General features: G+C 41.6%; 2 protein-coding genes, 2 long non-coding RNA genes and 2 other non-coding genes across 13 annotated transcripts; 3 read left to right on the top strand and 3 right to left on the bottom strand.

The window, feature by feature from the left end:
• Positions 1-40,264: 40,264 nt before the first annotated feature.
• Positions 40,265-48,437, bottom strand: ALOX5AP (arachidonate 5-lipoxygenase activating protein). Of its 2 annotated transcripts, none has more exons than XM_008926145.3 (5): positions 48,306-48,437; positions 44,524-44,623; positions 43,129-43,199; positions 41,735-41,816; positions 40,265-41,139 (listed from the first exon to the last, which is right to left on the bottom strand). In XM_008926145.3, the coding sequence occupies exons 1-5, from the start codon at positions 48,373-48,375 to the stop codon at positions 40,977-40,979; spliced, it is 486 nt and encodes a 161-aa protein (XP_008924393.1). In that variant the 5' UTR covers positions 48,376-48,437; the 3' UTR covers positions 40,265-40,976. The 2 variants fall into 2 exon arrangements, with proteins under 2 accessions (XP_008924393.1, XP_017926518.1); XM_018071029.2 differs by lacking the exon at positions 48,306-48,437 and adding an exon at positions 45,964-46,023.
• An 8,079-nt stretch (positions 48,438-56,516) lies between these two features.
• On the top strand, positions 56,517-56,590 carry TRNAN-GUU. Its single transcript has one exon. It is a non-coding gene; the product is annotated as a tRNA-Asn (tRNA).
• A 252-nt stretch (positions 56,591-56,842) lies between these two features.
• TRNAV-AAC lies at positions 56,843-56,915 on the top strand. Its single transcript has one exon. It is a non-coding gene; the product is annotated as a tRNA-Val (tRNA).
• A 2,986-nt stretch (positions 56,916-59,901) lies between these two features.
• USPL1 (ubiquitin specific peptidase like 1) lies at positions 59,902-76,713 on the bottom strand. 2 transcript variants are annotated; one of them, XM_008926144.3, is made up of 8 exons: positions 72,594-76,713; positions 71,922-72,050; positions 69,979-70,636; positions 67,739-67,825; positions 67,192-67,321; positions 65,828-65,953; positions 64,998-65,158; positions 59,902-63,441 (listed from the first exon to the last, which is right to left on the bottom strand). In XM_008926144.3, exons 1-8 carry the CDS (start codon positions 72,690-72,692, stop codon positions 61,541-61,543), a joined length of 3,291 nt encoding a protein of 1,096 aa, XP_008924392.3. In that variant the 5' UTR covers positions 72,693-76,713; the 3' UTR covers positions 59,902-61,540. The 2 variants fall into 2 exon arrangements, with proteins under 2 accessions (XP_008924392.3, XP_017926779.2); XM_018071290.2 differs by having other exon boundaries at positions 72,665-74,285.
• A 504-nt stretch (positions 76,714-77,217) lies between these two features.
• Positions 77,218-110,361, top strand: LOC108639445. Of its 6 annotated transcripts, none has more exons than XR_001920501.2 (9): positions 77,218-77,666; positions 81,937-82,038; positions 83,230-83,418; positions 88,213-88,387; positions 90,173-90,256; positions 96,779-96,922; positions 104,162-104,266; positions 104,951-104,996; positions 109,519-110,361. It is a non-coding gene; the product is annotated as an uncharacterized LOC108639445 (long non-coding RNA). The 6 variants fall into 6 exon arrangements; XR_001920499.2 differs by having other exon boundaries at positions 90,170-90,256; XR_001920505.2 differs by lacking the exon at positions 109,519-110,361 and adding an exon at positions 105,387-108,775 and having other exon boundaries at positions 90,170-90,256.
• Positions 89,390-101,506, bottom strand: LOC108639446. The gene is made up of 3 exons (XR_001920506.1): positions 101,125-101,506; positions 99,951-99,997; positions 89,390-90,241 (listed from the first exon to the last, which is right to left on the bottom strand). It is a non-coding gene; the product is annotated as an uncharacterized LOC108639446 (long non-coding RNA).
• Positions 110,362-118,421: the final 8,060 nt, after the last annotated feature.

Genomic DNA, 118,421 nt, shown 5'->3' with positions numbered 1-118,421 from the left:
GCATTACAAAGCAAATTCTGGTAATTTCAATCTTCTTAGAAGTGCATTGTTGAGAAAAGCATAGTCTGCAGCTTGTGAAAATTCTATGTAAGTATGAAAAAGTGCTTTACAAATGTTATGGATTAGGTTAAATTATGGATCTCATGTGTACAACTGTGGGACAATTTTTTCTGGATACCCAAAAGTGGTCTTCTTGCCACCTGCAGAGTGGAAACCTCCATCACTCCTCTCTGATGGGCCAGAGTGGATCTACCTGAATGGTGCTCAGGCCTGGAGTATCAAGACTTTTGTAATAGAATTGGATGGAGACATCCTGGTCATCCATTCCCTGATCCTCAGAAAGGCATAACGTGTTTGGGTGGCCGATCTGAACAGCAGAAGATGGCAAAGGGGCCCAGGACACAGGTAGCTGGTGGTGTTTGCCACCTACCTGGGCAGTGGATGGGGTGCCAAGACAGAAATTCCCCTGAAGCCTCTGCAGAGTGATACTGTCTTTGCCCTCCCGGGGCTTGCAAAACGAAGGAGGAAAGCAGCTTTCAAGCAGTGGTTGGCAGGTAAGTCAAGTCCCCAAGCACCTGGAAGTGCAGACAAGTGCCCCCCCTGCAGTCCCCCTCTGCTCCTCTCAAAATGTGCTTGCTAGGATACTCTAACCTGAAAGTGGCCAATTTGTTTACACTTTTCCACTCTCCTGCTATCTCTGAAGCTCACTGTCTGATTTGGGCTGATTTTCTTCCTTCTTGAATTTCTTACCTGGCCTCTGACCCTTCCTCCTCCTTGGCTCCTTGGGCTCATCTCCTTTGCCTGATCTCCCTTTTCCACTTTTTCCCCATTCAGGTCTTCATTTCTTCTCTCTTCTCCTTCCTGAGGCTCACCCTGTTGCAGAGTCCAGGACACAGAGCAATTTTCATGGAAAAATTGGAGAAACTGGGTGAATGCTGCATCCCCTTCCCACAGTCTCTGCCCAACCCATGTCACCTCCTCAGACAGCCTTTGTGTCCTCCTGTCTTTGCTGTCCCACTTGGCCACCAGGCCAGTCTGAGCTGTGACTGTAAACCAGTTTTGAGAAGTGTGATCATGTCAGGTCGTCTAGAAACCAGAGCTGTCTATTAATTCTTTAAATGGTGGCAGCACTATCTCTAGTACTTGAATCCAGACAGTTGGGAAGCTTTGAACTGCTGGCAGGGTGCTTCATCTGCAGATCTTCCCCACTCCTGCAGCTGGACCCTTGACTCCACAGCAAGCAATTTGCCAAACTAAAAACCCACTCTTTCCATTACTGCCAAAATTCCCGTGCTGGACCAACATCCCAAGCTGGGGTATAGCTGGGAGCACAGGCAGAGATCTCTATTAACCTTGCTCCCCACTACCCGTGGCCATTTGGAGAACCTCCCAGCACAATTCCAGCCCCTCAACTTGTGAACAGCAGAAGGAGAAAGGGTGTATTTAGCTGCCTGAGCACAAACAATCTGGAGGGTGAGCAAAGGAACAACACTGTCTCTTACACAGTGCCACGGTCCTCTTTTTGTAGGCTGCCCAACCTACAGCTGCCTTTCTAGGTGGGTGCCAGGTTTCCTCCTCCAGAAGAAAAGAACTTTCCCTTCTGACAGCTCTTGTCTCCTTCCCTGTCAAAGGCTCCCCAAAGCAGATGGAGTCCAATCCCAGAATACAGCTCCCTTTTCTCTTCCTCTTCCTATGCTGCTTCCTCCCCCAGGGCCAAACAGCAAGAAATTGAGCTGAAGGAGAGTAAATGTATCTCCAGAAAAGCACACATGCTGTCAGCAACCGCAGGCTGGGCAACTGCTCTGCACGGGGGAGCCTTTCCTCCCTCCACCTAAACCTTGTGCTGGGTAAGGAGATCCCTCTGACTGATGGGTCGCTCCTCTTGCTGCCTCTTGACTCTGTCCCGATGGCCTCAGAGGATCCAGTCACCAGGAACATGGCTCTTGGTCTGCTCTGAGCATTTGTTCCCATGATCTTATAGAGATAACAATTACGCTGGCAAAGCCATACCTGAAATACAGAATTCAACTGCTGAAATTCTTCAAGAGTCATTTGTTGTTCAAAGTTGCAAAGTAACAGAAGAAAGCAAGTGTTAAAGACAAAAGTCACCCATGGTGCTGTTAGTCACACTCACAGTAATGCTGTACAGTGCATTGTCCAGATGCCTGGAGTGCATATTTCCAGAAGGGGCAGGTCTGAATTAATTAGCAGACACTTTTTTTCCTCTCAGATTATTTCCTTAAATCAATTTACTGTATTTATGCAAACAAGACCCCATTTATGTATATTCCCTAAATAAAACAATGAGGATTCAATGCTTTGAGGGGACCATCCTATATTTAATCCACTGCTGTTTCCTCACTGCAAGCTAAGTGTCTTCTGATGTCTGCTGGGAGCTCACTATCACTCAAAGAATCTCAGAATGGGTCAGACTGGAAGGGACCACAGTGGATCATCTAGTCCAACCTCCCTGCTCAAGCAGGGCCATCCTAGAGCACATGGCACAGGATTGCATCCAGATGATTCTTGAATAACTCTAGTGAGGGAGACTCCACGACCTCTCTGGGTAATCTATTCCAGTGTGCAGTCACTCCTTAATGTGTATATAGTTCCTAATAAAATCAAATATGATTATAGAGAAGCAAAATATTTTCTGGGCTTTTGCAGTCATCCAAGGAAAGTGCTTTTGTCTATTTTCCCCTCCCTTTCTTCAGAGCAGGGAGACATGGTGTTTGCTGCAAGTGCTCCATGTACCGTTAGTCATTCAGCAGAATGAGACATAATAGCTTCAAATTTTCACAGAGCTGCTGTCATCAATAATTTATTGTGTAAACAAGCTCCTTGAGCAGTAGTAATTAACAAGATCCTGAGATGGTAAGTGACGGTGCTTCATTACCAGTACCCATACTGCTGATGGCATCAACCAGGGATCAATCCAGAACCATGCTGTTGTACTATTAACACTGTACAAACAGCCTAAAGCCAGGGTCTAAATGCTGAGCCAGACATTGGGTAGATCCTACAGGAGAGGCAGCTGGATGAGAGCAGCAAATGGATTGGTCACAGCAGATACTTTTGTATTAAGCACAGGAAACCTTTGGGAAGAGAGCTGAGGAAAGCAGGAGATAAGAGGAGCAATACTGGAAGAGATGCAAGTCTGCTCAGCTCTTCACCTTCCAGAGGCAGAATTTGTCCCAGCAGAATTGTACAGGCACCTCCAAGTGACTGCAAAACCCAGCCCTGTTAGCTCCAGCTAGTGCTCCTATTAGGGGGATCTCTATCTGACTTCCCCAGAAGCTTGTCCTTTTTGTCCCTACCACTGCATGGGAGGGGAGAGGAAATGGGTGAACCCCAAGTTCGTGTTTCCCAGAGCACGAAGAGGGAGAGAAATCTACCCTGCAGTGGGAGATCTCAGGCAGACTTGACTTTAACTATATTTTAACCTCATGCTACAGCCATCCCAGTCTTGGCTCCTTCTCTTGCTGATGTCCTCAGGTAGAGTTGCTGACTGCCTTCCTTAACTCTCTTTCTGGCACACCCTGACTGTGTCAAAACCAAATGTTGACAAGGCAGGGTCTCTACACCAGCAGCAGAAATGCATATTTATGCAACCATCATAATAAGACCATGCAATATTTAGCATTTTTATAAAGAATTTTGCCTCCTGAGCAGCAGACATAAATTAAAATTCTAATTCTGCCCTTGAATACCAATATCTGCTACTAGTCTTTCACTCTCTCGCCCCATCCTGCTTTCTTGAAAGTGAATAAATAATTGACTGATGAAAGAGATGGCTTATTTTTATTCAGAGTGATCGGGCTTGTGGAAATCTGTTATTCACACCATGCGCACTCAGGTCCTGCACACCACTTCAGCATTGTTATCTCCCAAGAAGCAGTTCATGTCACTGTTTCCTCTCAGAAACCCAGCCTGACTCAGAAGATGCAGCACACAACATTCATGGATAGGAATTTCTTCCAGTTAATAGTTTATCCTATGCCTGTCTAGCTGTATCTGCTGCCAGAGGTTTCACATCCCATTAGCTTTTCTTCAGACAAGAAGAATGCTCCAGCATCCCAGCTTCTCTTTCTTAGTGTTACCTCCTACCCATCCACACATTCTTGTATTTTCTCCTCCATCATTTGGAGGCTGAGCTCAGTTAGGAAAAACAGAGTTCTACCTCAGCTCTACACTTGGTGGGTTCATCCTTGGCTTGTGGCCTGGCTGACACATGTCAGTGTTTGGGAATGGCTTGCCTGAGCAACAAACATCAGCCTGGAAAGCTCATGCTATGAAAATGAGAGATTTAATTTCTCTGCCAGATCAGAAATGCTCATTGCAGAGCCAATAGCTAGGACTATTTGAAGTTTGAATTGCATAGCCACTTGGATATGTTTTTGGTTTATACTCTACCTTCCACAGACAGCCATGTAATTCAGCATGCCAAACCCATGTTTTTTTTCCCACATTACTAAGTGATTAGCTCTCCCAAACTGCCAGTGACAGTTCTGTGTCTGGCTGTCTGGCTCCTCTTTGCCAAATTCTATTCACAGAAGAGACATTTAGAGGTTGAGGGATGCACACTTCAGCACTCATCACTCTTTTGCTTTCCAGAAGCTCTTTGCAGGCTTGAAGTGATGTTGAGCCCTTGTACTCTCTGATGCACTTACAATGAGAGACTATTTACAAGAGCATGTAGTGACAGGACAAGGGGTAGGGGTTTCAAAGTGAAAGGGCAGGTTTGGATTAGATATTAGAAAGGAATTTTTTACTGTGAGAGTAGTGAAGCACAGAAACAGGTTTCCCAGAGAAGCTGTGGATTCCCCATCCCTGGAAGTGTTCCTGGCCATGTTGGATGGAGCTCTGAGTACTTGATATATACCTATTACATACACCTCAGCTGTAAACTCCCATGGTGTAGCTCATCACTTCCTGCGTTTGTGGAGTCACTTGTTCAGTGGGAAGCTGCTTCAGAATCAGGACTCCCACCTGTCACAGCAGCTACTATCAACAGGAACATATTAGTACTGAAAGCAACAGAATGATGCCCTGGTTTGTGCTTTCCAATATGTACTCTAGCTGCACCTATGAAAAACATAGGTGAAAACTAAATTAAGGGAAGAAGAGAACTGTGGTATAAAAGACAATCCTGAAAAACTCATTTTCAGTGACAACAATGCTCATGCTGTGAGATTGCAGAAAAGAATCAGTTTTACCAGAAGAAGAGTTGATGATTTCCAAAACGTTAGTAATCAAACACACAGTGTAACTGAGAACAATATGCATGTAGCTCAGATCCCTATAATCAGAAAACAGCTTGTTTCTTCGAGGCTCCAGCATGCAGAAAAAAAAATCTGAATATTACTGATACACACTTGAGCACAGATTACAACTGGCAGAACACTAACAATCCCTGCCTCCCGTAAATCATGCCTGTGAGCATCCTTACAAAATTGTTCAATGGAGCTGTGGTCCATATGGTAGGTGGTGTTCCAGGTCATATGTGAGGCCATTTTGTAGCACGGCTCATCAGCACAGCTGAGCTTGAATCGGTGAGGGAGTGCCTGGTTTATGCATTACAGGGATTTTTTCATTATCTTTTGCAGCCACAGAGTGAGAATTATTTCTCCTAACACACCAGCAGTGGGGGAGGAGGCGGAGGGAGGCTCTACGTGACTGCCACATTGAGTTGTTAGCATGAAATGCATGCATAAAGCTACAAGCAGGACAGAAATTCTTCAGTCCTAAGCTCTTTTCACATAGGCTGGAATTTGTGTCATGTCCATGCAGAAACCAGTTAGCAGAGACAGCTGTAACCACAACTGGGTGGTATCAGATGTTTTATTTTGTCTTCAGCAGTCTTTATTGCTCCACTGCCTTAGGTCCTACAAGGAGTTAACAAAATAAAAACAAGGCCAGACAGTAGGAGCTATGTAGGAAAGAATAAAGCTGGTCCAATATTAAACTTCTTAGTGTTATGAAGCACAAATAGCTAAAAAGCACAAAACCCCAGAAGCATCTGCTATGAACTGTATTTGTGTGTTGCTGCAATGCTTCAGCAGAAGCAATGGCATGGCAGGGTGAGGAGAGTGCTCCCCATCAAGACCAATTTTGTATCCTCACAGATCTGGGATTTTGAGGAACAGAACAGGCTACTTTCAAAGTCTCTTCTACACACTTCCCTTCAGTCCCTGTGCATCACTCTTCATTTCACAGCTATTTGGTGTGATGTGATCGTATGTAGTGTAATGTTTCCATCTGAATAATTTACAACCTAAAAGCACTTAAGAAGGGTATGACAACATTTACAGAGATACAGATGCAAAGATGGTTTTCACTTGGACATTGTAAAGTATTTTTTGTTGAAGCTTATTGCCACAGGAAGGTATATCTTCCAATGTAAATCAATTTAATGAAATATGAAGTGTATTTTTATATGTTATTTGGATCTCCAAATTTGAGTTGCTATTTGCTTAAATCTTAAGAACACGGGAAAAATAAGTGGCAAAACATGTGTAAATAACTTCAGGTCAAGCAGTCAGCATTCACAACAGCTACCGGAAAATGGTGGTAGCATTAGAGGGAGATACATTACTGCAGCCAAAATGATCAACAACACAGTTTTACTGGGACAGGTAGCACCAGGTGAACTCTTTATTTTTGATTGAAACAGTTTTAAATGAAAGGAGAAAAAAGGTAGAGTAGAAAGTACATACTGTTTTAGGATACTTTTTTTTTTTATTTAGACATTTGTAAAGAGTACTAATGGTTTATTTAAGATGATTTTGTCTGTAGACTTCATACTCACCATGGATGGTGAGCATTAGAGCTCAGTAAAGCAAAACATCATTAGTACTGCTATCAGCTATCACTTTGGAATATAATAATTTTTTTCTTTCTTGACTACTTCGCTTTGAGACTGGGGCTTTCAGGAATTAAAGTATCAATTTAAGCTGTTGGTCTTGTATGTGTAGATAATGGGTTGCATGTTTAGGTTTGTTCAAGGGATGCTCTCAGCTTCGGGACCCAGAAGTGCCTTTCTGGCCCAGATGCCCACCGCAGTCCCATCCCAGCTCCATGCTGGAGCAAGTACTGCTGCCAGACAACAAGTCCTGGTGAAAGGCACAACAGTACCTCACCTGACTTTGGTGATGGGAGACCCAGACCTCAGAGCACTCTTCCTCCCCGCCATGTAACCTCAGGAAATGAAATCCATTAAAAAATTACTCACAACTTGTTGTAGGTTGCAGTGACCAGCCTGACATAACTGTATAACTGCTGTACTAGTAATGGCAGATTTAAAATGCAGCCTGCCAGCTTCCCTCCTTTACCACTGCTATCAGGAGCAATTTTTTAGAACATGAGTGTGCCACTGTAGAGCATGGGACAGAGAAGAGGAAACTGGGATGGATGGTGAAGCACAAATTGCACACACATTTGCATGAGTAGAAAATCTCTCTGACCACGCTATTTCTATTCAACTGCCAATGACAGGATCCATCCCAGGGAAAGCAAGGAATTATTTTTCCCTTCGAGACTTTATGATCTCATTTCTTTCAAGGAACTGCTGCTGTGTTCATACCTCACAAGACATAGACATATTTCTTTTTGTCTAAACTTGTACACCACAGTCACATCTATGAAAAAATCAGTCTCTGAAGAGCAAGGTAAATAGCAATTATAGATTTAATATAAAAGTGTTTAAATATTTCATAAAAGATTGAGGAAAACAAATCAACTTACCCTGCTACAAACAACTCTGTCTCTCTAGCCAGGATCCTAATGCCAAGCATGAGTGATGAAGTACACATTTAGGGGCTGGATTTTCAGAAGTGCTAAGAAGCCACAAATTCCATTAAGTCAGAGGTATGTAACAGCTTTGAAGATTAAGCTACTTGTATTTAGGTGCCTTAATGGAGATTTAGCAACTTAACTTCATGACACCAACGCTGAAGGTTTCATTTACATAGCAAGGGCAGACTATCCCAGTTTTGGGAAGAGACAAGCCTGGACAGCAAAATGTTAAAGGTATTGCTCTACCTCTGACCTGAGCAGATGGGATGGCCTGTGCAGGGCCCTCATCTGGTTCTAGGCATAGGGCTGTCTGCATCCTGCATGCAAATGCGTGGCTGTGGGACACAAGTGATCAATCTGGGCAGTCAGGAGAACAGCTCATCATCAAAGAAAAGGGACACTCAAGATGCCAGAGACAGCCCTGAGCCAGCATCTCTGAGCAGGTTGCAGCCAAGGTGCTTTGTTTCCCTCTACTGGTAAAATTTCAAGTGATCTTTTAAAAATGATTTCTGCAGGAGGTTTTCTGCTGGAGGTGTTCTAGGGCCACCATACACTGCTTAGCTTACGAGCCCTACTCAAACCTCTGCCGCTTTTCCTAAATCTCCCCCTTGGCTGAGTCCTTTGCTGAATTCTGTCTAACAACCATGTCTGTTCAATGCTGTTGACTTCATCAGGGTTGGGCAGGAGTTTAAATTATTAAGAAATATTTCAAGGTGATTTATGGATATTGGGAAAGGCTTCATTGATTTCTCAGCATGAAAGCCATACTACAACACTGAAACTATTCTAGGCAACTTAACAAGTCTTTTCATGAATTGCTGCTCTTTGCTTGTGTTCAGAAGCCAGAACAGAGGTTCTGTTGTTTGAAAGTCTCAAGATTATGAGGTGGTAAGAAGATACGGTAATTGTACACATTGCACTAAGTGCATTATCCAGGTATTTTAATTGCTCAGCTAGACCACATGGCCCGCAGCTGGCTCCAGTAAGACTTCATGCATGATCCTCTATTTGCAGCTGCCAGAGAAAACATTCAGTGTTTACATCCATTAGTGGCCTCTGGAAGTGTGCAAAACTAATTTGAGAAGGCGCTTTATGAGCTTTCACAGAAAGCACCTTAAAGATACATGGGTTTCCCACCTTACAAACTTCAGCCACCTTGAAGACTTTCAGGTTTTTTTCTTCCCTTCCACACGATCTCCCTGGTACCAGAGGTTTCCCGTGAGCTATCCAAGCAAGGGCAATTTTGATCCATGGTAGCAGTAGCAGGGGTGATGTTTCAAACTGAGAATACCCTTCAGTATTTCCATATGAAATATGAACAAATGGAGAATCTTAACTCCAGAAAAACTAACTTATGGCAATACTTACTCAGATACAGGGCTCTTCTTGAAACATCCAGCCACTTATGCTGGTACTTCAGTTCAATATGACTGATAGATTGATTGAGCTATTGGACATGTCTTGGCACTAAGGATGTTGCAGACAACTTCAGAGGAGCCTTCAGCAAACTGGCAGGTGCCTTGAGTAAAACTGTAGCTCGTGTCATACCACCTGGTGGGTCTTCTAGAGAGTAGGAATTTAATTTGCAGTTAAAGAAGAGAAAATTGAGTGCTCTGGGGCAAAATCTGTCAGTGTTGATCTGTTCAGTCATGGCCTATATTTACCATCTTTAAACCAAATACTTATGCACTGCTGAAGTTAGATGCAAATTAATTTTGTCTGCTTGCATTGCCCTCAACACCCCACTTTCTGAACACACATGTACGCTGTCAATGTAGCCAAGAAAATATGTGCTTCACTGAAGCACTAAATCCAAGCTGTGTTGGAAAATTGTTAATCCTCTGTGTTAGCCTGCAACTTCAGTAAATGTTGGAGGAGGAACTTGGTGGAAAATAACTGCTTAAATCAGCCTAATCTCTACTGCTGAAGATAATGGGATTTCAGTGACATTACTCTGAGATTAGCTGGAAGATCATGACTGCCTGCAACAACTGTGGGCATAATTTAGCTTTCTTCTGCACTGTTGTTAATGTGCAAGAAAGCATGAGCTCAGATGGATGAGCTGATCTCTGTTTGATTTGCAGGATAAGCCATTAGAAGAAAAAAACAATCATTTCATAGTAAACTGAGCACAATTAACAGGCATTTGGGGACAATAGATATTTTTCCAGAGACACTTCAGAAAGCAGAAAGGGACGTGATGACAAAATCACATGATTTAGAAATTCTCTAGGGAGCACAGTGTGAGAAAGAATGGGTCTTTTTGTTAACCCTCGGTAAATGACGAGAAAATGGGCAATTTCAGATCTCATTGCAATTTGGAAATGAGAAAGCTGAGTGATGCTGGATCATACATCTCATTACTCACAATTTTTCAGTATTCAGTAATATATTTTGCTTGGCTGGAAGCCTCCATTTTTGTACTTTTCCCCAACTGTGATCTTAATGAACACAAATGCTTTAATCGTGTCAGAAGGACCTGTTCTCTTCTTGCCTGATTCTGCTCCTTTTGGGGGTCAAACATTCTCACAGTGTGATCAAACCTTATGTAGTGAGAGGAAAAGGAGACACCAGGTCTTTTCTGTTTAACATGATGTGATCCCAAACATACCCGAGTGAAGTATCCAGATCTAGAATCCCTGATGACAAGTGCAAGACAGAAATGATACTTTGAATACATATGCAGTAAGTTAAAACTTCTTTTTCTCCATCCTTTTTTCTTTATTGCTGCTGTCTTTTGATGCATGGAAACTTAATGCAGAATACTATTAGAGCAGGAAAAATACAATTTGCAGTTAAAATTTGTCACAGGTCAGTAAGACTTGGTGGGTGGATATGCTAAGAATCATGTGGTCTTGTTCTCAGTTTGGCACTGATTTTCCATGTATTTTGGAGCAAGTCTGTTGTCTCTATTTCTGTGTCTGGAGAAAGGCAGCATTACCTAATCCTGTCTGTAAAGTGTTTGGTGATAGTGGGGAGAAAACAGGTAATAGGAGCTAATGTTCTCCATCTTTCAGAAAGAGTAGAACTATAAAATGAACCTAATGAAGGAATTTTGTGCCCAAGACTTGAAGGCCTCTTCAATCTATGAAGAGTAGGGCAAAACCTTTATTCTCTTTAATGGTTTGCTATTGGACCTATACTACTGAATGTCCAACAAAACTTCTATAAAAAGTGGCTGAAGTTGACTCGACTGTTGACTAAGAAAAAATGTGGAGGTCTATATGTGAAACAAGAATCTCAGCTCTTATTACAGTCAATGGAGATTACTTGGTACCATCAGCATAGTCTAGACAGTAATTCAAATGGCCAAATGGAGGTGCCTGCTAGGCTCCACTGGATGTTGCCTCAGTATAGGCACCCAGTGCTGCTTGAGATGCCCTGGACATCCCAGTTAGGGTCTAGCTGCTCATACAGAAGGATTTGAGTGCTCTGTAACCTGTGCTAACCCCACAAATCTCACATCCCCCAAGAATCCCCTGTTTAGACCAATGAACTGAGCCCAGGATTCTCACTAGCAGTGGTTAGAAGAGCAGTGCAGCACCACTCCCCCTGAAGTCAGTGACCACTGTAGTGCTGACCAATGCTCAATTCTTACCACCACTGCTAAAAGCAAAGAAGAACTTACACAATCAGCACTCGCTGCTGAGAACAGAAGCACTGTGAAAGAACCCTTAAAAAAGCGTTACCAAGAGCAGGTTGAGCTCATCCCCCCACCGCAGGGATTACAGGATCAGCTGTACCAGTGCCGCACTGGATTGGTGCCAAACAACTGCAACCTGCCTTTTGTACCAGGCAGGTTTGTTGGGTGAGTTCTTGATGCCTCTGTCGAGTTACTAATGAAAACACACAAAAAACTTCATTTCAGGACAGACAGCAGATGTCCTACAGTCAATATATCCACTCATTTGATGAGTTAATCTTTGTTCATTTCAGTCTGATACATGATCTAATTATTTTTGCACCTTTTAGTCACAATTTCATTTAGTCCATGTTTCCCTGTTCTGCCAATGAAAGCTTCACACAAGACAGCAGAAATCTTGCTGAATTGTAGAGGCATAACTTCTGTTTTTTCTCTTTTACTCACGAGACCTATCACCCAGAAGAGATGTGGATTAATTTGACAGATCGTCCTTGACAAATGCATTTTATCTGTTACTCATTTTCATGCTTACAAATTGTTAATTTGTGCTAGAATTTTTTTTTTTTTCAGAATTCAAAGTTTAAAAAAACCTATCCTATTGTGCCAACTTTGGCTGGGGTTAGAGTTAATTTTCTTCACGGTAGCTGGTGTGGGACTGAGTTTTGGCTTTGTGCTGGAAACAGATTTGATAACACAGGGATATTTTAGTTACTGCTGAGAGGGACTTATGCAGTGTCCAGGTCTTTTCTGCTCCTTACCCCAGCCTGCCAGTGAGTGGGCTGGGGGTGCACAAGGAGTTGGGAGGGGACAAAACTGGGAGAGTTGATTCCAACTGACCCAAGGGATATCCCATACCATATGGTGTCATGCTCAGCATATAAAGCTGGGGAAGAATAAGGGAGAGGGGGATGTTGGAGTGACAGCGTTTGTCCTCCTAAGTTACTGTGATGGAGCCTGGCTTTCCTGGGGATGACTGTACCTGCCTGACCATGGAAAGCAGTGAATTAACTCCTTTTTTTGCCTTCCTTGAATGCACAATTTTTCTTAACCTGATAAACTGTCTTTATCTCAACCCATAAATTTTTATCACTTTTACCCTTCCAATTCCCTCCCTCCACCCCACTGGGGGTACTGAGTGAGAGGCTGCTAGGGCTCAGTTGCTGGCTGTGGTTAAACCCCGACGCTTAAAATTCACTGGTCTGTCTATTTTGCCTTTCTTTTTTTTTTCAGTAACAAACCTGTATAAATCAGGAGCTACTCTACTGAATAAATACAAATATTCTGCTATAAAACCTGTATAGGGTTAGGGGAAACCAAGGCCATTTTCTTAGAGAACTTGTTGTGCCAGTACCCTATCATAATTACAGAAACTGAAAAAAACTCGACATGAAAAGCAATTTACTGAGAAAAGTGTGATCTGGAATATCTTACAAGAAGCCTTAACACAAATGAACTTGTTATTTAATGTGTTGGGAACAATGGGAAAATGTATAAACTCAGCTGGTTGCTGTCCTACACGGGATTGAAAAGTCCTGTATTGTTTTTAACAGGATTAATGTGAATACAGAGTACTGAAAGAGCAAAACATAATTGGACTTTCTTTGCCAGTCATTTTACACCATATAATCTTCCAGTTAAAACCCAAATAGTTTTATTCACACAGATTGTACAATGTACCAATAACAAAACAACCGCTAGAACTACTTTGCTTATATAATGTGAGTGGAGTCTGTGCTAAAATCACAGTTGAATCCCATGGTATTTTTTAGACCAACCCATTCCAAGCTGGTGTGAAGTACAAGAGGCTGGGGTTTTTTCCCCTTACTTCGACGGATATTCTGTATTTTACAATTTCCAGTGATTTGGGAAAAACAGCTCAAATTCTGTAACTAGGAGCGCGAGACCCTTGGGACAAATGTTGCATTTCCTCTGGTGGCTTGTACATGCCTTTGCACAGTGGGTTATCTGTGCTAGAGGGACCTCTGAGTGTTGCTGTCATCACAGCAGGGGGCAAAGCCCAGGCCCCCTTCAAGGGGATTCCCATTACACCACTTATTTAGAGCAGCCTCACAGGCGTCACTCACTAGGGTGTACAAACACATAATGCTACAATATCCATCTTGGTAGGATCTGTGAGAGATATGTTTCTGTGTTAATTTTTCGTCAGGGAAGGCTAAGGAAATAGCATTTTCCAGCTCTGGCAACTCTTGTGTGGGTGAGACTGCAGCAGTTTGTGTTAATGTGTCCCTCCTGCAGAGTTCTCACTACATAGGAGCATATTGATAGCTTTTTGCAGGTGTACATTAGAGAGGACAGATGCTTTGAATATTCAGGAAGATTTTGTTTATACTGAATATGACAACCATGCTCTCATGCATTTGTCATTGTAAACTCATCTTGGGTGGAAAAAATCACAAAGTAAAAATATTAGGATATAGACAAAATATTGTCATATTTTTTTTAGACCAAAGGAGTTTGTTACCATGGAGATCCTCCTGTTTTCTTCAAGAATGGTTCAAATCTTACAGATGGGAGCATATGTGATAGATATAAAACAATACCACCAAGAATTCACGTTAAACATTTCCGAAGAGGTTTTTGAGCACCAGTCAACATCCACACACTGTTCATGCAGAAGAAAATGTGCTTCCACTTTTTTCTTTCTAATTTTAAATAACTGAAGGTTTAATTTCTAAACCTAGCTGGATTTTAAGGAACTTGTGATACATAAGCTGAAGGCTGGAGTACTTCACTACTATATTGTGGTTTTATACAATGAACTACTCTTTCTAAGAGCTAAAGTACCTTAAGGACATAATGAAGTAAAACCCCTTGAAAAGCTTGGGTTTAGTATTACTTATGCAAGTACAGTTTTTAACTGAAGACAACCAAATCGTGCATGAGAAGGAGTCAAGAGCGGGACAAGGTGGTTTATCAGCAAGCCCCTGGCTGCCCCTGCAGCAGCTGGAGGCATCAAGCACAGGGAAGCTGGAGTGTGCTCAGCTCCTAAGTGCTGGCACCTCTGGGGTTGTGTCGTGACAGCCAACAGCAAAACTGCAGCTTCAGGAGCACCTCTGGGAAAGAAGAAAACCTGGGTATGCTGCTATTGTCCTGCCTCCTACAGCATATCAGACTGCACTGCTCCACTTTAGTCACTGTTCAGCCTGCAGAAATGTATTTTTAAATGAGTGTGGAAGATATTGCAATGACAACCAAGGACAAACCAAATTAGTCTGAAAACACATGACAGACTTTTTCCCAAGCCTGCCTTTCTGCTGTGCAGCCTACATGGCTTTCTGGTCTGTGGCTGAGGCAGAGCTGAGCCCTCCCCTTCATTACTTCCTCCACCAGTACTGCTGTGATGCCAGCCCCGGGCTCTGCTCTGGTACTGCCATAAGTGCCATGGGGCAATGAGGGGAGCACAGGGAAAGTACTGCACAATTTAGGGCAGAAAAGAGCCCACTGTTCCTCCTGGGTCAGAACAACTGGTTTTTAATCAGATCCCTGAGAGGGAGAAACATCCTTCCTTTCAAGCATAATTTTGTGTTGGTGGAGAGGGAGAAAAAATGCAGCCCCACACATAATTAGTTAGAGCAGTGGTGCAGGTCTAAGAGACATAAATCCGGGTTTAGATGACCCAGTCATTAATCAAAACTCCTGCAGCCATGTAACTCAAGGTATACAGGCAGTGTTCATCCATGCTTGTGAAAGCACACACTTCACACCTGATGGGGTTTGCTGTCAGCTGTTGTAATTGCACACCAGAAAAGGCATTGCTTGTCCTTCCGCAACACATCAGAAGACTGGATGAAGAACAGAGTTGGAATAAATATCCTGATTCGCTTAGGCTAATCTAATAGAAGGGAAATTTGGTATTTACTCTTATTCAGGATCATATTTATCCTACTAAACCATATAGCATTATCAGTGTGGAGCTGCAAGGATAACAGTGAGAACTACTGTTCCAGGCCCAGGAGAAACCTGGGCAAGTCCATGGCTCATGGAGCTCGGCAGTCCCACAGAGAACAGAAATCACAGGGCACCATTCAAGTGGGACAGGTTTTTCTGTGATGACTTTACCCTAGGAATATCCAGAACACAGCCTAGATGCTGAGATAGGGCTCTGCTTGTGGTTTTTCCCTCTTCTTTCTTGGTTATTCTGATAATAATGCAAAGGACAGGTCCAAGGTATTTCCATTACGAGTGAACAAAATAACTGTTTGGAGAAACGGAACGACTTTAAATTCACAGTGTTGCAAATAATCTATGGAGGACAAAGCAGGAAACTTGAACTGAAAACTTAACAACATTTGTACTTAGTGTACATGGATCTTGGAAGAATATGAGCTAAACAATCACTGCAGTTAAGAGATTTGCTACGAAATTCGTCAAACCAAAGCAATGCTTTCTGTAAATTCAAGAAGTCATCTTCATGGTAGTAATTGGGTTGTACTGGAAATGGTGAGTGATATCACTTAACATCTCTTCCATGAGTCCAAGATTTTCTTGTATGCTACTTCCTGGGTTGTAAAATGCTTGATGAAAAAAAATCAACATGACAGTCCTATTTGACATGTAGTGAAAATATGTAAGAGAGAAAATAATGTTTCTTTTATTGGAGATGAACCCCCCTACAATCTGTTTGTATAAGTTTATTTGTGTTGATGACAACACTTTGTCTGTTGCAGCCAGTGCTCTGCCCTTGCAGGCACCAGAAATATGCTGCCTACAGCAATGTCACCTTCAGGAGTACTTAGAGAAGATTTGCATGAGCTAGGCTCAAAATGACTTGACCTACTTGCTCTTACTACCTTTTCTGAAAAATTATTACGGAATTCTTCTTCTCTGTGAGCTGAAAGCTGCCCTCTGATATCCAGCCAGGACCCATCTGCAACCAGTTTTCCATGTAGAAGAGCTCTTCCCTTTCTTTATATTCACGCTCTGTACTTGTTTCAATTTAGATATTCCCTGAAGTTGATCTATGGGAACTGTACACAGTATTTCAGACAATTTCTCAGCAAAGGTCTATAAATGGGTGTTAGTTTGGGGAGCTATACATTGGTAGTCTCTAATCTTTACCCTGTACTGACTGCAAGCAGCTTCCTTTGCTCTAAGAGACTTTTGCCATATTTTTCTTGTTTTGTTGTTCATTTTCCAACTCAGTTTGATATTTGGCAATGCTTACTTCTTCCCAGTATTTCTTAATCAAGAAGAAACAGCATGCTTTGTTGTTCATGTCTTCGTTTCACTCTCAGTAAGCTCTTTCCTTACTCCCAATATTTTTTTTTAAATTATAATTTTTCATCCAATTGATCATGGAGATCTTCCTTTTGGTTAGAACTCAAACTCATCAGAGTTAACGTACATAGTACTTATATCTTTGGAGTAGAGATACTCTCAGCCTTTTCTGCAGTCAAGCCCTTTAAGAGTTAAAAGCATTAACTACCTCTCCTCATTTTATCAAAATCTATCCTTTTGGAATTAGTGAAACTGTTATTCCATAAACCTACTTGTGTTCATATATCCCAAAGATTCAGATGAATCAGTTCAAAGTTATTTTCTCTGCCCAGAAATCCTGAAAGATCCCTCCTACTTTCAAAATCTCTGTGTGGTAGAAAAAAATATATTGACTAGCACATCTTGAAAAACACACACCTGAGCATTGTTACCATTTTCACTCCAGATTGTCACTTTAAAGTAAGAGTTGTAGGAGACAACGATTTCAGCTGTCCTGCTGTGGCTTGGAGTAGAGCAACAGTGCTTTGTAGCATCAAAAATTAATAAGCTATAATATCCTATTCCCATTGAGACTTTGGTGCTATTGCCTATGTGAATATTTAAGTTCTTTCTCAGAAACCTTTAGCAGTTTGGGCTCTATCACTTTGCTTAGTGTCTTGCAGAGGGTGCTGGGATTTCAGAGGGATACGTACATAAAAGGCTTTGTTACCATGCTGCCTCTTTTCCAGTTGAGAGTGAAGGCATTGCAATGACATCTTGTAGGAATAGGTACCCTTTTCTGGAAGAATTTGTAATGGGGAAATTAGGGCTAGAACTCGTTTTCACTCAGGAAGCAAAATGCAAAAATGCCTGCAAAATGCATCTCTCAAGTGGGTTAGATGTTTTTTTTATTTTCCTTTCCCTTCTGAATTTCAGAGAAAGTTGCAGAGAGGGCTGTGAGTGAGCTCCTGCTCTCTCTCTGGTATGCAGAAGAGAAAACTGGGCCTCCTCAGCCCAGAGAGGGCAGAGGAGGACAGAGAGAAGACAAAAAGCCCCTGGGAGGACGGGGACTTGCCTTTCCCCTGAGGCTCAGTGCTGTCTTGCAGCACTCCTAGCTTTTTCTTTATCAGTTTTTAGTGCCCTTGTCTCCAAAATAAACCTTTTCGAATTCTTTCCACTACCTTGGCATTTTTTGGAGAATACCTGCATATATCTTACTTTACACATCTACTGACTTGTTTGCATGGATACCTGTCTCAAGTGAGCCAGAAATGACCCTACAAAGTAAGGGTCTGTTCTGAAGCTGTGTTGTGCCCTCTCCACAGCCTTCAGACACATAGGCTTTGCCAGTTCTCTGCAGCCTGTAGCCCAGGGTTGTCTACACGCGTTTCCTGGGCTGCCAGCAATCCCACACCACAGCTGTCACTGCTGTTGCGCCTACCTGGCCAAGGCAGTCCCCCAGCTCCCTGCACACTTTCTGCAGAGATGAGTTTGGCACTTTTGTTTCAATAACAGCAAGCTTTCTTCACCTCTAAACTTTCTAAGTAACTATAACTGTCCTTTGGCTAATCCATGCTGGCATTCCTGGCCTTTCTCGGTAAACCATACTTCCTTCTTGGAAACATCCTAATGAGAGTTATTTCTAATTGACTTTAATAAGAAGAGTGTTTCACCTGCTGGCTTTTCCCTACCCTGCCTTCCTGCTCATAGGATACTATGATCCTCAGCACTTTCCTTGCTCTGTAGCCATTTTCCACCTCTGGCTGGAGCTTACCAATGAAAGGGCACATCTTGGTGATTAGTCTTGGCTGCTGAATCTGATGTTAGGGATAAGAACAGTGGACAAGCATTTAATTAATTCCTGAAATATTTTGGTTTTGTAGAGTTCCCTAGGGCCTGAAAAGTGTGAGGCATCCTTCTATCTCTTCTGCTGACTGATTTCTACTAAAATTCCTGGTGCAGATGACATTCATTTGCAAGATACAGCACGTGAGCCACAGGAGCTGGAGCAGGAGATTGGTGTAGGAGCGGGAGCGACTGATTTGAGCACAGGCAGAAGGGGAACTGGTTTGGGGTCAGAAGCCATGAGGTCCATATGTGGGCAGACTGAGGTAGAAACTTGAGCTGCTGGGGTGTAGGCAGCAGGGATGAGAGATGCAGACCACCAGTACAGGAAGGCTGATTTCTGTGGACTTAAGCTGCTGGATCACAGTTCCCACTAAAACCTTCCAATCAAGAAGGGTGTCCATGGGATCTAGACAGCCTTCTGATGGGGAAATGCAGGCACAGACACATCAAGGGTTGTCTTCCTCTTCTCACACCATGCCCTCAGAGGCTCCAAGGGAGCATCCAGCTTTAAGAGCTCATTGAACCCAGCTGACTTGAAATACAGTTGAGTTTTTTTTTCTATTACTAGACAGGGAAAAGCGGTGAGGGAGGGGAAGTAGAAATCCCCCAAGTCTGTGGACTCCTTTAGGCTGGAGCAGTACCAGTGAAGACAGGGCACTGACAGCTAGAAGACCCTGGCTATTTCAGGGCCTGTGCTGGTAGGAGGGTCTGGGGTGTCAGGAAAGTGTAGAGCCCTGGATGTCTGCTCCTCAGCTACCGAGGAGCCTGAGGTGGATTTCCCAGAAGGGCATCTGTGACCAGTACAATAGTGGCTTGGGAAAAGCTTGTTTGGTTCCCTCCCTTTTCCAGATGTCATCTCTATGTCCAGTATCTTAACCCAGCAACAAACAGGCTGCTCTAGGACAGTGTCAACTTATGGCTGAGGCTCATGCGTGGTCAGTCTCCTGAAGAACCCCTGGTGGTGGCATGTCCATGACCACCCACTCCCTGTGAGCACTGTTTTTAGGACAAGCTGCAGGCTCGCTCTCCATTGCCATGGCTCTCAGTTCCTTGGGTAGGCGGCAGTGACAGCTGTGCTGCCTGAATCATTCTCTGTGGGCATTAGCTCAGCTCTGCAGGCCTGGTGGCGTTGCCTAGCCCTGGCACGGCACCAGCCTTGGTGAAGAAGACCCAAAGGATGGGGTTTCCAGATGAGAAGGTGCCTGTGGAGCCTGCTGCCATCCTGAGAAGGCTCTGGCAGGGTCATCCTGTGAGCAGAAATGCAGGAGAGTTGATAGCTAGGCTGTGCGTGTGGGCAGCGTGTTTGCTTTTGGGAAGGATGGATGTAGCTGCAAGGAACATAGCTCAGCATGTACCAAGAAGTGGCTGTGTGCTAGGTTATGGGCAAGGCACAAGATAAGGACAGTTTGCAACACATAGGCCACTTTGTAGCCAGGGTTAGAGTCTAAAAGGTCTGTTGATAGTGAAACCAAATGCTTGGGGTAGTTGTCAAATTAAAAAAGGTACCATTTGGAGAAAGCAGTAAAACAGTTCATCAGTGTAGCGAGAATCTCTCCCAGTGACTTATTTTCATACCATGCACAGACTTTAAAAAAACAAGTAGAATTAAACCAGCATTTGAAACTGCCCTCTAGAGACTTTATTTGAATGTAATATATTTCAATTAATGTGTATTCAAAGTTCCCATGTTAATATACAATCTGCAGAGACTTATAATTGTTGGTTGAAATCTGAGCTAAATTAACATAATCTTTTAATTTTTTTTAAAAAAAGAGAAATACTCAACTTGACTGCAAGTAGAATATTGAGCAGAAAAGAAACAGAATAACCAGGGAGTGATTTTGAAAGCAGCTCTTATGGCCAGTTGCTCAAAGCCAGTGCCAGAAAATAAGGGAAACCTTCTTTTATTACAAGTGATTGCTGTGACCTTCTCTGGTTAACCTACAGAAGGGAAAATGAGCTATACACTGTGTATGATTTGTTGTTATTACAGTTGGGCTGTTTCTCAGTGAACCTGTAGAAGATGGAATGTTTATTTTGATTTATTTTTGCCTTGTTTATGCTCAAAAGAATAAAACCAAATGAAACATCTTCTAGGACTGCACATGTGTACTCATTTCTCTTTGACTACTGTGACTGTGCCTCCTGCTCTCACCTCCTTTGTGAATATCACAGCTATGCATGTCCCTCCCTCCCTCCTTCCAGGTTTAGGAAGACAGTATTGTCCTCTTCTCGGTGCAGAGACTGGAGCTGTACCTGACCCTTGAGGGAGGACTGGTAAGGTAAGCTTTCTCTTATCCTTCTTCTTCTGAGACAAGCACCACTTACACTCCCCTGGGGATTGCATAAATGAGAAGGAGAGCAGCAAATTGGTGTATTTATATGCAGCAGAGTCAAGAGGGCCCCATTGTGCTTGGGATGCGCAGGAACTGAGCTCCAGAGAGCTCCCGCTGTGGGGCACCATAGGGACAAAACAGACCAGCAGTAAGACCAGAGGGATAAGGACAATGCAGTCGTGTGTATGCTTTTGCATTCTTGTCAGCCTCAGAAGTTTTTTGCAGAGGTACACTAATGTATGCAGCAAAATCAAGAGCATTAGAAAATTCCCACAGAATCCGGATGGACGCAGTGAGCTAATTGTGGATTAGGTCATTTTCTATGTGCCTTCCAAGATGACTGCATGTACCTAATTAAGATGCCTAATGTATTTTGTTTAGCCCAAATGGTGATGGAGGAGGAAGGTTATTGGTCTGGTGTTCAGGGTATTGGCAAGGATGATTTTTATGTGGATTGGAATTAAGCAGGCTTTCAGTTTCCAAGGAATAAAGTTACCAACAAGGCTCAGTCACACAATTACTTTAAGGAACAGTGATATCACTGAAAACATTTTCTGAAATCATAAGATTTCACTGATTCATCTTTGTGTGTCATTTTTTGGCCTCAGCTCTCACTTCAGGAAAAATATTCATTTAACTTTTATTGAAAACAAGATTATTTAAAGAATAAAACAATCACAGAATGTTTGAGGATGGAAGGCACCTGGAGTTTATCTAGCCCAAATCTCTGGTCAAGCAAAGCCACCTAAATCTGGCTGCCCAGGACCATGTCCAGATGGGTTTTGTATACCTCAGGAGATGGTGACTACATAACCTCTCAGAGCAGCCTGTTTCACTGTTGGATCACTTGTAAAAAAACTTATTTCCTGTATTACAGGTTATTCCCATTATCTCCTGGTCTTCCATGTAGGACCAATCTTTACTGTCTCTCAACATTGGGTGTGCATTTATAAGGCCCCCCTGAGCCTTCTCTGGGCTGAACAGTCCCAGCTCCCTCAACATTTCCTCATATGTCAGGTGCTCAAACCCTTTAATTATCTTCTTGGTCCTTCAAGGGACTCTGTCCAGTATATCCACATATCTCTCGTACGGGGGATCCCAGACTTGGACACAGCACTCTGCGTGTGTCTCACCAGGGCTGAGCAGATGGGAATAATCACCTCCCTTATCCTACTAGTGACACTCTTCCTAATACAGCCAGGAGGTGGCTGGTCACCTTTGCCACAACAGTACACCGCTGGCTTCTGCGTGCTCCAGGGCTTGGTGTACTCCAGGCCTCTCAAGTCCTTCTTTTCAAAGCTCTTTCAGCTAGTCCCCAGTGTGTTCTGGTGCATATTGTTATTCCTCCAAGGGCAAAGCTGGGCGCTCCTCTCTTCAGCTCTTGAGGTCCCTCTGAATGGCAGTACCACCAGCTGGTGCATCAAACCCTCCTCCTCATTTTTTATCCTCCGCAAACTTGCTGAGGGGGTACTCTGTCCCATCATCAAGATCAATAATGAAGTTGTTAAGCATATTTGACCCAGTATAAGCCCTGGGGCATTCCACTAGGGCCTGCCCTCTACCAGGACTTTATGTCACTGGTCACAGTCCTCTGAATTCAGCAGTTCAGTTAGTTTTCAGTCCACCTTAGCATTCATATATCTAACCTGAACTTCATCAGTTTGTCTGTGGAAACAGACTTGACTAAAATCAGAGTAAAGAAAGGCCACTTCTCTCTCCTCATCCATGTAGTGTGTTGACCCCAGCCAGATACCAGGCACCCACTAAAGCTGCTCTCTCACTCTCCCTCTGCAACTAGACAGAGGAGAGAGAAAAAAAACCAGCTAAGGATTCATGAGTAGAGATAAGAGCTGGGAGGGGTCACTGACTGATTACCTTCACAGGCAAAACAAGACTCAAAGTTGGGATGTGTCGCTGATAATGTCGGAACGGCCAAAGCGACACTTACCCTGCCATACAAGTTTATTTGAACCTTTTCTTGAGCTTTTTCACAGCAGAATGGAGAGGCATCTGAAATTTGGCAAAGAAATGCAATATGCAGAGAAGGTGCATCTTTCAGTACTCCAGTAAGAGCCAGATTCATCACTGTCCAGTTGTGTGCCCACCAGTAAGCCACTGTCCTTATTTTTTACTGACTTTATTGCAGCATCATTCACATTCACTTTCCTGTGTGGATAATGGATGCAGATCTTCGGACACGGCCAGTAAAATGCCTGTCTCTCTCAAGGTTTTCCCTTTCTCTGCTTGCTGAAGTCACTGTTCATTTGCTTGAGGCCTTGCTTCAAACTAGGAGTGCACTGATAAACCTAACTTGATGTCAGTTCATGACTGCATTCTCCCATGTCTCCTGTCTCCTCCTCCTCAGTACCTCTCAGTGGCATTTTTCCTGTTCATCCCCATGCACCCCCTTGCACTATGAGGTGTGTAGTGACCGGTGCCCGGGAGAGGCAGGTGACCATCATGGTGGCACTGGGAAGAAGAAAGTGAATTCAGCAAGGCAGGGCTGGGCCTGCAGCACCCAATTCCCTTCTGCTTCTCAAATCCACTGAATCCCTTCTCCAATGCAGTATAGCAGGACAAGGAAATTTTTTGGTAAGCTGTCTAGCCCTGGGGCTGTATGTTACACGTGCAGCAAAACGTGGAAGTCTGTTGGATAATCATGCAAAAATGAATGTTAGAGCATTGATGTGCATGGACAACTTAACCATACATGTAAAATAAAGAGTGTATGTAAAAGGTAAGTGCTGGCTGCAAAAGAAAATTTTTATGCAAGAGATTGAGTGTCAAGTGGTTTGTCAGAGGGAAAAGCCTGTGGCTGTCTGTGAATGGCCAAATGCTTTTACAGGACAAGCGACAAGGAGGCAGTAGAAGTGCCTGTGATGTTTGACCAAAAGGACCACCACATGTGCTTTGGACCAAGTGCTGCTTTGCAAACAGAGTGGAGGCAGTAAAATGAGTTACATAAACCATGCAGAATTCATGTACAAAAAAGCAGTGATTCTGAATGTCAACTGCCATGAATCTCGTGGGGCTGTGGGGTTCATTATGTCTGGCGGGGTTCAGTGTGCTTTCTGGGGCATCTGTAGTCTCATTTAAGCTATCCTGTACCCAAGAAAGCAATGGAGAGTGGAACCAGTGAAGACTCTCTGTTTCACAGCTACTTGCTCTGTTACAGGGACATTCCTGGTGCCCTTCTGACCATAGGCTCATCAGTAAGGTTGGGAGCATCCCAGGGAACCTGGTAATCATGGGCCTTGATGAGAACAAAAATTATAGTGGTAGTGCCATTATGAATAGGGTTGCTGCCATCTGTTGGTTGAAATCTCATGGGGAGCTAGAAGAATCCTTGATCTGATTATGCCATCTAAGATTTACATATACTGAGAAAGGATTATTTTGGTTTTAATGACATGATGTGCTCATGTTTTAAAAATTGGCAGGGGGGACAAAACTATTTGTCTGCATTATTACATTATCTGGTTGCTGACCTGTATATCAGTTTAAGTCCTTTGATGAAGTACTGGCCAAAGTTTCAACTTTTCAAGCTGTGGATCTACAAACTTTTCTCATTACACCACTGTCACCTTCAGCAGTTTGTGCTGTTAACTGCTTATGGTCATTCCACAGCTGAATATTTGTTAACTACCACTTCTGGGCCAGCACTATAGACCAAACAAGCAAAGTAATATGGACCAGGAATAACCCTCCCCTTTTTTTTTTCTTTTTTAATAATATTATTAGTAAGCTGGATAAGTTTCCAGGATCCATCTGTACATCCTCCCATGAACGTAGCAGAGCTGAGGAGGAGGGCACCCACTGAGGCAGCTGAAATCTGCCCTGCTGCTGTGAGAAATTACTGCCTGTGTCATCAGGGCTTTCAGAACAGAAGTTTGTAGCCACTACCCAGATTTGTAAAAGTTTGGGACCAGCCTATGAAATGGCTGTATCTCCAAAGGCTGCAACTATCCAGATTTCTACCCCTCTTTCTCCCAAGCCCAGAGCAGCTCAGTATTCACATTCACTGCCCAAAGTTCTGCCTTATTGTCTGCCTGTTAAAAGTAAATCCTATAGGATGAGCAGCCCTGAGACATGATAAAGGTTCACTTTTCAGCTTTTTCCACAGGTTTGTTAAACAAATCTACATGTACCAAACATTTCCAGAGTGAAGGGTTTCCACAGTAAGTTAAATTGAACCTGTAGTCTTCCATGTCTCAAATGATCTGGTTATTAGATGTTAACCCTCACATTGAACATCCCAAGCTGTACAGCAATTTCTTGTTGTGTCCACTGGACTCTCTTCATGTTTGCCTTCTCCCCTCTGAGTTCTGCCAGGCTCCATTTCCAGCTCCGTGCACCCTGCCTAGTAGTTCAACCCCAACAAATTTCTTACAATGTGCAGGAATAGCTACTAGCATATTTAAAAGGCAAGATACTTACACTGGGATGTTTCTTGACCTTTCATTGGAAATGTGCATGGGTAGAAGCACCAAAATTTCTAGCTAATAAACATATTTCCTTTAGGCTTCCCAAAGTTTGTGTTTGACCAAGAGTGGTGGGTGTTTTGGCAATTTCCAGATTTCTTTCCATGTAGGTTGTGAAGTCCCTAAACCTCTCTTCATTGCTCCCACTAGCTTAGGTGGATGAGGAATTCTTCCTCATACATGATGTAGCAGTTGTTGCTCCTCACACTGGTCAAGTTACATTTCAGCTAGAGGTCCAGTTGCTTTTGCTGTCCACCTGGTAGGTTGTTGCACTAGTGTTTCCCACTAACTGCAGTAGGCTACAGCATATTTTAAAATTTTAGGAAGTTCATTTCAATTTTTGTGTGATCTTTGCAGAACTGGTGGAAACCAGATGGAGGACAGCCAGCTTCCCTCAGTAATTTAGAACTCTAGCTGAAATCTTGTTCAAATTATAGGAAATACTGAAGAAAGACTCACATTCTGGAAGCCTGCCTGTGCCTTTCAGCAGAGATTTAAAGGAGAATTAGCTGGTTAGGTTAAACAGTGCCTTACTCATTCTTGTAAATCACAGCTCTTAATTCTCATTTTGCTTTTTGTGCAAGAATTACAGGCTGAGGATGTGCTCTTGTAATAAGCCAAATACATGAGTACCTACAAGGCTCATATCAAAAGTATCGATGAATATACACTAGAGTCATGTACACAATGGTTATGATGACATTGATAAATAAAAGAGGAGATGATGGACCCTGACCTTCCTTGAACAATCCACTGCTCTGTTTCTGGCTCATTCTTTCATTCAGCTTTGCACCTGGTCCATCTAGCTGTTTCCATAACAAAGCTCAGGTAGGGCTCTGAGGAGGGTTCACTACCCTAAATGTGTAGAAGCACTTTTATCTGTCTTAGATTAATCTACCACTAGTTTGATCATGCTTCCCCGAGTTCTAGTGATGAATAACCATTCTGCATTCACCTCATCCACTGCCTTCGTGATTTTGCAAATGTCATTCATAACCCCCAGCCTCCTCCTCCCCAGAGCGTTTTTAGTCTCTCCTTAGAAGTTGTTTCATTCCCTTTATCATTTTACTTGTCCTCTCTGCCCTTTCTCTAACTTTGTCACATCCTAGAGAGGACATAGCTTAACATCAGTAGGAATGCCTTCTGTGTGGGTTATGCAGTGAAATTCCCTAATTCCAGACAGAGTAGCACCCAGTGGAGTGTACTTCATCCTTTCAGTCCCACAGGCCACCTCATCAGGGAAGTGCTTGGCTGTTCCCACCATGTTGCCCTGACCACATCTTACTGCACAGGTCTCCATGGGCCAGCATGGACCCCAGTCAGAAAATCCTACTAATTATGTGAAAGTTTATGATAAACATGGGTGAGTTCATCCCCCTCACTTTCTTCTACATACAGTGTGAAGGCACACAAATGGTGTAAAGGCACCAAATGGTATAAAGAACAGACTGACTTTTTTACAATGCCACTGCCCTTCTAAGAGGACAGATGAGCACAGGGCAGTGGCAGTGGTGTCTGGATGCTCTTTGGGGGATGGTCCTCTAAGGGCTGTGTAGCAGCAGAGAAGCCATGCTGCAGCCACAGGACTGTGGGGACAGCTGCCTGGTTCGTGAGGCAGATGACAGGTTCAGCTGCTAAGGACAGAGGTTCTCTGGGGTGTTTCACAGAATCGTAGAGTCATTTAGTTTTACAAGGTAATAGCAAAACCAAAACTCAACAGGCCAAAGAAATGGGGAAAAAACCCAAACAGACAAACCCTCATAGAAGCAGGAGAGCACTTGATGGTTACTGAAGATTTTCTTAATAAATAGAATGATTAATGTCTTTCCTGAAAATCCTGGCCCTCTTCCAGCAGCCAGCTAACTACCATCACCACTTGTCAGCCCTGCTTTGGCTCTGGGGGAGGCTGCTCCCAATGCGCCTCAGCAAAAGCCAAAAGCCAGGGGCAAGTGACCCTCCTGCCAGTCAGCAACATTAAAACCTTCAATTTTGCAGAGTACTCGGGGCTCTGCTCAACCCCTGCATGGGCTGTGAGTGAAATGTGCAGGAAGCAACTGGCCTGGACCTCAGCAATGTGAGCCCATGCCAAGGAGGTCTCCCAAGGTCTGGGGATAAAGCCCAGTGTGTGCTTGGGGTGCTGGGAAGGGGGAGTTGTGTGGCCAAGCATGGCTCACTGGTTCCAGAGCTCTTCCACTTTCTGTGGAATTCCAGCAGAATCATATCCTGTGCATTTGTAGAAGTATATCTATCACCTTTGATGCAAGGCTTGGACCCAATGGAGTAAAGAAAAATGTGGTTATGAGGAAATAGTAATGAGTTCTTACGGACTGCCTTTGTCTGACTCAACGCATTACAGCTGGGGTTTTACAACTGAGTGATGAAAATACGCCCATCCTTAGAATGCACATAGAAAAAGCAGTGCTTATCTACCTGCTTTACTACAGGTACTTGCTGAAGTTCTGCTAAAGGTCTTCAGGAGGACAAAAAAAAATTAGTGTCATTAGAAAACAAATCTGGCATATAATCTGTTACCCTTGCCCAGAGTCAGAGCTAAGGCACGAGACGATAGTCCAGAAGCCAGTGTCTTTACTCGCTCTTGTACCCCAACACAACCATGTAATCAAGTTTGTTGACACAAAAGTGAATCCAGTTTTCACTAGAGATGTCGGGTGGACTGGCTATAACCAATCTTTGTGGTGGGATTCAGTAATTGTCATGTCTTCCCTGCCCCGCCTGCTGCAGCTCTGTTGCCTTTAGCTCACAACAGCACTCAGGTGGCATGAGGTGGGAAGAGAATCAAGTGTAGAGAAAACACGGACTTTTGGGTCTTCTGGATCTTCTGATTTACATTTCTGTTTGTATAATAGTCAGTCTGATCCCAGACAGCTTTTTCCTTGCTTGGTTCCTGCAGCATTTCCCCTAGGGAGAGGCTAATTCCTATGGGCTGCAAACCATGTCCCCTAAACTGGAAGAGAGATTTCAACAACTTGGAAGAAGAGTGCAGACAGGGAGGGGGGATAGAGTTGCATGAGAGATTTACAGGGGGAGAAATTTAAATGGGGCCAGATATGGCTGCAGTAGTGATGAAGGGCAGCAGAGCCCCACTGACACGATGCACAGCACATGCCATACTAGGCATCAGCAACAGGGTGGGAGAGCAACAGTCTCGTTAGCCTCCCACATCCTCCTTCCCATAAATCTGCCTTCAGCTGATGAAAGGCAATGTGCTCATGTATTTCCAGTGCTGAGGTTGCCTGTCCTTTTATAAATCTAACCTGATATGTATTTTCCTGTCCTTGACTGTAAGTAGCTGTGCAACATTTGGGCACACAAAGAGTGAGATGGGAGCAGTGTAGAATTCCAAGAAGTGAATATATTGCTAACACCGCTCTTTGTGTTTTTGTTATCCTTCACTTTCTTAGATGCTTAATATATGACTGCTAACACCAGGTCCCATGACAGCACAGCACTGCAATAGCTCTCTCTGCCTTCTTATAAGGACCTTCTAGACATTAACCAACACTTCCTCTGCAGGGTTTGAGTTTGTTGTTGGGAGTCACTGCTCTTCCTTCAGAATGCTTCTTCAGTGGGACAACATGGTCTGACATAGCTGCCATAACCATATCTCAGCATTCACTCAAGGCAATTGGAAGCAATTTAGAATGGCTTCGTCGTTTCATGATGGGTTTCTGCCTTGTGTTGATCCACTTCTCTGTTATTCTTTATGTATGTGTGGTTTTGTCCTGGTTTTGTCATGGATGCAGTTCATTTTCCTCTTAGTAGCTGCTACAGCACTGTGTTTTGTATTCAGCATGGAAATAATGTTAGTAATACACTGATGTTTTGGTTGTTGCTAAGTAGTGCTTACCCTAAATCAAGGACTTTTCAGTTTCCCCTGCTCTGTCAGTGAGGAGCTGCACAAGAAGCCAGGAGAGAGCATGGCAAGAGAGCTGACCTGAACTGGCCAAAAGGATATTCCATACCATAGGACGTCATGCTCAGTATATAAACTGGAGGATATTGACTGAGGGATAGAGTGATAGCTGTTCAAGGATGGGTTAGGCATCGATCAGCAGGTGGTAAATAGTTGCATTGTGCATCACATATTTGTTTGTTGGTTTCTTTCCCCTAGAGTTTTATGTGTTTTTCATTATTATTACATTTTACTTTGTTTCAATTATTAACTCTCCTCATCTGAACCCACAGGGGTTTTTTTCCCTTCTCTAATTCTCCTCCCCATCTCATGTGGGTGGGGGTAGTGAGCAAGCAGTTGCATGGTACTTGGTTGCTGGCTGGGGTTAAACCACAGCAGTTTGTGTATGTGAATCATCTCCAATATAGTGATATACACCTATACACATGGAATAGATGTATTTTCTATGAAAGACAGGTTTGATAATTGCACAAATAAAGTACAGATAATGGAAATAAAATCAATGTACTCAGACAGGAAATAAGTGAGTCACCAATATGAAATGCACATTATACTACCGACAGGTGCTTTAATATAGCTTGTGAATAAGGGATTTATTCATAAGAAAAAAGCTAAGACAAAACCTCAGAGTCTAATTATTTATCCAGATCTGCAATTATTAGTTATAAATCTCTAGAATGGCTGAGAAAGTGTTTGGGAAAATGCCAAGTCTGGCTCTGCGTGAAATGCTATTGCTAGGAACTGTGTTATTCCTAGTGATATATTATGGCCAAAGACACTAGAGACTTTCCATTTTCTGGGAGCTCTGCCTTTTTGCAGCAAAAACCGTGCTTTCAGTGATGGCTTTAATATCATGTCACAGGCTTCAGCCACACAGGGGAGGAGGAATGGAGGTAGTTGGGTCTTTCTGGATTAAATGTCTATTATATGGTTGCAAGGGATGACAGGGGACTTGGTTTAATGGCCCAGGTGGTCCCTTCATATTCTGTACTCATATCCTCTGCTATTCAAATGGTTCCTCAGGGATCTCTGCCTGATCAAATATGAACTGCACTAAATCCTGAGACCTGTTGGAAGAGCATTGACCTAAGTGATATAATATGTGCTGAGGCAGAAGAAGAGTGTGTGAGTTAGCACAGCTCAGTTTATCCTGCCCTAGCCCCAAGACTATAGTACTTGAAGCACCAGATAGTGGCAGGTGTTCAGGAGCAGGGAACACAGCTCTACTTCCCTCCTGGCTACTGCACAGAGAGGTTCTTTGCTAGAAGCTGATACTATCTCGGTTTCAGTGCTCTCTGCGCCTTCCATCCAAGGCACACCTATTTCTGAAAGGCTCCTTGTACCCAAAATCTCTGTGTCACTAGACACTTGCCAATGGTAAAGTAGCAAACTCTATCATGAAATCAGAAGGGCCTCCTGGCATAATGAGCACAGTACCAGCATAAGAACTTCAGATATATGTCATAATTTTATCTTTACTCACATAGACGATTAATGTAGAGAGTGAGTTATGTATCCTTGCATAGTTCTCACAGTGCTATGCCATGACTGTACACTTATGGTAGTGATATCTTAAGCATACCTCCCACAAATTTCTACTGCAATTTATAAGGAAAGATCAAGAAACTGGACCAACAATCAACTTTAGATATCTTGTTAATGTAAAACATATTACACTAGTCAAGCATACGATAAAGACAATTAGAATTTGCCATCTTGGTTAGAAAACCCCACACAGCAACAGTAAAAAACACTGCCATGTTTGGAATTAAACTTTTATGAAAAGTTGCCCAACTGACACTTGCCAAGGCCCAGTGGAGACTGGTTTGAACTAGGTTTAGGAAGCTGTCCATATGCAGAGGCTTTCTGGCATGTGTAGCTTTCCCAGGCTTGTTACACCTCCACTGTAAAACAAAGAGCTGCAACGCAGGCTGTGCTGAGGAAATGAGCTGCATTACCCTCTGTGTTCTCTCAGCCCAGAAGGGAGGGAGGAAAGCATTAAAGATCCTGCCAAATGTTGTCCCGAGTCACACTTTCACAGCTGCTGGCACTGAATTTGTTCTGGTTCTTCTGGAGACATTTGTCTGGGTCTGCCCTGAGCCTGCCTGCATTTGGTGGCATTTTTGCTTCATGAAGGAGGCTGAGCACAGGATACAGGGGATGTGGCAGTCCAGGCTTCGAGTGCTTTGGGTGGCACTGCAGGATGCATGCACCTTGTCTTTCATGCCTTCTGCATACCTCTCTCTGGGCTGTTCCTGCCATAATTGTATGAAAAAACCCTGGGTGAAGGCAGCACATCAGTCCCAGGATGCCAGTTCTTCCATAAATTGGGGTTCCATGCTGCCACCCTGCCACACACTCAGTGTCTTGTGCAAGCTGCAGTGGGACCAGCAGTGTGGCTGTCACATGCCACCGATCCCACAAGTGGCAGTTCAGACATGATTTGGCTTCCTTCTTGCTCCAGCTCCCTGTAACCAGAGACTCAGAGCAGAGCTGCTGCCTATGGCTGCATTGCTAATTTTGTCATTGATAACAAAGACTTGGAGGGGAAACACCATGTCTCATGGGGTCTGACTCCAGAAAAAGGGTGCTGAGCACCATCAGTGACATGCAGCAGCAGCGGAGGGACCTCAGGATGGGAGAGATGATGTTACCTGTGTGTGATCACCCTTCTGTGTCATGGAGAACAGAGTGATGAGAGGATAGTTGCTGGAAGTTGGCAACCTCTGACAGCAGGGTGACAGGACATGGCAAGATGCATCCTGGAGGTTTTTTCTCATATTGCTTTCAAGTTACAGCAATATAGGAGATGAGGGCACATTTTGCTTGTGTGAGCTTCCCCAGGTAGATTGGGGATGCCAATGGAATGCTTATTCAGTGGGCTGCTGCTTGGTGTCACCATGAGTCCCAGGACATGTCTCCTCACCCAAGCCTCACAGAGTGTGTTCACACCCATCTGGATGCTGCTACAGCCCTTGGGGCTGTGGCTGTGCGGAGCTCCAGCACAAGAACCATGCCATGCCCCAGGCCAGCAGAGAGATCTTCTCCCCTCTGAAATGTTAGGAGAGGGAGCTACTGCTCCACTGTAAGCCCTGGAGCAGGTTGGTGCCACCCAGGCTTGAGGTTTGTGGTCATCAGATGGTAGAGGGAGAGAACAAGTCCTGCCCAGCTATGATCTTGAGGGCCTGTGGACCAATCTTTCTTTCAGTTACACTTCTGAATTTTTCATGCTACACTAATAAAACCCATTTGTACCATCCTGTAGTCATTTTCTGAATCTTTTGACAAAGGAATAAATTTGGCAGAGTGTCTCTTAATCGATTTACATCATGCATCACTGCTCTGTCCTCTTTGCCTTGCTGGACAGCCATGGTGTACTCTGCAAAATTAGCTGGGAGCAGTAATTCATCAAAACATAAGATCAGCTGTACTGAGTCAACTCAAAAAATGCATGTTGACATGATCCTACCTCTGATGGTGGCTGAGAGCAGATCCCTGCAAATAGATATAAGCACAGGGCAAACATAATGACACTTCCAAAGCCTCCTATTAAATCTGGCTGCATTTAAAAGCAGCAATTGAGCCTGCACAGGATGAGCCTGCACTGATCTCAAGTTCAACACCACAACTACCTAGGCATCTTCAAGTGCAACCTCAGCTACACCAAGCTGAACACACCTCACAGATACAGACAAACACAACTTCCCACCCTGCATTTAGTCTTGCAGAAGACCTGGCTTCTCAGACTTTCTGCAGACAGCTGTAACCCGCAGAAATAAGTGGTCTTCTAATATTTGAGGGGGCGGAGTGGCTCAGGGAAAGGTTTGCTGAGTGCTGGGTCTGAAGTAAAGGTGGGGATGAGGCATCAGGACCAGGACTGGGAAAGCAAGGGTTGGGAAAAGCACATGAAGCTTTGAAACATCTCCTTTCAGTGCCTGCAAGGTATCAAATGTGCTCAGCGGTGTGTGAAGCCACAGCCTTGCTGTGTGATATGCACCTTCACAATCAACCTTCACTTGTCGCTCATTATTTGCACAGTGGCAGCACCTGGGAGACCCAACCAGACTGGCTCACACCCACTCAGTGGGTGTAACCCAAAAGCTTATTTTGGGCAGCCCTGCACATCACACAGCTGTCAGTGGGCCTGGAATGCCCATGGCCACACAGATGAATATTGTGCTCAGTGTCTGATGAGCCCTTGGAACATGTCCCTGGTGGGATCCTGCTGTTTTAAATTAGCATGTTGAGTATGCTGTCATCTGAAAGCTCCTCAGACCACACAGTGCAGGGGAAAACCAGAATGTGTCATAGGGGATCTGTGAGGGCAGAGGGAAGAGAGGCAATGGGTGATTCAGCCTGTTGGATAAGCCCACCATGGAGCAAGTGGTGATGCAGGACACGCAACACCTTGGAGGTCAGGGCAGCCTCTTCCAAACACATTTTGCAGTGAAACACTGCAGCTAGGTGTCACTGACGTGCAAACATGATGAGCTTTGATCTCTGGGCTTGCAGCATCTGAGAACTGTCAGGCTCAGGGAGTTGTATGCAATCCCATAGGATGGTGCTGGTTCCAGTGGGATGGGGACTTGTTGGCACCTCATGGGAGCAGACAGCCTACTGGCTCAGGGCACCTTGCTGGGGAGGCTGGGCTGTGAACAGGTAGTGGTGTATCACTGTTTATCCACCTTTCTGGTTTTCATTTCTGCCATAACAGACTGTTTCCAAGGCAGTGTGAATTGCGTGTGAACAGGAAAAGTTACTTTTGCCAGGAAGTTGGAGCTAATGTGTTATTAGCAACCTCTTTAAATTTGAGCTGAGTCTGTGCTGCTGCCAGCCTTGTCAGAAGGGCTACATCCTCCTATTTCAGTCAGAAGGAAACCCCCACAAACCTACAAACTAAAGCCTCTGCTTGGGAAATGAAAGTACTTTTGTGAAATACAGCTGCCCAGGAACCAAGCCATCTGTGAGTGGGACAAGCAATGACCAGCAGGGTTTTTGGTCCCCATAAGATGCTTGGACAGAGTTTCCTGCTGCTATTTCTCATTTGTGAGCAGTGTTACTGGTATGTTATGGGTAGGGTCTGTGCTGTCAGAGATCTTCAGCAGAGGTTGCAAGCTGGGCAGAACTCAGATACAATCACGTTTTCTGTGCTACGTGGGATGCTGTGTGAATCCTATGGACAGTATGAGGTGAGAGAAGGGGAGGTTGGCCTCCGGGTGACTCTGTGGTAACTTGGTGTGACCTAGGGGAGGGAGACCTCAGCCTCGTAGGAGTGCCTCGAGACCAGCATATCAGCACAGCATTGACACCTTGCAGAGGGGGGAACCCCGCAAATCTCACAAATACTTCTGTTAGGGTTCCCACCTGCAACAACGGGGATTAGGGAGTTAAAAACAAGGTAATAAAGGGGAGGGAAAGGGCTGTTTTCAGCCAGATCAGGTCCCTGTACTGGCTCACTGGGTTACTCTACCAATATGTGTATTGATTGGAAGGAGAGATGTAAATGCAACAATAAACATGGAGAGGGACAAATTAGTGAGGCTGGGACTAAAGGGAATGCTTGGGAAGCATCCTGATGGGAGCAGGGAGAGGGGGCACATGGGATTTGGGGAATGAGGTCAGAGGCAAGCTGAGCAGCAGGGTCATGCCATGAAAGCTATTATTTTCTGCTCTTCCGCATTGCTTCTGCTGAAGGCAAGTAAAGAAAGATCCGCTCCAGGAAATCTCAGCATTGTTAAACATAGCTCAGGACTGAGCTGCAACTTTGTGCAACTGTGATAAATGACTGCCTGCTTTGATTTATGACTGAAGCTGCCTAGGTTGAGAGAAGGAAGTAAATCCCTCCACCATCATCTGTCCACCGGCAAAGGTGAATGGTGTCCACAGAGGTGAGAGAGCACAGGGACATAGCAGCCAGCAGGGCCACAGCCCCACAGCTGCTGGTGGGGATGTGCACCAACCCCTCCCGTCTGCTGAGGGCAGTGGGAAGGCTGGCACTGCTTCTCAAAAAGAAATTCCTTTGCTGCAGAAAAATGAATAGGAAGAAGCAGCTGTCCAGGAGACATCATGCTGTTCTGTTTAATCCCAGAGCACCAAGGGGGCTCTTGCTGGATCAGACTGACGCCCTCTGAAGTGCTGTGCCAAAAGCACAGAAAACATTGTTTGGGGATGAAGGCAGCAGTGGCACTCTCTTGGGAAAACACAGGAACAATGAATCAATCCTATGCTTGTACAAGTGGTGGCAAATAGCAGCACAGCAGGCAGCAGCCCCTCTCTGAAGCCTCCCAAAGCATCTCCTGGCCTTGCAAGAGGTCACAGCACACAAGCAATCTCTGCCAGTTCCCACATGCCATAACTGCGAGTTTAACTCCACTGCAATGCCATCACACCTTTATTTCTTCAGGTAAAAAACACACCCCATTTCCTCTCTGTGTCCCGCATCACAGCTGTCCCTTTGGTGTCTGGTTCCCTTCCCCAAAGATGAACAGGAAGCTCCCAGAGGATGGCATCTGAGCAGCTCAGGAGGCAGCCAGCACCAAGCCCCGGGAGCTCCTCTGTCTGATGAAATCATCTCATAGTGTGAAGATCCTCTCAGCTGAAATTGAAAAGTTATTTATTTCTCCTCTAAAGGGGAAAAACATCTCACTGTGGAGGCTGTTTGTCCTTTGGGGCAGGAATCTCACTTTTGCCAGCTTCTCTGTCTTTACACACTGACTTGGAGCAGTGAGATGCTCTGGCAGACAGGCAGGACGGAGCAGTGCTGATGCTCTCCCGCCCACAGCCTCCCTCTGCCAGGTCAGGTACACTGAGGGGCAGAGGTCAGGCATTGGCTTGAGCTGTTCCTCTCCATGGGATATTTTCCTGGGGTTCACAACAACACTGCTAAGAGCACCTCTTTCTCCACTGCAGCCAGTCAGCAATGCAGAGGCTGCTTCTCCATCCTTAACCCTTGGGTCACTGAACTGCCCCAATAGGAGCCACAGCTGAGATGTCCTGCACCCTCCCTGGAGGCTCATGAGATAGCAGTCTTCATTACCCAAAAGGACTGTGCAGCTTGTACCTGTCCCCCAGGTGCTCCAAAGGGACATCATAGCATCCAAGGTCCTTCCGCCTCTCAGGAGTCACCATGTCCTCTGCAAGGGTGCTAGTAGACTCTGTTGGGCTCTGCAGAGCCCCTCACTGGGGGGCTTTTCCATGGGAATGCTCATCCTGTTTGCTCCAGCTGGGACATGAGACCAACTTAAAATCACACAGGGAGTGGTTTTACCACTGTTCTCATTCTATACTGCCCTCTCACTTATTGGACTATTTCCAAGCACACCCTAATCCTGCTCCCACTGCCATCTGCAAGAGGCACACCCCTGCCTTGGGGCAGTACTCAATGCCTTGCAGTATCCCATCCTAACTGAGCATTGGAAAGATTTCTGTGGATGTTAAACTGGCTGCTCTGCTAGAAGAAAGGGACCTCAGAGCAGCTGAGAGCTGAAGAAGCTGCCCAGGGCCAGTTTTTGTTCCAGCAGAATCGTTTTCCCACTCCTCAGACTCATTCAGAAACCTGACTCAGCAGAGATGTGACTTAGACCAGTCTGATAATGCACAGAATGGTTTTGCAAGCTCTGGGAAACCGGGGATCTGTGAAATACTGCAGGAAACCCTTGTGGGTAGTGCACACAGACTTCGTATCCCACTCGGATGTTACCCACTTGCTCAGATCCTTGCTAAGCAGGACTGCTTGCTTCAGCATGGGTAGGTTAGGGGTCCTGCTTCAGGACTGGGCCTCCTGTATACCAGAATAATGAAAAATAGCATTTAATAGCAACAATGCATCTGTTCAGAAATGTGGATGCTGTCGTGTCACTGTCAGGCTTCAAACCTCGAAGGAACACATTCCACGGCCAGCAGCACTGGCGTGCCAATAGGGCTGAGTTTCCACTAGAGGGTTGTAGTGCTGTATGGAAGCAGATGCAGTTACTGTGGCAGAAATACTGGTATGTACTCCAGGCCTTTGTCAGCAGATCAAAAGCATCCTGTGATATCCTGGCTTCCAGCAGTCTCCGCAGTCTCTGATGTACACAGCCTGCAAGCTGCAAGAGGGCTGGTGCCTGAGCAACCTGCTTCCCTGCCTTCCCTGAATAGCCTCCAGCATTCACATGACTCAGCACCCACAGTACATATATATACACATAGATAGATAGATACAGATACAGTAAGTAAACACACTGTGCCTATGCATATACACACACAGACAGAATGTTTATTTGTGTACCTTGGATTCCGATGCATGAACAGCTACAAGCAGGGCAGTGACACAGCATGGCAAGGAGCCAGGCACCACTGGTGGCAGCCCGGCAACACAGCAAATGGGCCAATTAGCAACATCAACACAATGATAGAATCATAGAATCATTTAGGTTTGAAAAACCTTTTAGGTCATTCAGTCCAGCCATTAACCCAGCACTGCCAAGGCCACCACTAAACCATGCTCCTCAGTGCCACATCTACAACGTGTTTTAAATACCTTCAGGGATGGTGACTTCACCACATCTCTGGGCAGCCTGTTCCAGTGTTTGACAACCCCTTCAGTGAAGAAATTTTACCTAATATTCAATCTAAACCTCCTCTGGTGCAACTTGTGGCCATTTCCTCTTGTCCTAGTGCATGTTACTTAGTAGAAGAGGCCAATCCTTACCTTCTTACAATCTCCTTTCAGGTAGTTTTAGAGAGTGATAATGTCTCCAGTGCCTCATCAGTGCTGAGTAGAGGGGGATGACCAGTTCGCTGATCCTGCTGGCCACGCTGTTGCTCACTAGCAGAATTGGGAAGCACTAACTTTATATACAGTTGTAGCTCCAGGTCAGGAGCTGCCATGCCCTGCATTGCACCAAACATGGGTGCTGGTCCTTGCAGCTTGCAAGCCAGCCTTAAGCAGGAGCCATCAGAGAGGACTGCCATTTCTACCACCAACCATGTCCCCATGTCCAGTGCAGCTCTGTAGGTCCTCGTAGGTTCATGTGTATGTGACCCCAGTATGCGTCCGTACATCTCTTACAGTGGTAGTCGTATTATTGCACGTGGATCTATAGAATCACAGAATCATAGAATGGTTTGGGTTGGAAGGGACCTTTAAAGGTCATTTAGTCCAACCCCCCTGCAATGAGCCTGTGTGAACAGCTTTCTGCGTAGCTGGTGTGCTAAGTGCTGACAACTGTACCAACAAGATCAGGGTGGTTTTGCTGCTGAAAACAAAAAATGGAGCTGTCTAGTACAGTGAGGAAAGCCCAAATATTATTGATGTTGCCTTCTTTCACAGAAAGAGTGGGAAGGCAAATGCAACCACAAGGCTTGCCTGTAACATGGAAAACACGGCGTGACATTCACCAAGAATTTACATAGTGATCAATTTATGTACCACCTGTTTGTCTGATACTGTCACTATTTCCATTTACAGATAGATAGAAATAAATTTTGCCTACATTTTAATCCCTTTTGTTATCAGAAAGACTTTGAGGAAGCAAGTAGGAGATATTCTTGTAAAATAAATGATTAAGCAAAAAATAGGCCTTAGTTCCCCTGGAAGATGACCTAATCTTACCTAAATTCAGATGTGTAAAAACCAACCATCCTGTCAACAGAGAATCATAGAATATCCTGAATTGTATTGTTGTCAAGTCCAACAGCCAGACCATAGAGTGCTGGAATAGATTATCTGACCCAAAATAGACATTTGAATCCTCTGCCCTTTATAGCTGATTGGTGGAGTGCCTCTTCTCATGTTAGCAGAGAAAAAGAGGGAGGTCAAGTGAGCTGCTTCTTGATGTATAGGATAAAAAGGCACCAGGGGAGACTCAACCATATGAGGAGACCTGCAAGGTGGACACACAGGGTTGGGAGAGTCATCTCCCACATGTGACAGTGACGGTTTCCATAAACAAGTCTCAGACCTCATGGAGACCAGATAGGCTGCAGAACTGGGACTGGTGCTGGTGAAGCTTCCCCTCTTCAGAACCAGGTAAAGGTGATGGCAACATGAGCTTTTGCTGATAGCAGCAATGCAGAAGAGCTCTGTAACTCCAGGCCACGGGGGTTACCCCCTTCCTCCTGGGTGCCGCCATCCCTTGGTGGGCTGACCCCATGGGGCAGACAGGTGGTGGATGGGCAAGGATGGGCAGCTGGTAATGAGCTATGGAAAGAGCTATGGCAGAAAGCATGTTGTGAAGGAGGGTTTGGAGTGTGTTATGGTCAACTGAGAGGAAGGGGAGGGAAGGAACGTAAGTGCCCTACCCAGGAATAAGGTGTGTCAGCACTTATAGGTTAGAAGGCTCGACTATATTTTTTGAATTGCCTATTCTAACCAGTGAGGACATTTATAATCATCATGCAATAAATGTGTTTATTACTAATCTTTCACATCTAAAATTCCTGTAGAATATTAAAAAAAAAAAAAAGATGTATGTTATTTGGGCAGTGTGAATGGTCAGGTGCAGAGGAGGGCAGCTATACACAAGCACCTCCGCCCCATCAGACAGCATCAAAACCCTCCAGCCTTGGTGTGGTACAAAGGCAGGCAGCTTTCTGCATCTGCTTTTGTGAACAGCTCTGCAAACTCTCTTCTCACATAGCAAGGAGTCTCATTCCCTCCCGAAGGAGTCATAAAATACAGCTTTATCCATCCTGCACGTGGCAATCAGACAGGCTTAAGAGCTTAAGCACTTGTAGAGTAGCAATGTTTAAAAAGATGCACCGACCTGTTTGCCTACCTCATTCCGCATTGCTACTCAAACCACTCCTCAGTAAGGACTTTTGGGGCACGTTGTTAATGATGAAGGCAGAACACCGAACTTGCTGATAGAAAGGGAGTTGTTAAGCTCAGGTTCTTTCCAGGAGGCTGTGCCCAGGGCAATTAGCACCTCGCAAAAGAGCCCAGAACTCCCCTTGCTTTACTCACCAGTCAGCTGCTGAGCCACTAAGCGTGTGGATCATGCACCAGCCAAAGAAGATGGCAGTAAACAGATTTAGTCAGTTTAGGCTGTTTTATTAAACACAGACAATCAAAACAAACCCAGCCCTACCAGCAATACACCAGCTCCTCATTTATGCAAGACTCCTTTCCCCAGCACTGGGAGAACAAAAAGGCTGAAGTGTAAATGAGATCAGTGTGGTGAGTGTTACACATATGAATATTTATCAAGGAAGACCGGAGAGGGGCCAATTCGCCGACCTCCTGCAACAACAGGAGCTCTGTCATCGACAAGTGGGAGGGAAAGGGTAGGTGAAGAGGCTGGTCCATGCCTTTGTGCGGGCAGGGGTACACGAGATGCTGGCGAAGGTCTAAGCTTGTGTGTGAGGATAACTGTAGGAGCCATTGGTCAGGAAAGACACTGAGAGGATCCTGGGTTTTGGGACAAAAGCTCAGTACAACAAAGATATGAAGCAAGCATACAATGTCCCTTCCAGTCATGCAATCAGCTCGCAAGCTGCACTGTAGGGAACAAAACTCTAAAAATTAACACGAAGTTGTTACCATTCCTTAGGCATACCAAGTGTTCATAATAAATCTTTTTCCTGAAGAAAAAAGCAATGTTAAATCGAACTACAAAGACCATCAAGCATGAGATTTACAGCAATCTAACTGGGTTATGGGTTCATTTCTTAAACAGTTGAATTAGGGCAGCTTCTGGGTATGGATATATCAAGTGTGCTGACCCCCTCAGTGCTGCAGGGACTTAGGGTATGAGCAGCAATGGAGAGATCGCGCTGGTTATCGTTTTAATGTGTATTTCAAAGTCACTTCCAAAAAAGAAGATGAGATAGTAGTTGAGTATTCCAGCCACAGACATGAGAAACAGGAACAAGATGATGCGCTTTCCAAACAAGTAACCGGGAGTGCTGAGGAAACAAAAATGGGGTAAAGCAATTCGTTAAAGTGCGTCATCTCACATGACAACTCTCTGACTTTGGACTCTGCTGTTGGGACCAGCTGAAAGACCGCAGAGGCTGAGACAGAGGGGTCAAATTTCTGTTCTGTCTTGCAAAAATATCATTTTCAGGATCCATTTGGGTCTGGATTTGGCCTCCTGTTCTCAGCGTAGGCTGCTGCTTACAAAAGTCTCTATTCAGAGAGACTTGGATGTATTCTCAGGCATCAAAGGCTGTGGGACAACTTTATTCCACATGTGCATAATAGGTTTTATTAATATAAAATGACAATTTTGTGGAAATAGTGGCACAAACATGCAAATGTATGTTTGCAGAGGCTGTGAGCAGAAGCTACAGCCCCCCTGATCCTAGTGTGATTGCATCTCCAATGTCTTCCACAGCTACTCCTATTCATCCAAAAAAGAGGGGCTTTCCTGTGCTACCCAATGCCAGCAGCTGTTGTAGGCAGCACCACAAGTCAGCAGCTGTGTCTGTGGAAGTGGCAGTATCCAGCTGTGCTGCTGCCACATTCTGGGTTTTGTAAAATGGCTCCACAAGTCCTTACCTCTGAGTCCTCTCCCCGAGGTAGCCCACAAAGTACTTCTGCCTCACAAACAAGTACATCAGGCCAGCAAAGGCAGCAGGAGCTGGGTAAAGGGTAAAACAAGGCGTTACAAACACCGGCTCAGATCTCACTGTATCTACTGTTCTCATCTGCTGCCTGGGCTGGACTGGGAAATGGGAATCTGCAGTCTTGAGTTGTGGGACAAGCATTGGAACTGGGTTGGAGACCTCTGCATGGGAAACAGAGCACTTGTCTTGCCCTTGCTCCAGCTTTTCTGAAGATTTTGTGGGTGTCATCCTGCCCACAACTGTGCCCACTGTAGACCACACACTTATCACCTTGATTCCAGTACCTAAAAAGAGCCTACAAGAAATCTGGAGAGTGACTTTTTACAAGGGCATGAAGTGATAGGACAAGGGGGAACGGTGTTAATCTGAAAGAAGGCAGGTTTAGATTATATATAAGGAAGAAGTTCTTCACTATGAGTGTGATGAGGCACTGGCACAGGTTTCTCAGAGAGGTTGTGGATGCCTCATCCTTGGAAGTGTTCAAGGCCAGGCTGGATAGGGCTTTGAGCAACCTGGTCTAGTGGAATGTGTCCCTACCCCTGGCAAGGGAGCTGGAACGAGATGATCTTTAAGATCTTTTCCAACTCAAACTATTCAATGATTCTGTGAAACGCAGTGTGGGTTACACCAGGCTCAGGAAAGAGGGTGCCAACTCAGGCGCTATCCTCACCAGAAATAAAAGGCAACTGATAGATGCATTTCACTAGGAGCAGGTGGAGGACTATTCTATGGCCCAATACTCATTTCTGAGCTCATAAAAAGGGCTTTCCCCATAATTCTACCTTTCTCCACAACTGCAGGTAAAAGCCCCTCTTCTCCTGGCCAGGAAACCTTTTTCTTTTCCAGAAAGAATAGTCATGGACCCCAGACAAGTACTCAGCCTTAGGTAAAATCACATTATATTGAAGGGAACCATATTTAGAAATGCAGGCAAAGATTCCTGAGCTGCCCTCAGCAGTGAGGAGGGCTGGCAGTTCTGGCAATTTAATGAAATGAGCCCATTTCGAGTCCCAAAAGTGAATATTGTGGCATCCAGCAACCAAGTACTAAATCCTTTGTCCCAAACAAAGGGAACTCATCCATAATGCTGGTGGGGGAAGTGTCCCTGGCCTGGAATACCTTGAATCACATCTGAGAACACAAATCTCTTGGCATAAGCCATGCCATGAGTGTGCTGCTACTCAAACAGCAGGACAGGAGGGTGAGACATGTTCCCCTGCTACTGGAGGGTTGGTCCCTGGAAGTGTAACTTCTGAAGCACTTCACTATCTCTTCTTGAAAGCAGTGCAAGGTTGAAAGGACATACAAAATAGCCCTCAGTGTTACCTTGGCTGCAGAGAAGGCCAGCACACCAAAGCACAGCGAGAAACGTAGGGTACGCATGTCCGCAGTTCTGGCTAGAATGGAATTTATAGGAAAGGAATCAGAACAGGGAAACAGAAACAAAATCAATGTGTTTCACGAGCAGAGAATGGCGTGGTATGAATTTGGGCTGCACTAATGCCATTGGGGGCAGTCTTTTACCCCAGAGCAGTGGGATGCCCCTGACCTACCAGGAGCTGGCTGGTGTATTTGTGTCTGAATGTGGTGGCTTCCCTGTTTCCTCTCATAGATAATGGATGCCTTTGTCCTGCCTGATGATGAAAACAAACCATCTCATGCACATGTCTGGCACCTATGAAAGCCACTTTCTCTCTAAGCTGTTTGGTCATAGCATATGTATAAGAAATGTTGTGTGCTTTATTGGCTTAAAATCCTTGTCATTGAGTCATATTAGTCAAGCTACTGAATGAAACCTACAAAAATAGAATTGCACCACAGATAAGAGTGTCCCACAGACTTAACACATGTCTTTGCAGGGGAACAGGAATACTTTTCAGCTGCCTCCTTCAGCTGGGAATGCTTTCTGAGCAGGAAGCACTCTGCCCTTGACAGAGGTTGCACACCTGTGAAGGGCAGCACTTGGACATCTCATCCAATTTCAAGCTTGTTGACAGTACTTCAGAGGTAATAAAAAATATTTTATGTTCTTTTCTGATTTAGAATTAATTTTTCCTCTGGACTCTCTGAAGAGATCTCAAAGACAAGAGGTGTGAAGGTATACTAGAATGGGTTGACCAAGGAGGTGATAGATGCCCCATCCTTGGAAACATTCAGAAACATTCAAGTTCAGGTGGGACAGAACTCTAAACAACCATCAGTTGAAGATATTCCTGCTTATTGAAGGGTTGGACTAGATGAGCTTTAAATGTCCCTTCCAACCCAAAGTATTCTATGATTCTATGTGGTAGAGAAGTGGAGAAGTGGAGATCTGTGTGCCAAGGGAAGTGCCAGGAACCAAAAGGTTTATACAAGCTTTGCCACCTACCTGCTCCTCAGCAAGCTGGTGTCTCTCTGTTGGCTCTTTCCTTTTGAACCACAGTGCCCTTGGGACTCTGGCTGTGCTTGTCACACTTCCAGCACAGAAGGGTGAACTGGTTCCCAAATGAAGGGGCATGGTACTCGTAATGGCTGCAAGACCTATATAGATGCAGCACATGGAGTCCAGAAGGGTGCTGGGTTCACCCAGCAAACATATTGGAGAACCACGAGTCTGAACACTGTCACAACATGCACAGCAAAGGATTATGTACAAAGCCTTCACCTGAGGGCATTTGAAACCCATCTCTGCCCGCCCCCCCCCACTCTGCCCTCATTGCTCCTCGGGTTTTGTCTACTCACTTGGCAGTGTAGACGCGGTCGAAGCAGGATGATCCCTGCCGCTGGAACCCCTTGCTGTTGCAGTGTTTGCTTTCATGCTCCAGTTTGTAAGCAAAAAAAGCTGTTAAAAAACCACAAAGTATTCAATCAGATATAATTTGGAGGTACTGTAGAAGCTGGGATTTGTGGGCTTATCTCTGTTCTCATGAGCATCCAGGCTGGATAGACGGCAGAAGAAAACACGGGTGCATGGAGGGGTGAGATGTGGCCAGCAAGCTTGCTCTGTCACCCAGAGGTTAATCAAACCCACTGTGCAAGAGTGCCGTGCAACGCAACTTCAGGCATCTCCACATGCCCATATGTGACTGGTAGTAGGCTCTCTCACCTTTGTGCCCTGCTTCATTCCCACATTGCACTTCCAGCAGCCTGCACCTCTTCTGCAGGAGCACTGCCCTGACCTGGTCCTTTGAGCCCCCAGTGGGAAAAGAGCTTTCCAGTCAGAGCTGCCAGCACCAAATCTTCCTTTCCAACAGAGCAGGGAGACAAGCAAGTCTATTTTCTTTTAGTGAAACCCATCTGCCAAACCACGGGTATCCTGCAGGGCTGGTTCTTTTCCCAGAAAAGCCCATTGAAAACCTCGTCCTGATAGCTGATCTGTATATGTCCATCTTGTGTGCATCCTCCTTTTAAGCAACAGCATTTTGACAGAGTGTTAGCTGCTGCACAAATGCAGCGCCTCAGGATAATGTATCCTGTGCTTGACAAACACGTTTTATCTGATGACACCAAACCAGAGATCGTCAATCATGTGTCTAAATACACCAGAGAAACCCTGGCAGGCTACAAGCTGCAAACATTGTGTTATCCTGCACTCCATCTCAGTGCATCCAAATCACTCTATGGCTTAGAATATTAGTCAAATATACACATAAAAGATAACCCATCAGGAATACATTATTATAACAATAGAAGTGTAAATAGATAAACTGCAGGGTTTCATCCCTGCAATCTGAAGAGCTGCCCCTTTTTTCCCCCCTCACTGGTGCTGTAAATAGGTCTTTTGTACTTCCATTTTCTTCACTAAAAGCTACTGAGTTTTTCACTTTCCAATATTGTGTGATTCCCTGGGTACATACAGCCCTTCCCCAGAAAAACCCACAGTGCTTTAAACCAGCATCCCTACACTGAGCCAGGCTGCAGACCCCACTGCCTCCAGCATGGTGCACTGGCCACTCCTGGAGGACCCAGGACAGATACCATCCGGTGTCACAGCCACCAAGAGTTCCCAGCACCTCCATCCACCCACCAGCCCAGCCTTTGGCAAGAAGCTATTAACCTGCCTACAGTGACTAAGAGGACCTAAAATTGAAGAGGACTAAGTTGATCAGCATTTTTTTGTCCAGAGCAGAGCTGCAGCGATGGGAAACTACTTTTTGCAGGTCTGGGACTGTATGGGCTCACTTGTAGCACACATCCTCCTTTCCTTTTATCATGTGCATGAAATCACTAGAAGATACCACAGCTTCCAAACAAGCCAAATAAGCTATTTATCTCTCTCTCCTCTGCTGTAGGTGCTGCCACTTCCCAAATGTCAGCATGCTGCCACAGAGAGGCTTCACGATGCCCAGAGGTAACAGGGTGGTTTCACAAGCCAGCATGAGATGAGTGAACGGAGCAAAACCGGAACAGAGAGGTTTAATTCAGCTTAGCTGTTCCAGGAGATGATGCCCTTAGGCTCCAGGGCTGCACAGACTGTCCAGAGCCTGAACTGTGGCAGTCCCACTCTGGTCAGTTTAATGTGCAAGAGTTCAGTGTAAGCCTGGTTGTCCGTGCCAACAGAAACCATGAGCTGAAGATCCAACCTAGCCAGTGCTGGCAAAAGTGCCCCTTCTTTCTCTCAACTTCACTTTGCTTCCTCTGTCCCAAACTCCTCAGCAATGACCACTGATTTTTATCCTGAAAGTTGCTGGATTGCAACATCTCTCTGACAAAAGGACAAAACTTAGAGCTGCATGTGTGACTCAGTGGTATCTGGCCACACGAGTCATTCTGTAGTATATGGAGATTTCCAGCACGAACATCACGTAAACGTAAATGGACATCGGACAGGGGCAGAACCACCTCCATCTTTAGGAATAACAGCATTCACTGAAGATGTTCTCTAATCCTGCACCAGATGCAGAAAAGCATATAATCACAAATTTATGTGATACTGACTTCGTGTACTTAGAGACAGTCAAGTGGATGCCCAGGTGCTTTGCTGAATGAGAGCCACAACAGGAGCTCAGTATAACCGACAGGCCTTGACAAACATTTCTACTGCCTTAATTATTGTGTTCCTTGCAAGACTTCATATCAGGTCTGGTCTTTCTAGACAGAAAGCCTGGGAAGAGGAAATCAGATGATGTAAGGCCTGAAATCATGGTTTAGGGCTGTCTGACTCACATGCTTGGCACACTGAGTCTTCTGCCAAGTGTCCTTCTTCCCCTTTGTAGCAGTTGGGTCAACAATCTCACACACAGATTTCCATGAGATAAAAGTGCATGTCAGAATGGAAAGCTGACAAGTTTCAAGTGAGAAGAAAAAGCCCTATATACAAAGTCATGTGATTAAACAGCAAGAAGTGTATATTTGACACATTTTCTTAATTATAGTATGTGTTCTGATCTCAGCATGCCATATTCTGGTGATGTCACACACTGTGCATTTACCCGAAAACAACATTGGGTTAAATGATGTGGTATTTAGTGCCTATGTTGAAACTAAACCAGTCTGCATCTCCTTTTTTTTTTTTTTTTTTTTGTTCTCTAGCAGCTGGGCTCCCACCACTTCCCCTCTCTGCAGCAGCCCAAGAATAGCCCATTTCCTAGGACTGAATGTGGGACCGAATGTGGAGTTTGTGCTCAGTGGGAATCTCCCACTCATAACAAGAAGCCTTCACTAAAGATTTCTGGAATTTGCATCAGCCCCCCCATCCCACTGCTGACTCTCCTTGAATTTGGGCAAACTCAGTGCAGCTGGGACAAAACTCATTCCTTTCTTTGTATTCTGGCCAGAATTTCCTGCTAAAATGATTAAGTATTTGTAGAAGATGATGATCACATTAAAATCAAATTTGCACAGGAGAGAAACTTGATTTATTTAAAAAATCCCAAAGAATAGTAGTGATTATAGGAAGTCTGAATAAGTGCTAGAAAAGGAAACTTCACCATCACAGGAAATGTGCAGTGTTCTTGGGAGGACAGTTAATTGATATTACTTATACTGTAGGACTTGGAGATGCAGGAAAGCAGGAGAGCTATCTGCCCACAAATAACCCACACAGACTCCTCTGATGAGGCAGTGAAGTTCTCTCCCCTTCACCCAGCTCCATGCAAAGGTCTGACCCATTGCACCCCCCTGGGGACTCAGTCCCTGCCCACGGCAGCAGCTGCATGACAGTAGCCCTGGCTGACCACAGTAGAGACCTAGGCCAGGAAAAGAGGTCTCAGTCACCAATTCAAAATGCATATTGCCACAGGGTATCCTAGCATATTAGTCCTTTCACTAGCTGATATATGTATAACAAACTCACTCTAGAATATCACAGAGTAGGATCATGCAACTGCCAGGATACTGCCACAATGGCATGAAAAATGCTATGCTTCGAAGACCATTTCTGAAGCCAAAGCCATGCCTAAGCACTAATCATACATGCACTTATAAGCAGAGTTTATCTATCCAAAGATCAGCTCGGTATACATCATCCGGAACTTTCCTCAGCTCCCTTTCAGACCTTAAATAAATGCTTATTTTTGTCTTACCGTTCTGGACAACACTTAGCAAGGTAACAATGGCAAGCAGGACAATGCTTCCCAGGGTCTCCTGGTCCATTTTGTGAGTGGGATGTCAGGGTGGATGGTGCAGCCTCGGTGGTAGCTCAGCTCTACAAGCACAGAAGGAGGAAGTGAAGGTCTTATCTTGAATCATGAAACACTTCCTATGGCTTCACAGGAGAGTGGCAGCACCCTGAGCTCTGGTGCACGTCAGACCAACAAGTGCAGGCTCGCTCGCTCATCGTATACAAATGAAGCCCAGAGAAACAAGAGATTATATGTCTGTGATCTAAGAAGATATACAATGTGGAAAAGTATCTATTGCCCTTCCTACACAAGAGCAAAATAGCAACCTTGATATCTGAAATATGTTTGAACATTTGGCTACCTGTGTGGAACAGCAGAAGGTTGGAATAAACCAGCCAGGCTATCACAGCATGGTGAGCAAGAGTCTGACCACCCCATGAATAGCTGGGAGGAGAAATAATGTAGGTGAGTCTCAGTAACACTGTTGCTCTCAGGGAGGTGCCCTCCCTGGTTACATCTCCATCAGCCTCACCAGTGAGGAGACTCCAGTTCTCCAAGTCACAAGCAAAAGCTCCTGATCCACCTGGCATATTAGATGGCAGTACATTAATGTTGTGAGCATTGCAGGTGAGCACAAAAATACATCTTTCATCACCAGGCGTGGATCCAATGTCCTTCCCTCTACAAATAACTCCCTGGAAGTCAGTGACAGCTACGAGCACTTGGTATTTTACAGGCCCAGACTTCACAGTTGTACCCCAGTTTTAGTACTTGAAGCCCAATATGACTGAATACAATTGCTGCAGCGTGTTCACGGCTTGACTCTGACCCCCTGATGAAGATGGTAGAGAAGCACAGACTGTGGTGTTGAAAGTGTGGTGGGTTAACCTTGGCTGAACACTGGGTGCCCACCAAAGTCACTCTATCTCTCCTCTCCTCAGTGGGGCAGGGGAGAGAAAATATAACAAAAAGCTCATGGGTTGAAATAAGAACAGGGAGAGATCATTCCCCTGTTACTGTCATGGGCAAAACAGACTCAACTTGGGGAAATTTATTGAATTTATTCCCAATGAAATAAGAGTAGGATAATGAGAAGTAAAACTATATCTTTGAATGCCTTCACTCCCACCTGCCTTCTCCCCATGTTTAACTTAATGTGCAATTTCTCTCCCTCCTTCCCCAGCAGCACAGGTAAATGAGGAACAGGGCTCACAGTCAGCTCATCACACATTGTCTCTGCCACACCTTCCTCTTCAGAGGCAAGACTCCTCACACTCTTCCACTGCTCCAGCATGTGGTCCCCCCCACAGGAGACAGTCCTCCATGAACTAATCTAACAAGAATCCTTTCCAGGGGCTGCAGTTCTTCATGAACTTCTCCAGCATGGGTCTCCCATGGGGTCACAGCAAACCTGCCAGCAAACCTGCTCCATTGTGGGCTCCTCTCTCCACAGGGCCACAGGTCCTGCCAGGATCCTGCTTCAGTTCGGGCTTCCCATGGAGTCACAGCCTCCTTTGGGCATCCACCTGCTCTGGCACCTTGAGCATCTCCTCCCACTCCTTCTCCACTGACCTTGGTGTCTGCAGAGCTGTTGCTCTCACATAGTCTCGCTCCTCCCTCCAGCTGCAATTTTCTTCTGTGCAATGACTTTTCCCCTTCTTAAATCTTATCCCAGAGGTGCTACCATTATTGCTGATGGACTTGGCTTTGACCAGTGGTGAGTCTGCTTGGAGCCAACTGGCATTAGCTCTGTTGGACATAGGGGAAGCTTCTGACAGATTCTCACAGAAGCCACCCCTGTAGCCCTCCACTACCAACACCTTGCCAAGCAAACTAAATACAGTCAGCTGCAGAAAGTTCCACAGTTTCTGTCAGAATACTGGAAAGCATCCTCATCCAAAACGCACATCACTTGATGACCCTAACTACTCTGTTCCCTTTTGCCCATATTCTGATTGAGAAGAGTCTCATGAAAAAATGCTTACCTTTAGTAGGAATTTAACACTAATAAAAAGTAATATTTCCACTGGACTTAGCCCTGTACAACTTTTGCCCCATCTCTCTGTCTGTCTCTACTCCACCCTGTGCTACTCAAGAGGTCTGAGTGCTGCCTAGTATCCGCAGACAGCTGGTTACCTCTCTTTGGATGGGACACAGCCAGGTAGGAGTTCCCAGCAGGAGCCAAGCTGCAAAATCCATCTTGTTCAATGGGGATACATTTACTTACAATGGTGCTTTTATCCAGTCTCTGTATCATGTAAATTTATAATCTGTACTATTAGATATGGAAAACTCTCAGGTACTTTGAGTACAAGCAAATACACAGAAATTAACTGGTTGGCAGGTAGGTGATTAACACTGTGATCTGTGACCTACTGTTATCCTAATAGGAAAAGGCTGTCTTTTTGGGACACCTTCCCTACAGTCTACACAGACATGACTGTGTGAGAAGCAAGGCCATAATGATAATCTATGTTTAGATTTGGCCTGTGATATTTTCTTCAGATTTTTAACTCTTGGCAAATTTACTTTAGGAAAAAACCCAAATCCAAGAACAAAAAAAGAAATACAATAGGTCTTTGAGAATGCTTTTATTCAGGATGAAGTTCTCTTTTCCCCCAGAAAATTATCTTTTCTTATTGAACATCAAAGTTTATATTTGTGGTCTACTGAGCACTGGATTGTAGCTGGTATTTAGGGATGATATTTAATGCTAAGCATCTACTAATTTTCTGAGAAGAAAAACCCATCAACTAAAAGAGTTTATGGAATTAAGTCAAAGAGGAATATTGTCTAAGCAGAGATCAATGTTATGACTGTAAAGAAAGGAGCGGGGTGGGGGGAAGGTGTCATGGTGGGAGGAGGGAGCTGCAAACAGAAGAGGGTGAAGGGCATAGCACAGGTCCTCAGGGCATCTGTGACAGGACATCTCCCAGTCATCCTTCCACAGCAGGCACTGAGCTTTCCCTTTCTTCTGCCTGTTTTAATGCTGGTGCAAACCTACCAGGCATCTTGCAGCTTGCTTTTGATTTACAAGTGGTAGTACAAGCACAGGAGCCTGCTCCAACTTGCCAAGAAAACACACACGCTTCCCCACTATCAAAGACTTCCCAAAGGTGGCTTCTATTCAGCAGAAGTGTCATGTAAAAGGGGGTAGGAATCATGCTGCTGAGCTTTGAAGTTGCCATAATGCCAAAAAACACACAACATATCATGTATTTATGCCAGCAGCCTTTCCAGCTGGCTGACCCAAATTCCCAGCCCTCACCCTGTGGGATGGCCAGGTAGCAAGAGCTGAGCTGTCCACTGGCACCTCTTGGCATCACAGGATGCTTTGGCATTTTGGCGCTTGGCATTCATGGCACTTTGCTGGAAATGCAGCCTGTTACCTCCTCTCGCCAAGGTGTGCTCCAAAGCCATCCCGTGTGTATGCATGGAGGAAAACAGGATTTCACAGTCCTTCCTGCAATAAGAAAACCTATGACATCAATTCCAGGGCTTGCTAAGGTGATTTCTATGTGTGCAGGGAAAAAAAATCTTTGCCAACAAGAAAGTGTTTGGTATGGCTGCCTTAAAATATGAACTGCAAGGGTTTGGTTTTGTTGGGTTTTTTGTTTTTTTGGTTATTTTTAAAGAGCAACACCACTCTGAGGGCTCTGCTTGAGGAAAAGCTAAGGAAATCAAGATGGTATGAGAGATGTCAAAGAAGTCCTGTCCCTTTACCATGTCAAGTCTATTGTATAGTCAGGCAGAGCAGAAACCCCTTGTGGGGAGGAATTTTACTTTTTCATACCCCTTAGCACTGGAATAGCTGCAGGATAGAAGGAGATTCTGGCAACTTTATTCCAATTTGGGGAATTGCCTTGGCAAGGGAGAGCTAAGATGGGGCTAAAATGACTCTGCAAACAGCTTCTGCACGTTAAATTGTTCCTTCTCCCTGAGACCTTAATATACACACAGGATCACTGTCTGGTTCAAGCAAAGCTGACACCACTGAAAACCCTGTCCAGCTGGGAAAAAGATCAGTGCAAACCCCTCCATCTTATTTCAGTTGGCCATTTGAAATAGGGGATTTTCTCAAGTAGGCAAAAATAAAAACGGGGGAGGGGGGAGGGATACGCACCTTGGGGAACAGTACCTGCACCCTCTATATCCCCCAGCTGTGGGCAGACCTCTTCAGGCACAGGTAATTCTGTGCTTCAGCAGCTGCTGTCAGACCCCAGCCCTTTTGCTTGCTGCATTGCTGTTTGACATCCACATCGTCCTGTCTGAGGAAGATAACCTTGACACAGCAAGCCATGAAGCTCACGAAAATGTGCAAAGCCAGCGAGCTTTTCCAGTTGCGCTGTGAGGCTTCCAGCACATTAATCTCCTCCTCTGAAACCTTGAACAGCCAGTCAAAATAATCCTTTTGTAGAATTGCTTTCATAGTGAAGAGGAAAGGACTGGGAACACAGATCTATAAATATCTTTTGGGTTGTTCATCTCTCCTCTCCTCTCATGCACTCTGATCAGCACTCAGCTGCAAGGACTCTAATGAAAGTGTTTCTCTGGACAAAATAAAACTGCTCATATGAAACTCCTCTGTATAAATGCCAGGTGATACACAGCCATCATGCTTTATCATAAATGCAACAGGACACAAAGCCCCTCAGACTGGCTGGTTAATATTAGTACTGTGCTTTGCAAACTTAAAGTTTGCACCACAGCACCATCAAATATAGTACATACACACACGTGACCTGCTGTCACTTAGTCTTCTTCAGCATCACATCCTTGCTGAAGCCTGACAAAACTCCAACGGAGCGCATGAACAGAGCTGGAAATGTGAAGTGCAACATGAAGAAAGGGTAATGCTGCAGTTTTTAAAATGCTGTCTTCATTGTGCACAGCTGAGAAAACGACAGTGTGGGAGCAGCCAGAGCACCACCTTGGAAACCCCTCCTTCTCTATATTTTCCAGGCTTTTTCCTTTCACTTGCTGTCTTCATACTCAATTTGTACAAATTCAGCTCAAAACACAGAGCTGGAAGACAGAGCCTGTAGTCCCTCTGGGCCCTCTGGCACAGCCTCCTCCTCCTCACCCTCTGTGTCTCATTGTTGTGGTTTAACCCCAGTCAGCAACTCAGCCCCATGCAGCCACTTGCTCACTCCCCACCACAGGGATGGGGGAAGAGAATCAGAAGTGTAAAAGTGAGACAAAAGAAAGCAAAAGCCACGCATACAAGCAAAGCAAAACCAGGAATTCATTCACTGTTTCCCACAGGCAGGCAGGCATTCAGCCATTTCCAGGAAAGCCAGGCTCTATCATGCATAATGGTAATTTAGGAAGACAAACGCCGTCACTCCAAATATTCCCCCCTTCCTTCTTCTTCCCCCAGCTTTATATGCTGAGCATGACACCACATGGTATGGCATAACCCTTTGATCAGCTGGGGTCAAGTGTCCCGGCTGTGTCCTCTCCTAACTTCTTGTGCACTCCCAACCCACTTTTTGGCAGGGTGATGTGAGAGGCAGAAAAGGTCCCAAGTCTGTGTAAGCACTGCTCAGCAGTAACTAAAACATCCCTTTGTCATCAACATTGTTTCCAGCACAAATCCAAAACACAGCCCCATATCAGCTACTGTGAAGAAAACTAGCTCTGCCCAAAACCAGCACATTCACACCCTGCTCTTGTCTTCCTGTTTGCATGAGTGCTGCACTGCTGACTGACATCCCTGTGGCTGCACTTCATGCCTGGGGTCCCCTTCCTCAGTGCTCCTGCCTCACCAGCGAGTCCCGTGCAGTGGGGGGGCTGTGCGCCAGGCTCGTCTTCCCCAGTGCAGGTGGTTGGGTTTGTTTATCTTTATTAAATCTCAGTGGGTTGAGCCTGGAGAGTTGCTGCAATGTAGCGAGACCAGTTTGAATCCGAGCCCCTCCAACAGGATGCTGGAAAGCCACCTCCAACATGGGCACGGCTGTGGGTTTGGTATTTTCTCTGCTAGCAAGAGACTGAATTGAGCAGAGTCAGGACAGGCCCTTCTGAGGCCTCTAAGGCAAAGCCCCCTGATTTTCCAGGAAGCTATGGATTAGTGGGATTTGAACAGTGCCCAATGAGTGGCAAAAACACTTCACAGGGACGTTCTCTCTGTTGTCTTTCCCTCCCTTGCTCCCAAGAAGCAGCTTCTTAGCAGCCATTGTGATACCAGACAGCCCTGACAACCACCCACCCTGTCACAGGATGAAATTCACAGAATCACAGAAGGGCTAAGGTTGGAAAGAATTTCTGGTCCAACTGCTTGCTCAAGCAGGGCCACCTAGAAAAGGCTGTCCAGGGTCATGTCCAGTGAGCTTTTGAATATCTCCAAGGAAGAAGGCTCCACAACCTTTCTGGACAACCTGTGCCTGTGCTTTATCACGGTCACAGTGAAAAAGGGTTCCCTGATGTCCAGAGGGAATCTCCTGTGTGTCAGTTTGTACTCATTGCTTCTGTCCTGTGACTGGGTACCACTGAGAACAGCCTGACTGCATCCTCTTTGCACTCTCCCTTATAAATGTTGATGAGATCCCCCTGAGCCTTCTCTTCTCCAGGCTGAACAGTCCCAGTTTCTTCATAGGAGAGATGCGCCAGTCCCTTAATCATCTTTGTAGCCCTCTGCTGTACTCTCCAGTATGTCCCTGTCTCCCATGTACTGAGGAGGTCAGAACTGGGCACAATACTACAGATGTGGCCTCACCAGTGGAGAGGGGCACGATCACCTCTCTCCACCTGCTGGTAATGCTTTGTCTCATGTGTTCCAGGGTACCATTTGTCTTCTTGGACACAAAGGCCTATTGCTGGATCATGTTCAACCTGATGTCCATCAGGACTCCCAAATTTCTTTCTACCAAGTTGATTTCCAGCTGGGTGCCCCTAGCATGTACTGGTGCATGTGTTTTGGGTTTTTTTTTTTGTCCACGGCTCCAGGACTTTGCAATTCTCCTTGTTGAGATTCATTAGGTACCTGTCAGCCTATTCCTCCAACCTGTTCAAGGTCCTTCTGGATAGCAGTATCACTCTCTGGTCTATCAGCCACTGCTCTGAGTTTGGTGCTGTCTGCAAACTTGTTGAGGTTACACTTTGCCCCATCATCCAGATCATTAATGGAATGTTGAGCAGTATTGATCTTTGAGGTACACTGCTAGTTATTGGCCTCCAACTAGATCATCCCACTGGTCACCACCCTCTGTTCAGCCATGTGCTCTTTTTTCCAGTGCTTGGGCACTTCCCCTAGTTGCCATGATTGATCAAAGCTGATGGAGAGTGAGCTTACAATGGACCTGCCATTATCCTCAGCACCTGTGATGTGTTTCATCAGGACTAATGGACTTAGGTACATACAGGTTGCTTAAATATTTCCTGACCTGAGCCTCATCCCCCTAGGGTACATCCTCATTGTTGATTTGGTTTTCACAATCATATTTGCTGCCATTATCACCTTATTACCTTTTGGGTGACTGCAAATTGATTAATAATTCATTTCTAGAGCTGAGGCGAGGCTACCAGGGCAGCAGATTCCCTGGTCTTCCTCTCTGCTCCCCTTTGAGAAGTCTCTTTTGCCCTCATTTTGTCTCATTTCCGTCAGTGTACCCACATTCCTTAAGCTCGTGCAAATAATTATCAACAGTCTTTGAATACTGTGAGGTTAATTTTTTTCTTCCGTTCTTCAAGTCTGTCGTCACAACCAGTCATTTTGGTACTGAAAATATCAGAAGGAAAGATGCTGGATACTTTGGCCACGTATTGAGTAACAGGCAGATGCTAATTTTTGCCTTCCTCGTCCTTGGCACGTACTGTTGGAGCTTCTGCTTGTTGTCTGGTCTGTCTCAGAGAGCAGCTTTCAGGCTCCCATCCACAACTGTCCCACCAGCAGCCAGAACTGTAACCACTAATTTTTTTCTCCTTGTCCACTGTTTCCCAATCCCTTGCTCCTATGGGAAAATCCACCCAAAACAACAGAGTAAAAAGGATTTAAAAAAAAAAAAAAAGAAAGGACTGTTCTTTAGATTAAAAAAGCAAACAGACACCAAAGCCCAACCCACCCACGCCCGGCCTCCCAAAGCGGAGAGAGAAGCCGCAAGAGAAGCCGGCGCACGGCCCGCCCCCGGTTGTCGCGGGAATCAGGCGCGGCTCGGCAGGCACGTCGCCCAGCGCGTCTCTGTGGCGCAATCGGTTAGCGCGTTCGGCTGTTAACCGAAAGGTTGGTGGTTCGAGCCCACCCAGGGACGGGGCGCGAGCTTTTTTGCTTTGCGTGCGTGTCTTTTTCGTTCCCTCCCGCAGGAGCGCTTTCGCGGCGGCTGAATCCACCCCGCGCCGCCTTTATACCACTCCCAGCCCCACATCCGTTTTCAGCTCCGGGACCTTGCCCTTCCTGCCCCCTCGAGAGGAGTTTCTTCCATAGCGTATATCGACAGTCGGGGTTCAGGGCGCTCCGTGTAATCCCTCAAGGGGCGCCGCAGAAAACTCCAGCGCCATCGGAAGTTTCCGTAGTGTAGTGGTTATCACGTTCGCCTAACACGCGAAAGGTCCCCGGTTCGAAACCGGGCGGAAACACGATGTTTTTTCCTTTTCCCCACCCTTCCCGTGTCAGTGCGGACGTCGTTTTTCCTGGCTCCTCCTTTCCAGCAGGCCAGCGGCCGCGTGGGGTACAAGCCCCGTGGGGAGCTTCCGAGTGGGAGAGGGCAGGGGGCCTCCTGAGCTGCAGCGGAGCCGGGAGGGAGAAGCAAGGGCAGGGCTCGGGCTGTGTGCTGAAGCCGCGCTTCATTCCCATGCACGAGCTTCCCCTCGGCAAACGCAGTTTCCCTGGAAGGATGGAAACGAGGAGGGGAAACGAATCTGAGCTGAAGTGGTCTGAATATTATCAGAAAACTTGGGACAAAATCTACAAGCCCCTGTCTTGGGCATCACTGAAGCCGCTTTAGATAGTCATTTACATTGACAAGAGTAATATAGACCCATGTCCGGGGAGAAGCATCTCTTGAGGGTTTTTTCAGCCTCTCTGTTAAAAACGTAAGCTTTCAGGAAAGAAGGCACCCAGCCTCCTACTTCTTTACACTCCTTTCCCAGCATTTTCTTTCCTTCATGAGCCCCATGGCTCCACCGTGCTCTGCACTGTTTAGCTTCAGCATCTTCCTCACAAACAACTACACTGTGTTTGTGCACAGCAGTGCAAAACTAAGCACGCTGCAAAATTCATCAGCCTGGTAACCCCATTAACCTTATTTTCTCTCTTGCCCTGTCCGCACATTGTCTTAGATCTATACTTAGATTGTAAGTTCTTCCACTCCGAGACCGAATTCTGGCAGACTTCAAAGCAGAGCACACACTTAAGAGCTGCATGAACTGCTTGAAAGGTAACATGCTTGGCTCTGAGCATGAAGGGGCTCACATCAGGCAGAGCAGCTGTTCAGCTTTGCAAAAGGAACACAGACAGGACACGATTGCTCTCATAGATACATTGTCAGGAAGGGAATAATTATTTAAAGTAAAAACCAGTGCTGGAAGAAAAATAAATGGCAATAGCCAGCCACGAAAAACAGATTTGTAATCAGCACCGCAGTGGATTTCTAGAACATTGCTCTAGCAGGTCATACAGCTAAAAACCCATGCAGGCAGCTCCTATGCATATCTGCTCATTTGTTGTAGGCAGGATGTGAAAAGGCAGCCCTTTTTTCCCACCCTGTACTCTGTGATTGAATGTATCATCAAGTAGTAAGATGTTAATCAGAGTGCTGTCTCCCTAGAGCTGATTCTGAACTGTAAGTGCCACGACTGTGCCTTTCCCAAATCAGAAGACACAGATTGACAAGGCTCTACAGATGCATCTGGACAGGCTGGATTGATGGGCTGAGGCCAACTGAATGAGGTTCAATAAGGCCAAGTGCCAGGTCCTGGACTTGAGTTACAACAATCCCATGCAGCACTGCAGGCTTGGAGAAGATTGCCTGGAAAGCTGCCTGGAGGAAAAGAACCTGGAGGTGCTGACTGACAGTAGCTGAACATGAGCCAGCAGTGCGTCCGGGTGGCCACTGCCAATGGCATCCCGGCCTGTATCAGCAATAGTGTGGCCAGCAGGACCAGGGCAGTGATCGTCCCTCCCTGTACTCTGCACTGGTGAGGCTGCATCTGGAATACCATGTCTAGTTTTGGGCCCCATACTACAGGAAAGACATTGAGGTGCTGGGGCATGTCCAGAGAAGGGCCACAGAGCTGGGGAAGGGTCTGGAGCACCAGCTTGATGAGGAGTGACTGAGGGAGCTGGGGTTGTTTAGCCTGAAGAAAAGGAGGCCTGGGGCAGGGGGTAACCTGATTGCTCTCTACAACTACCTGGAAGGTGAGTGTAGCCAAGTGGGAGTTGGCCTCTTCTCACAGGTAGTAAGTGACAGGATGAGAGAAAATGGCCTCAAGCTGCATCAGGGGAGGTGTAGATTAGATATTAGGAAAAATCTCTTCACCGAAGAGTTTGTCAAGCACTGGAACAGGCTGCCAAGGGAAGTGGTGGAGTCACTGTCCCTGGGAGTGTTCAAAAAACGTGTAGATGTGGCACTTGGAGATTTGGTTTAGTGCTGAAGATGGCAGTGCTCAAAGCCATTAGACTTTTGGAACTTTACCCTAGCACACTGATGAAACCACCATAATGCAGTTTGGTAACTTCTGATTGTTAAACTCTGCTTGCTCTCTGCCCACTTAATGTATTTCTAACTGACAAAAAACTACTACAATACTTTGTATTCTCTTCATGGCAAGTAAAAAGCTGTATTTTAAAACTAGTCTCAATGTAAATGTCCAGTAGCCACCAAATTCCAAACAGTTTCTGTGGTCATGGGGTTGTCATTCAATCTCAGCTGAATTCTCACCTGCACAGGCAAGTGAGAGGCAGTAGCACATTTATGGAAACAAACAAATCTACACGGTATCATTTTTAGTTTAAAAAAGGCAACCAGGAACATGCAGCACTAACAGATTTATTTTCATACCTACTTTAATCTCAAGTGCTATTTATTTGCTCTTGGAGCTTCTATATATATGTGTACCCACACTGAATCCCAGGCAGTTGCAGACCGAGGTGTCCCTAAGTCAGTTTGCAGCGGAGCTGCCAGTGGTGACCAGAGGTCCTTGCTTTGGTCTAGGTGTATCTTCACAGCAGGTGTGCCCCCATAGCCCCCCTCCTCTGCTATTAACCTAATTATAATCCTTACCACCAGGACTTTTTCATCCTCTGTCAGGGTGTCTTCCTCCCGTTGCCCTATGCATTCTGCATTGCCAACCCCAGGCTTGCTGCTTTACTCACCCCTGGGTCTGTGTCATGTCCTGAGCCAGGGGTGAAGAAGCTCCCACTGCACAGCTGCAGGTCGCTGCAACCCAGTCAGTCCCTGGTGGTACCAACATTTGAAGGCAGCTCCCCACAGCTCCAGGACAAACAGTCGGGGATGGGAAAGATGCTGCCTTTTAGTGGTTTGCATACATACATATACATACACACACCCACACCCACCCACCACTGGTTGGAAAACTCCACACGGAAATGCCATGACCCTCCTCAAGTCTTGCAGAGGCACCTATTTTATTAATGGATAAATCAAACTCTAATTTTGGTCAGCTTTTTTTTGATCAGGGAATTCACAAACAGGCAAACATTTCACCAGCAGTGCACCGGCACTTAACATTCAGAATCCATTGATTTGTTTTCTATTGTAACATTACCAATTACAGTATCTAAAACAAAGAAGAAGCTCAAGTTCTTTGCAAAGACTTGTGTTTCAAGAATGAAACCATTCACTGCCTGAAGTACCAGTTTGATGACAATGTTCACAATTGCAGCAGAAATGACATGGAGAGCTGGGGGCCACTGACAATTTTTCAAACAGTTTTTGAACCTAGTTCAAACAACCTAAGACCACTAAAATCTGAAGCCATGTCTTGTAATAACAAATATGTTCAACTGCACCTATTGGAATAGTAAGACTGAGGACTTAATGTTTTGAACTTGGAATCCAAAACAATGAAAAAATGCAGAACACCTCTAAAAATGGCTGAGACAAAGACTTGCTGATAAAATCTTTGTTATTTCTGAGAACAAGAAAAATGTATAGCTACTCTAACTTGGCATATAATACCCTCAGCTGTGTCTATGAGTTTAAAATACTCCCATCTAGCAAAACCAAATCTATACAAAACCTGAAACACCAAGGTGTGATTCCCTCTGCTTACTCACTGCTGTCTTGCTACATTTTCCCATTGCTTTCTTCCTATTGACCTTGCCTCTCCTTGGCACTCTCACATATGGACAGGGGTGCACTGCTCTAGTCGTGACCAAGTCCTAGTTACAACAGTTATAGGCATTAACTTGCAGTTAAATTAATTCTCAGAAACCTTTGTTTTATTAACGATTTTGCAGCTACGAACAACTAAAAGGTACACCTGATATTCCTTCTTAGTGATGCACTCTGGACTGAATGTTACTAATTTTACTTAAAAAAAGTAACCTGGCTCAGAAGCATATTCTTCCAAATTACATTCGCAGTTACCCAGGATGAAATCTCAGTACGTGCTGTAACTTTAAATAGGAAAATTTCTAGCATGTATCCATCCCTCCTTGGATCCAAGGGGTATATACACCAGCATGAGCTTGTAGAACAGCAATTCTGTAAAGAGCTGAATGCCAGCCTAAGAGAATGCCAGCTTCAAGTTTAGAATGTTACAAACAATCTTCATATCAAAGGATGCAAAATTCCCTGACTACAGAAGGTACTTAAATTTTTTTTTAATGTCAGACAAAATAACTTCAGAAGTGATCCTGTAAAATAAATGACTACTACATAAATAATATTTCTTACACCATTGCATCATTAAGACTACTGAAGTTTATTATTTCTCAAACTCACTAGAGTATGGATGTTTTCCATATTAAAAGCAGCAAAAATTAAGACTCATAAGAGCTTCTCATTAAAAAGCATCAAATCTGACAACTAAAATAACTGCTTCTCAGAACAATAAAATTCATTAAAACCTGATTTGCTTGTTACAATAAAATTTTAAGGAAAAAAATACCTCAAATGTAAATTGTTCAAGTACAGCCAGTGTGCAATTAAACTAGTTAGAAAATATAACTTAGTAGTGCTTTGTTTCAAAATATACATAATACTGAAAAAAACACTTAAAACCAAGAAACCGAATATTTACCAAGTTTCAAACAGGGTTTCATCAAAATGAGGTAAATCTATGTCACCTGCCATTGAGCTTGGTGCTGAAATGGAGAACAGGTCTTCAAGTATATCTTCCCTTGTAGGACTTTCAAAAGCAAGTTTTTTCCCACTGGGTTTGTTTATTGCATCAAGTTCCAAATTAGTGTCCTTTACAGGACTGTAGTAATTGTGGTCCTCACTTGTCACTGCTGCATGTGGCACACTGGTCTTCTCATCAGACCCTGTTGTTGCAACACTACTATCCACCATCTCCATATACATACATTCATCTTCACTTTTTGGAGCCTCTAAGGAAGCAACAGTTGAAGTAGGGGACAGTAACTCTGCCAGTATTTCATCAGTGTTACTATGGGTAGTGCACCCTGACACAGAGTTTGTATTAAATTCAGACTCATTATTTGTGACATCAATCTGATACTGCAGTTCCCTTAAAAAGCTCTGCAATACTTCACTGTCATTTTGAGATTCAATCTGTGATGGGGTGCTTATGTCTCCACTCACAGGCTTTTCCTGTTTCATTTGTTCCACTGCTAGTCTATCCAGTGAAGCCAACTTCTTCTTTTTAGCATTCAGTTTTTTTAACAGTTTCAGGCGAAGTTTTTTTGTTTTGTCACTATCTGACTCTTCTGCCTTCCCAGAGTTACAGCCAAGTGAATGGCACTGAGTCACTTTACCTGAGGTACCCAGTGTACTTCCGGACTTATTCCAAGTTGGACCTGCAATAGTGGTATGCCTTGCTGCTGGAAGACGACTGCTTTGAGAAAATCCTTTGTAATTTGATAAAGGATGACTATTATTACTCTGAGGAGCCAGTGACTTTGGGGTCTCGGTTTTGTTTGTACCTCTGCTTTGAAATCCACCAAAGTTACTTGCGCCCTTCACTGGCAGCCTCACTTCACTTACTTTTTGCATCGAGGGAGTTTTGCAACTTCTCTCATTCTTGAGAACTGAGGCACTTGAAGGCATAAAGGAAGTATTCTTGCTTAATAATTTCTTTACCCAGCTTCCGACAAATCCTCTTTTTTGGTCTTTGTGTGAAGGCTGAACAGAATTATTCGCAGCAGAACTGTCAACTTGAGAATTAATGACAGTTTTGCTCGTATATCTCAAGTCAAGTGATTTTTGTATAGTATTCTCTACTGCTGACAATTTCTTGTTCAGCTGTAGTTCTGAATTTAATCCATGTTCTCTGTTAACTAAATTAGTTCTGTCATCTGTTCTTTGAGCAAGTGATGAGTCAGATGAGTCAGGGTCATGTTTTTTGAGAACAGGAGGAGTAATACTTGCTGGGTTCAACTCTTCTAGAGGTAAGCAAATGTTGGAATTTTCATATAACATGCATTTATTATTCACAGCTAGACCAGTTCCAGCAAGCTCTCCTGTATATGGAGTGTTAAGTGAAAAAGCTGGTTCCTGCTGTTGCAGTGTGCCCATTTCAACAATAAGGTTATTTCCCACCATCTGTCCATTTGGCAGCGATTTACCTTCCGAGTCAACTTGAACTTCTTCAAGCATCAGCGTTACGAGATCATCGTGTGCCAGATTTTCTAAACCATGATGAACAATACTTTCATCCTCAGCTACTCGCTGCTGTTTCTTCTCTGGGGTTCTCACAGAATCCTCTTTGTGCTGTTCTGCAGGTGTTTTGCCTACAGTGTTATCAAAATCACAGTGCAACACCATGGAATTTGACTGTATGTTATTAAGAGGAAAATCTTCAATATTTTTACTCTGGAACTGTGAATTCAGTTCTTCTGGCACATGGGATGTTTTCTTTTCCCAGATAACAATATGAATCTCTGAAGAAGGAACTTCAAATCTTTTATGTCTCTTGCAATATGGCCCCTTTAAATCATCACATTCAAGCCAAGTTCCTGAAAAACAAACAGCAAAGAGACTCAGAGACTTTTAAAGTTGAAGTCACTATCCTCACATTGTCAAGTACTTTTATTAACCCATTCCCCTGACAAGCAAAAAACAGAGGGTTTTTCTACAGAGAAAACTGGGAGACTTCCACTGTAAAAAGATCAAACACCAGGAGAACTTGCAGCAGTATTATTACAAGTCAGAGTAGGTCAAACATAAAACAAAGCTAAGGGATTTTTGGCTGAGATACCTTGTCTGAAAATACCCTCACAGGTCTGAGGTAAGAACCACCTCTCAAATTAAGTTCCTTTGTAGACCCTTACATTGCCTGGGTGGGAAGCATGGCGGTTTAAGAGAAACTGCTCATTTTAATACTCTTGTCTCATCATCTGCAAATTGTTCATGGATCATGAACAAATCTTTTACAGCTTTAAGAACTTAAAAATAAATATATATGATGTATAGGAGGCTCTTAACTACGCATTTCCCAGCTGCTTCCTCTTCTATTTCTCAAACTCTGGCAGTATGATTAAGACAATTTTCATGTTGTCACAACACTTCGTAAGACTGTACTCCATTCTTTCTACAGAAGCATAAGTACCAAAATATCAATTTTTCCCTTCTCTGATTATGGAGCTTCCATCCATCCTACTATTAGTAATGTCTCTAACATGGATTTGTGCCTCCCACTCCTCAGGTGCCATAAAGTTCAGAAATAAAAAGAAGCTTCATTAATGCTTATAGTTCCATAGGTTCCCTTGCTTCCAGCCAAGAATGGATGAATCTCTGGTTTCAAAATAACCAATACTATTTGTCCCACAGTCATGGTCAGACTGAATTTTTTTAACTTTTACGAAGTTATGAACGGAAAAAGCCCTAGGCAAATTACTTTTGCCAGTGAGTGCACTGTAGGGCAGAACACTACTGAACAAATCAGTTAAACCAAACCTAAACCTTCACTTCACAAGTTCCCCCAATTATTCACATCATTTTAATATGAAGTTTAGAATGCAGACAAAAGAAATCTTTATTATATATTGACTGTTGAGATTACCGCAGTAACTCATAAAACAGTATTTCATGTAGATTTATGAAGTATTATGAAGATAAGAACTATAAACTCTACCTTACCTATCTCTTATGAGGAATGGCTGAGGGAGTTGGGCCTGTTCAGCCTCGAGAAGAGATGACTGACAGGGGACCTCATCAATGTCTATAAGTATCTGAAGGGAGAGTATCAAGGAGGATGGAGCCAGGCTCTCCTCAGTGGTGCCAAGCAATAGGACAACAGGCAAAGGGCACAAACTGATGCAGAAGAAGTTCCACCTGAGTATGAGGCAGAACTTCTTTACTGTGCAGGTGACCAAGCACCGGAACAGGTTGCCCAGAGAGGTTGTGGAGCCTCCCTCACTGGAGATATTCAAGAACCTCACTGGAGATATTCAAGAACCATCCGGGCACAGTTCTGTGCAATGTGCTCTATGATGGCCCTGCTTGAGCAGGGAGGTTGGACCAGATGACCCACTGTGGACCCTTCCAACCTTACCCATTCTCTGATTCTTACCATCAGGATTCAAAGACCAGGCTATGAAGTGCTTCTTATCTGTCTGATACTGAATAATAGATGTTATTTGGTAAGTGTCTTCCTCAAATTGAAATGAATATTTCTTCAAGTTGTTATGTGGCAAGCCTTCCACGAAATGTAACATTAATATTGAAGGTACTCTGACGAAGAAACAATAAAGAACCAGTTTATTACAATAAAACAGTGGCAAAAGTTCCTAATGAAAAAGTAAGGCATCTATCTCTAAGAGTATGTGGTTCTGCCCTTATTATTCTACTTCCTCACAGGACTCTTCAGGTTGCACAGTAGTCAAGGGAAAAGAACATCCCAACTGGATATTCCATTTTGATTAGGGGGAAAAAACACCATCAAATAAGGGATTTGGGGAGTGAAGAAAAATTGGGGGGGGACAAAAAAAAGGAGAAAACTGTGCCATAATCACAGTAGGAAAGGATATTGTTCCCAAGTCAAACTAGTAAACAAATGATCAAACAAGTTTTATTCACCAATGGCAGGGGCTATGGAAAGGCTGACACAGGATATAATTTTTCTCTATATACTGCTTGATATAAGTATTTATGACCTGGATCAAACACACGCGCTGGTCAGCATGTTAAACAATGTCCTATGTTTCACGTTTATTAAACACTATTTGCCATTTCAGCATTTAAGAATGATCTAAAATATTAAAAAGTGAGTATTTATCAGATTTTAAAGTTTAGAATCTCTGTAAACCCAAATCACAGTTTAGTTTTGAAAGTCATACATTCAGTAAATGAACTGTATGAATTGTATGTATTTTATTTTCAAGTTCATATATTCAAACTTACTTTTCCAAAACCATCTGTCGTCTTTGAGATCTATCACCACAGTTATTACATGGTCCAATATGAACAGCGTTAAGTGGATGCCAATCAGGGATTATATTTGCAAATGTTGTTAGTGTTTTCTCAAATCTGGACACACAAAAAAAATAGAATAAGTTCAGTTGCAGATCAGAAAACAATAAATATACATACTTTACCAGGAGAAAAAAGTTATAAAAACATTATGGCAAAGCCAAATTCTATTTGTGTTCAGGCTGTTTGTGTGAAATTCACCATGACTGCATCACATCCAAGTCAGCACTGAATTCAGTTCTCCCAAACAGTATCAGTCACAATTTGTTTTCAGCAGTTCTGTGGCCTTCAGGTTCACATTATTTGATTATTTGTTCTTTTTCTCTTTTCATGTTATCTCCATTTCCTTTCCAACACAGGACAGAGCTTGTACCAGAACCCACATAATTTACTAGCTGATACGAAATCTCAAGAGGAGAAGAAAGCGGTAACAAATTACCTCAGAATCCATTTTATACAAGGTCTTGTTTTTAAAAAACAGCACATTCATAGCAGAGATTACACAGAGGTTATATTGTACGAAAATACAATGTACGGGATATTAAAGCAAAGTAACATAGTTTATTCATTCATTAGCCACAGAAAGGACTCCCATTGTATTCAACCTAACCTAAATTTTTCAACTTTTAAAAAAGCACAGTATGTAACCAAGGCTATTGAACACATACCTATTAACTGTCAGAGTAACAGACAGCATTAATCTCATTTCATTTGGGAATCTAGAATTTTATTGTATAAACCTAAGACAGTAGAGAGAAACAGATGTTTTCCAAATAAAGTGAGCTGTCTTCTGAAGGTGTCTCTCTTCTTCTGCTGACTCTAAAAGGAGCCCAAATTACTAGCTTGTACCTGCAGCTACACAGAAGTAAATCGATTCTCAAAAAATTACTTCCCTGTAATACTATTTTAAAAATAGATAAATTATGTTAGAGAATCTCTGATCCTTTGTAATCCAAATGAATATTACAGGTATTCTTTAAAAGGAAAAGTGTATTAGGCATATATTCTTTAGAACCACAACAACTTGAATACTCTCAGCAAAATACCAGAGCAAGTGTGGCCACAGACTCGCAGTGTTACCTATTATTTCTTTCTTAATTGATAACATGGTTTCTTAAGACACATAACAGCAGTAAACTATTTGCAAATGCTAACCTAAAAAAGTGGATCACATACAACTCCATGAACTAGCTTAAGCTTTATAAAATCTGGAAATCTAAAGAAAGCCAACTATCATATATGGATTTTAAAAGGTAGGGTAGAACAGCTATATAGAAGCTACTTAAAAATCTCACCGGTTCTGGTATTTGTAGCCACAATATACACATTCAAACTTCCATGAAAATGAATGCAAGAATAGTTTCTCGGCTTGTTGATCCAACTGTAAGAGTAGATGGAGTGCAAACACTGGATTCTCCATATTACCTTCAAAGATGGGGTAGAAAAAAACAGTCACTGAATATCTGAAATCACCTTTCAGTACTTCAAAAAGGAAGGAGATAAGCTTATTGCTAGGGTTTAAATTTCAGTTATCATTTCAAGGCTCTGTTTCTAATCCTCACAGCAAAGGGACTGATCCATGTTATTAGGTTGTTATCAGTGACAAGTTTGTGATGACAGCATAATTACAAATATGGGAATATGCTCTCTAAAAAGTCAAAACAGGCAAGGGACAAACCAGCTGATCATACTATAAAGTATGTGTACGTTACCAACTCAAGCAAATGTATTTCCAGACTGTCTTGCATGCATGTGTGTACACACACTTTTATGTACTGACAGAAAAGGCTTTACATATAGTTTCCTGAAAGTAAATACTGAGGTGCTGCAAGAAGTACTTACCCAATTCACACCTAAGCCGAGGCTGAAGCTGAGTAAACATTAGGTTTCTGACTTCATTGAGATGAGATTCTGCTTTTGGAAGAACATCTACAGAAAAAAATACGTCTTCATGTATTTATGTGTGACACTCCCACCTTTTCATACATATATGTAACCCCTAACATGCACTCTTTCTCTGCAAACTGATGCCTTTCATATTGACCCATACTTGCCTGAAACTTGGTAAAACAGTCAATTCTTGGTATTAGTTGATTTGAAAATTAGAGAGGAATTTACACAAGTTACTCACATTTTACTACAGTGTGCTAACTAAAAACTACTTGATCTGATTAAATTATGGCTAAGAGTGCACACCAACAGCTAGATAGTAACAATTTTTAAGGATACTGTGACCACATATTACAAATCCTGCAGATTCAGAGATTAAGAGCAAACTTTAAAACCTAAACATTAAGACCAAAAGCAGGAAAATTTGCTTACATATTTTCTAATGTTATACAATAATAAAACATTTAAATGTACTGTTTCAGATTAAATACTAATTTCCTAAATGAGCCTTTAAAACAGTAAAAATAATTTTACACTTAAAAATAATTTTTTATGTCATGTATCTTATTATGTATTTTAATTTTGCAAGTTATGTTGTTTCCACACAAACACACTCTTTAAGCGCAAGGAAGAATATAACCTCTACTACACAATCATGATCATAACCTGCAGAAATTAAAGGATGTATTTAGAATAGCTGTTGAAACTGTTTATTACATATAAACTCTATGCACAGAAAAAAGGAAAACAGAAGTTTCTTGCAGCTGTATTGCTTTCTATTGTTTTTAAAAGCAGCTGTATGAAAGAGATGCTGAAAAACTACACAGAAAGGCAGAATAAATTCTACACCTCTTCTCCACAATACTCTTCATCCAATCCCCTTCCCACTTGTTACCCAAACAAAGTTTTGCAGCAACTCCTGAAAACAACACTATATTCCAATACTTAACATCCCCATTTAAAGGTTATTGCACACCAGAGCTCCTTTGCAAACACAGCCCATCAAAAGGGAAAGAAAAACATCTCAGACAGGTTCTGTGAAGGTAGAGGGCTTCCCAGTAACAGCTGAAAACCTAAATTCAAGCACCCTGACTTTCTGGCAAGCAGAGTATATGAACTACTTCAGAATATTTGGGGTTTTTTTCCCCCCCTCTGTAACATGGATTAAACCACTTTTGATACACCTGTAATTTTTCTCAGAAAAGACATGACATTCTTCAAGTTACCTTAGGCTGTTCTGGGACTGTAGTCTCTATATTCAAACACAGATATTCCAATGGGATGTCTATGGACATTCATGAAAGGTACTGCCTAACCAGAGAGCTCTTTAATTACCTAACAGATGATGTCTTAGAAGTTTAGACTTATGACACCAATGGTCCAGTTCAAGAGGACTGAAAAAACCATGATCTTAGTTTAAGAGTCTTAAACTGAATCCACAGAACAGAAAATGGTCAAAGACCACAGCAGCAGATTACAGTGACACATGCTCCTCTGAGTCCAGCTGTGCTGCTGGAAGGTTGCCCTGAGCTGCCCATCACAGCCCCTGTGCTCAGAGGTTAGTCCTCAAACCCGTTAAGCCGACCTGACCTGTTAACCCCCTGTTAACCTTCCCAGACCACATGAACAAGGTTAATGTGTTTGACTATTTTTTGACTACTGAGACAAGTTAGGAAGCACTGTCATCTACACTGCAGCCTGCAGACCCCAGGGGAAGCATTCCTTCAGTGAGCACGGCTGGAGCCAGGAAAGAACATATGTTCCCGGCTTTACTATTTTTGGTGTGACAAGGCAACTACTGCCTATTTAAACAAGGATATAAACCACAACAGAAATTATTTTGAAGATTGATATTAGAACAGCATCCTAACATGTGAACCAACAAGGGGGAGGGAAACAAAGTAAGGCTCAATTACATAATAAATCACAAAACCTTCATGTGGCACGTGAAAAAAACAATTCAAGAGACGCTCAGTGTTTGATGCCTTCAAAGCGTGCACGTTTGCCCCAAGAAAAACAATTTCAAAGGTTACTAGGAGTCTGCTATATAAAGCACAGTACTCTGCAAATTCATGGTAATGAACTGTAACTCATTCTTTTGTGATCTTGAAATAGAACGGAGGTATATTTAAGTGCACTGTACTAAATTCCACATATTTGTGGTCAGAAAAAAAGCAGCTAAATTTACTCACCTTTTACTTTACTCCTTTTACAGGTATTCAGCAGCATAGTTGCTTGACTATATTTTGTTAGAAGTTTCTGGAGTAAACATTTTCCATTGTTACATTCTTCTGCTAGGGCAAGTTTTAATGTTTCTAGGTGTACCAGTGCTGACAAAATGCAATCTAACCAACAAAGATTATGTACGTTTCTCCACTGAAGGCACAAATCTGTGTTATTAGTGGAACCTTTATCCTCTTTCAGTGAAATTTCAGATGTTGTTGATAAAAGTTCAGAATTTGGCAAGGATTGTATTCTGGGACTAGAAGACTTAGGTGGACTTTCTTGATAGTTGTCGGTCGTGGTGGTTGTTTCAAAATCCACCTTCTGCATGCAAGACTCCACATTATTACCAGGTTTCTGCTGGTCATTTTGTAATACATCACGTAGGCTTGACTTAGGAATATAGAAGCTATTCTGAGAGCATTTCACAATAGGGTCTGTATTAACAGCATGCTCAGCATTTACCAGATGATTAGTTCTTGCCTTTTTTGGATCTGATTCAACAGGAGAAAAGTCACTGGTATCACATAATTTTCTTTTCTTATGAGTAGATGGAGCTTGATGATTTTCTGAACCAGCAGAAGTAATTATGCTGTCTAATGGTTTATAACCAAGTGGGTAGATACACTAAAGGAAAGAAAGAAAGTTACAGTGAAATGTACAAAGCAATTTCAGGTGAACAAGAGCTAAAAATAGGTATAAAACATAATGTTAAAATGGAATGTAGAATCACAGAATGGCTTGGGTTCAAAGGGACCCTACAGACTATCTAGTTCTAAGCCTCCTGCCATGGGCAGGGACATTTTTCACTAGACCAGGTTTCTCAGAGCTCCATCCAACCTGGCCTTAAGGACTTCTGTAAAGTGATATTGTAATTAAGTCAATACATATATTCAACACATATATGATAGGAAGTGTCTTTTACTCAACCATTGTCTTTTAAGCAATTGTGAAGTAAATGTATCAGTAGTGATAATTCAACACTACTTTTCCAGTAAATTCTTCCAGCTGCTGAAAACAACCTCATTTTGCTAAGGAGAGTCTTCTTGTCTTATTCTACGCTAAATGCATTCCTTTAAGGTACAGATTTGGCATGATCATCTCATGCCTGAGAGACTACTGGTGTCCAAACTGGCAGAGTATCCTCTCAGGCTATCCCAATGCCTTAGACCGGTGTTGGTAAGGTCGTATATACATACAGCTATTCTGCGACCAGAATACAGACAAGTAGCTATTACAAATCTCCAGAACTATACAATAATTAGTTAAAAGTAGGAAGGGATGGGAAAAGCATCTCAGAGACACATATCTTGTCTAGACTCTACTAATTTAAGGGCACCGGTCCACTTGGGATTGCTATACCCTCCCCATGTACATGAAGCAGCAAAGGGAGACACAGCAAAATCACACAACTCAAATATTAAGCAGCACAGAAATCCAGCTAAGGTTAAACATAAAAAGAAAAGGAAAAAAATAAAAGAAAAACGTTGTAATTGTAATTATAAACCTATTTGCATTTCCCAGACATAAAGAAGGAAAAATGGAAAACTCACATCTGCAAGAATCATGAATTTGTTACACGGACCATCAAATTTTCATCTTCTATTCTGACTCGTACAAAGATTCATTTAGTACCACTTATGTTCCCTTGTCACATAAGCAAATCCCTCCTTTAGTCATTTTGATTTACTCTTTTAATTCTTTAGGGTAAGTACCTATGCCTAAACACTGTACAAAGATTAATTATGGAGCTTTTTCTATATACAGGCAAATATCCTTAAGCATACAGACTGAAAGGGGTCCTATTTCAATAGTCTGCTTACTACCACCAAAGTCATGAATTTAGAGAGGTGTAACCACTGAAGGTAAAGGCCTCTGCACTGCCAAATAAAACTGTTTATTAGTGTAATACCTGAGGATTTTCACAAAGAAAAATGGACTCTTGAAAATTAATACGGTAAGTCCTTAAAGCTTGGATCTGACCCTTCTCTTTGCAGACTGGACAATACTCATGTGCAGTTGTTTCCACAGGATTACAGTTCTAAAATAAAGATAAACCAAGAAAGATAAAGCAGCATAAATTTATGCATTTCTTATATTCTCCAAAGGTAAGACATACATATCAGGTTAAAAATCAATGTGTAACTTCTAAATATAATACCATACAATGTGAAAAAATAAACTACATTGGTTTCCTTTTTAGCATTTACATATTTGTATGGTAGCATGTTCTAAATAAACTTATATTTTTATTTAAATACTAAAATAAGGCATCTTTAACAACATAGTTACGCACATTTTATTCTATTTGAACTACACCACAGGGCACTTATTGCCAGAGAACACAAGCTCAGATCTTTTTAAGACAAATCAATTTTCATAAGAATGCAAACAATTATAAAAATAGTGCCAGTAAAAAAAATCAGAGGCACTGATCTACTGAGAATAATCTTTCGCCATTGTTATAGATTTCCGTGGAAAATAATTTTGGGAATTTTTTTGGTAAAATTAAGACCAATTAAAAATCTCTCAAAACAGAGAAAAATATGAACTTTGCACATATGTAAAACAAGTTTCAACTGACTTTTCCCAAATACCCCACCATGTGGAGTGTCGATTTCCCTATACCAGTCCCTTCTCCAATCACTTGCAAACCATTTGTAGTCTTCTGGGTATCCATCATTCTGAGCCACTGGCTAACTTATGTCACTTGTAACAATGTCATGACCACTAAGGATTTTTCAAAGACTCCTGAAAAATAAGAAGTAAATAAAACAATTAAAGAAAAATTAGGTTGAAGTTTGGGAAACAAAAAATAGCAACAATAATGCAGTTTGTATAATTTGTGGAAATGAATTCAGAAGAGTATTTCTTTAATGGAAAATACTTTTTTTCCAGTGCAGATTATGAACTCAAAACTTTAAATTAAGTCACACAATAGATTTAACTGCTTTAAGTCCTGAATTTGGAAGCTTATCTATTCTTTGCACTACAAGGTCTCACATATTTTCCAAGTGCAGAAATGTAGAAGTCTTGCTGGGCATCTCACTTTACTGCATCTAACTCTCAGAAAGAATGAACTTTAAAAATGGCCACAGTAAGATCCCATGGGGCTATAGGTTAGCGCTGAGGACCATTAAAAAAACAACCAACCAAAAAAACCCCACTGTTGCATCTTTCAAGACAGTGAATTTATGGCATAATAAACTGTTAGAAGTTTGTCCTACAAACATAACAATGTTTTACTACAGAAGGGCATTCTGCTGCTACTGCCATTTTTTGAAATTTCTCCTAATGTTAATTTAACAAAGTTATAGTCTTCCTTGCAAACTAAAGCTCTTCCACAGTTATCATTACTATGTAACTCCACTGCATATTTTACAAGTGACACTGAATATTCTATTTCAAATGACTCTTAAATTCAGAGTCAAAATTTTCTTTTCTCACCTATCACACATACACACAGACTCAGTTGTAGAGCACCACTTTAGTATGACCCAGGTGCACATCAGAAGGCAGCTCCTTAAGTCCATTCTTTCACTGGCACTGGGGTTAACTACACCTTGAATCAGCCAGCAAAACCAGGGAGGTAGAACTTCAGGGATCCAGTTCTGCTCCTGCTGACTTCCAATGGAACTAACTAGAATAAATACATATCTCTTCAAGATGCATGAGAAGTTAAGGTAAGCTGAACTGCAAAATCATCAACATAAAATCTTTCCTTCAGCCACAACTGTTCCCTTTTCAATACTTCCACTGAAAAGCATCTTCTCTCATACCACGATGTCCTTTCAACCCTTTCATACAGTACAGCATCAACTCAGACTCTAGTTCCTTTCAAAAAGGGAAATTTCTCAAGGCATTCTTTGAGACCAGTGCCAATACCAGTTCAACCCAAATGCATTTATAATATTTGGCAAGGCGAGACCCTACAGAACTGGACAGAATGCTAAAAACCAACAGAGCATCAATTAAAAACAGCAAAGTAGAACAATGCAACCACTCATTTCAAATCAGACCCCAAGGGCAACTTAAGACTGGGTCAAAATGAGATGACGGTATGTCACATTGACACTCTCAACGTGTTCAGCAGCACTTCTCAGAATTACGAGGCTGCAGCATGTAGAGCCAGTATACTCTGACTTTTAAAACTAGTGGTTGTAACAGAATAGAAGGCAAGAGCATGAAAATATCAATGCACATGCCTCAGAGCACATGTTTAATTTTCAAAGTAATGCTAGAAGGTGCATAAGAAATGGTATGGTCCTCGGCTTTTCACGCAAGGTGAAAAGTGATGAATTAGCTAAAAGTATGCACACTTGCTGAACTACAAAGGAAAAGCAAGCACTCCCAGTTTTTCACCCAGTGGCAACAGCACTATCACACTGCAACTCAACTATATTATCATATATTTAGTCTAGCCAAGAAGCTGATTTTTTAAATACAATAACAAGTAGTACAGATATCAACCTATATCATAGGTTATATCAGATAACACCCTAAAACACTTAATTTTACTCTTCAAGGGACTTTTAGTCAATTCCTTGGCCTGAAACAGTCTCAGCTCTCCATTGTAAATAAAAAACATAGCTTACATGACAGAAATTCTCCAAGAAATTTCTCACCACATAAATAAAACACACACTTAAAAGGTTAGTAACACTAATAAGCTGCAGGTTATTCCCTTTAATTCCTTTGGAAGTCCCTGTTTTCCCTGTCAGCCCTCTCAAAAGGAAAGCAAGTTGTTTTTTCCAATTATGTTCAGTCTCTGTTACTTCTTCTCTTCTTTTTAAAGCTTAAATACTGATCTGAGATGTACAATATCTCCCCCCAGCTATAATCACCCAGCAATAGTACTACAGTACTGGAGCAAAGACTTTTATTCCTCTTGTGAATATAGCAACTTTGAAAAAAATTAATTATCCTTTCAGTTCAAAGCCATAAACACAAAAAGCAAATAAAACAGGTCTGCCAATACTAGATATGCAGAGTGGTACTAAGAGGCCTGCCTATACTTTTCAAAGAGCTTGTAACATTGCAGGAAGTTATTGGTGATCTTTGCACAATCTATGAGAATTGGGCACGAGATCAAAAAAGCTGCCAAAAAACCAACAAAGGAAAAGACTGCTGCACCAAGTACTGAAACAATCCATTGTAGCCAAGTGCAATAAGTGTATTACAGATGCGAAAGTACACAGGAATGCACTTTCAAACTTACTGGATCACGTTCTAAAGCATTTATGCTACTTTCCTTCTTTTAGTCTGAATACTGAAAAATGTAATGCAAAATATGCTATGGACATGGCATAATTATGTAATTATAATTATGTTATGGTTATGCTTCCTTGAGGACATGAGGTAATCTAACAGTTCACTCCAGAACGGGGGGTGTCCTCTCTTCTATTTCTCTCCCCCCGCCTTCCCTGATAGCTCACATACTCATCAGACTTTCCATGAGCTAACTGAACTCACAGGAAAGCAAAAAACTCAGCAAAGCACAAGTTTTTCTGCTATTCCAGTGAGTTAAATTGGCCTATGAAAACTCCAATGACCTACAAAGCTGACAAGGCAGAAGACAGAAAACAAGGAAAAAGGGAATGATTGGAAAGATACAGTTTGATGGGTAAACTGTTAGACAGCTAAGGAATTGGCTGGATGACCACATCCAAAGAGTTGAAGCTTTATGCCCTAAGCAAAAACCAGTAATGAGTGGTGTCGCTCAAGGGCCCATATGGGGATCAATACCATTTACTGTCTTCAGCAGCGGGGCACAGACAGTGGGACCAGGTGCTCCCTCAGGGAGTTTGTGGATGACACCAAGCTGAGTGGTGCAACTGATGGGCTGGGGGGAAGAGGTGACATTCAGAGGGACCTGAAAGCAACTTTCTCTACGTTGCAGCCTGTAAGTGCTGGGCAGAATTGCAAATCTCCATGATGGGGGAGCAAACACAAATTTCTTTCCTGAAAGAAGTCTAACACAGACTAACCAAATTAAGATAAAACTGATGAAGTTTCAAAATAAACTAGGGTGCAAGTTTAGAAAGTTCTAAAAATTTCTTCTTCAGTCAGACTTGTCTTAAACATTCTCATACTAAATGCTTTTGTGGGTGTATGAGAAGCAACAGAGGCTACATGTTTTGCTGACAAAACATTCAGTTTTTCTGAAAAAAAAAAGTCAGTGTTTTAATATGGTTTAAACTAACGGCGTTTATTATAGCTGCAGTTAAGAGATGCAAGACTTCGGGAAGGCACTTGGTGCAGGCAGAGCCCTAATCTCTGCCCCACGGCAGTGGAAATGAGGGGCTAAGGGTGGATGGATGGATGGATGGATGGATGGATGGATGGATGGATGGATGGCAGGCAGTTGATCCAGCCCAGTGCGCGGGTCCTGCCCTTCCACACCGAAACGTGCCCAGCTCTTTCAGATAAACCTATGGTTAAACTGCCTCCTCAGTTCTTAATCCACATCCAGAGTGGTCCATACACTATGGAGAGACTGCAGAGGAAAAAAGCGTTTGTAGAGTTAATCGCTGAACACGAGAAGCCGCGCAAGGGGCGGGTGTGCACGGACACACACAGACGGCACCGAGCGCGTCCCTGGTTTACGGGGAGCGGAGGGGCCGCGTCCCTTCCCCACACAGCTACTGACATGAAATACTCAGTCGGCATTTCGGAACCCGGGACACCTCCCCGCTCTCCGCCGCAGCCACACCGAAGGGCCCGGACAGGCCGGGGCCGCCACTCTCCACCGGCCACAGCCCTCACCCGGCCCGTGGTGGACACGGCCTCCAGCCCCGCTCTCACTGCGGCTCCCACCGCTCCCGCGGCTCCCGGTTCCCGGCACTCCCGGCTCCCCGCGCAGCCCTGGGCCCCGTCGCGCGTGGCCGGCTCAGCCCGCCCGGCCGCCGCTGCCGCTGCTGCGCAGCTTCCGGCGCGCTCCCGCCGCCATTGCGGGCCCGCCCGCCCCGCTCCCGGCAGGCCGCGGGGGCGGAGCCGCTAGCGGCGGGTCGGGGCTGCGCTGGAGCCCTGCGAGCGGCCCCGGGTTATTTTCCGCTCCTTCCCGCCGCGTCCATCGCTCGGGTGGAGCGGTGGGAGGACGGCCTGAGGGCCGGTCTTCCGCGCCTCCCTGGGCGCCTGCAGCGGGAGGGCCCGGCACCTGCTTCCCCCGCCCCCTCGGTCCGGCAGCCGCAAGCTCCCGGGCGGGAGGGGCGGCCCCGGTAAAGGGAGAGACGGCGCTGCCGCCGCTCCGCGCCTTGCTCGGGGCACGGAGCTGATGATTAACCTGCGGTTCATTGAATACCTACCTGGCTCAAGTCGCGCCCGGGATGTGGTTTAACCTTGTCCGAGGTTTCGGTACCTCGGGCTTTGCCTTTCTGCCTGAGACCCTGGTGCTGCCAGTTTTGCTGCTACCGAAGCGCTGCGGGGATGTGCAGCTCCCCGTTGAAAATCTCTGCTGTTAATATCAGCCTAGACTTCACTTTACAGTCGTTTTTAGAGGTTTGAGGCTCCAGAGGTCGAGGTGATGTGGGACTCTCGGTCTCGGCGAGCATTTTTGCAGCAGCAGCAGCCTCGGGCTGCAGTAGCTGGCACTTGAATCCATGTTGGCTCCTTTTCCTCGGGCGTGAGCTGCAAGGAGCTCAGCAGCTTCGGCATTTAGGTCAGTGCTCTGCTTCTCTTACGTCAAGAAAGCTGTCAGTGTGGACCAAGCCAGCCTGCTCCCCGGGGCTGGAGGGAATGAGTCAGGGAATGGTTCTGGTGATAGCACAAAAAAATACCTTCTCTCTTACTGCCTGCCTCTGCTTTCCGGCCTCTGCTTTCCTGACACGTTAACCCTGGGTGCCTTTTTAAAAAGTGTTTAGCACTGTGTGATTTTCATCGCGAAATGATATGTTAGTATGATGGGTCCACTGTAACATCTATAATCTAGCTTTTTGCTGTAGTTATTCCTGTAATTTTTACAGCAGTGTTTTGAAGATTTAATTAATGTTTCAGGGTATTTTGCTCTATTGGAGGAAGCTGTTTGCCTGACCAGCGAAAGATTGTAATGAAACTTGCTAATAATTTTGTGGGAAGTCTTTTTTAATATTGATCCTGTGGTTTGGTTCATTAGTGCTTTCATTGTGGAGAATGTGGGTTTTTTCTGTGTACTTTCATCAGAAGCGCAAAGTACTTTTTGCGATGTTGAGTAGGAGAAGGAACTAATTTGCTTTACATCCATTGAGATGGGTGTTTCTATGGACACACTGCATTTGATTTGTATTTAATCTCTTCTTCTAGTGGCTCTCTTTAACTGTTAAAACTGTTCAAATAATGAAATCCACTGAATAAATGTTGTTTAATAGTTTCATTAGGTAGTTGTATGTATGCAGTAATTTTTCTCATGGCATTTTAGGACTCTCAGAGTATTGTGGGTTCAGCCCTAGTAATACTTGCTTATGGTTTAGTTTCTTATCGTTGTAGTGTAATTTTTTAGTTTTCCTAGGGGTGTCTAGGGTCCATTGGTAAATTAATTTACATTTGGGGACAGACTTTTTAACAGAGTCTGTGGCAATAGCACATGGAGCAATGGTTTTAATCTAAAAGGGGGTGTGTTCAAACTAAATATAATTAAGAAATACGTTGCAATGAGGTTGGTGAAACACTGGCACAGGTGGCACAGGTTACCCAGAGAGGTGGTGGATGCCCTGTCCCTGGAAACATTCAAGGTCATTTTGGTCAGAGCTCTGAGCAACCTGATGCCTCATTGAACATGTCCCTGCTTATTGAAGGATGGCTGGAGTAGGTGACCTTTAAAGGTCCCTTCCAACCCAAACTTTTCTATGATGTCAATTATTTTTCTATATACTGTTAAGTACCACAGTAGGATTTACTGGTATAACTTCTTTTTTCCTCCCTGATATTCAAATTGGTTAAAGGAAAGCTTGTGCCAAAGAAAGAATCCAGACCTGAGTTTTTCCATATGCTTGAGGAAGAGAATTTGCGTGTTGGCAAAGAAAAGAAACTGACATTTTTCATCTCACGATACAATAGAAATTCAGTTGTGCTGAACAAAACAGTCCTAAAGTAATAATTGCTACATTATGCCAACCCCGCAGACACCAGGAATTGATTTGAGTGTTCCAGATGTGGACTGGTAATGACTTTGGGATCTAGTTAGACTGCTGTTTGCTCAAATCTAGTTTTCTCTGACGTGTTGTGTTAATTTGGTTAGATTTGGTTTAGATTTAACTAACAATATATGAGCACATGGCTTATTTCTTGTTTTACTGACTTCTGTCTTTACCTTTTGAAACTATTTTTTCTTAACATAGAGTAGAAGGGTTTTTAGATACAATTTTTGAAACTGCTTTGATTCAGGCGAGTGAACGAACATAAATACCCAATTTAACTTTCTAAATCTGGGTATTATCATCTTGTTGCACTCTTTTTCAAGCGTAATTTGCCAACTTTGTCATTACATTGACAGTAAAGACTCATAGAGGCTCCTCCCAGGCCTCTCCAAGATGAACTCTGAAACGAGTTTAATGAGTTTAATTTGTTTAAGGCTTGATATGCATGCTGCTTTCAAAGAGCAACATATCTGTACAAGAAACCATTGTCTAGAACATACTTAGTAATATTGGGGAAATAAAATTCAGGGCGTATATTTAGAAAATTGTACTCAGGCTGAGAACATATGCTATTATGTGTGTCTTCTAAAAATATTTTCACATGCAAATTACACACCCGTTGGCTGCTTATTTCTAACCAGATTGTTGCTGCATGATGGTCCCTGAGAAACTGAATATGGAGTGGGAGGTACCAGCTGAAAACTTTTGCTCTGAAGATTTTGTTTCTTGGGTTTTACGCTTGCTTGATTTTTCTTCCTCTTTTTCCAAAAACTGACATAAGAACACTAAAATTTAAACTTGCAAAGTGCCATTTTGGAAAGGTAAGAGTAATAAAGTAACTGATTATATGTATAGCTCTTTTTCTCTGTTTAATGCTTAAATATGTTAGTGATGTTCTGTTGTCAAATATGGACTACAAGAAAGCTTAGTCACCATCATCTCACTTTGATAATTTCTCTGTATATAAAGTCAAGGTGACTGTGATTGTAAACTTTCTTGCATTTCATAACTATTTTTAAGCCAACAACCTACTAACGTTATTGATTTTAATGTGTACATGTAGTATCCTTTGGCTATTCCATCGCAGTATTTTAACCAAAGGGAGGGATATCTTTTTTGAGACAGAGGTTATAAAATCAGTAGCTAAAATAAGAGGCCAGGTTCTTTTTTGTCAACTGCTGTCTGTTTAAACCCTTCTCTTTTTTCTGAATTAGAAACCTCTTATATTTTTACACCTTTTTTCCCTTGTACTTTTTGAAAAGAAGTGCTACATTTTTTCCTTACTATGGTATCTGTAGCCTTGCCAGAGGATAAGAAATCTATATATTGCTCTGAGTCGAAGGTAAACTTCTTTTTTTCTTCTTGGATCTCATAAGAGTGCCTTTTATTTTGTCATCCTTAACAGGAACATGTTCTTTGCCCTGTGGCAAAGAGAGAAACTGAACACTTTAGACTTGATGTAGTGTTCTCAGAAATCACTGTAAAGATTTCCATTTGGGAGTTTCAGCTGGCCTTCAAAATACTTTTTCTTAATTTTCATTCTATTATTTCAATTATTTTACCTCCCTTTCCTACAGCCTGCAGGCTTCTGATCCTATTCCTGTAGGAAACAATAGCCAAGACTTAACTTACTAGCTCTTGTGTTTTCAGAAACAAATTATTTTCAGGAATATTTCTAGTGGGAAAATACCAATGATGAAATGTTGATGGAAGAAATTGAATGGGACTCAGCATGAGGTAATATAACAATGGTCAAACAAAATTCATATCTCTGTAATGGCAATGATATTGGCTAGCTTGATGTTAAGGACTTGAAAAGCTGAAGTGGAAATTTGGTTAAAAGACATACAAAGTAAAAAGCATTAGAGCAAGACAAGTGTTTTGAAATTAAGTGAACAAATAGGTAGTATTTGCCCAGATATGTTAGTTTCTGGTTTCATAAGTTAATTGGTGTTGCTCTTTTAAGGCGGGTTGTATTTCACTCTCCTTTTGTTTGGCCTTTATACTAGTTTTCCCTTTCCCTGCATGAAAGTCTGAGATTTCTAAGGTGGCTTTTAGTTTTAACTGGCTTACATCAGAATTCAAAGACATGTTATCAGTAAGGTGATTTATTTGTTTTGAGAATCTTGGTTTTCAGCAATAGCAGCTGAAGGCAGTGTTTTACTGGACTTAGCACATTTTACACCATTCCAATTTTCCTATCTCTATTTTGTGTGTATTTATAAAAGGGAAATTAATGCCAAATTATAGCTATGCAAATAAATAATATTTGGTATAACACATGACACTTTGAAAAAGAATTTTAATTGTTTCATTCTGTTTTCAAAGTAACTTTGAAGGCTGTTTTGTTTTCTTGAAAATAAGTGGTAATCAAACATAGTAATTAGAGTTGAACCCTTATGACTCTTGGGAAAAAAACTTCTAAATATCTTGCCTGCAGAACCTGATTCCTGTGTTTGCAGAACAAAGAATATTAAGTAACACACTAGCCAAGAAATTAGACAATTCTTGTTACACTCCATAACGTGCTTCAAGACATTTTTCGTATATTACAGTACAAAAGGAAGAGGTCTCTTCAAGCAAACTGATTCTGAGTTGGCAAGATGTCGATCCATACTGAGTAAGAAGAAGGAGCAATGATACATTTTATGAAGTTTTAAAATGACAGATTGTCCATTCTTACCTCGTTAAGCTTATAGTGTTACCTACCAATTAGAGACTTCTCCCTCTGGTACTTACAGCACTCGAGCTAAATTTTATCTCTATTGTTTTGTGGTTCTTTTCTTATTTAGTCTTGCATGTTTTTGCTTTCTACAGTCCCATTTGGGGAAACGTCTGTCCTTTGTGAGGATGCCAGTACAGTTATAGCCACTGACACTATACATGACCAGAGGCTCCAGTTTCTGGCATCTCTTTCTAGTAAGTGCTGTGTAAAGGCAAAGAAATGCTAATGCTTATTCTGAAGAGTTTAAAAAAATACCTGTTCTATCTCCTCTTTCTTGAATTGCCAGTATATTGCATACTTACCTGATTTTTCACAGAATTGCATGAGTCTAAATGGTTTGTTAAACTTGGTGGGACTAATTCTGTGTGAACTTAAAGCCTTTGCAAAATCTTTCCTGTTTCTAAATTATCCTTTGATGGGGTTTTTTAATGTCTGAAAAATGTAGTATCACGCTTGATTGTTAATATGTTTGTGAATGTATTTGTTAATATATTTGTGAAACAGCTAGTAAATCTGATGATATGAATAAATTTCTTAGGTAGGGATAATGAAAGAAAATAATTTATATTTATGAAGTAGAACATAGATGGGTTTATATTTTTATATTATATATTATTTTTATACGACAGATTTTATTTTGTGGTGCTGAAACACCACATCATGATTGAGTTTTGTTACTCTAATTGCTGTAAGAATACATGTGGTTCTACACCCTCAAAAAGCAAGTATTTTGGGCCTGGAGACCACTATCCTTCTCTAAATAAAAGATTTTTAAAAATCCTCAAAGTATTTTTAGAACATTTTGCTGTAATTCTTGGATCCTGTGTTGGTGAGGGATGTGGGAAGTAAATGGGGCAATGATGGTGGTAACAAAAAAACTATTACATTTTTTCCCTAGCGCCTGACATATCAATAGTTCAACCTCTAGCTGAAACCAGATATTACTAACTTCTTGTTTGCTGATGCAAATTTATCACCCCTCTTATTCTCAAGTGTTGCAGGTTATTGGCCTGTTAGATGCATCTAATTGTCCTCTTCCCTCTCAATCTCTCAACCTTCCTTTATACTTTAAAATTAGAGATAATATATTTCAAAGCTATTGTAATGTTTAGTAATTATTCTACATAAAGCATCACTTCTACCTCTGCCTTTAAAACAGAAGGGAATGGCTGTAATTTTCCTTTTCGGTCTCATAGTGCTTTTTCCTTATATCAGAAATGTTGTTAACTAGTCACACTGGCAATTTTCATATAACCTGTGGTGTGCTAATGCAGAACTTTTGTGCTGATGTCATTTTCTGTAAACAATACAATATAATTGACACTAACAATTCTTTCTTTCTCTTTTTTTTTTTCTTTTCTTTTTTGCTTGTTTTCTATTGAAAGTCGTCAGGAAAGTATTTTCACACCTCAGCCAAAACTCAAACCCAATCATCTACTTTTTATATGGCAACAGTGCCTAGCAAGGTGGGGACACATCTGTCTTGATAGGATGTCATGAGAGCATCTCCTTGCAATTTGTTTCTCTTCCCTCAGACAAGGTGCCAGCACAGTGACTTGTTCCTTGGTAGTCAGGTATTGAACTTCCTGCCTCAACTAGAATGCCAAATACTATACTCCTATAAAAAGTTGAAAACATGGAAATGCAGTTAGTTTTGCCACAAACAACTATTCTCTAAGAAAATTTTACTGTCTAAAATACAAAAGCAATATAGTTTGGTGTTAAAAGGGAATGGTGTTAAAAGGTGTTAAATAATATTTAGTAGAATCGATTGTTCAGCTTTGTTAATCAGACAAAATATTAAAGATTCTCGACACAAGTATAAAATTAAATTTCTACCTAAAGTAGAAATTTGCTGGTGAAGATGGCCTGTCAGTTTGGGGATCCATCTGATCTCTCATTTATGGGTTTAGAATTGCTTGCTTGATTCCCATCTCTTGCTGATTCATACGTGCATCTTTCAAGCATGTCCCTTTCTTTCATGGCCCTGTGGTTGATGCATGTGCACCATCACATGAACTTATTTCTGCCACTTATCCGCAACTTTGTTGAGAGGTCTAAATTTAACTCTTTTTGTATGTAGTTAAGAGAAAATTGTTGAAGTACCATGTACTTTAAGAGCTGGTATATCAGGTCAAATAGGGAGAGGCCCTATGCAACCTAGCATACAGCAGTGACTGTTAATGAATGCTTGGAGAAGGCATGTAAATAATGTCTGGAACTGTAGAATTGAAAAGGTTTTCAGTGTATTTAAAAAATTCCAGAGCCTGGTGTTTTAAAATGCCTTTCTGGTAGGCCTAAGACCAGGCTTATCAAAGCTGCTAAAGTAAATTTCTTTTTTTCTATATAACCTTGTGCTGTTTATTTCTTGTTGTTGTTACCACTTAAATAGTACTTATATGATTTACAATAAAGTGTGCAAAGTATTAATGTTTGCAGTTACTTACAATAGCAGGTAATAAATATTTAAATAAAATAATTTTTTAGAAAATAATGTTTTTTCTCTGTTTAATTTATGTGGCAGAGTTCATATATTGCCATACAGCATAGATAAAATGTTACTGTATTTCTTGCTTCAGTACAAAGGACAATACTGAGCTAATATAAGGCAAATTTATTTTCTAATTCAGCTTGTGTGATTGGCTAATCATGGTTTTATAAAACTTTTCAATTTTTTTTTTACCTTTGGATTTTTGTGGTTTTTTTCTTTTTTTTTTTTAATTAGTAATGCTGTACCATATTAAATCACTTCTTCATGCATGAAACAAAAGTGTAAACTTAAACAGAAATGAAAAATGGAGGTCCTTATCAGAGCAAAACTGGAGGAGCAAAACAGACGGCAGGACTAAAGTAGAGGTTCCCAACTTAGTCTGCTGAAGTTTGGTCACTGATGTTGATAACTACGGGACTGTTGCTGCCAGTGATGTTGATTTCTCTGGTTTTATAGGTATCTCTCAGAGCAGGACCTCTATTCTGCATTCATCAACCTGTGAAACACACCTGAAACCAGGACCTGGCTCTGTGCTTTTGCCTCACTTAGTGGTGTTTTACCACTTACTTCCTTTTCTCATCTATCAGAATCTGCCCCTGTACTGGCAAGGCCCCCTTTGAAAATTGCTCTCACAACAGTACCTGCTTAAAAGACATTTAAAATGAAATGGAGGCATGGTGCTGGTGTTATGGGTGTAGCTAGGAAGTACTATAATGTTCCATGCTTAGGAATAATGTATGACAAGGTCCCACAAACCCTTCTGCAGATAAGTAATGGTATCAAAGGCAGTCGAGTGCATTTGATTAAGGATTACATGTGATTAGTGGTCTGCAAGGTTAGGAGTACAACTTATATCATTAATGAGTATTCACATATTAATGCTGCTTTGAGCAGGAGGTTGAACTAGATGACCTCTGGGGTCTGTTCCAACTGGAATGATTTTTTGATTATCACACTTGTATTATGCAAATAGGTATTTTATTTGTAAAAAAATAATTAACTGAATAAACTAACCTCTAGCAGATCATTGCCATTATTTTACCTATTGCATAATGTTCTAGCATGGAGTTGCAAATTTCACCCAAGTTTAAGATTTAAAACAGTAAGAGAAATACACCCATGCCTTCTTGTGTATTGCTTCATATTCCTTGTATACAGTTTTAAGTCAGTTTGAGTTCCTTGTACAGCTATTCCTTCCTAGCATACAGTTGAGTTGGTTCCAGTACTGGAACTAGTCCAGAGTAGAGTGCCTGAAAATGATGCTTTATGTGCAGTTGAACTGTATGAATGGGCTTAAGCTTATTTTGCCTAATTCAGGTACCACTAGTGTCAACACTACAGTAACAAAGCTATCACTGCAGGTTAGCAGCCTAAGAAAGGCTTGAGGTCTTTCCAGACTTTCCAAACCAAGGACTCTGAGTGTGAAAGGGCATTCTTATATTTAAAAAAAAAAAATTCCTAACCCACCACCACCCCAAAAAATACCCAACAAACACCACCACTGTTAGAGTATACTGTGTAGATTCTGAATATACATAGATGTTGAGATGCAACTGATTGAGTTTAATAAACAACAAATGTTAATTGAATATTAAGATGGACAGTATTTTTATTTAAGAAGTTGTATTTTGATTAACAATAGTATGATCCTTCTCATGTGCAGGGAATTCATATGAATTTCCTTCCTGGTTTTGGATAAAATTTGTTTCCATTGATACCTCTTTAACTGTTCTCATTTAGTGTTGTTAATTATTTACTCTTAAGTGAGAAATTGGTGATAAGAGAGGAAATCTCAAAATTACTGCTTGGATATAGGTGAGTAAAGGGCCAATCACATTCACGTGCGTGTGATCAGAAATGTTTTTATGTAACATTTTAACACTTCCAAATATGTAAATTAATGTCAGTAACAGGATGTGGTTGTCATGTCTTATTGGTAGCAGTGTATTTCAGGGAAACATTTGGTTGTATGCTTTTATTTAAAAATACAAGGAGGATGGTAACATTGCAAGCATTGTTTGAAGGACTTGACGTGTCTCTTGGACTCTCAGGGAGTACAGAAAACAATTAAAAGGAATAAGAGGTGCTAGGAAGAAGTGGAGTTATTTCTTTATGCTACTCTTCACCACAGAGATGTCATATACATTTTATTCTTTTCAAATAATATCGATGGTAAATTATGTGATTATGGGATTAGAGAATCAAAAGACTAAATGCTAGAATAAAGTGCTGAAGACTCCTAAGTCGTAAGGACTTGATGCTGTTCATTCATTTAGTCCTTCTAAATGATGAAGTGGCTGATCTGCTAAGAAGAATGCATCTCGTTAGGATGAGATGCTGTGCCAGAGGACCAGAAGCTATCAAGTGTTGCACGTAATGTACTTTTAAACTGAGCACAAGGAGCAGAACTGGAATTTGCAGACCAAGGACTCTTATTTTAATGCCACTTAAGTAGGTTTGAATTCTGCATGGATAATCAAGTAGTTCTGTGAGCACAAGATCCAACAGCCACTAGCTTCCCATGTAGTTGTATCTTAGAGGGAATGAAAAATACCAGCTGCAGCTGGGGTAGTTGTAAGGTGTGTCTCTTATCTAGGTACTTGTTCCCTAAGAGCATGGGCATATGCTCCAGTCTGTACTTCACTTTGGTCAGTTTCTGTGTTGGTCTTCTCTGTCCACCTGCCCAGTACTTGGAATTCTGAATTCTTATTAAAATGTAAATGACTTTTCAACTTTTGTCTTTGACAAACTTTGAAATCAGATGGTGGATTCAAAAGTTAGAAAAGGTCCGACCTAACTTAAGCAGACATGTTAAACAGCAGAAATCTCTCCTGTGATTAGCAATCTAAACGATGATCTAAGTTGCTTCTGTTGTTAGTGGAAAAGACACAGATGCACCCATGTATCCGTATGCTCACACACCGCATGTAGTTCATCCCACCTTAAACTGGCAGTGTATGGCCTCTGGCAGGAAACTGTAACCCAAGCAGTTTTGGTGTGGCCCTACAAGCACTGGCAGTTGTAGCTGCAATTAGCTAATGTGGTGTTGTTTGCTCCCTTTCCCTGCAATTGTATTAGCACAGTCATTTGTGCTGTCATGCAGTGACTTGAGTCAGAATATTGATCCTGAGGAGCCTATGGCAAGCAGCAATTTTTAACCCAAGTCAGTTCCTCAATATGGTGTAGTGGGTGGTTCCACCAGCAGATGCATCCACACAAATGTGGTCATGGCACAAGGACGAGAACAAGCACCATGAGGGTCATCTCTGTTTGAACTGGCATTTTACCAGAATAGATGCTCATCCAATTATGCCTCTAAAATCTGTCTTAGATGTGATTCATCTTGTCCTCAAATAAGCATCCAAAGTAAAATGCTGCATACATTCTGTAAAATGGGAGAAAGTTGTGAGGAACTCGAGGGCAGCCTTCTAAAGCTGGCTATATAAGCATAACACTGGTAGATGTCATTCAGTATTTGTAGTTATAAAATAATTAAAACTGGAAGGAATAACTTGAACTACTTGTAATATAATTCTATATTACAAGTAAACATTCTGCAAAAATACATGTATCATTATAGATACCCTTATGAAAACTTCTTTGCAGAGAAGAAGTATATAATGTATGAGACAGCCCTAAAATTTATTGAAATGGTGCTCTGCAGTAGCATTAAATGGAAGTTCTTTATCTGAGTCTTTCTGCTCAAATGAATGGTCCATCTGTTTTCCTTAATTCCTTTATATTTCATCAGTCACTGCATATACATACCCTTCATGTGGTTTTAAATGCTATTGATAAGCAACAAGTTCTTGAAAACCAACTAAATTATTTTCAGTAAGTTTACAGAAAATAAAGCTGCTGTATTTCTCGCTTTCAGTTCAATTTCTTCAGATTATCTGTAAATTTTCAATAATGGCAATACATTCATTCTGCCATTTGGAGGAGCCTGTGCCACAGAATAATGATCTGAAGAAAGCTCACTTATTTGCAAGGAAGAGTCTTCATTTGGGAATTAGCACCGATGCAGCTAAGAGGTGCTTCCTCAAGTTCAGGTAAGTTTTCTTAAATTATCCTTATTTGGGTTTGGTATGCTGGCATTTCATTCTAATTGGCATATATGCAGTGTCCTGTCAGACCCTTTGTGTTGGTCATTTGACACGTGAAGTATCTTGAAATGGAAAGGCATATGCAGTAGCACACATACTTAGGAGATGCATGGAGGGAAATTTTTGTCTGGAAAATAATTTTAGCACCACTTATTATCTCTGGAGTAGCTGTTGATGGAGAATATGATGATCTTAATGACACAATTCCCTTTTGCTGAAAGCTTTTTCATAATTTTCTTATGTGTTTATTATATGAATTCAGTATTTTGCTAAGCCAGGAGTTGTTGGATCTAAATGTTAGTTATTAGGTCTCAAATCATTCAGAGGAAGTAAAAAGGAAGTCACAGACAGGTTTTCACAACTTGGAAATTTTTCTATTTAAAAAAATCAGCTTTTGAATTTTGTGCCAGTAATTTTTTTTTTCCTAAAATAGATCCTTAAATCTGGGCATTGTAACATTGGATCAGAATTTAATTTTAGACAAATGGTTATAGTACATCGTATTTATTTTTTTTCAAGACAGCCAGTTATTTTTATAACATTAATGACTTCACAGCAGAAATTGGTTTATGGTCATGTTCTGCATGGGAATTCTATGCAATGTACATTCAATAAGAAATATTAGAAGTAGATTAATAGAATACTGTGAATATTTAAACAGGTACTTGATTTTTTTTTGTGTTCTCTCACACAAAAAAGATGAGGATTCTCTCACCAAGAGAACTCACTACGAGTTTGGTATTTTAACCAACAGCCAAACAAGTGATAATTTGGAAAAAAGCCAAACAAACAAATGCTTCATATCAGAATGGCAGGGTACAGTTCATCACCCTTTTCAGTGGTGCACAAATATAGAATCTTTTCATGATACCTGTCTACCTTGTTGCTAAATTACTGGATCACTTGCATCTTTGTAGACACAGAAGCCTTAACAATACCATTTGTCTTTCTAAAAATCCTACAGAATTAAAAGTACTTGATTTTTCAAATTTAATACTATGATGTCCTTGGGGTCTAGAAACCAAGGCTCCTGCTCTGTATGTTTTTGTGCACATACTTAACTTCTTATCAGTGCCTCCTTCCTGATGCTAAGAACTTTAGTGACATGGAAGGAACATCACTTCTTTAGTGTAAGCCTTTAGTTTAGTCCCCTTATACTTAAAGAAAACGCAAAGATATGCTTTATAAATGTAGTGGATAATTAAAAATCAGAAACTAGTTAAGAAAAACTTTTGAACTGTTAACATACTCCAAACAGGAACAGCAGTAATGAAAAGGAGGCTTTTGCTTCAGTGAACTTCTAAAAGTTGAAATGCATTTCAATAAAACACAAACCACAGAATTCACAAAACTGAATTTATTCCGGAGATAATGCTTAAATTTTCTGGTCTTATTTTACAATATGAATGCTATGAATAATGCCCACAAGGTACAATTTTAAAATGCTTTTTTATAAATGCTACAGAGTTATAAAAACTGAGGGCTTTGACTTTATTTTTAATGTAGTTGAACAACCATATATATTCTGAAGCTTATTAGGCTTTCCTGTTGGTGAGAAGGGGTTCTGGCTGTACATGAAGTCAAACTTTTATTGAACACCATTCCACAGAACCCAAAGTAGGACAAGAGCAAAACAGAAACCAAGTTCAGTGTTATTCATAATAATGCTTTCAATGTCTATAATACGGATATTGAGAGCAGCAAGGGTATTTTTTTTAACTCTTTCAGCAGAACTGTTATTGTTTCACCTCTGGTACATGGACAAAACTGGGTTTTCTTCATAGATCAGGATTCCTGGACCTGAAGAGTAAGAAGGTAAAGTATTTGAGATTATATTATTTCAGCAAGCTGTTAAGTAGTTTCAGTTACTTGTAATGCACACAAATACACAAAAATATTGATTTATCATGCATCAACAAGTCTTAAATATTTTATGTCAATTTCTGTTTGTTGGTTGTTTTTTTCCTTTTTTGTCTGATGGGTGGAATTTCTGAAAGTATTCAGCTCTGCTTTCTAGATGTGTTTTCTGTGAAATCAGTGAGCTGAGCTGACCTGAGTGGGAATAAAGGTTGGTTTATCTTTAGTGAGACCAAGTTAAGTTGTCAATAACTGATGTTGAAATCCCATCCTTGAAATGCTAAGTCTTTGACATTCAGTGGGATGAGAATCTAAGAAGAGACTACTGGGGACTCCCGAGCTACAGTTCAGGTAAATAACTTCTTTGGAGGAGGAAATTAAAGGTTTCTTCTTTTCAAAGTTATGATAATTAAGTAGCAAAGGGTGCAACTTAAATTATAAATACTTTCCATTTAACATTTAATTTAAAATAGATATGCCTCTATTTGTGAGAGGATTTGTTAACTGCAGTTTGAGCATTATATAGTTATCTAACATTTCAGCAGTACTGTTCCCAAAGAGTACTTCTACACTGACACAGAACATGAATGTCTAGTGCTAATTCCAACCACATTTTTATTTTGTTTCCAACACATAGCTATGAGTGTGTAGCTAGTTTAACTACTACAATTTCCATTTTGTAAAGACAGAGTTCCCAGTCTTTTGGTAATGCGTGCATAATTTAGAAGTAACAGCTTTTATATTGGAGAGTAAGTGTTAGGGGTTCTGTTCAGATCATGGGATTAATTTGGTTTGTTTCCTGCTCCAGCTGGTCCCTACTTTCTCCAAGTACAGGGACGGGGTAGCTCAGTGGTTTGTGTTGTGACAGCTCAGTATAGTTTGTAACCTAGAGCTTTAAAGTCACCCGGAACTTGCAAAGTACAGTGGTGTAGCAGGTACTGCTACCTCAGTAACAGAGACAGGAAACATGGAGAGAAACAATGGCAACAGGAACTGCTATGGCTGTCTCCAGTAACTTGTCCTAGTTAATCATCCAGGGTCCTCCTTCACTCTCTGTTTTTGGGGGAGGAGGAAAAAGTGGAAAACTGTTCTGTAACTGTTAGAGAAAGAGCAATAAATTTTCCTAGTTAAAACCAAAAAGTTCTTCTTCTATGTGATCGTGTTTCAAAGAGAAAACATTAAAGATCTGGGGATTTGTTTTTAAGACTTACCCAGTTTCAACTATAGACTTACTTCCTTACCTTCTTCAAAATCAGAAAGATACTATAAAAGATCAGAATTTTGAGATCAAGGTCAAGAATAAAAATGGAGAGTATTTTAAGATAAAAGATTACAACAAATCAAAGAAATACATGTATTACCTTTTTAGACATTTAACTTCAATGAACCATTAACATCAATGAGATAGATTTTTGGATTTGCTATGTTCAGTTCTATAGGCAATATAGAATGTGAGAGAAACAGGTGCATCTGAAGTAGATCATCTGGTTTAAGAAAGTAAGCAACTGTTCCTGCCAAGCAATTGGGTAAACAAAACTATTAAAATACAACTGGTTTTATAGTAGCTTTCTATTTAAGTGGAGGAAGTATCACATGCTTGTAATAAGTTGCATGTTCATGGTGATGAAAAATACAGGTTGTTTTTTTTTTTTCCACTCTATAGAAATCAGTAATCCTTGTCATTCTTACTGTGGGAGATACTAAAGGATTGGGGGCAAATTTCTGCACCTCTTGAATTTGTAAAGTTATAGAAAATCTGAGCAACAGTTACTTAAATGCTTTTTATAATTAAAAAAAAACTCACATAGCAGACAGCACATTCAATCTTAGAGAAGTGACATATTTTAAGAGACAGTTCCTATCACTGTAGGTAAGTATACACCATTAGCACTTTAGAATAGAAGTATCTGTGCAATACATAAGCTCAGACCTCTCTTTGTGGCTAACACATTGATGGATTAGTTTTATGGATTATCCTAGTTCCATTCCATTCCTCCTTGGAACACAGCTAGCTTCCTGCCCCCTGAGAAAGATGTATCTTAACTTGTTCTTGGGACTTGTGTTCCGAGAATGTCTGAGAGAGGACTCATTGGCTGTGCAAGCTGAGGTATAGGTTACCTTAGGGCTTAACAACGACAGGACTGTTGGCAGCACCCAACATGCTATGCTGGTTTTGGTTCCCAGCATCATGACATTCTTTTGAGAGCAGGCCCAGAAATTTATTATCCTGGCCATCAATATCCAGCTTAAATATTGTCCTCTTCAATCCCACTATTTTAGTGTTGTCATATTGAGCTGGTTGGTTACATTTGTGAAGGAGGAGACTCCTTTTCCTTGTCTGCAATACAGCTCTGGGAGTTCCAGGGTCTTCCAAGAGAGGATATCTCATTCCTGACATGTTCACCAAGAAGAGGTGATGAAGCCTGTGTAGTGTGTGAAGATTAGCTTCATTATCATACTATGGAATGAGTTATTATGTGTGTTATGGAATACCATCTTACAGGATAGAAATACTGTCCTTGTTATCAAATGGAGAGTCCAAATCTGTACATCAGCGAGGGATAGTCAGTGACTTGAATTTCAGTTTCTGCAGCACTGTGAATACAGCAGTCATTTAGAGACCTGGGTTTGAGACTCCAGATACTTTGAAAGGACAGTGGTTCATTTTAAGCCAGTATTAAATTAAGGGACTAAGTATTTCACCTTGCAGATGGGTGAAGTGCCCTCTGCTTTGGTTAAGTTAAAGACTCTGGTTGGAGACTTACCTTTTTGCTCATATCTACCCATTGTTTTCATGACTACTTCTGGAATTGATTTACTCTCTAGCTCATTGGTGAAGATGATGATGATTATTCTTTAAGCAATGTCTGTTTTGGCAGAGCCTTCTGCTTCCAAACACCATATGAGAGTGTTTACTTTAGAGTCTTACCTGTTTCTGCAACTGTTTTTTTTCTCTACTCCATTTTTAGAGACATTGTCTTTCATTGCAACTTGCTGTGGACTAACTTCCTACTGTATCATTTAGTCCTGGAGACATCAGTTGTATATGTTTCCACCCTCCAACCTTGTTTATCTGCTTCACACATAAAGGGTAATGAATAAATACTTATACCTCTTGGGGCACAATACAGGGCCAGAGGCAAGTGCTATGTGGAGTGAATTTCCTAAGCATGTTTTATTCAGCAGAGTACATATCCAAGCTTAATCTCACCGTAGTAACAAAAAAAAGAGGATCTCTGAAGATTTGGAAAAAGGATCTTGGCTGAGAGATCCTTTTGGGGGAAAAAATGTTTGGAATCTCCAGGAAAAAGAACGATTTTCCTCAGTTTTCCCCTGATGGGAATTTTTAAATTTCTGTTCTGTTCTATCCCATTCCAACGTTAGAAAATTCTTCATGGGTCAAAAAGAGCAGAGAAGTTGATTTATAAGTAATAACTTACAGTATTGCATTCTTCACAATACTTTCTGTATGTAACAAGTATTTTAGATTAATTTGTTACAGAATTTCATACCATTGAGAAATTCCAATTTCTGTATGTAATGGACTACATTTATTGGCAGGTCTTTAAAGTGCTCTGTTAATTATTTGCAATGAGATAATTTTTCTAAAGAGAGAGATCATGTTTATTTAACGAGATTTTCTATATAAGTACATCCTTCCTATTAATTTATGACAGGATGCTACTATTATAAGTATTGTATTGTTGATTTTTATTTTCCTTTTTTTTTTGTTCTTACTGAGATTGAGCAACTAGCAAACAAAAAAACATGAACTTTAAAGTAACCTCAGTTTGCAACACAGATCCATCTGTAAGATGAGCCCAAGTTTAAGCTATAAAAAAAAAAAGTTACTTTTTTTTAATAACTAATTACCTACCGGTACATTCTGTGTGCTAGCTAGGTTATGGTCAATACAGTTCACTTTTGATAGGGAAGTTACAGTTTCAGTTAAAGATTCCTAAGAGCAGGGATCTTATTTTCGGGGGAGATGGAGATAGGGAGACAAAAACAATGCATGTATGCATTTATCTTAAGTCTGGTTTGGAAGCTGTTTTAAAACAAGTCATAACTAAGGAGGAAAATGCATTCTTGTTCTATCAGGTGATTCTGGTGCCTCAGCTCAGTTGTCTGGGAGTTACCATTCACAGTGTCCCAAGGAGAACACACTTGTTAAAACATTTTTTTTTTGTTTCTTTTTTTCTCATTTAAGGAATACTTGGAGAAGTTTGTTCCTTTAGAAGCAAAAAAGATGACTTGTTTTTAACAGCACAGCCTGAATTTGCAGATGCTGTTTCAAACAACCAAATAAAGTATAGATGTTGGTGGAAGTAATTTTGTACACCTGAACTAAAGGGATTTCGCTGGATGACTACTTGCCTGTTATTGTCATTGGCAAGTCAGAGGTAATTTCCGAAGCTGTAGTCTGGCAGAGGACTAGTAATTGCTTTTATGTGTATTTTTCAAGCCAAAACACACACTTTGCTTTTACCAGTGTTTTTACAAAGATTCAAAATTACCATAGCATTGTTGCTGAAAAAAAACAGTTCATTTACAAAAAAAAAAAAAAGGAATTATGAAAAGAATGGTGACACCTGAGTGGCACACAGAAAACTTGTCAGCTGAACTCCTGAATCTGGCAGAAATTCAAAGTCTGATTTGTCTCTAGTAATTCCATTAACATTTCAAAGATTGGTGATGTTCTGGGAATTACACAGGAGGGATTATTTTTTAAGTTAAGAATTAGTACTCCAAAGCTTCGCCTGCACTAGGAATATTGTTGCTATCTTGCAAGAGGTAAATGGACTATACGTGAGACACTAAGTTCTCTATCAGATATTTTTCTACTTTATCTGTACTGGCATAATTAAAGTATCAGCCTCCTTTCACTGTAGTATGAATAGAGCTGTATCAATATAAAACTGTATATACTGGGAGCATATTTCCGCATAGAAGGAAACAACCTAGGAGAGGTGGCCCAGTTCCAGAAATTGTTTTTAATTATGTTGCAGTTGCTATGCCTGTATAAACTATTTGTATTGGAGACCTTATACCAGATGAAAGTGACTTCCTTCTAGTTTATTTGCCCTTATCCATACAGCCCCATAAAAATTTACACCGCTTCGGTTTCATAGACTTGATTTGCCTTTGTGGGCAAACTTGCTCTTTACACTGACTTACCTCCATTTATGCTAGAAGATATAAACGGTGAGTGTTTTGACAATGAAAATACTGCATCTTCCTTTCTGATGTAAGCCTAATCTGTTCAATTAATACTAGAACAAGCACAGTTGACTGTGAAGGTTAGAATATTTTCATCTGGCTGCGTGCACCAGAGTCTATGGAGCAGCTGTCCCCAACCCAAATCCTAAAAACTCTCTGTAATTCAGTGTGGAACACAATGTTTTACGTAATCCTATCAACTTTCAACTACTGTTTTACAGATCAGTGTCTTGCCTCACTTTCCTGCTGTGTAAATGAATCTTATCCAGCATGCGTTACCTAAGAAAGAATTAGAAAGGTTGAAGTCAGAATATCAGAACTCGGACCACATGTGAATAAGGCTGATCTGCATGTACTTGTTCTATAAAGATATTGTTGAGCAGATTCAGATGATCTCTTTTTTAAAGCTACAGGAAAGATCTTTGATCCCATGTCGAAAGGTGGGGAGGGGATTGTGATGGGGAAAAGTCTGAAAATCAGTATAGCCCTCTGCTCTAAGCCTGGGAGCAGTAAAGAAAGGACCTTGTCAGAGACTAACTCACAGGAACAGAAAGAGCCAAAAGCCCAGCGACCTTTGATCATTCAGAGAACATTCACTAGCTTTAATTAGGTGCTGTCTATCCTATGCTTATTGACTGTTTCTTCCACCCTCTTGCTGTCCATTCTTCCTCTTTACTTCTGCTTCATTCCTGCTTACTATGTATGCTTCCCCTCACCCAATCTGCCCACCTTACCCTGTATCTCCTATTTTGTTTACAAGCAAAAGCCACCGAAAAACTAGAACCATTGTTACATTTACTATGGTGCTGCTGTTTGTGCTCTGTGTGAACTTTTCCCCCTGTTTGGACTGTTGTTTTTAATATGCTCAGGGACCTTTTGCTGTTCTGTGTATATACACTATCCAGCATAATGAAACTTCAATTTTCATTAGTCCTTAGAGGACCTTAACAATGATTAAGAATAATGTTCCTTTATTTTGCTCTTTTATTAAAATAATTTATAGGCAAATGACCACCCTTAATGAGATGAGGTATATGAGATTTCATGGGGTAAAAGGAATTTTGCTCTTGCAGTTTTTCTATAGGTGAACTGGTGATATAAAAGTATAATGTTACAACTGTGGTTATGTTAGTGTCCGGCATAATACGATGAACATTTCAGAATTAATTTTATATTGACTATGTTTGCATTGCACTTGCAGTGGTTGGCAAATTGCTGTTTGGTTTTGCGTGTCTTACAGCTATATAATTTGGTTTCTAGAAACCATTTTGGTAGGTGTGGGTTGCTTGTCAGAAATCCGTTCCAAAGCTAGAGTGCGAAGCAAGAAGAGTGCTAATGATGAATATGAATGGATATCTTAAGGATAACAATGGACACGGCATCTTCAAAAGCAGTGGCATTCTGGTAAGAATTTGCGTGTAATTTATTAAACACTACTCGATAATTTTCAATAAAATGTGTTTGTGTATCTCTCTGAAGATTTGTGTGATGAATTTTTGTTCTAAAATGTGAAAAGAAGAAGGATTGCTCTATATCATGCAGTATTTTAAATTCTGAAGCAGCGTACAACAACTTTACTTAGCAGTGACTTCTTGCATATAAAAACAGTGAAAGTATCTTTTTAGAAAAGTAAGTTATTTTAGAGAGGCAGTTAGTGGCCATTTATGGCTCACTGTTTGTGAGCCTGTTTCTCTGAATATTTAGAACTGAATATTTTTGAACTGTTATTTTAAAAAACCCAGCTTTTTCTTTTTTCACTCAGAGTATGTTATAACTAACCCCTGGTGGCATATTTCACCACTACACATGTAACTGTTCTAACAGGCATTGCATCCAATTTTGCAGGAGATATGAAACACGTAATTATTGACAAACTAATCATAACTGGAAACTTTTAATCCTCATATAGGTTAAAAAACATATAATGGCAGCATGCTAAATTACTATACTGATACTACTTCGTTGGAAGTTTCACAGTGTTTAAATAATGTACACAATTAGAAAATGCAAATAGAAACACCAGCAAAAGTGCTACTGTAACTGTACTATAGTAGAAGTGATTCCTTTTAATTTAGTATTTGAAATAACTTAGGCAAACAATTCTTTACAGAAAAATTCTTGTTTTCACCAGAGCCAAGTATATTCATACCTGTGTATATATTGACTTGTTGAAATCCACAAAGAATTTATGCCTCTTTTTCTTCCTACTCTTTGAATCCCACTGGTGGTTGATATTGCAGTGGAACTGATCTGGTAGCAGCTGGCAGTTCTTAAAGCTTCTTTGTAAGGGTATTTCGAGGTGCTGGATATGTATATGGTATGTAGTAATGAGCAGCACAGGCGTTGAGTGCTCTTCTAATGAACTAGTTTCATAGCTGATATAGCTGTTCCAGCAGTGCTACTGCCAGTGACACTGGGGTTTTGACAAACTTTAAGAACTCTTTAATTTTCTCATGCCATGCAGAAAGCTACGGTGGCTCAGGAGTTGATTCACAAGCAGATTAGGCATTAATCGGATGGAGTGTGTTGGTCAGAGGGGTGGTGGTTAATGTCTGAGACTGGTAACAGCATTTGGTCCAGTGCGTGCCTGCCAGAGGCCTTAGCCCTGTTCAGAGGCAAGGATAAGGAGCTCAGATGCATCCTTGTGCCAACACGGATACTTCCCATGGGCACAGGATGAGAGCAGGAAAACAGTAGTGTATCCTCGGGGGGGCAGAGTACCAGCTAAGCTGACAGAGTCCAGCTGTACTGTGCTCAGTTGCACAGTGTGGACATGCATCATAACAGGTGCCTAAGGCAGTGTTAATTGAAACAAAGTATCCTCACTAAGATACTGGGAGAGGAAGTACAGGGGATGCCTGGTGGGTGAGCTTCTAAGAGGTCTGTGCCAGACTCCAAAGGTCTGATATAAGTGTGTAAGTTAGACCCGAAAAGATCAATGTAAGCAGTCTCCTTATTTGAAATTAGATGGGTATGGAAGGTGACTAATAGTGACTTCTATTTAATATCCCTTTCTGTAACTCTCAGCTTTTCATTTTTACTTTCTAGATGGGAGGGAGATAAAATCTGGCCCTCAAAGTGCTGTTTACTCGTTCCAGTGCCAAAATGCAAAACACAAATCAGCAACTGTAATTTTAGGGCATACTAGGTTCCTTTAGCTGCACTGTACAAATATGCATGTTAGATATATGAATATAAGCTTAGATACCTGTTTCTATGTATTTATAAGTGGTTTTTAAACTGTTGTAATTCTTTGGGCTAATATAGTAACTTGGGATGAGGAAGTTAGGCTGCTTACAACTTTTTTTTTCTTTTTTTTTTTTTTTGCCAGGCTAATCTTTCACTCAGATTCATTGCACGGCAAGTGTTTGGTTAGTTATTTTATCTTTCTACATTTTAAACCAACATCTAGGGGGGGGAAAGGGAATTATATCTTCTTAATTTTAAATCCCTCAAATTCTGAAGGATGATATCAATGAAGAGAAAAACCTAGGTTGCAACTTCCATGTCATAGAGGTATCTTACCTTAGTTGCAGTATTTATAAAGTCAAGTCTGTAGTGTCTTTTTCTGTTGATTTTTCGTAAGATTACTGACTGGTATTCTTTCAAGTAAAAACAGTTAAGTGATTGACTTGTAAAAGAGTTGACTGCTGTTTACTGCTTAATTTCTCTTTTGCTGAATCACTTCTGTGATATTGACTTAATTTGTGACACTTTAGTAGGTGCAAGCCTGAGGGGAAAAATGTTATAGTTCTTTCACAATTCATTAGTTTGTGGATATTTATGTTGTTTCCACACTGAATGACTCATATGTTAAATGAATATGCCAGCCTCAAGGCATGTCCTCACTATTGCAGCCCACAGTGAAACTTGATGCCATCACACATAAAAGTGTGGAAGATGCTCTTATGCCCATTTGAATCCTTGAGAAGTTTTGTGCACTTTGGACATGTGTGCTAGCAATTACTCAATATACATTCTTTCAAAAAGCTCTGCTTTACCATGTCTGATTGCTCTTTTTCACACAACTTGCTGAGTTTGTAAGCTACATCTGTCATGTGAGCATAAAGTGGAACTGAAAAATAGTGATTTTTATTTTTTTTTAATAAAGTGGCACAATTTCAGTGTATTCATTTCTGGACTATTTGATGAGAGACTATAGAAGTAGCTGATTTGCATTGCCACCTGTGTATTTTTTAAGTATTTAGACAGATTCAGAAATTGTTCTATTTGGGAAGTCGATAGCATAGATCTAGTGCTCTCCACATTGTAAAAACACTAATTAGTATTAGATTGAACCATTTGACCCATGGTTATCTTAGTTCTCCTTGAATTTTAGCTTTCTTACGAATTTAATTTTTCATTGTTCTATAATTGTGTGAAAGACAAACCAGATTTACCTATCGATAACATCAGATAAATTATCACTTACATCACAGAAGCTTCACACCAGAATGTTGCAAGAAGGTTCTTTAGTATCTGTAATAGGGAAAGAGATGCACACTCACAGCAGTGAGATGAGAGGAAAAGTTTTGAAAAGTACATGAAGTAAAATTTTTCTGATATTGTTTTGAATCATTAGGACAGTTGGGGGTTTTTCATGTGTCATATAATATTAACTCTAAGCTTGAATTGATTCATATATTGAAAATATGTGCATGGCTGCAGAATTTTTGTTCTCTATGTGACAGAACCATAGTTTTGATAAGAGTAAGACATTGCTGTGACAGGATAGATACAACATATCACAAGTCAGGTATTCTGGCTTTTAAAGAATGGTCTTGTTCTACTATACATGGTATGTAGTGGAGGAGTTTATGCCACAGTGAACAGATACATTCATGGGAAGACCACTCTTTAATATAAATTTTTCACTTAACACTACTCATGGCTGTACATTGGGTGCAACTTTTTCTGTTTATGTCCCTTTAATTTTCAGGAGGAGGTTGTGATTGCTCACCTAATTATTTTCACTGACGTGGAGCTTTTCTGTCCCATCCCTTGTCAGGTTTAGGCTTTAAGACTGTAAGCACATTAATAAAACTATACACAACTATTAACAAAATTGATCACAATTTCCACAGGAAGCACTGGAAGGTAATAAAAGCAACCATTTCAATCCTGTTTCTAATTCTAGCATTCGAGATAAAGTCATCTCAGGTCACTTAAGTGTCTCACTAAAATGGTATAAAATGTATAAAGATGTAACAATCCTACTGTTTAATCTTCAAGTGATGTCGAAGTATAGGCAAGGAGAGGAAGGAGGTAGCAAAGTGAAAATACCTCAGAAATTACTGCTCTGGCCAGGCTGATGTGTTTGAGAGGATGGAGTGTGGGTGCAGAGGGTGATATCTCTGCCTCTTATATAGCTGTATTTGCTTGTAATAAACCTAAGTAGCAAGAGCAAGGCAGAAAGCAGACATGCTGGTACATTCCACATGCACAAGTGTAAAAGCTGCCTCAGCAGACTGTACTTCTTGCAGTCTTCTCTGTTCTGAATCTTTGGCTTGTCAAGAGCCTTTCTTGGTTCGCTAGGGAGATCCTGGAATCTTGCTTGTGTCTGCTACAGCATGTGCAGTTTTAGTCCTACTCTCTCACTTTCCTACCTGTTTCAGAGCGTTTTTTTCTGTTCCTGTACTGTGTGATGAAGATGAGCAGCTCCAAGGCAAAGTTTAGGCGCTGAGTTTTGAGGAACAAAATCAGGATTTCTTACAAGCACAGAGGTGCGTCGATGTCAGGGGCTGCCGGTACCTCTTCCTTTTTCTGTCGAATCCTTCAATGCTTTTCTCCTGGGGTGCCGTTTTCACCCGTGGCTGTGCTCAGCTCTGCCAGTCTCCGAGCACGTGGAGGTTTTGCACGTTCAGGGGTTTCTCCATGAGATCACTGATCGAGCCAGCGCGGCCGGAGAACTCTCCCTGGGGATGGTCAGGGCGTCGCTTCGGTGCCTCCGGCCCGCCAGGGCCGCGGCAGCAGCGGGCGGGAGGCTCCTGCCCGAGCTCGGCGGCATTAGGACCCGGCGGCTTCTTCCTCCCTCCCTCTTCCCTCCTCCTTCCCTCCCGGCGGCCCCGGGGAGCAAGCAGCCGCCCGCAACCGGCCGGGCCCGGGCCGGGACCGCGGACGAGGGACCTTTGCCCGCCGCCCCGGCTGGTGCCTGGGGCGGGGGTCGCGCCCGCTCCGCGCTGGCTTCGTGTCGGTTTTCCTCCGCGCGTATGTAGCATAAACTTAAATCGTCCTTTAGTGGTTATACAGTGCATTGTGGCAAGTGTTCGTGTTCAGAAACGTGCCTTGGCTAATATTAAAATACATCCCATTTAATGCCTACATGATATTAACGCTACAAGGCAGGTATTCTACTTTCACTCCAACTACTGTGTCTCCTGCTGAACTCTTTACAGTATAATATTTAAAACAAGATGTTAAAAATAAGAATTCTGACCATTGAATTAAAGTGGAGCAGAAGCTGATATATTATCTGACACTTGGCTTCTATAGTGCCTGTCACAAACTAATGGCTCTGTTAAACTGTACATTAATCATCAACAACTTCAGAAATGTCTGTTTCAGTCCAGAAACTTTTATTACCAAATAAATAGCTTTGATACTGTTGGTGTGAACAAAGAATTGCCCTTAACAAGAAGTTCCTTCACACCTAAATGAAGTTAGTTTACACCTTCTCCCCCATGAATTTAGTTTATTGCTATTACCCACTGTTCACTTAAAATGGGGAAAAAAAAGCATGGGGCAACTTTGCAGGTAAACATACAGTGAAGTATATTTCAAGTTATGTGCATTCAAAATGTCCTATCAAGCATATAATATCTTTAGAAAAGAAAATGTTCCTTTTATTTTAGAAAGCGTGTTATTAAAATGATTGCGGGCAAAAGCTATGCAACTGAAAGGGAAATCTGCCATGTAACAGTTCATTCACTCAAATATGCAGTCTGTGAAAACAGCAAAACAGAGTAAGTTACACAAGGAGAATAATTTTATGTTCCAATATCCTGTTGGTGAATGACCTGCTGCATTCAGAACATAGATGGAAAGGTATGTTGCCTTTTGGGTTCAGAAATTTTATGTTGCCTTTGTGCAACCCGTTAGCTTGCTTTTATTTCAGGCAGTTTTTCTGTCATTGCAGGCAGCAAGGTCTTCTTAGACTCATAGCTGCACATTGACTGAAATTCCCTTCTCTGCCAGAACCAGTACCCATGTCTACATTTGAGTATCACTATGTGAAGTTCACGTAGCTCTTCAAATTTCCCAGTTTCTTGTGTCCTAGTACAAGCTGTGTGCTCTCTGTCCAAGAGAGTTCCCAGGCAGTCTTTCTGGTTCTGTATTCTCTATATTATTGATGTTTTGAGTCTTCATTTATACCTTCTACTGTACTGCGTGATGCTTTAGCCATTTACTTCTGCCCTGTTTACCTACCCTAGGCCCAGGAAGTGCCAACCTCCCGTTGACATTGCTGGCAGCCTCTCCTGTTCCACCACCTTCAGAAAATATAATATTCTCTTCACCTTCTCAGATACAATGGGAAAAATCAAATAAAATATATGAAGCCAGATCCTTACACTCTCTTTTGTTTTTACCATGCCTATCCTAGTAAAATTAGGACTCACTGCTCTTTGAGAAAAAATTATAATTTTCTGTGTGTTTTTGTAATGACTAATACAACAGGGCAGTGTGGATTTTAGTATGTGCAGTGACAATATGCGTTTCAAACTAAACCAGGATGATCTAATCAAGATAACCAGGCAGTAGAGTGGTGGCATACTAAGGATTTAGTGCTTAAGCTAATTCTAGCTACCTTGTTACTGGGTGATCAGTAAGTAGTCACGTTTTGGCTGCTTGTTAGCAAGATCTGTAATGAGAATGCTTGTTAAAATAATTCTTTAAAAAAGTGGTAAATGGAAAACTTCAGTGTCATGTCTTTGAAGGATAGACAAACTTCTAAGAAGCTGGCTGTGATTGTAAATCAGGGAAAATTGCATTTTAGGTAGAACCTGCAGTGAAGGAGAAAATGAGTTTATAGTCGTGCTGTTTTTCATTTTTTCATGTATTTGCCTTTATTGCTTCCATAAAAGCTTAATGTGCCCAAACTTCAGTTGTTTCAAAATCTTCTAGTTATGACTATACTGTTGTTAATGAGCTATTATAACATTTAATGCAAACTGTAGGAAACATTACTGTAACGTGAATAAAATTTTAATAATGAAATCACGTTGCTATTCTTTTTCTTTAATTGATATTTTTACACAGGGATTACTATATTTGTTTAAACCATAATATAGTTTCCTGTTTCACTAGTAAATACATCTAATGCTTCAGTTGATATTAACTCCAAATAAGTTGCTTCCTGATTTCTTTATGTAGTAACTGGTTTGATATCATCGATAGCGACATTGTATTTAGATTAATAACTGAATTTCCTTGACAATCAATATGAATGGATTACAGATGATGTGAAAAAACATTTCTTCTTACAGTTTTGAATTTTCCATACTTTGGATGTTTCTTTGTGTTGTTTTCTTGTGTTGTAAGATAGCAAGCATAGAAATGTCTGATCTGACCTCTTTACAGCAATTATTATTTTACGTGTTCATGCATAAGACTCTAGATTTTAAACTTCCTAATTTCTCTTCCTAGGAATTTTCCATGTTTATTATTGTCCACATTTGAACCCTATCCAGTTTTTTAGTACCCTTTTGGAGAAGGGGTGACCTGTACCTCATATGGGATTTTCTTTTTCTGGTAAGGTCAGAGCATTGATTTTTATAATCCTATTATGCTGGCTTTCTTCTAATTCTCTTCCATTGTTTAAGCTACCTGTTTTATTATTCTTATTTTGATTGTAGTGTGGTGTTGAGCAGAGACTTTCACTAAACTGCTGAAGTGGGCCCTGGTTCCTTCCTGAGGCCGAAGCAACTGGTGTACTTTCCTACTATGGCATAACTGACCTAATGAACAACTTCCATTAAACAGGGGCAATCCTACCACTGTACCATAGCATAGGACCAAACACATTTTTTAAATACACTTTGTAGTTAACTATTTGCTATTAAAGAAATCTGTTATAATGAAATCAATCATTTAATCCAGTATTTTGCCCTGTTTAGATTTTGGTCAGGTTTTGATCTACGATTGCATGTGTCCTCATTTTTTTGTTTGCTTGCTTCAGGATACATTCTTCTACTACTTCAGGCTTTGAAAGAACTTTTCTGTTATCTAGATCATTAGATCTGGAGCAAGAACTAGGTTATCATCAGTAGTAGTTGTTCTATTCTGTTTCTTTTTTACATGATGCCTAGTATGGCTTTTGCTTATTGTTTGTGTTAGGATAAGATTTCTAAATTTGTGTAGGACTCCTATTTGATTATTCAACTGATTTCTTGAAGTTCATTGTTTTTTCATAATGTTTTATTATCCTTTTCCCAGCAATAAGCATGTTTTTGGAGACCCTGAGAATTTCTTAGCATGTAAGGTATGTCAGTGGGTTTTGCTTCATAATTTTGGGCTTTAGGGACCTTTTTATATTACTGAAATCTCTTTTTTAATAGGGTAGATTTCAAGTTCACTAAGTTTGACAGGGAGAAGCGTACATTGTGGAGCATGAACTCTTCCACATGTATGAAGGGATTCCTTCCATTTCTTACTTTTGCTTTTAGCAGTCCTACATTTTACCATTTTCTCATCAATTATTTCAGAAAATAGCTTATGACATCTGTCATACACATGACAAGGGTTTCCATAGTTTGTTTCCTGCACTCTGCTTTTTCTGCCAAAAATTCGGTATGTGTTCTGGATCCCCCTATACCTTCCCATCGCTCTGATTCTCCCTTCTCTTCATTTGCTGTGTGGAATTGTCTTGAAGATTTGCCCATGATTCACACTGGGGAGAAAATAGCTGGTACCAGCCATGAATGCAATCCAGCTCTTTGTTATAGGATTGAGGAATTTAGGAAATACCAGAGTTGAAGTTGATGCACATAGCTGTGCATCATATACCAGGTATGTGTGTGTGTAATATTGTGATAATTATATGACCAGGTACTGTTTAATAAAATATTGGTTTGTGTAATTGTAAATTATTAGTTCCTATGATTTTAGGCACCACACAGACAAAGGCTGAAAAGATTATCTGCAGTTTTAAGTGCTGGCAATGTAAATATAATACAGTTGAAAATAGAAAATACACACTAATAAATATAATAATAAAATATATAAAATATAGATGAGAAGGGAAATGCTAGTAGTTAGGGGGAACATTCATACTTTAGAGATCCAAGTCAGATACCTAAATCAAAAGACTGATCTGCCTAGGCTATTTCCACAGCTTATACAGGGACTCCTTCAGGGAACAGTTTGGAATGTTTCAGGAGTTCTTGCAACCAAATCACTCTCAACCGGAGCCTCTCCACTTACTGTATAGTAGGATACGTCTCCTACATCTCACTCTTCATTACTTTAGACACTTAAAAATACGTGATATGTGTATAACTGCTTATCACGCGTTTTGCTCATATGGGCTGTAGGGTCATGTTAGTAAGCTGAATTTCAGAGAAAGCTTTGAACAACAGCAATGCAATGTGTTTTCAAATATTTAAGGGAGTTACCATAAAGTGTAAGGTATAAAACAGAAAAAGGCACAAGAAATTTGTGTGAAAATACAACGTGTGGGTGAGAGAGGAGCTGGAAACTGGACTCCTGATGCAAGAAGCATCTCTGAGTTTTATTTTTTTACCAGTAAAAAGTGGAGGGTTTTGAAAATGTGTTAGCCAAACACAAAATAAAAATCAAATTAGACGGTATGATCTAATGGTCTTTTAAGCTTTATGTTTCATGAAAATTGTCCCAGCTTCAAATGGGAGCAAACCACAGCTGTCTTCCTGACAGTGATTCAGGAGCAATAGGTGTGATGGTGAGAAGCAAGGATGGGCCTTGAAGCTGAAGACAAGTAACAGATGTTGCAGAAGTAGCCAGAGAGAGCTGTGGAGACTTATGTGTTCTCTAAGTGATCAACTAGGAAAAGGGTCTTTGCAGCAGTTTTCTGAGTGAATGCATGCAATATTAGGCTGTGTCTCTCAAAGGCAGAGAGAAAAAATGTTACTGAATCAAAACGTGATGATGATGATTAACCTGATTGTTTGAAAGAGTTAAGAAAAATACCATCTTGAAAATGTTGCACTGAAAGTATCTGCAAATTATGAATATGAATCTTGGGATTTGGAGTATATTTGGCATCTAAGGTGATGCTAGAGTTATATGTCTACGCAATAGGCAGGATGATGGTGTGGCTATGCAGCTTTGTGAGTGCCACCACCAATTAAGTCATTCATATGGAAACTGTATAGATCTGTCCTCAAATATAATTGTATTATTTATTATTAAGTTCTTCACTCCTACAATTGCTTCCCACATAATATTGCTTAGAATATTTCCCTACCTGCCACAAAGGGCTGGACGTTAATTGTTGAGTTTGATTTGCAATGTCATGGTGGGGTACCTAGAATGAAAAGATGTGGTTTGCATTTGCTGGGAAGCCACTGATCTTTTCATTTGGTTTACAGTAATAGTGAACACTGGATACAGTAATTTCTTTACAATTAAATTATTAAGTTAAGTCTTCTAGTAACTATACTCTGTAGTACTTCAGTAATAGGTAATTGATTCTGTTCCTCATCCTGATACTGCCTGATGATGTAAGAATTCTCCCCAAGACGAGGAAGCTTTCAGTTTACTTGAAGCTTTTATAGTCAGGTTCCATATCAGCCACAGTCACCTTTTGTTTCCCCCTTCAGCATGTCCCAGAACTCACAGGTTGAGAAAGGATACTGGAGAAAGGACAGAGGAAGTAACATCTGCTCTTGGCTAATTTTCCACTGGCATGTAGTCATATGGGCATGGTAGCAAACAGATATGAATTAGAATTGCTTCTAGGTATTTCTAACTTAAACCAGAGATGAGGCAACTTTAGTATCAAGGAGGCATAATCTGAAAAAAAAATCAAAGAGCTTTTTATTTTCTTTCTTGTTATTTTTATAATAGATACATTTCCACCAGGTGTGGAAATTTAAAGTGTTAATGCATTTTTGCAAGAGCAAGAAGAAAGGTTGTCTTAGGCATCTAGTAGTTAGGTGTCCAGATTATAAAGTTAACACTTGTAGTATGCTCAGGGAAGAGACATTAAAAAATTGCCTTTCCTCAGAAATGTAACTCTGGGAAGGAATTTGATATTAATAGCCCATCAACAGTTTCAAGTTATTCAGAGAAAGAGTAGTGATAGCCAGGTAAGACAGTAAATGACCCTTTGCCTGCTAAAAATTTGTGAAATCATAAATTTGTGAGCAAACGTGCCCTGCTTGCATGCTCAGCTCCCCAGCCATTGTATGTTTACAGAGCAACAGCCAGGTTTGAATCTGTAACTCTTTTGAGATAAAATAACCAAAATCTGACACCATTAGTGCAGTGTTATAGGTGCTTTTCCATGTACCAGTTTCGGACAGGCATGTGGTATGGAAGTGGGAATTCAACATTAAAATGGAAATAAAGATTTTGATATGTATCCTGAGCCAGCACTACTGACCCTAAGAAGACAAAACCATTACCTTTCTTCACAAATTTTGGAAATCTCATCTACCTTGCATATCCATGAATTTCCTTATGTATAAGTAGTCTAAGTAAAGTCAGTTTCTCGTCTTGGCAAAAAGGGCTCTAAATGTCCATTAGAAATAATAGCAGTCTGAGTCCTTACCTCTCCATCAGTGCTACAGGCAAACCAATGTCTCATTGAATTTCACATGTTCATATCCTCATGTATCTTGAGATAATTTTTACACTTATTAATTTATTTTATACAAAGGATCTTGCTGCATCTTAAGCCATCCTGTAGGAGATACAAAAGTAATCAGAGATAGTTGATAGTCTTGAACATTTTTATTGTGTAGAAAGTGTGTTCATACTGATTTATCTGGTTACATGCTGGTCTCTGAAGGCATAACTCTACTACAGTAACGGGAAGAATGGTATCATACTCCTGGACCTCATTCTGTCTTTGGTCCGGCTGTCTCAAAGAGGTTGTACCAGTGAAGATACAAGGTGCAGCAACATTTACAGGCACAATGAATTGGCTGTTACACCCTCCTGAGCTGACAGATACCCGTGGGAAGGTCATAGCTAGAGAGAAAGCATGAACCCTTTCCTGAGGTGGATGAAAAGAGCTGGTGTTGAAGTTTGGATGACACGATGCTCCGCAGTGCAGCCTCTGAGTCTGTGTGCTTGTTGCACCATAAACCTGGTGTTCCTGTAGTGTCTTTGCTGCTGCTGTCACACCCTCCTGTTGTACTAAAGTCTATATTTCAGTAGGCAAACCTCATTATAAAGGAGGCATTTTTGGAAACAGTATATTTTTTCATTGGCAGTTATATGATACTAGATGCATGCTACCATGGGGTTTTGTTGGAACATTAGGGAGAAACACTGCCAAGCTAGAACTTCTCACAACCTTCAGATAGGCATAACAATGACACTTTCTATAGAAATATTGTTACTTTCTCTCAGTTCTACAGTGTTTTAAAATATGGAGAGATTATCTCATGTTAGTTTTTACCACCACGTTTCTAAGAGGCTGAAAATCTATGTGTCTGGAAATTAATTGATGAAGATAAATGCATTACCTCTATTGATTTTAGACTACTCTCTTTTATGAAAAATAATAAAACAAATCATATATAACTATGAAAAAGCAGCAGCACGCAGGAGGTGAGCAAACACACTGCAGGTACTCATGTTTGCCTGAAGGGAAATACACTGTGACCAATTAATGCTGTATAAGCCTCTTGTTGTAAGATATCACTGTAGCCTTTCCTGTAGCTGCAGCATTTTGTGGTAAAAATGTAGATCTTGTCATGGTCTAGGCACTCAGATTATTTTTCTGTGACTAGTTTGGTGTCTCTTTAATTAGACCTGTGCACAGTGTTACCTGATTTCATTCTCTTTCTGTTTAGATATTTAGACCCTAATCCTGCCACTGGATTTGTTCAAATGGACCTTGATAGCTGTGGGGCCTGACTGAGTTGATGAGACTCCTGGATGACTGCAAGCTCCTACTCTGAAGATCTGATTGTAGGCCTGAACCTAAATTTCTATTTCCTTCCCCTGTCTACCTGCTTCTGATTGATGAAAATTATCCAAAAAACTGTATTGTCTTTGAGTCTTATGCACATCACTTTAGTAGCATTCAGAAGCTGTGTGCTTGGGATGTTGTCAGACATTGTTAAAATATTTCTGTTCCGTCATGTGCCAATATCTCATGATTGTTCTGATTGCTGTTATATTTTTACATTTACCGTCTTCCTACCTAAAATGGAGATCATCACCTGTGTTTTCGGTCACTGTGGTATTTCTCTTAACTCAGATTTTTAAGTCAGATTAACTGTTGAAACTATTCAGAACTTTTTTCAAGATGTGGGTAGATTTGTTTTTTCCTTGGCGGACACAGGGTATATCTATTTTATTTTGCAAACTTAGCAGCCTACTAGTACTGAAAGCTTTCAATATGGTGATACTCTAATGCAGATCAATAAAATAAGTAGGAAAAGGCATTAACTTTTACTAGATCTCCTGTTGCTTTTCTATTTCTGTGGCTGTGATTACATGACATACAGCTGAGAGTGAGGATATTTTTATTTTTTTTGTGAGCCAGTGAATATCTTTTGATTACACTGAGTGCTGTTCCCTGTGTATTCCGTATGACCATGTTGCAGTTTCACCAAGTACTAAAGTTATAGCCCTGGTAGAAGCAGGAAAGGACTTTGCAAAATCACATTAAAAGAGTTCGAGAAGGAAAACAGATCTGTTTCATCTCTATGCATCTTAGTATTTATTTTGTGTATTTTTTAAAAGGCAAATACGTAGCAATATGTGATAACGTATTAAAAGATCAGAACTTTCTCAGTATATAGAGAATGAGAAAAACCTTTTTTGTTTTGTTGGTTTGTTACAGTGCTTCTGTAAGCACTGTAAGCTAAGATCTTCACAGTATTTGATGAATTTTTGCATATTCTCAGAACAACAGAAAAGCATCACTGTCCTGTTTGACCAAGGAGAAAATTGAGCCACTTGTTCAGTCAGTAGTAAAGTCAATGATATTAATTGGGTTCTCCTGTCTTTTAACCTTTTGCCTCCGGCTCCATTTCTCCCTCAAGAGCCAAACCTTCCATTATCATCATCTGTTTTACATTTCTGTGTGAAAGGCCCAAGGTGTTACGGTTTGGACTCCCAGAAAATGAGGAAGACAAGGTTGGTGGCCATCTGCCAAGGTGCTTGGTCTGACTTGCTCCTTGCTCACAGAAGCTGATGGCAAAGGCAGAACTGAGTGTTCCTGTGTGGCATTCAACTGCCTTAACCACATGCCCATCGCTCTCTTCCTGTAGTTGTCTGTCTTGTTCTTTGCATAACTCCTAGAGCAAACACATATACCAACCTATAAATAATCTAATTCGATACACAACCCTGATTCATTTCCTGAGCTGCATGTCCTGCATACACAGGGTGGCCACGGTCCTGTGCAAAAATTCAGCAGGGTGCATGAGGCCGAATACTAAGGCTGTTAAGTATTTAAACTTTGCAATGAAATGGCGTTCCTTTAATGTAGCTTATTATAGATATAGCTTGAAGTATTTTTAACAAGGAACAAGAGAAAAATGAAGGCTTTCAGAACTGATTGTAACAGTTTCCCTGTCTGGCATGTGGACATGAATATCCAGCTCAGTGAAATACAGAACATCAGCCAGTGGGAGGAGGCTGGCCACCTCTGGGGAGGAAGGGAAGGAAGAAGGCTGGGTAGTAAATGCCATGGGTATACCCAGTTTGCTTTCAAGTCTCAGGGAATATTTGTGTGGCATTGACCCTAGCTTTTTAGCTTTTGTTTTCTTTTCAGAAGAATTGCTCCTTCAGAATTGCTCAGTGCTATAGACATTTGGGGGTGTTCCTGCAGTCTGCTAATAATTTAAATGGAGAAACAGAAATCAAAGGTGGGCTTTTCTCCTGTGTTCTTCTGTTGGAAGATAAGAGGAGATGCTCCCAGAGTCTCCCAGTTCTCTCCTCAATGAATTTCAGGGGCGATCCGTGTGATCCTGGATTTCACTTAAATAATAGAAAATACTGCTCTCGACTTGCCCCTTTAGTCTTCTTCCCAGTCAAAACGTAGTGGCCTGCTGTGTTTCTAAGCTACCAAGGTGTGTAGGCTCCAGTGCCAGAGCAGTCTTGTTGGGAATCACAAACTTATGTCTCTATCTTTTATGTTAGACTTTATTAGGAGGATAAGTTTTTTTCAGAGAAATCTTGCCAGACTGTGGGTTCGGTTTCAGTTTTTGTTAATGTCTACCTTATCTGTCGATGGCACTTGAGATTTGGTCACCAAGCTAGTGATTTGCTCTGAGGAAAACAGAACAATCTCATACTTTGCTTTTGCATGCTTTTCCCTAGGATATGCAGTCTTTCCCCACAGCAACTTCAGATGTCCTGTAAACAGCTCAGGTGGGGACCCTATTAGGGAAAATTTGTTCAACCCATTCACTGAAATTCATGAAAATCAAAATGCTTGCAAAAGGGTATCAGTTCCACTGTCATTTTGTTGCAAAGAAAAAATGAAGCCCCTGCTTTTAACACTGTGGTTTTTTAATAAGTGTCAGTTTTCATCATTTCACAGCTGTATAGAAATTGTGGGAGCAGGATGAAACAGTCTTGATACAAAAGAATCACCTTAAGCCAGTATCTCAAGTCAACACTTTGTATCGTGAAACCATGGCCTGAAACTGCTGCCTGTCATATCAGATAATATTATCATTGATTTATTATTTTACTTCATCTTACGTATTTTTGTAACCTTTTGGCAGCAATGGGTTTTTTTTCTGTTTTGTTTTTTTTTCCTCTTGTTTTTGGCATCGGGGGTCTTTTTTGGAGAGGAGTGGGTGGGTTGGGTTGGTTTTTTTTTACCAGCACCTACTTGAGCCCTGATCCATGGCTTGGCTTCCAGGCACTAGGATAATACAAGTAGTAATCATACCTGCTGCTAAAAATTTTCTAACTTATTTCATTTGCATTTGTTTGCCTTCAGCTTCCAGTCATGGATTCTTGTTATTCCTTCTCTGACAGATTAAAGAGCTCTTTAGGACTCACTATTTTCTCCCCAGGAAGGTGCTTTTACCCTGTAATCAAGTTACTTCTCAATTTTTTTTTTTTTTAAGAAACAGCTAAACAGATTGAGTTTTTTATGGTTCTTAATATTTTTTTCTCATTCTCAGATTATTTTTGTGGCTCTTTTCTATCCATTCTCTATTTTTTCTTTTAAAAAAAGAGACATAAAACTGTATTTTACTAGTCACATATACAGAAGTAAAATTACTTTTCTGGTTACTCTTGTGTTAGTATGGTTAGAAATTGATGTTTTTGCAAGGTTAGATAAAGTAACTACCTGATATGACTTCTACATGTCTGAGTGTAATTATTAGAGGACAGAAAATGATGTATTGTTTTAAAAACATTTAAATGTTTTTCAATGTTTTAAAATGATCCAAAAATCAGCAAGAGTGGGTGTGTAGAAGGGGTTGCAAAATATTTGTGTGAGGTTTTTAAGGAGATAGAAGTGAAATAAAAATAATAATTGTAAAGCAACAGTAATTAATCAAAACTTAATTGCTATGTTTAACACAGTGATACGTATTTGCTGAAATTTTATAGGACTGAATGAAAAACCTTTTAGTAACAGACTGTTGCAGGCCACTGGAAAGAGAGACTGAATGGATGTGAATATACACATCCTTTACATCCATATAATCCCGTAAGTAGCTACTTGCTTATATTTGGAAACCCAAGAACAGTTCTGTGATCTGTTATGCTGTAACAGAAGGAATAACAGTATTGAGAATTTCTTTTGTTACAAAAGCTGTCACCATTAAGTTATATAAGAGTTCAAACAATCAAAATTCACAGCTTCAAAGAGGCTCTTGAAAGTTTTACTGCTTCAGTACTTCTTTCCAAAGGAGTGGCTATTAATTTTTATTTTTATTCATACTTGAAGACAAGGTTGAGTTAAATTTACATGAAGGAGACTAATCAGATGCCTGCCTGGTCAATGCATCTCAGCTTACCCAATGACTTTTATGCATATCATGCATATCAGCATCTGAATTGAATCTGCACTCCCAGCCCCACACTTGTCCCCCTGGAAACTATCAGATTTTCATTATATTGAACTACAGACTGTTTAAACTCTCAGTGCTGCTCATCAGTTTAATGCGAGTTTGTCTAATGTTGTGTCTCACAAAAATTTGAGGTCTTTCTGTCGGAACTGACTTGCTTTTTGACATCTTTCTGTTATGGCAACATTCCTTCCCTTTGTGAAACTTGGGGCATATTCAATAAAGGACTTCATTTGGTACAGCAAAATGAAAGTTCATGGAAACATGGTAAATGAGGAAAAAATGAGAATTAAAACAATGTAAAAGACTTAAAATCCTCTAAAAGTCCTGGAAAAGAAGTAAAGGTGAATAAGGACTGAATAGAGGGAGAGAAAGGAGGGAGATGGAGAAAGGATAACAGCTTTTTGAGGCTTCTTGTGCTCTTCCAGGATATGTTCCTTGCCCTCCCTAAGTGGTTACTCTGGTAACTTGTAGTACTTGTAATCTTCCTTGAGCACCATATCTCATTGGGAAGTTAGCAAGTTCATGAAGTTCCTGAGTATGTGGACAATTCCTTGGCTGAATGAGAAACACTCTGTTGTGTAGTATGCCTTGTGAGAGATGAGGTGGACACTGCTTAAGGACAGCCATGTACACTTGGCTGTACTCAGCAAAAGAGTAAGACTGTCCTGTCAAACTATGCAAGTTCCTTTTTTTGAACCTGTTAGCAAATGGTTGTTTCCTCCAGCAGTTCCTGTAACTGTGTGCAGTCTACATCACAGTAGATGCTGTGTAAATACTAAATAGTGATGTGTGCTGCATCCCCTGTTTCTTTGGATATCAACATCTCGTAAGTTCACATTATTTTCCTGTTTTGTGGAGATAAGTCTGTGGTAGGCTTTCTAATATCAGGGACTGTGTTGGTGTTGAGGTGTCATCTTCATATTCAGAAGCAGATGGTTTAGCCTGTGTTGCAGAAAGAGAGAGAGTCCCATATAAAGGATCAAAGTAGAGGTCAGATGATGTTTGTATATTGTGTATTTTGAGAAAACATACAGATAAGGGAGTAGTAGCTCTGTCCCAGCACTATACATGGCTCAACAAATCTTTCCAATTTGACATGTAGCATTGAGGTCTATCTAAAGGAGTCCTGGATATGAGGGAACATACCTTTCTGAATCTTTTGGGCTGAATAAAATAGGAAGGAAGGGATTCTCAGGTATTTTTCATCACTGTAGGCCTGGATGGATTCTGCCTGTTCAGGTGTAGAAGTCTAATAGTGGTGTCAGCATCAGCAGCTTAATTGCCTCCAGATTGGAGTGAGGGAGACTGGCTACTGACACCTTTAGAGGAGGGTTTATGAAGGTGGACAGTAGCATTTTGGGTTTATTAGAAGCTATTAACTCTTATCTCAATGGTAGGCTTGAGTGTACAATACATAAATGATCTGGAGATTTTGGAGGGAATTGAGTATTTGATGCCGTGTTTCCAGAAAGTTGAAGAGATAAGTGAATGTTGCACTGCATGTTGTGCTCTCAGCAAAGCAAACATCTCAGCAGGTCAGCGATTTCAGAAATAGTGCAGTCCTGAAAGAACATTTTTTGAACTCCTTTCTGCTGTTGAAGCTGAAGAGAGTTCCCATCTGTCTGAAACTCCACATCAAGAGCTTCGCATAAGCACTTAAAGAAGTTATGTACTTATGCATAAGCAATAAGATGCTAAAGGAATCATATTTCATAGTAGTAAAGCTCTTAACCTTACCATGAAATCATTACTTTCTATACACATGTTCACTGTAAAAAATGTTCGTGGTAATACTGATCATCAGAAGAGAAGTCCATACTGATGTATCTTCATCATTTTTGCCCACTTCCTGAGGAGAACAGTGTGGGTATACACTTTTGCTATGAAAATCTGTTTACTTGGATACTTTACTGTGTATCTGTTAATTCCTCAAGAAGTGTGCAAATTTTCATGTTACCCATTTTCTAGGTAAAAGCACTGCGTAACTACTGCCCCTGATTTAAGAACATATAAGCTCTAGAAGCAATGGAATTGTCTGCAGGGCTCACATGTCAACAAAAATCAGCTGGTTCACACATGAAGCTTGGTGAGGAAATCACTGCAGTGGCACCAGTGCCATCCCTGCTCCCTGCCTGTCTCTCCCAGGCCACTTCCTTTAGTCAGCCGAGGTTACCTTGTGTGTCTGCCACTCCTCCACAGTTACCACTCGCTCAGACACCACTAGCCAGTCACTCATCTGCAGTGGGCAGACAAATGGCCTTCTGAAACCCTGTTGGCTAATAGAAGAGAGACAGCTATATATACAGATTATCCGACACAATGTGAACAAATGCAGACAGAAAGGTAAAACAAAGCAGATTCCATGCATTGTTACTGTTTGCAGACACTCCAAGTCTCATTTCTTTGGAGTCTTTCTCTTCCAGAAGTGATTTTAAGGAAATATTTAAAGTATCTTCTGCAAATTTCAAATAAGACACCAGAGGAAAAGATTGGTTGCAAGTCTGCATCTAATAAGCAACTGAGAACTGTGTTCATGTGGGCTGCGTACAGGCTGGCCCTGCAGCCTCAGGAAAAGGGCAAATACGGCCAGTGCTTTTCTTCAGATATGCTGTGAACAACCTATCGACTCTGTGGCTGGAAGTGTTTGAAAGCAGCAGTGACAGTCCAAATTACCAGCAGCTCCATCATAAGTACATGTGCCCAGGTGCCCTGTCTCTGCAGATGTTTTGCTCCCGGTTTAAGCTGAAAATGTAACATTTTTGTTGAAAAAGGCTTTCAGATCTCATTAAAAATAGCCTAATGGGAGCTTTGGATTTGACTGACAAGCTAGTTGTTATTGTGCCATTTTGCCTGTAATAGTCTCTTAATTTTGACCCAAAGAAACAATGATCTCATTCCTTGGGAGGGAGGACAGAGGGACAAAATCCGGAGGTCCCGTGACGACACTGAATCTCTTCATTTGTCAAAGCAAGTTATGAAATCATCTGCCTTCCAGCCAAAACCACTGGGGAGTAAGCAGTGTCCCTCACAGAAGGCACAATTTGCAAGAGAAGGTGGGGGCGTGGGAGGTGTGCTGCCCCTCATCCTGTATCTCCCTGAATTGATGCAAGTGCCTTTCCCCACTTCTGTCAGCAGTCACAGCACTAAAGTGGGCAGAAGCTTTCTAAGATTCTTTATATACTGTGACTTCCTCAAAAATTCTGCTGGAGTAGTCTCACCGAGGTGTTTCATGGTTATTTTGGGAGCTGGGGAGAATGAGATCCCCACTCTGCATCTCTCTGGATCAGGCTTTACTGCCAGCCAGGTAGTCTGTACTTCTTGGGATTCTCCATCCTCATTTGTCTTTGCTAGACAGCTACATGGGGGATGATCTCAAGTGAGAGGATAATTTTAATAAAACAAAACTGTTTTCATCATTCAGTTGGAACTTTTCTGTTCCTACTCAGCAATACATTTTCAAGAAGAACAGTTCTGTCTTTGGAGAGGCCTTTGTTAGTTCTAAAGAAAAATGGAAAACCAAAAGATGCTTTAAGAAAAGGATGACAGTGTGTAGCTGATGTTTCCATCCATGTTCAGCTTGCCATGCATGGAAAATGAGTTAAACCAAAAGGCTCCTTACCAATATTTCTACTATTTTCCAAGTGAGTAGCTACAAAGGATATCATAAAACCTGAAGTATTTTAAAACACTTATCTAAATTGAAATCATAGTCTTACTCTTGCTTTGCAGTATGAGATCCAATCCGAGTGACTTTTCCCAAAGTATACTCTAGTTTGCAAAACACAAAAATTACTAAATAGAGGTTTTGAAACTTCCTGTGCAGATACGTACTTTTTTTTTCCTGAAGCAGTTGTACTGGGCTGTTACGACCCAAATATTCTGTGGGCAAAGCCTCTGTGCACGAAGTCAAAGATGTCTTGTGTTATTCAAGTGATCTCAGTGACTGTTCCTGTCTTGTGAAGTGTAATTTGAAACAGATTTGAACTTCAGTGAGGTTTGCAGAAGAAGGCATGTTTGTAAAGTATCAGAAGGGATGTGGCACAGCATGAACAAGAGAAGAAACATATACTGCTTCCGTAAAACTGCTACTGTCTGCAACCAATGAGTAAATTCTTTTCTGTGTGTGTGTGTGTCATCAAGGGCTGCAGAAGAAACCCACTGGGATGTGCAAACCTGTACAGGCCTTAGCATATAACTAGCAGAGATGAAGAAAAACCTTTACAGGAGTGTGTCGTGTAATCAGAACCTCCTCATGTCTTGCTTTTTACTGAAGTTTTCGCTCTAGACCAGCCGGGAATAAAAAAATTTCTTTGCCTTCCTTTCGGGTTTGGTTTTCACAGAGGAAACTTTAAAGAAGTTCAGTATGTGCAAAGCTATGAGCTTCTGCACACTAGGCCACATAAATGCTAGTGATTTTTACAATTTTCTTCTGCTCCATATTCTGTATAAAGGTTTGAATTTTAAGCCACAAATCAGAAAACAAAACAAAACAAAAACAAAACCCAAAACACCTAAAACCTTTCCTTTAGACAAACATTAGTGTCCCTTACTGTTCACGTATTTTTGCTTGATTTCAGATAGCAGAACTACTGTCTTCTTATCTCCATTGGCACTTCTTCACAAACGAGGGAGTTTAGAATTAGGGCTGTTACTGGTGCACCATTCCAAAAAGCACCATGCCTTGCCAAATGATTGATAATTGC

This window comes from Manacus vitellinus, unplaced genomic scaffold (genome assembly GCF_001715985.3).
Source record: "Manacus vitellinus isolate BGI_N305 unplaced genomic scaffold, ASM171598v3 scaffold_2_pilon, whole genome shotgun sequence".
In the NCBI taxonomy this organism is placed as follows: Eukaryota; Metazoa; Chordata; class Aves; order Passeriformes; family Pipridae; genus Manacus; species Manacus vitellinus.
The sequence above is the reverse complement of the archived record's forward strand: the minus strand, read 5'-3'. Positions and strand labels throughout refer to the sequence as shown.

Excerpts from the sequence above, each read along its gene's own strand:
- ALOX5AP (XM_008926145.3), bottom strand. The coding sequence starts at position 48,375 with ATGGACCAGGAGACCCTGGGAAGCATTGTCCTGCTTGCCATTGTTACC. Across the intron at positions 43,200-44,523 it reads GACCGCGTCTACACTGCCAA|CCAGAACTGCGGACATGCGT; the intron begins GTGAGTAGACAA and ends ATTCCATTCTAG. Across the intron at positions 41,817-43,128 it reads TGGCCTTCTCTGCAGCCAAG|CTCCTGCTGCCTTTGCTGGC; the intron begins GTAACACTGAGG and ends CCCTTTACCCAG.
- USPL1 (XM_008926144.3), bottom strand. The coding sequence starts at position 72,692 with ATGATGGATACCCAGAAGACTACAAATGGTTTGCAAGTGATTGGAGAA. Across the intron at positions 67,826-69,978 it reads TAAAAGGAGTAAAGTAAAAG|ATGTTCTTCCAAAAGCAGAA; the intron begins GTGAGTAAATTT and ends TTTTTTCTGTAG. Across the intron at positions 65,159-65,827 it reads CGACAGATGGTTTTGGAAAA|AGTACCTTCAATATTAATGT; the intron begins GTAAGTTTGAAT and ends TTTCTTCGTCAG.